The following is a 144,179-nucleotide window of genomic DNA, read 5'->3' as shown; positions in this document are numbered from 1 at the left end:
TTATTTCAGACACTCACCATTTTTAAGGACAACGTAGGTCCAACTCCTTTTGAGATGGTAGTGGCAACGGTCCGGGGCACGGACGGTCGACCCTCCCGTCTCTTAAGTCAGCGAGGTGGAGGCTGAGACACTTGACTCCAGGGTGATCAGTCGCCGGTCGTCTCAGGTCCCAGACAAACTTTGCCAAACCATCCCACTTCTGACACCAAATGTAATGGAAATTTGTCCTAGTGAGTCTTCTGAAATAAAGATTCCAATCCAGACGTCTTTTAAGGGTTTTATTCTTTGCAAAGGGTCAGACAAACATACAGAGTGCCAAACAGTCTGCAGAGTGTAAGACAAAGGGCCAGTGAAGAAGCAGGTGACTTTATTCTGTAAGGGTATTACGCAGCTATCCAGGAGAGGAAGGGAGTAGGGACCAGCTGTCCTAAGATGAAGTCCTATCAAGGACAGTCTGATAAGAAAACTCTTTCTCTTTCTTTCTATGTAGCCTATAATGTATGTGTATACATGGTTGCTGATGTACTGTATGTGTATTTGCATTTGTGTATCATATCTGTGAAGCACTGTGTGACTGGCTCCTAAAAAGCATGATTTAAATCAAGAATAAAAGTATTATTATTATTATTAGACTCCCAGCTGCTTTTATATAGCGAGTATAATTTGCTTTTCTCAAGGTGGCGGTTTTACCTCCCTACAGGTGACACAAACTATTGTATGAGGTCTTTTATTCCATCAGCTAGCAGGTTTAATCCAAAACTTTTGTCCCTGTTTGGTCTTCAAATTTCTCTGGGGGGGCAGATTAAATCTTCTTGAAAGGTTTGTAAGAAAACCTCATGTCTTATAAAATAGGTGGAAGAAATAGGTGGTGGCAGCAGTAGAGGTTTGTTTGTAGTAGAAATAATCTCATCTTCTTTGAGATGCTTCCCTCAGGGAGAAGGTATTGCTCTGTCAAATGTTCTACCGATCGCCATTTCAACAGTTTTTTTCCACAAGCTGTGATCACTTTAAACAAAGCACCATAAATTAAGCATTTTATATCTTATGGATGGATTTTACTGAATAGTGTTTTATTACTGAGTTTTTGTGGCAATTGCTTGCCTGTTTTATGTTATGTTTTCTTATGTTTTTTATGTGTTGACATTGCACTTTGAGCTTCTTGCATATTCTATTCCAATGTGGTTTTATACTGCAAATGGCTAGTAAAATGAATCTGAATCTGAATCTGATGTGTCAGTTTAATTAAAATGTTGTTCATGGTTTTAATCTGTACTTGATACTGAATAGCCACCCTATGCTAACACTTTGGCGCCGCCTACAGACGAAAATTACTTTAGTCAAATGTGAAATACCAGAGACATTTTATCTATAAGAACTATGGAAATACTCAAAAAGTCCTGTTTCAGAAACTTACACAAAAGCAAAGAGGAGCTGTAAGTGGTCTAAGTAGCCTATTCTTATACTTTAAACTTCAGACATCTGAAGCTGTCTGATAAATACAGTAAAGTATTTTTTTAGTCAACTGTACAGTAAGTACAGTTGACTAAAAATACAAAACTACTCTTTCTAATGAAGAAAAGTATCCATCCATCGTCAACCGCTTATCCTGCATACAGGGTCGCGGGGGGCTGGAGCCAATCCCAGCTGTCATTGGGCGAAAGGCGGGGTACACCCTGGACAGGTCACCAGTCCATCGCAGGGCCACACATATACAAACAACCACTCACACTCACATCCACACAAGGCTACTAATAAACGTAGCCTGCATGTCTGGTGGATGGTGGGAGGAAGCCGGAGCACCCGGAGAGAACATGCAAACTCCACACAGAAAGGCCGGGGCAACCGGGGTTTGAACCCACAACCTTCTTGCTGTGAGGTGACTGTGCTAAACACTGCACCACCGCGCCGCCCTGAAGAAAAGTTTAGTTTAACAAAAAAAAAACAAGTATAAACTATACTATATGAAGAAAAGTATAGTTTAACAAAATATTACTACTTGTGTGAAGTACTAGTATCTCAAATATTCACCACTTGTAAGAAGTATTAACCACGGTGGAACATGTTTTATTGTTTTACAACATTGAATCAAAGCAGATTTAAAGTCACAGTGAAAACAGAACAACAAAATGATCAAAATGTTTTACGAACATAAAATACATGTTGTATTCACAGCTTTTAACAGGACAGACCTAAATGATCACAGGTGCAGACAGTCTGTTTCAGAAGTCACGTCATTAAGTGGAGATCACCTGTGTGCAGCCATGTGGTTTCAGCTGATTGTAGTATAAACACACCTGAACCTGGACGGTCGTTTTCATGTAACAGCGTTGAAAAGTCAAATTAAATCTAGGATTCAATAAAACATGAAAACTTCTAAAGGGGGTGAAAATACTGTTAATCAAAGTCAGATTACTTCAGATAATAGTTTTCCTCTGACAGTCATATGAGTCGTATTTAGTATTTAGTCCCTCACCTTATGATATCTGATATAAAGACATCTGCAGATTGACATGAAATATAAGCTGAGACAAAATCTGACAGTAAAACATTGTTTAGGTTGTTTGTCAGTCTCACTAATTGTGTTATTCAAAAACTACCAGATATTGTGATGATGTCTTCAACAAAGTGCTGTTTAAAACTCAATAACCGTCTTTGTCTGGTTTGATCTACAGCCTCGGTCCTGCAGCATCCTCTATGTGTTGAGATGAGACCAGGTTTTCTTCATCCTGAAGGTCTAGCCCCCCCCCCCAAACAGTGAGGCTGTGTTCCAGTCTGCACCACTTAAGAGTCCAGGTTCTAAACAGTCCTTGATAGAGATGGGTTATAACGCAGGTCATACAAAGATTTAAAAACACAGCCTCTCAAAAATAAAGCAGCTTCTGAATCCAGTAGAGGGCCTCAGTGCTCACAAAATCTCCGCAGGAGAGTCTCAACTGTTGCTCTGCTCAGTAAACACGTTGCTCTCCGTCCCTCTTTCAGTAAGTATGTGGTATCAGCGCAGGTCGCAGGGCTGGCTGCTGCCAGATAGCAGTAGAGAAGACAAAGAATAAAGTCTATGAGGCAGACTTCTGCAGTCAGCTGGAACAGGTCTATATGGGGACCAGCATGGTGCAGCTTGGTGGAGAAAACTAGTGCACGATTAATAACTCTGCAATAACTTCATAGTGGAAGGGAACTGAAGCTCCTGAGTATTGATCTGTTTACTTCAGTAACAGTTAGGTTTATTATTCTCTTCTTACTGATTTCATATTCTTTAAGTTTAATGTTTGTGGCTGATGTCAGATTTATAATCTTGTATGGGTTTGAGATGTATTTATTGGCTGGCCAGAGAAGTCACTCTGGACTATTATATGAATGAAAAGAAGGTTTTACAGTTTCCTAACGAGTTTGTCCAAGACAGTCCAGTTATTTACATGTGACTCTACTGCAGATCTGAACATTAATCTCAAACACTTAACGCACTATATTGTATGAGGTATTGTTGCAGCTGTCATTTTAAAAAAACTCCAGGACTTAATGCCATCACTCCCCAGCAGGAACAAATGACACAGCTCCTCAGCAGTCTGAGCTGATAAAATCAGATTGACTCAGTGTGACTTTGCAAAGTTCATGGGAGTGACTCAATGTTTGGCGCAGATTTTAGTTTCATTTTCATTTCAAGTAATGTTTAATTCATGCATAACCATAATGTATAGTAGGCTATATATAGTGTTAAGATACTTTAATATTTTATGTAGCCTAGCTTAGGCCACATTTAAATTAAAATGTACAACTCTTTTCTTAGTTTTATTAATGAGGCAAATATAGCAGGCCTATAAGACGATGAGAGGCTGATGATAAAAAAAAACAAACAACAGAACTATATACTTTCATACAGCTGGGGGACAGGAGGTGTGTGAAATTCAAGCAAGTTTAATGTTATTTATTATTTATTTTATTACATAACATTGTGGAAACACAAGCTCAAACTGAGCTGTTCTGATGAGGCAGAGATCACTGAGTTTAAACACCTGAACATTTTAAATGCTGCAAAGATGGCTGTTCTTCAGAGGCTTTCAGACTGTCTAAATATAATGTTTGTTTCCTCAGGAGAGCCTCCTGCCATGTACCAGAGGAAGAAGAGGCTGAGCCAGACCAAGACATTTACCACGACCGCCTGGCTCTGTCACTTCTTCCTCTTTCTTTGTTCAACTTTATCCTACATCCTCTGAGTGCAAGATAAGCAGCGCAGGTCTGAACATTAAATGTGAGCATTTTTACACAATTAACATCAGGTTTTGGATTTTAGGTGCAGATGTGCTTTTTTAAAATCAAATTTTTAATGATGTGAGCACCATAAATAGCCTAAAAGTCACCATTTTGTGAGGTGGCCCAGTTTAATAATGCCGGCCTCAACAAATTTAGTTGTTAATGTAGCTGAGGAAAAAAACGTGGTGGGGTCAGGAGTTCGTTTGACCATCAGTGTCTGCCAGGCATTAATCACCGAGCTGTAGAAAGGTGTGAGTCCAGTCAGGTCAACTTCAGATGGTCTCAGCAGAAATAACTTTCTGAGAAGCAGTCGAGCAGGAGCTAACCAGCAGCGACCGCAGCCATACAGCAGCCTCTGTGCCGTGTGCAGTCTAAAGGCCGCAGTTCTGGACAGAATGTCTACAAGTCCTTGTCCTCCCTCTGCCACAGGGAGATACAAGACCGACGCCCTCAGCCAGTGTTGACCGGACCAGAAGAAGTTCACCAGGAGCCGCTGCACCCCTTTCAACAGGCCTGCCGGTGGCACCAACACGATGAGCTTGTGCCACAGAGATGATGCAATCAGGTTATTTGCTATCAGAGCTCTTCCCCTATAGGAAAAGTGAGGTAGCAACCATTTCCATTCAGACAACCTGGCTTCTACCTTTTCCAGTACTCCCTCCCAATTCTGCCTCTGAAAATCCTCACTCCCTAGAAAAACTCCTAAGCGGTTTATACCCCTTTTTCCCCACCTCAGGTTCCCAGGAAGACCAGTAGTGCTCCCCATGCACCACTCCCACACTAAACAAGCCTCACTTTCTCCCCAATTCACCTTGGCCGAAGAGGCTTTTCCATAAAAGGCCAGGCTTTCTTCTAGCTCTTGGACGTCTCCCTGATTGCGGATGAATACATTCACATCATCAGCATATGCTGATAGACAACAGGGGGCGTCTGAGCCAGCTCTGTCAGTGAGAGACCCCTCAGTCTGCTCCTCAACCTGCAAAGGAGAGGCTCAATGGCAATGCTGTAAAGCTGGCCTGAGATGAGGCAGCCTTGCCTGATCCCTCTCCTAACTGGCACAGGAACACTCAGCCCACCTGCCACCTTCACCACACAACAAGCATCACAGTACAGCAGCTTTGCCCAAGACAAAAAACCCTCCCCAACACCAAATATCAAACATCTCTCATTAAGAATAAATGATCAAACATAGATCTGTCCGTTACACAATATGATTGATCTGCACCAATTAAAAAATTCAGTTCTTCAGGGCTAAATCTCAGAAAGAACTGCACGCCTGAAGGATGCTGGAAGTGTCTCTTTTTTAAAACGCTCTTTTAAAAACATCCAGAAGGTCCTGTCCCATGGTGGTCCAGAAGTGTTTGAAAAAGTCTGATGGTAAACCATCTATTCCTGGAGCCTTGCCAGATGCCATCTGACACACAGCAGCAGTCAGTTCATCAAAAGTTATATCCAAACCCAAAGCCTCCTGATCTCCTGGACCCAGCTGAGGAAGCCCCTGGAGAAGCTCCACAGCAGAGTCCACATCACAGCTGTCTGCCCTGAACAAGTCTGTATAAAAGTCCACTGGATGCTTCCTCATCTTCGTTGGGTCTGTGGTCACCTTTCCATCAGGGAGGCGGAGACATACCATCTGTTTTTTTGAGATAACTGACTTCTCTAAATTAAAGAAGAAAGTGGTTGGTGCATGTCCTGTAGTCTGGTGAAGTGTGCTCGGACTAAAGCCACTTTGGCTCTCTCCTGCAAGGAGTTCAGCTCCTGTTTTTTAGATCGTAATTATTTTGCTGATCTGTTTATAAGACATTTTCCAAGTCTCTTATCTCGCCCTCTAACTCCTGCACAGCTCTCTTGATGTTTATTGTGACATTTGTTGTGTATTCCTGACAAACACCCTAATTTGAGCTTTACCTCCCACCACTGAGCCAGGGAAAGAAAATCATCTTTCCAAGATCTCCAGTAAGCCCAAAACAATTTTCACAAAAATTAAGATTATGTAATAATTTAACATTAAAACGCCAAAAGGATTTTGGTATTTCAGAAGGAGAAAGAACCAGCTCCATTAAAACTAAATGATGGTCTGTAAAAACTACTGGGATAACTCTGGCAGTAAAAGGACCAGGTACATAAAACCTGTCTAGTCTAGCTGCACTTACTCTATCTGATATTTTGATCCAAGTGTACTGCCTAACTGAAGGGTGTTTCATCCTCCACACATCAACCAAATCAGTTTTTCTTAATACATGACACAGAACAGAGGAGGCAGTGCTGCAATTCCAGTCACCACCCAGTACAATCCACTCTCCTCTTCCAATGTTATTTAGTAGTTCTTCTTTCATGACTTTAAAAATCTCTTCACGCTCAGAGCCTTGATTTGGTGCATACACATTAATAAAATAAAGCTGAACCCCTCTAATTCAGCTTTCACCACAAGGACTCTGCCCTTCACCACCTCTGTGCTCGATGTAACAAAACAAACTGGGCTCTTCTTCTGGCTTTCCGGCAGACTAGATGCCTTACGGCATATTGCTGCCTCTCACATTCTCAGTATCGTTTCATGGCATCACCATTTTCAGAGGGGTAATCCTGTTGCAAATATAAAGTCTATGTCACTGTATTCCGGCTCCTGATAGCGTAGAGTAAAGTTGATCCCTTTGACTTTTGTACTGCTGACATTCCATAAACACGTTTAACAGTCTGTTGTTGATTGCAGGTTCTACAGAGTCCATCCTCATGTTTTCCCATCTTTGCCAGATCCCATTCAAGTCCACAGTGTCCCAGTCTTAGTCTTGTCATGATTACAGAATGTCTTCTGGTTTTTCCCCTAGTAGCACTGCTCTAACTTTTTTTGTATTGAATAGTAGAGACGACCCTTTGTTTCATTCCCCTACTCCCTCTGCCACACTGCTGTAATGTGTTCCTTAATGACAGTCTGACATTCAGAAACCCCAATACAAACTGCTAGCTCGATGTCTCTTTTCAAAGCCATTTTTGCTCCCCTGTCTGCCACCTCATTCCCTTCCACCCCAACATGTGCAGGCACCCAAAGAAATCCCACTGACCCTCCAGCCTGTTCAATTCTATGCAACAGAAGCATCAGCTCTACAAACAGGTGTGGCCGTGCTCCCCAATTGCTTCCTCTCAGAGTTTTTAACACTGAAGCGGAGCATAATACTGCTCTTCTTGGTTGAACTTCCTCCACCCACTGTAGTGCCCATATAATAGCTAGAAGTTCTGTTGTATACACCAACACCCTCTCAGATAGTCGCTTGAGCTTTACAATTTCATATTGTGGGATATAAAAAGCAAAACCTGACTTCCCAGTTTGTGGATCTTGGGATCCATCTGTATAGATCTGTAGACAAGACCCCCAATGATTTTCCAGTTTGTTTTACCATATCGGAATGCACAGTGCCTTCATGATGTTTTATGTTGTCCATTACACTGAAGTCTATTTCTGGTATGGGCAGCATCCAAGGTGGTACAACTGACCAGTGAACTTGCGGGGCCACCCCTACCTCCCTCAGTCCCAGTTCCTCCACCTTTTTACTCATGTTAAATATAAAACATTCCTTCCTCCTTTTCCCTGACTCCCACTCCCATGCATTTAGTACTGTTTTTGTAGGGTGTTGTCCTTTATGTGCCCATAGCTTAACAACATACTGCATTGCCAATTTCTCCTGTCGAATTGATAGTGACATTTCCCACCATCTCTACCAGTAAAGCTGGGATTGGAGTTGTACGAACAGCCCCGCAACATAGTCTCAGTGCCTTAGCCTGTATTACCTTTAGCCTTTTTAAATGTGTTACAGCTGTTGTCCCATAACATACACAAGTATAATCCAGTCTAGACCTTACAATTGCCCTGTAGATAATTAGTTGAATATCTCTGCCTGCACCCCATGTACTACCTGAGAGGGAACGCATTACATTTATCACTTTTTTTTGTTTACTACATTATTTATTTGCTTTCTCCATGTTAGCTTCTCATCGAAGTGCACACTCAAGAATTTGAATTCTTTTACCCTCTCAATTGCTCGTTCATACAAAAATAAACCACCACATTCAGTTTTCTCATTACCAAATTGTTATGGTGGGTGTGGATTGAGCAGGTTGGAGGACCCAAACGCAGGATGCAAAGCAGAGGTACAGTTCAACGGGGGTTTATTGAGGGAAAACAAACAAAAGGCGAGCACACTTACTGACAGAGTGGCTGGTTAACAGAGTCCAAAAACAAAGGTTGTCCAACAGAAAACCAAAATGAGTAGGGAGACGCGACGAGAAAGGCTGGCAACCGGACAACACACAGCAACACTGGGAAACATACAATGACCTGACAAGGACAAGACAGAAACACCAGGTATATATACACAGGGACTAACAGGGCGGGAGCAACACAGGTGACAGACATGAGGTTAACGAGGCACAGGTAGGGAGAGAGAGAGCAGGGGAAAACAGAGACAGACATGCAGAGGGATCACTGGGGTAACAAACATGACAAGGGTTACTGAACACTAGACGACGGACAAGACAGAGACGGACATGAGTGAACCCCAAAACACAACAGACTATATAACTGATACTGGACACAAGACAGAACCCAAAACACTAAGACATAAACCGAGACACAGAACGAGGAGCTAAGACACAGAATACAGAGCAGACTAAACTAAAATAATGCAGACAAGGAACAAGACGTAAATACTAAAACATAACCGAGGCACAGGACTGGGAACAAAGACAAAGAACTCAAACACAGGACCAAGAGCTAAGATAAAAGACGAGACATGAACTACTAAGGACAAGGAACGAGAGAAACAGGCATATAGACATACGAAACAATGGCAAAAACTCAATCTCACAGGGAAGAAACTACAACTCATAACACAAATATTATGTACTTTGACTTATCTACTGAGATCTTAAATCCCCACGTTTCACCCCAACTGGTTACCTTGTTCAGTGCTACCTGCATTCACTCAGTTATTTGTTTGATATTCCTGCCCCTTTTCCAGATGACCCCATCGTCTGCAAACTGAGATTTTCCAAAATGATTCCCAATTCCTTCAAATATATCATTTATCATAATGTTAAAAAGGAATGGACTTATTACACTTCCCTGAGGTGTTCCATTATCAATACTTGTGCCATCTGAAAATGCATTTGCAACCCTAACTTGAATGCTCCTGTCCTTCAAGAAATCTTGTATCCAGTTAAGCATCCGCCCTCTTACTCCAACCTTAATTTTATTTCATTAATGCTTCTTTATTCACCATTGCTTTCTTAATATCATTATCAAGGGAAATTACTGCATCCATGGTACTTCTCTCTCTACGGAAGCCCCTTGTACTGGTGTAAACCATCCCTCCTTCTCTAATTTATAAACCAATCTGTCTGTGACCATCCTTTCTATTATTTTACAGAGGACTGATGTCAGTGCAATGGGCCTGTATGATCCTGCCTTTGAAGCGTCTTTCCCTGGCTTTAATATTGGGTCCACAAGTGCATGCTTCCATGAGCCAGGTAGCTTTCCTTCCTGCCATATGTAATTTATTAAGTTGCCCTGTTCTTCACTCAGTAGTCTTCCCAAACCTCAACAGTATTGGATAATGATCACTTCCTATTTTATATCTGTCCAAGCAATCCCACTCTCCAACTCTTGCTAGTTCACTGGATGCTAATGTTAAGTCTACGCATGAGACTGTTCTAATATCGAATCTAGTTGGCCTGCCATCATTTAAACAAACTAATCTCCATCTGTCCATAAATTCCTCTATAGTGTTCCCATTAGTATCCTTTATTCTGATACCCCAAAGAGGGCTGTGAGAGTTAAAATCCCCCACCCATATGACCGGGGTCCCTTTGTTCCATAATCCTCTCTAACTCACTTAAATTTATTTGTAAGCATGGATTATAAACGTTTACTATGTTAATCCACCTGTGTTGTCCCCATATCCTTACTATAGCACATTCTAGTTTAGTCTTGATTTCTGCTTGCTGGTACTGTATATCTGATCTTATAAATGTTGCACACCCTCCCCCAGATTTTCCGTTTCTATCGTATCTGACACTTTCGTATCCAGGAATCACAAAATCTAAACATGATTTAAGCCAGGTTCCCTGAATACATATCACCTGTGGTAAGTCTTTAAATTCATCTACAAATCTCTTCAATTCCTGCCCATTAGCCACCAAACTCCATGCATTCCATTGTAAGATGTAAAACATCAGCAATGTAACTATCATCATTTACTTCCATGTTTCTTTCCCCAGTACCCTCCTCACTTCTGTCTTTGTTCTTTCCTTTTCCTGTCCCTCTTTCATATACTTCCAGTTTTATAGGATCAATATCCTGCCTTGATTCAAAACTGAAAATAAAGTTCTGAAAGGTTGAAACTAAGTGTTTGAAGATTTGCAAGCAAAATGTAAAAAAAATAAAACAAATCTCTGCAAACATTATGTTGTTTTTGAGTTTTCATTCTTCAGAACAATTTTTCAGAGTTTCAAATTTGTCAGTGTTCTCCCAGCGTATTAGATTGTTTTCCAGGTTTGAAACCTTGTAAATGGTGATCTGAAAACTGGTGTGCAAATGTGTGAAAAAAAAGGTTTGAAACTCTGAAAATTGAGGTTCAAAAGGGTGAAACTTTATTACATTACATTTCATTAGCACTCTTATTGCAGACTATTTTTTCAGAACTGAGTTTACGGAGATACGCCCACACAGTTGCGAGCTTGAGACTCACGTGAGTTGTGGCAGCGTTGTCACGCTGCTCTGAAACTCTGAAACTCAGACTGAGCGAAAATGAAGCTTCGCAACCTCACAACTTCAAACAAAGGCCTGGAGGCAGGGCCTTCTGCTCTTGGCCAATGCTTGGCTGTCTACTGAAGTACAGTCCAATCACAAGTCATATTTACTGGATAGAGGGATTGACAGACTGCTCCGCCAATGACAGACGCGGACCGGATACGCGTTCAGGAAGCACGGCTCCCTGGACGGGCTGGCTGTCTCCGTCCAAGCGGTACATGGATGTGGAAAAGAAATCTGCAACGGGTAGCAGCTCAGGTCGGCTGTTCAGCAGCGCGATGTCACCCGTGGTGTTGTGTCGGGAGATGCAGTAACTGAACCAGCGGTGAGTAAGAAATGACATAACATGTTATGGTATAAATAACATGTCATTTGTTAAGCTATGAGGAGAAGTCCGCTAGCCGCTAGGCTAATTTATGCTGTGTAAAATGCAGGCTTAATTTACAGTAAACTGTCAATGGAGACTATCAACCAGACAAATCTCGACAGTTATTAAGCCAAAATGTATGCTTTTGTTAAATGTGATTATTCTATATGTGATTGTTCAATCTAGTAATGGCTGTGGGAATGAAGGATTTTTTTCCTTGCAAGTGGGACTCTGTAGCGTCTACCTGATGGCATTAACTAAAAGGATTGGTTAAGTGGGTGGGATCCTGTGGGATTGTAGTGGCTTTTCTCAGTACTGGCCGGGTATGGAGTTCTGTTAAGGGAGTTTGTGGGGAGCTTATTATCTTACTAGCTTGATTTATTATTCGTTTAAGTTTGATTTTATGCTTAACAGTAAGGGCATTATACCAGGATGTGATATTAAAAGTGAGTATGGATTCAATGAGAGACCGGTGGACCCTAGTTAAAATGTCCTTGCTCACACTAAAGTCTCTAAGTTTCCTCAGCAGGTGTAAACTCTGCTGGGCTTTCTTATACACAGTTTCTGCGTGCTGTGAAAAAGACAGAGATGGACACATCTCTGTCCCAAGATATTTAAAAACATTGACTTGTTCAACTGACTGACCACTGATGCTGAGGGGTTGAAACATTTGCTGTGTATTCTTAGTTCCCCTGATCTGACAGCACAGCTCCTTGGTTTTATCAATGTTAAGGTCCAGGTAAATTACTTTGAATGTTGTGACCAGATTATTAACTGTCTGGTGGTTATCAGACAGTGCTTTAGTATCAGACAAGTGGGCTACCAAGGCCATATCATCAGCATACTTGAAAAGAAACATTCCATCCCTGTTACAAGATATATTTTTTGTGTAAACAGAAAAAAGAGCAGGAGATAAAACACATCCTTGGGGGAGCCCAGTGTTTAAAAGCTGTTTCCTAGAATTAAAACCATTCACACGCACTTGTTGTGGTCTAACCTGTAAAAAATTCTTAATCCATAAAATCAGAATTGGGTGAACCTGAAGCTTGACTAGATGTTGCAGAAGTGTATATATGTGTACAGTGTTAAAAGCAGATGAAATGTCCATAAATAAAATCCTTGTGTGAGTGTGTAATGAGTCCAGCTGTCTGGTCACAGTATCCAAGAGAGTTAGAGTTGCATCCTCCACTCCACGTTTGGCTTTATAAGCAAACTGGAGTGGGTCCAGTGTTCCTGTCACAGAACTGGAGAGGTTGTTACCTACCACTCTTTCCATACATTTGCAGAGTAGCGATGTCAGGGCAACTGGCCTAAAATCCTTGGGGTCCTTGGCATGTGTCTTTTTAGGAATCGGGATGATGGTTGACTCTTTCCACTGGTGAGGAACACAGCTTGAATCCAGGAGGCTATGAAAGAGCTTGGTGAACACCCCTCTTAGCTGGGTGGAGCAATATTTAAGCACTCTGCCCTTGAGCCTGTCAGGGCCAGGGGTTTTGTGTGGGTTCACTCAAAGTATATTTCCATTCATCATCACTTTAACATTTAGACGTTTTCCCATTTTGTTTTTTAGCTCCTAGTCTGAGAGGGTTTAATGACTTGTCACTCTTATCTTAAAATTTAATTATCTTAAATCCACACTCCTCTTCAAACCTATACAGCACAAGGCTGCATAATGAAATTAAATTTGTAGTTCCTTCATGCTACACACACAAGGCCTATATTAAATATGGTAACATTTAAAAAAAAAAAAAAAACACATACACATATTCACACTGAACATTCCACAGTGCATTTTTTGAATAGTATAGTATAGACTATATATTATATAGTATGGACTATATATACTCCTATATACTAGGGATGTCCCAAATATACTGTGTATTTTTGGCCGAGCTAGAGTTCTTTGCAAATGAAAGTCCAATGAAATACTTTTTTATTGAAATTTTGATTAAATATATACCTGGCACACTGATATAATGTAGCTTTAGCCTAATACATTCAACAGACTTTATTTTCCACATCCCAAAACTGAAAATGAAATTGGAATGATTGAAAAATGCAAAGTTTATAAACTTCAATAATTTAGGATATGAAAAAATGTTTGTATCATGAAAAATTTGACTCTTGAATTTGAAATCAAGAACTCATAAATTATTATTTTTTCACATTCACACAATCTTAACTTTCACTTGCATTTACAAGCCATTGTTGCATTGTAGGCTTTTATAAAGTGGAGTGGCACTTAGGGCTGACCACAATAGTCAAAGTCAATGCTTTGATTGGCAGAGCCTGATTCGAATGTCAATCTCACAGTCGAAGCTTCGCAGTGAAACAAGGATCATGCCATTTTGTGATATGGTGGTGCTCAACGTCTGATTTTACATAGAACTACCAGTTAACCTAATATTCAGGGTAGCTCAGAATTCGAGTAGTAGCCGTATATCTCTGGACTCAGGGCAGAGCACCCGGCTAACGATAAGCCTAGCTAACGTTACAGGGATATTCCACCATTTGGGGAATTAAGCTCATTTTCCACCTCCCCTCAAGTAAAACAATTATTTTTTACCGTTTTGGAAACCATTCAGCCGATCTCCGGGTCTGGCGGTACCACTTTTAGCATAGCTTAACGTAATTATAATAACGTAATAGGTATGACCACAATACAATATTATTGTAAATTATATTGCATAAAAAAGCGGTAGCTAATGTTAATTGAATAAAGCAAACAAATAGCTGTTGTTGCTCCAAAAAGTTGAAAAAGACTTACCTCGAATTTCACGAGTTTCCATCAGACTCGCGTGGTAGCCAGGTGTCTCATCCAATGGCGAGCTCAGTTGACACTGTGTGCTTGAAGTTTCTGACGCAAGTGGTAAGATTCTGATTGGCCCAGAGAAATGTCAGCTATAAGAATTATCCAATAATGTTTCGCAATTCTAGCCTGCATGGTATGCAGATGAAGGGCAGCCTACCGCCCCCCCCCCCCAAAAACTCTCCGGTTCTATACAATTCACGTAAATGACCCAATTGACCAAGAAAGTGCCGAAAAGCGACAAGTTTGCAGGTGTGGCTTGCTGAAGACACGGAGCTCCAGCTTCACTGGTGTTGTGCCGAATACAGTTTTTAAATTGCCGACTACTTGAAATAGACTCGAGAGGAACCGCAACGTGTATGCAGCTGTCCGCAGCATGGAATGCACGCGAAACTCTGCAGAAGACCGGTGAATGACAGGCGAGAGAGAGAGAGACAGAAAGAGAGAGAAAAGGGTCAACAATAAGCTTCAGTTTCACTGGAAATTTACAATGTAAGTTGAATTAATAGAGACTGCAGCTTCTCAAGATTAAAGCGGAGCTGTTACACCCCCCCCCCCCAGATCGCAATCGCTGCGCACAAAAACACATGACTGTCAGTCGACTATAGGCAGTACTTGACTATTCTGATTCGACTATGTAAATCGGGGACAGCCCTAGTGGCACTGTAACACTAGCAGGCTGGGTTGGATAAAAAACATAACATGGAGTACAGTAAAGGAAAATATCAGATTTTGAAAAGGGTTATTTCTGAATGTGCTTGAATGTGCCCCTGTACTGATCCTTAGGATCTGCTCAGGACATTCTTATAATTTACCTGAGTATGCTTTTACAATGGAGAAGAGATCTTCTGGGCACTTCTGCCCAATTCTCCTTGCATCTCTCTGGCAACAGCTAGCAAACGATCTGTGTGAGAAACACATGAGAAAAGTATAACAATTAACAATCAAATCACCCTAATTCAATAGCTCTAAATCTGTGCACTTTATGTAAGTTACCTGATGTTCCTGGAAAAGAGCTGGCCATCTTTCCTGAAAATGAAGCACAGAATGTTACTTACATCCATTTTGAACATCTTAAAATATGGTGCTACCACTTCATCAGTTTCTGAGTGGAAACCCTACATACAGTCATCCCCATCCTTCCTTACCTATGAAATGAAGTTTAAAAAAAACCCTATCAAACACTCACTAATATCTCACTGGATACAAATCTAAAATTTCAGAAAAATAAATCCTATTCCCAACATGAGTGAAGTTTGGAAAGAATGATGAACTCAGTCCCTATCAGTCTCTTATCCTGTCCCCCTCCTCTTACTGCTGTTGGTTCAGCCAGCAGCTGAGTTTATGAGTGTCATATTTCAATGTAGGTGGCAAACTAATCTAAACTAAAGACAGAAATCTTTAACTTTAGCTTGTTTGTAATTAGCTATTAGCCGAATCAGCGCTGTGCTTGTGTAAAACCAAAACACAGCAGCGGAGACTGAGCAGCTTAAAATATCGCGCTCTACACATATATGCCAAACAGGTGTATTGATAAAGTACTGACTTTTCTACTCGCAAAGGTTTTATTGGACCACGTACTTACACTAACGAGCGTAGCTGTCGTCAGCTTCGGTAACGTCAGCTGATCAGCTGACTTCGCTCCGTTTTTGTGTGTGTGTGCGACTGTGTGTGAGGCGCTCTGCAGAGACACAGAGGAGGGGAGAGAGGCTGCAGGTCATGCATCCTCATTGTTGAGCCCTGGATGAGAAACAAACGAAATAGCCCTCTCGTTAGTTACTTCATCAATGTCTCTTTTGAGCGCGTAAACCCATCTACCCCCCACTGTCTGTTTGCCAGGTGGCAACTGGGTGAGGCAAAAGGTCTCGTTCTCCTACAGGGATCACATTTCCTCATTCATGGCATTCTTCCATTGCCTTGACTTGGTTGACGCGATGGCGTCCTGGTAGGTTTGAGGTATGTCACACACTGCTCTGTAGCAATAGTCAATGCATGTTTGTAGTTTGTCCTCTGTATCCCCAGTATCAAAGTTCTGTAGGTGGACAGGTTTCTTCTTGTTTCTCTGAGGGTATCTTCTAGTCACAGTCTCAGTGACTTTGCTCGGCTGTGTGCATTCATTCTTTTCAGGTAAAGTTCCAGAAACACTGCTCTGAGTACTTTGACCTGGTACACTCTCCACGTTTTCCTCAACAACAGTTTCTTCATCATTGACCCTGGGGTGTGTATCCATATGAACATTTTCCATGTATGACTCAGTTGTTTGTGTTTCTTTTTCAAAGGCTGTTTTGGCTGTGAATGTCACCAACCTGTGTTTTTGGACCTTCTCTGTGTTTGGGTAATACACCAGATAAGCTGGGCTCTTTTTATCATAGCCAATGAAAACACCTTGCTCACATCTAGAGTCTAGCTTTCCTTTCTCTTGCTTGTAAGCAAAACAGACTGTGGATATACAACACAACCCTACAGTGATATTGCATGATATGATTCTCTTGTATGCTTACTTATTACTGTTGTGGGATACCCATTACATGTTCTCACATCACACAGCGTGGTGGCTTATGTAAACTCCCAGACATTCACCATGACATCACTGAGACAGCAGAGATTGAGTAAAGTGCTGGAGGCACCAAATTTGAGCTTTTCTCATGAAGGGATTAATATGGCAGACAGAATATGAGTAGGGACTCCTCACATGTGCGAACAGGAAGTGTTGAAGGAAGAGAAGGTCAGACCAGATTTGAAGGCACAGCCACTACAAGGCTCAGAAGAACTGTTCACAGATGGTTGCTGTTTTGGACGTAACAGAAGGACTGAAGGCAGGATATGCAGTAGTCAGAAGAGAGGGGCATACATATAAAACAGTGAAGGCAGAAAGGTTGAAGGGACAGCAGTCAGCGCAAAGGGCAGAGGTCAGAGCAGTAATAGAGGCACTGAAGCAAGAGGAAGAAAAAAAAGATAACCATCTACACTGACTCAGCCTATGCAGCAGGGGCAGCCCACGTGGAACTGGGACAATGGAAAAGAGCAGGGTTTCTCACCGCTGGAAATAAGCCGATCGGACATGAAGAGGAAATGAAGGAACTAGCCGAAGCCTTGCTCCTCCTGAGTGAAGTAGCAATTGTCAGGTGCAAAGGGCATGACACCACAAACACACCAGTGGCCAAAGGAAATCAAGCAGCAGACCAAGCTGCTAAGCACGTGGTGGGATATTCCCCCTCACTACAAATGATAAGCACAGAGGAGGAAGTGCAACAACACACAAGCCTCACCGAGGAACACGTCAAACAGTGTCAACAAAAGGCCTCTCCACAGGAGAAAACAGTGTGGAAACAAAGAGGAGCGACAGAAACTGGTGGTCTCTGGAGAGGACCAGATGGGAGATTAGTTCTTCCCCCTACCATCAGAAAGAAGGTACTGGAAGAGGCTCACGGAGTAGGACATGTTGGTCCTGTCCAGATGAGCAGGCATTTGTGCCATTGGTGGCATCCATATCTGACAGACATGACAAAGGAGTTCGTGCGAGGGTGTCAGGTATCTATGGTGTATAACCCGAGGCCAACAGTGAAACCGGAAATGGGCACATTTCTAATGATCACTAGGCCAGGGCATGAAATTTCCATCAATTACACAGACATGGTGGACAGAGGGTACAGGTACGTATTGATGTGCATTGACACCTTCACAGGATGGCCAGAGGCATGGCCTACAAAAAAGGAAGACAGCAAATCGGTGATTAAATGTTTGATTAATCACTACATTCCAAGACATGGGTTTCCGGAAAAAATCAGATCTGACAATGGTACACACTTTAAGCACACACATCTCCAGCAGGTGGAGACAATGTTGGGGTTGAAGCCTGCATTTGGTACAGTGTATCACCCACAGTCACAGGGAAAGGTTGAGAGAATGAACCAGAACATTAAAGGTAAATTGGCTAAAATCTGTGCACAGACAAAATTAAACTGGGTGGATGCATTACCACTAGCTCTGATGTCAGTCAGGAGCTCCGTGAACCAGAGAACAGGGTTTACTCCATATGAGTTATTGACAGGAAGACACTTTCCAGGCCCAGGAGCTGGACTGAAAATGCAAGAAGGGTTTGAAAATAAGGTGTCCCACAGAGCATATTTTAATGAACTGCAAGCTCTCGTTTCAGGTTTCTCCAACCAGGGGGGTGAGAGAAGCACACACGGGAAGCAGTACACAGTGCCACAAGCTGACTGGGTGCTGCTGAAGGTGATAAAACGGAAGTGGTCGGAGCCAAGGTGGACAGGACCATTCCAGGTGGTGGACAGAACATCTCACGCGGTGAGACTCAAGGGAAAAGGTGACACGTGGTACCATTGGAGCCAGTGTGCAGCAGCACCAGAACCAGTGAGGTCCCTAACAGAGGTGCAGAAGGACCTGCACAACCAAGCACAGAGCACTGACTCGGACGAGTCAGAAAGAAACCAGACCTCAACATAGGGGTAGAATAATCCCCTGGTCTGTGTTAAGGGTCTCAGGGTAGTCTACCCCTGAGACTGAAGAAAGAAGAACAGCAGCGAGGACGAAGCACATCCAGAAGAGAATTGACTGTGAACTTAGGAAAGTTTAAAACTCCTGATCCAGAGGTCCTGGGACCAGTAAAAGGATGACGGATCCAGTCAAGATGGGGATGCGGGGAAATCCTAGGCTGTTGGGTGGGTTAGCAGTGGGAATTGTTATCACTTGCTACTTTTATGGCTATTTTAGTTACATGTGGTTGTTGTTGTATTCCTTGTATTCGTAGCTTTGTCCAAAGGGTGATCACCACCGCTGCGGAGAAGAGAGATGGTCAGCACATGCATATGATGCCCCTGTTGGCAAACGCAGCTGATGATGAGCACCAGGCGGATCAACTCCAATTTGAGGAGTGATCTCTTAGAAGAGATCAAAAGGGGGAAATTGTGGATAAACAACACCACCCTACAGTGATATTGCATGATATGATTGTCTTATATGCTTACTTATTACTTATGATTGCTCATATGATACTCAATATTGTGTGACATGCTTATCTTAGGTGACTCAGCAGTTAAGACAGTTAGAGGCTTGTGCTGAATAACAGGAAACCAGGCCCTGACAATAATACACTCTGACACACTTCACACTTTTCTGAATACAGACACGCACACACTCTTTCACAGCTCTTAAAGCACACTAGAACATGCTACATAAACTGACTTCACCATATATGGTAAACAAGGAGAAATGCACAGGAGTGCGGTCTCATCTACACATACACAGCTTAGCAGAAGAGCAGTCAGACCTTTACTTAGGTAGCGTGCAGGAAGGGTCTACAGATATATCTGTATTAATAAAGGTGTGGTTTAAATCTGATCTCTCATCTCTTCTAAGTCCTTTTCCATCAAACAACTCGGGGAAGTCCTTTTATCTCCATGCCTTTCACTACACCTTGAAACCTTTGTACATCTTCATCGTTACAATGACCCAAAATTTCATGCCACATTTGTATGTCATGACACCCTTTACATTGGTCAACATTGTCCATCACAGTTTGCAAGTAATACAAGTTTCCACTCTCATGGATGTCAAACCTGCTTCCATCCTTGGTAACCATGCGACTGTCCCCTTTCTTGAAAGTGATTGTCGCTCCTCCATTTGTAGCTCTTGCCACTGAAAAGATGTCATATGGATATGAAGGCATGTACAGTGCATCCTGCAGCGTTGTCGAGTAGATACACAATCGCTGTTCCTCTTCGTTGTGCTATTCCACTGCACTTGGTACCATCGGCTAACTCCACTGAATGTGTCTCAGATCGGAAGGAGTTGTCAAAGCTGTCAAATTTCCTGATGTCGTTCACAATGTGGGATGTTGCTCCTGCATCCACCATAATGCCTTTTATCTTCACGTTATCTGGTGGTCTCCTTTGCTTTGTGTGTTCCGCTTTGAAGAGGTGGTCTTGGTCGCTGTTGTGTTCCACTGTCACTTTTCTGACTCTGTCTTGTTCCCCCTTTTTCTTGCTCAGGAACTCTTGGTGTGTATTACTTTTACAGTGGCCGCACCACACTTTTCTAAAACATTTTCTTGCCTTGTGCCCTCTCATTCCACACTTATAGCAAGTAACGTTAGTATCTTCAACTTTTCTGCTGTTAGTGTGTATTTTGGTGTTGCTTTGGCCTTGTCTTACATTAGTCTTCATCACTTTGTCTGTGGTTTCTGCTGCTTTCATTTTCTCCGCCTACTCATATACTCGTAGTCTCTTTTTAAAGTCTGTGAACGTAACCTTATCTTCATTCTGTGTTACGTGAACAGCTAGGGGCTTGAAGCAGTCTGGCAGCCCACCTAGTATCATGGCTATGATCAGTCCATCACTCGTGGTTTCACCTGCATTTCTCAGGGCTGTGATGATGTTTTCTGCCCTTATTAAGTAGTCGGTAACACTCTCGTTGTCTGCCATGTGTAGCTTGGTCAACGATGTGTACAGATTTATTATCCGTGGCTTACTTTTTCCAGAGTAATGTTCTTTCAGTATTTTCATGTCTTATCGGCGATAGGCTCTTATCATGTATCAGTCTTATTAGTTCAGCATAACAATCAGCATTCTTCTTACGGTCTTCGGCTAGCTGTTGTTCATTAGCATCGGTAGCGGGCTCATGTAAGATAGTCTCTTTTAGCTTCAGAATGTGTAAGCAGCCTAGGAATCTTGTTTCCCAAAGGTCATACTTCTCTTCGTATCCATCAAACAAGAGCTGTGGCGCCAACACTCCCGTTGCTCTGCTTGCCATCTTGCTAGCGCGCCGATCTTTTACAAAGTGCTACTAGCTAACTGTACTTCTTCTTTGCTAAACTACTTAGCTTCGTTTGCCGTTGCGTAATTCATCGCGGTAAAACGTCTTCTGAGGTTTTTCAAAACATTCACTGAACTCCGGGCTGGTCCTCATAGCTTGTAGAAGTTCCCTGTCATACTTTGCGGTAAACTTCTTCCGGAAAAACTAACTCGTGTCCAACGTTGCCTGGGCCCATAACCTGTTAAGCCGTTGTGCGCAACCTTCCCGTCAACGCATCCAGATGTCAAGCAAGACTTCAGTCATTATCTCTCCTTAACCTCTTTGACAGGCATACTTATTTAAGAAGGCGAACACTTTTACATCTCATCATTAGACAGAGACGGATGGCTGCTTTCCCTACACATGCACTACATAGAGCATAGTGACATCACATCAGGGGGTAACAACAAGTTTTACTACCGTATCACATTGAGTAATGGCGCCATCAGATAATAACACAGAACAACACTTAACAAATTTATTGCTAGCAACTTCTAACAACACATCTTCGACATTAGTCAGGTTTGTAGTTTGTTATCAAGAAAGTTTAGCTATACAGAGTAATCAATTTAAAACAGAAATAATTTAGCCTTACCATTTCACCGCAGTGCCTCTGGTGTAATCCACTGTGGTTACTTGAGCGCTGAAATTTCAGATGATTCTAACGACCGTGTCCTGCAGCTTCTGATTGGCTGGCTGCCAGCTGTGGCTTAGGCCCTCATCATCATCATCCTCCTCGTTACCTACTGGTTGCCACCTGAAACTTAAACTTTAAAATTATGCGCGGCTTTCCTTACAATAATAAGGTATTTCCATATATTATTGATCATTATGTTGCATTTCCGGCATAATAAATGGAATGGACATTTGTATATTGTATTATGTTTACTTGCACACAGACATTTAGATGTATCAGTATCTTTTTATCAACTTTTCAATAACCACATTATTTTCAGTAAAGTGGATACTTTTTAATGTAGTGGAGTTCACAGAAAAGACCACCTCATTTGCACACATCACACTATTCCTGTAGGCCAGTATAATAGTATGTCCATTTATCTGTAGGAGTTATCAATTCTCATCTCATCACTGTCCACATTGATTGTAATCATAATTTTTATTATTTTGAATATATAAGATATTACCACCTTTATCTAATCAGATATTCCCATTGAGGTCAATATATTTTGCTAGAGAGATCTAAGTATTACAGAGAGAAAGAAACCCAAACATTCTCAGACATTACAAACTCACATTAATGCAATTAAGGTGACATAAACATAATATAGATGAACATACAGGTTTATTTGATGGTCTTATGGCGATGGTGATGGAGATTGTCTTAAATTGTCTCCAAATCTTCCACAGGTGTGAGACCTGGTGACTATAAAGGCACATTTCTATTTACATAATTTTCATCAACACCAAACCAGTTTGCCTAGGTGTACTAAGCATCTGCATTTGATGTATTTCTGTCTGTTTCCTTTAATTTATCCTCATCTGTATGTTACCTTTTATCACAATCAATTCTTGTGTTGACTATCCGACAGGGACATCCACGTGTATCTGTATTGTTAATATTTAAAAACTAGCTATAATCTTGTCAACGTGATTGTTCACACTGTTCTGTTCTGTTGGCCTCTTTACACCAGTGGTTCTCAAAGTGGAGTCCAGGAACCCCCAGGGGTCTTTGAGGTGGTTCCAGGGGGTCCCCAGCAAAAAGGGCAATACTTTATATTTGTTATAATTATATCCATAGGTAGCACGGTGACAGAATGTCTGACTATTTTGGTCAATACACTTTCTGTAATAAAATATCTATAAGCAAAAATCCTATCAGATGGGGGACCCTGGGACAAAATCTTATCAAATGGGTCCGTGGTCTAATTTGTGTTAGTTTATTGGTCCCTGATGTGAAAATGTTTGAGAACCACTGCTTTACATACAACATCTATTCCATGTCTTTCTGTCCTGGTACAGTCAACCAGCTCAAATGGACATCAATTGAGGGGCCAGACAATTAATCCCTGCTATTCCTTAATATTTTTCAAAAGGTCACAGAGAACATTGCCTTTAATGTTGCTACTAGACCACTGATGACCATTTACAGCTTTGCTGTAAAGTGGCCCATAATTGTTGTTAACTACGTAGCCCACATTTTCTTCATCACGTGGGCCACCTTAGGCTCCCATCCATCCAGATTGGCCAGTATAGATTGTGCCTGGCTTTTACCTAAAGTGGCCCACGTCTGTTTTATTATATTAGGGCCACACATGCAATGTCAAATGTGGGCCACATTAGGCTCACACCTTGATTGGCCAGTGTTGGCTTTGCCGTAAATTTACCAAAAGTGGCCCTTAATTGTTGTTAACTATTTGGCCCTCATTTGCTTCATCACATTGGACCACCTTAGGCTCATACTCAGATTAGCCAGTACGGATTGTGCCTGACCTTTACCTGAAGTCGCCCACGTCCGTTTTATCATATTAGGGCCACACATGTCAAATGTGGGCCACATTAGGCTCACACCTTGATTGGCCATTTTTGGCTTTGCCGTAAATTTACCAAACGTGGCCCTTAATTGTTGTTAACTACATGGCCCGCATTTGCTTCATCACATGTGGGCCACCTTAGGCTCACATCCATTTTGTAAGGGCCGCAAGAAGGCCGGAAGTGCCGCATCATTGCCTGAAGTGGCCCACAATCATGCTAAAGCACCCAAACACACAGCAACTTAAAGCCAGTGACAACAACCGCAAACAATGATCAAACGATCATACAGTAAAAACTTTGGAGGGAAAAAAGAAGTTTGAAATCACTCACAAACTCTGGCACACTCACCACAATCTCCACCACCAAACTCCCAGCATAGAGAGACAGAGTGGGTGGGTGAGTGACTCAGCACTTTAACCACTGTTTCAAAACAGGTCTTTTTTCCACACTTGTTTGTGAGAGACTAACTCTGTCCTGAAATGTGATAAATATAGGAGCATTAGTGTTCCAACATGAGGGCTGTGGGTGGAGACATTAAATATTTTATGTTTTCATGTGTGCTCAGAAAGAGAAAACTGAAACTAAAGCAGCAGCAACTTAAGGCCAGTGACAACCACAATCATACAGTAAAAACTTTGGAGGGAAAAAAAGATGTTTGAAATCACTCACTCTCAGTCACACTCACCATGCTGTCTACCACCAAACTCCCAGAGAGAGAGAGAGGGAGTGGGTGATTCAGGCTATTCAGCCTCTTCATTCTAACTGGCGCTGTTTTGTGGTCAGCAGGCTATTGTTTTTTAACCATACAGTCTATGGCACATTCTCAAACTGAAACTCAATGAAAAAACAATTGAGTCAGTGACCCGCCCGCCACGTCATTGAGTTTGAGTTTAAGTTTGAGTTTGTCATTTCCTGTGGTCCGCAAAGCTTTAAAGATTCTGATTGTCCTGAAATAAAAGTCTATGCTGCCATAAACTACATCTTCCAAAATGCATGTCGATTTTTTGACCCGAGAAGTGACGGAATCCCGCCACTAGACTGAGATGTTTCCACACCCATTACATCTCCAAACCACGTTTTGTAAAGAAAACACACTTCAATCGGGAAATGACGCGAACCTACAGCCAAACCAGCTGTTTCCAAAGATTTTGGGTGAAAGAATGGATTAGCACATGCAGGTAGCAGGGATTGTCTGAGCTAGAGAGTTGGGGGGAAAAAATGTGTGTCCCATCACAGCCTGAGGTCACCCAGCGGCAAATCGGGCCAATCCTGTAGTGTGCGTTTTTCCAGGTAATCAAACTATTAGTAGGATGTATGCCCTCTGCACGGCTGTCTACAGATGGACTATTTGTTTTATCACTTCTGTCCCTCATGTTATTAGCAGCTCAAAATTATTTGTTTTATCAGGGTTCTGCACCTCTGGACTGTGAAAAAGTGAAAAGTTACTGTAAAAGCTCATGTTTGATGATATATGTCTTTGTTATTTACTTGAAATGTTTGAGGTTTGATTGATGAAGTAATGAGGGTTTTTAAATCTGATAAATTCATTTATTTATGTTATAATAACACAGAGACATTTTCTTACTAAGGCTATATTTTTTTACATCTGATGAATGTCCTTAACTTGAATAGGCCTACATAATCAAATAAAGAGAAGTTACGTTTGTCTTACAGTTGCATGTTATGTTTTCATGTGTGCTCAGAAAGAGAAAACTGAAACTATGAGTGCTGTAAGGTGTGTTTTGTGTAGGCTACATACATTTGATCAGAATTGTGAAGATGTCAAATATTAAAGTACAGAACAGTAACCTGTGAGGGTTTGTGGTGAACTAATATGAACTACGGCTTTACACCCTCTTTATTTTCACACTGTCGTGTAGCCGGCATTAGAGACAGATTTTTGCAGATGACTAATGATTAAAAATCCCATCAACAGGACTCCCTGAGCCAGTCTAGCTCAGGCTCATGAAACTCACATCAAACTGTGAAACTAGGCAAATTTGAATCCAGATTCGGTCACTGGGCTGCTTTTTTCTAAACTCAAATGCTTTCAGAAAAATCTTTTAGCTCTTTCGTCCAATAAGGTCCGGTCACCCACCAGCCAGAGCGCTCATTGGTCCGCAGCCTCCAGATGCTTCACCGCCGCCTTTTCTGTTTGTGTGGAGTGCCCGACTTGTTGCTTCCCTCAAATTGTTTTCCATCTTTAAGCACTGAGATGCACTTGACCTCATCAGACAAGGACTCTGGACGCACATCACTGAGATCACATCACTCTGCACTGACCTCATCATCATGGAAGGAACACTTGAAAAGCTCCTGAGGGTTTTACTGTTTGCAGCAACTGTCACCGGTAAGTTTCATGTTCTCTCCTTACAGATTTAATATTCTTTAGGCCCTATGCCTCCTATAGGCAAATCAATCAGAAGTACAGCTAAGGATTTTAACGTAAGCTGCTGACATCTCTTTTGGCCTCATCTATGTGGAGCCATTTTCATACAGTATTTGAAAGAAGACGTGGTTTAAGTGTGTGAAATGCAACACACGGGCCTGCGAGCCTCGAAACTCGGGCCAGGCAATTTCCGTGTGCCAGAACTGTGACTCTAAACACACGTCTGATTAGTCAGATACAGATGTACGTCGTACAAAAATGCACATTGTTGCGTTAGTGTGTTTAAACACCACATCTGTTTAGTTAAGAAGTTATACATTTAAGCAAGTTATCTGCAGCATTACATTCAGTTACCATTGATCTATTTGCACTCCGGAGAACGTTTGATTTTAAAGTTCAAAGAAATACGTTGTCCCACTTAATGTGTGCTCTGCCAACATTTTTGTTTTGAATTAAATTATTTATTTTCCAAATTCTCTAGGCTTCTTTAGTTCTGGTTACAATTTGAAATTGAAATATTCACAATTAAGTGTTCTAACAGTTTGATAATGCAGTGTGACAATTTACCTGCCGATGGGGCAAATTGTCACAAGTGCACACTCTCTATTCAACAGTCTACAGCTCCATAATGAGATAAGATATGAAGATGTAATGAATACAAAACTTCTGCCCAAGAACTCATTCTTTCATTTGGTATGACATTTGTACCATTGTGATGTATGGTGACAACATACCCCGCTTTCCTATCTATGCTCTCCCATCTATGCTCTCCCATCTATGCTCTCCCTGCAGCTCTCGGTGTGCAGCAGTCTCTGAGAGCGTCTCCCTCTTATTTTCTCATAGCAGTCAGCCTTGGCAGCGGCTGCAGCTACAGCAGGTCAGTCATAGTGAGCCGGTCCCAAATACTGCACTGCAAAAACTAAAATCTAAGTAAGATTAATTATCTTAATTGAAGGCAAAACATACTTGTGCGACCCTGTACGCAGGATAAGCGGTTGACGATGGATGGATGGATATATCTCCTTTGTTTGTTATAATAAATCTAGTCACAGATCACCTCCAGTAGTATCAGCAGCAACAAAAGCAGCAGCAGCAGCAACATCCCCAGTAACCCCTCAACAGCAACTGTTCCCTGTAAGTTATGTCAGCCCACCGTGTTTTAAAGCTAGATATGGGTATTCTGGCCTGCTCTTAATTTCGCTACATTTTCCATTCATACCTTTTATAACTTCACCAGTCTGTAATCTGCATTTTGCTTCATTAACCACATGAGCTCATCCAGGCTGTGTGCGCGCAGTTACGCAGTAAAGCGCTGGTCGGGCGCTTGTCACAGTCACAGTGCAAACATTTAGAAAATCAGGCAAATATCTTTTCAGTTTAAGGCTTTATGTTCTACTAATACAACTGAAATCTAGTGAGCGCACACCATGGCACTGGAGACCGTGCTGGAAAGCAGCCTGCGTCGCTCTTTCACGAGCCGACAAGTGAAAAACTTTCACTTTCCACTACCATGGATAGTAGTGGTGCAACGGGTTGCAGAATCTGTGGTATGGATCCCTCCCACACAGTGCGGCACGCAGGTGGACCGCGGATTGATTGCAAAGTTTATGATTTATCCTGTTTGACCTCTCAAACTATCCTTTATTCTGGAAACTTCAGAGAACCCAGTTAGATTCTGAATGTGCAGAACTTTAAACGTGAGCAGAAAACCTGCAAACACAGGAGTTATTAAAGTCCAGGAGTTTATAACTGAATTAAAATGATTTAATTTATTATTGATTAGGTAAAAAGGTGCCACAATCAGTCAGGCCTGCGTGTGTGTTGATTCAGCAGTGATGAAATTAAATGTTGATCTACAGGAGAAACATATCTGAAAGCTGAGAGCTGCTCTGCATTATATTCTGTTACAGTTTTAGATTTTAAATTGTTTTATTGTACCTTTTATTAAACCAGAAAAAACTATTTTTTTCAAGAGTGTCCTGGCCAAAGCAGGCAGTAGTACAATCGCACATCTAAGATGAAAATTAAATAATCAGTTACAAGATCATAAAATATCCAAATATTCTTAAATATTCACCACAATTCAGCAACACTTGAATTTTGTGTGTCCCTTTACATAAATAATTTCCATAATAAATTGATGCAGAAAAGGCAGAAATTGGTGCAGAAAAACACCAGAATGCAGGAAATTATGGGTTACATATCTGAAACCTGCATGTTATTGTTAAATACAATACTTATTCTCTAAGTTCTGCATTATTTGTAGATATTATTGTGCAAATTCTATTTTTCTGACATAAAATATGTCACCATGGAGTATTAAAGTGGACTGATGTGTTTAAACGTCAAGTTGTTTTTTATGCATTTCCTGAGTCACAGATGTGATTGGAGAGTGATATTCATTAAATTAGCCTATTGATTTTATCATGTCATTACTTGGTAGCAAAAGGTGGAAACGTTCTCATGCTTACTTTTGTGTCTTTATATTTCTATTCCATTATAGATCACTATCACTTAGTCACTTTAACTGCAAAACCCTAAAGTCTGAATGAATCTTTGAAGTGGGGCTACCAGCAGAGTTTCAGGAGCAGTACCACACATCAATGACGTCACTTCCGGCTTTCCATAAATACCCACACAACGCATTCCCTCTTCTTCGCTTTCGCATTCCACAACCATCCCACCCACCCCTTTCTCGGTCCGGTCTCCTCATCTCCTTCATCTACATATAGGGTTATATGGAGGTCCGTCGTGCCCGGGCGCTACAGCGGATTTCCCTTTCGTAGCTTCCCCACAACGCTTTAAAATGTCTATTCAGCTACTGCAAGCATCATACATCTTCTGTTTCTTTATCAATAAATCATTTAATTGTATCTGTTGATTGTGGTCCTTGCTAGTGAAATAAGCTTTGGGAGGGCCAGTGTTGTGGATTTTGCAGAAACCAGGCTGTTCTTCAGAGGCTTTCAAACTGTCTAAATAGAATGTTTGTTTCCTCAGGAGAGCCTCCTGCCATGTACCAGGCTCAGCTGATAAAGGCAGCAGAAGGTGTGATGTGACTCTTCAGTGTCGTCTGGATCCTCCGGTCAGCCTGTCTGCTTTCACTGTGGACTGGACGAGACTTGACAACAAGGATATCGTCCACGTCTATCGACATCAACAGGACGATCCTGATCCACAGACGGATCATACAGAGGCAGGACGACTCTCCTCCATGAAGACCTGATCAGAGGAGTCCTGACTCTGCACATCTCCTCAGTGAAGCTGTCTGACAGAGGACTTTACAAAGGCTTTGTCCCAAAGCTGAAGACCAGCTGTGTTGTTGACCTCATTGTTGGTGAGCATGCTGAGTTTAATACTGTTCAGGTTCATTTAATTCAAAGTGTATATAACGTTGTTCCTAAATTAGACCTCTCTCATTAGAAACGGTGGGAAAAGACCAGCAGAACGAGACAAAGAGAGATTATTCCAGCACAACTGGACCTCCAGAGGAAGAAGAGACCGAGCCAGACGGTCGTGGTAAATGTCTTGGAATATTTCTTTCTTTGTTCAACTTTATCCTCTGAGTGCAAGATGATCTGCTGTGTGGAAATGTGCAGCAGGTCTGAACATTTAATGTGAGCATTTCTAAACGTCACTCAGAGTGGTGGAAGTGCAAATGTATGACAGTGAAAATTACCCTATTACAATTAAAAGTCCTGCATTTAAGCACAAAAGTATCATCAGCAAAATGTACTTAAAGTATCAAAAGTACTGGTTGTGCTGTAAAATGTCCCCTGTGACTGATGTCTGTCTGACATTATTAGCTTGTTAATTCTGATGCATCAATGTTAATCAATTCAATTCAATTTTATTTATATAGCGCCAAATTACAACAACAGTTATCTCAGTGCTTTTCATAAAAGAGCAAGTCTAGACTGTACTCTATGATGTTATTTACAGAAGCCCAACAATTCCCACCAAGAGCAGCACTAGGCGACAGAGACAAGGAAAAACTTCCTTTTAAAAAGGTTGTATTATGCTTTGTGGCTTTTCCCCTCTCCTTTTTTGAGTTATATCTCTTTTTTGTGCATGTAACAGGTTTGCAAAGTGAAAAAGCCCAAAGTCTAGCCCAAAGGGAGTTCCCATCTCCCACAGAAAGCTCTGCTCAGAACCGCTTGAAAACAGCTCGTTTGTAGTCCAGCCCTTCACTTCCTTTACTTGTGACATCACAATGAAAACGCGTCATAAAGCTTGCCAAGCAGCTAGCGGGTCAGGCACGCCCTCAAACCAAGCTAGTCTGAGCGGAGGCCCTTTGGCTCGACTCGCCTTTGTTTGGTTTTCCGTTGTAGAAATGTTGTACCTGTACCTGCTTCCAGGTACTTTTTTCGTATCACCTCACCTCCGTCGAGGTTCCAAGCCAGTTGAGGGATACTAAAATGTAACGTGAAAACACGACAGACTGCTGATTGGTCAGAGAGACTCGTCACTATTCACTGCATCATCATTGCTGCGCCAGACAGAGGCCAGCAACAGAAAGTTTTATATTTTACAGTTTTCGTATGGAATTTCATCACTAAATCCACTTCTGAGAAGTTGAGGTGAAATCAGTTGTGTAGATTTCAAATATTGACAGTTTTACGAGAAGTGATGGCGGAACAAAAAAGTGCTTGAATATTTTCGGAGTTGAGGAGCTCCGCAAGTGGCTGCGGGGGAAGCCTGCTGTGACCCGCGGGAGGAGCGCGTGAGGCTGGCCAGCCGCCCGCTCACAGAGCCCTCTGCTCCGCCGTCACACAGACCGCTGCAGCAACAACTGCAGAGGAAAACACAGCTGGAAGGTTTTCATACCGCTTATCTGTCTTTACATTCTGAGGAATGTTGAAATGTTTTAACTTAAAAAAGAGAAAGCTGTGTGGATCGCTGGTGTGTGTGTGTTGAACATTACGCCGCGGTAGTTGTGTGTGGCGTCGCTATGACGACAAGCTACGTACTATCTCTGGGTACTATCTGCAATGGAAAACGGAGCAGGGCTGAGTAGAGTCGAGCTCTAAATCCTGACTGAAAATCCTCAAATAAACTGTTGCTCTGTAGAAAGTCACACAGCTGTTTAGCAACTGCTTTCTCCAGGAGCTTAGAGAGAAATGGAAGGTTAGATATAGGTCTAGTTGGCTAAAACATCTGGATCAAGGTTGGGCTTTTTCAGAAGAGGTTTAATTACAGCTACTTTAAAGTACTGTGGTACATAGCCTGTTGATAAAAATAGATTGATCATATCTAGTATAGAGGTGCTGACTAAGGGTAAAACATCTTTAAGCAACCTAGCCTGCCATAGCACACACATCAGTGACGGTGTTTGGATGCAGTCAGTAGATGAGCCAGAAATACAGTGATCACAATGTTGCCTAGTAAACCAAAGTCTGGTATTCAAAAAAGGAAAGAGCGAAAAAAGAGAGAGGAAAGACAACAAAACGATTAGCAAGATATTCATATTAAATCATTGTCCCTGCCCCTTTTAGCAGACTAACAACAGATGAGTCTCTGTAGCCTCCCTGTCCCAGTGAAGAAAGTGAGCAACACTGTGTTCATGACAGGCCAGTTAGCATCATTCAGGGAGTCTGTGGGGATTTCTCTGTCTCTCTTTTTACCATAACAAAAAAGAAAATGAAAGATTTATTAATGACAGAAATTCAAACACAAATTATTTTCTCACATAATTATCATTATGAAATAAATAAAATTTAAAAAACACCTTCCTGTCTGCACTGGATGCTGGACAGCAGCTTACCTCAGCCTGCATGTAAGTTACAGACTATATTAAAATAATTCAGTTTGATACGTTCATTTAGACTGAATTATGGCCGTTAGTGACATGTATAGATACAGACTTTATTATTCCCATCATGAAGGGCAATTTAGTTGAGAAGAAAATAGTGAACTGAATCCTCTTGTGCTAGTATTAATACTGAACTACAAGAAGCCAGTCACTTGCAAGCCTTTAATTAGAGTTATGTAAAGCTTTTGATGGAACTGTTAAGTAATAGAGATTTGGTGACAACAGCCGCGCAGAGGGGGTCCAATTAGATTTTTTTGTCATGGGGCCCAAAATTCCTGGCGGCCCCCGTGGTCGTAACTACTGAGAGCTATGGGAATACTTGGCTCAATAGAGCTGTGACTCTCTGTCAGCCTGGCTACAGTGCTGAAAAGAAACCTGGGGTTGTTCCTATTTTCCTCTATTAATGACGAGTAGTACGCTACTCTGGCATTACGGAGGGCCTTCCTATAAGTTTTAAGACTATCTTGCCAAATTAAACGAGAATTTTCCAGTTTGGTGGAACTTGATAATGAATTTAGAGCTGATGGAATCGCATCTTAAATTTAGCTACAGCACTATCAGACAGACATCTTGCATAAAAAAATTTGCCCAATGGTGTTTAGTTCAGCAATACAAACTCAAAAGTTATCAAACAGCGGTCAGATAAAGAGGAATTCTGTGAGAACACTATTAAATTTCAATACCAGAAACAGGTCGAGGGTGTGGTTAAAACAGTGAGTCAGTTCATGAACACTCTGAGAGAAGCCGATGGAATCTAAAAAAAAATAAACACAGTACTGAAGCTGTCATTCTCAACATCCTAGAGCAAATCCCAGCTGACATCGGGCGAAAGGCTGGGTACACCCTGGACAGGTCGCCAGTCCATCGCAGGGCCACACATAGATGAACAACCACTCACACCTAAGGACAATTTTTAGAGACACCAATTAACGTAGCCTGCATGTCTTTGGATGGTGGGAGGAAGCCGGAGCACCCAGAGAGAACCCACCTTCTTGCGGCAGAATAACGACATACATGTCATCACTGGTCAGATTTGGCAGGGGTCCAGAGAAAACTACGGTGTCCGACATTGTTTTTGCATATGTACACAGCGACTCAACATTAATCTTAGTGACCTCCGATTGGTGTAACCACAGGCTATCTCAGGCTGTTCCGCACCGACTACCGGGGACTGACTAGCTACAGTAGCTAAAAACTTATATACCAAGGTGCGGAGCTGGACTTCTAAATCACTGAGCCTCGCCTCCATGTCTACAAATAAACTACACTTGTTACACGTACCACTACTGCTAAAGGAGGCAGAGGAGTAACTGAACATCTGACACGCCAAGCAGGAGAAAGTAGGAGAGGGAGAAGGAGAAGCCATTGCTAGCTGCTAGGCTAAAGTACAGTAGCGTTGGCTACCAAAACTTTTGAAAACAACTATGAGATTAAACAGCAGTCACTAAAAGATGGAAAGAACTGTGGGCTGGGATCATTTCCTCTGTCTTTGTTATTCTCTGCGTTGTTGTTGTTGTTCTGCTTCTGAGGATGAACGGAACGATCCGTAAGTTAGAAAACAACATGTGAAGTCCAGGAGGACTCTGAAAAAGGAAGATTACCAGTGATACTGATTTATTTTCTATGGTTTTAAATGTTTAACATATGTTGCTTTATGTGCACAGACATTTTAACGACGCCAAACGGATCTGAAATGAAAAAGGTGAACACCCAAGCAGCAGAGGAGGACCTGGAGGGGTTACGTGAAGTTAAGTGAAGTGTGAAGAATATAAAAGGAGGGTAATCTTTAAGTCATATATTTTTATGGTTTTAATAGGCCTATAGGGTATTGATCAACTTAATTATGAAAGTTATGTTTGCTGAGAAGTTGGGATAAAAAAAAAGTAAATTTTTGTTAGTACGATGTCTTTGTTTCCTCTGTAAATCAAACTATGTGCAATAGTTTCCTCCTCACAATCACAAAACAGGCATGTGTTGAATGGTTGGTAAGAAATTCCATATTAGCTTTCTTAAACAGAAACTCCTTAAAGGCTGCCTTTCGCCCAATGGCAGCTGGGATTGGCTCCAGCCCCCTGCGATCCTGTACGGAGTAGGCTACATCTTCAAACTGCCTCTCCAACTTTGCTTGTAATCCCAACAATCATTGAACAAATGGCGCCATCTATTGGACAAAACCGACTACAACCAATTCTCACTATGATGGTGGACGTTTGTGTAAATAATTGTTGTGTAGCAGAAGTGACAGGGTCAATTTACAGCAGGGGGCTTCTGTGTAATTAATATGTACGTTTGTCTGCAGTTCAGCATTTAATATATAGAATCGTGGGTGAAATCTTTAAATAGTCCTCATGAGGTCTCCACAGTGGAGTCTGAACGCTGCTGCTCTCTAGACGCACTAAGCCTCCTCCCGCTCTCTGTAGGTCTGTGGTACCCAGTGCAGGTTGTCCCAAAAACCTTTTTTATTTTTTTTATTGAAATTTAAAACACAAAACAGTCGGAGGCTGCTGTATAAGAAGAGAACATACATACAATAACACAGGAAGGACATAGCGTAATAAAACATAAATAAAAGTCAAAGTAATATATCATCTGTCCAAAAGAACTTTGTCAAACACACAGTTAGTTTGGATTGCCTTCTTGTTCTTAACGTTTTTAATTGTGGTGCTATACTGATGCAGTTCTTAGAGAAAGTGTCCAAAGTGTGGTTTGGAGTCAGACAATTTTTTCTTGTGGATGTGGAATTTCCCCAATACTATTACCAACTGTACAAATAAATTACTTCTTTTTCCTTCTCGTTTCTTTCAAAACATATGGAGAATGTCATTTTCCTGAAGTTGAAACGTTTGTCCAGTTTTCCTTTTCATATAAAGTTCAACATCCCACCAAAACATTCTACAGTATATACATAGACAAATTGATTCTTCATGGAATTGACAGAAAGTGCAAGAATACTCAATCTAAATCTCTCAAACATCTTTTTTTACCAGATATATACGATGTAATATCTTAAAGGAAACCTCTTTTACTGTTGCTAAGACAGAATTTGTCTACAATAAGCCACATTTTCTGCCAATTAATTTCTCCATAAAGTGAAGTCCAGAAGAGTTATACATTGTATGCAGTTCCTGATATATTTATTTGAACATTTATGTTTAGTAATGTAAATTTCTCCAAGGAATATACTACTATTAATTGGTTGGATCATTGAGACCTCAATAGCCGAACCTCTAAGAAGTTACAGCACACTCCTTGGCACAGCATCAAAAACCACTGCAAATTCTTTTGGCATAACTGGTAAACTGAATTCAGAAGGAATTCCTCATAAGTTAGTAACTGCCCATTAGCATTGACAAGCTGTTTAACTAATACAACACCATTGGCAACCCATGTTTCATAATATAGTGATTTATATTTATGTTGAATATTCTTGTTGTTCCAAATGTAGTAATTAGTTGGTGAAAAATTATGCTTGTAAATTAACTTCCAAGTCAGCAGAGCTTGTTTATGAAAATTTGATGACTTTACAGGAAATTTATCAATTTCAGGTGTGGTGCTGCCACACCTGAGCGGACTTGTGCACTCGGAAGAAAGACTTGCCACCAGCAACACGTCGCTGACAGTTTGAGGCGATGCGTTCTTGCTTGTATTGCGCAATAACTCAAGCAAAGTGAGTTTACACGTTTTCCCACAGTGTGTCCCACGGCCTCATCGTAGCCTACTCCTCCCAGGGGGGAGGATAAAAGGGCATAGAAAGAAGAAAAAGAAAGCATAGACTGTAACTGTGAGAACACAACAGACGCCTCAACATAAAGCCTAATGGAAGTTCCTGGATCGCTGGGCCTAAGTATTTTACTGTTTGCAGTAACTGTCACAGGTACGTTCTTGTTCTCTCCTTACTGATTTAATATTATTTATGTTTACTGTAGGCTCCATGTTTAGAGCTGATGTCAGAATTAGGCCTATAATCTTGTATGAGATGTGTTTATCGGCTTAATTGCCGAGAATTCATCCTGAAATATTGCATGCATCATTGCATTGCAACGATGTGAAGTGAGCTTCAGTCTAATGCGTTTGTGAAAACCGAAATCTATGATTTGTAGTTGCTACAGCCCAGACATTTTATGTTCAGTCCGACTGTCTTGAGCCTGTTTCTGATCATTGGTCTCAAACACTTAATGCACCACATTGCTTTTTAAATATAGGCTACTATTTAGGCTTATTTGAGCGGTAGACTTTTTCCCTCTGAAGTTATAGTCTACTGAGAGGAGCAGCTCATGCAGATAAAGTTGGATCTGTTGCAAATAGCCTAACGGATTTTGATCAAGGAGAGGCTCGGTCCAATGAAAATTAACAAAAATATTTAATTAAAAAAATTAGTGAATACAGAGATAACATTACAGAACAAACAAAAACACTGCAGTGGACTGAAGAAGCTTCTCTGTAAAGATCTGAAGTTTCCAGTCACCAAATAGCCTACTGCCGCACAGCAGTAGACCGGGAAGTTGCTTTGACTCACTGATTCAAAGCTGACAGTCCCGATTGTATCAAAATATGTTGTTAATATCCTACGGGTATGTTCCGGTCCTTTTTCCTCCAAATGGCTCAGGACCATAGCCAATGGTCGTTTGGTTACGTCTTCGTCACCCAATTAGGATATGAACAATGTGTTATCTGTCATCTGTTGTTTTATTCTCCTATGTTTTTTAACATTGTTTTTTTTTTATTGGTGTTTTTATACAGCCTACTTTCACTTGCATGTTCGCAATAAAGATTTCAAAAAACAATGGTTTAATTAACATTCTGCAATTGTCTGGCCTAAAAACCTGCAGTTTTACATATGAAGGAACAGTACATTAAGTTTGTTGTAACTTTTTAAAACAACAGGTCTGGGGTCTGTACCACGAAGTAGGATTTGAGCTTATCCAGGTAACTCCGGGTTAATCCTGGGTTTTCAGCATCACGAAGGTGGTTGACTTCTTACTGGCGTAGATCACCATGGTAACTTATGCTGAAGGGCTAACCTGCTCCGGAAGTTATGTTCCAGATAAGAGATCAACTCTATGAAAATGCCGCCTACTGACTATCAGCTCTCTTGGAAAATGACATCACCATCGGAAAATCCCACAGACTCTTTCAGCCAACAAGCTGCTTTATGTTTGCAGCGGTGATTTGGAGAAACTCTTGGCTATACCGATATCATCCTACAGAGACTGATTGAAAGCCTTAGGCTATATTGCCTACAGGTTTTTACAGTAGGCTGAGCCTATTGACTGCTTTGAAATGTGTTTAATATTTGCTCCCAGTTCGTTTCACATACCCTGACGCAGCCGTTAAAATAAATAGGCCTAGGTTTTATTTTTCTTATGTGAGGCTGAATATTATGAGCAGTTTGGTAGGGATATTGAAATACTAAATTTTAATATGAACGTGGGCTATCTATTTAGGCTACACTGTAAAAAAGGATTGGATCAATAAGTTATAGTAACTTCTTTCTATAATTTAACTCCACTTAACATAATAAGTTATGAAATTTCAACTTAATTTAATGAGTTATCACTATCACAACTCAGGTTTGTAAGCCAGTTCAGTGAAATGTAAATTTCAATGTGTCAACTTAATTTATAAGTGTGAGTTGGAATATGGTAACCGGATCTCTTAAAAAGTGACCATGACCCCGGTGTGGCGACAGTATTAATGCGCGGTGCAAATAGTCCTGAATATTTTCTCTTGATCTGATATACGACTAATAACTATGCTGATTGATTTTTGTAACACATTAATGAGGCGCACCACCCAATTGCAATTCCCCATTGAGAGAAGAAGAGGAACACAAATTAAGCCTACTGACAATGGAGAGCAGATAAGTAGCGGATGAATACGTTATTTTCCAGCAAGATCTGGATGAGACTTGGCAGCGGAAAAGCGGGTCTTTTCGGATTGGAGCAAGAGAAGCAAGGTGAGTCTGTCATTTATAATAATTGTAACACAATTCAATGAGTCAATTAACTTAGTTATGAAGAAACGAATTGCTGTCATGAGACTTTCTGAACACGGGATAGTTCAGAGCAGCTTATTAATGCATGTAACGTTAGTGTTCAACAGTGAACCCAACTTTACAGTGTTTAACGTTAGTCCGAATGTCACTTTTTACTTTTATTAAGAAGAAACACAATCTTTTATGACATTCACCCCTCAAAAAAGGACATTTATGGCGCTTGGTAGTTGTTTGAATGTTTGAGTTAGCTGCTTTACTAGAGCCTCTGTGTGTAACTTAGTGTCAGTAATTAGCCTTGGCCCGTCCCAACGATGTGTGGAGTAGCGTCGACGTTTCAGTAATTAGCCGTGACTCGTAACGTTACCAACGTTGTTTCAGTAATTAGCCATGGCCTGTTCCAACGATGTGGGTGGAGAGGCGTCGGCATTTCAGAAATTAGCCTTGACCAGGTGAGTTGCTACTTAAATTAAAGTTAGCTGCTTCAGCAAAATTAAGAGGATTTGGGCTTTCTTAACATTGTTAGCTAATCTGTGACGAGTTTCTTTTGCAATGTTATTCGCTTATTAGTGAGTTTGTACTCAGCTCCAGCTTAACCTGCCAATTTAAAAGAAAAAATAGCGGGAGGAAGGTAGACTTTACTGGCGCCATCGTGTGTTTCACTGTCTGAGCTGAGCAGGTGAAGATAGCATTAGTTGATTTTGACTCTTTTTTTGAAAGAGTGCAGTGACATTAAAACGGCAGCCTCTGATCCACCACATCTGTTTTAACAGGCAGTGGCGAGTGGTTAGATAGTGTTTCCCCCAATTTATTTGTGGCGTCCCGCCACAATATCAACGCAGACTGCCACATATTGATTTTCGTTTTTTTTTACTAGGCCTGTTTAAAATCTAAATCTAATCCCGCCCCTCTCCCTCATGAACACAGCAAAAGAAGAGGTTATAGTAAACATTTATACTTAAAACTATGTATTTTTATCTCTTTTCAGGTAAAAGTAGTCTACAATGCTGCTGCGTGTCATCATATCAGAAAATGAAGACATCCCATCCAGTGTTGAGGAGCTGTATCAGGTGTTGCGAACAAAGCTTGGTCTGAGAGGTGGATTCATTTTGCAATTTGAGGATCCTGAGTTCAATAATCAGTTGTGCAACCTAACAGACATCAAAGACCTTCCTGTGGAGTGGGCAACTGTGAAAGTGTTGTTCACAGCTGATGACGTCTCAGATTCTACACTGGACACTTGCAGCCTTCCTTCTCTTAGTAGAGATTGTGTTGAATGGCCTGACCCCTTCCCGATTCCACAGTTCTCACATGATGTGGAGCTGCAGCTGAAAGAAGCCAATGCTAAGGATGGATCTGTAATGGTGATTCCTAAAGGTTTAAAGACATTCTTGATATACTGGCCGACAGTATGTTCAAGATTAGTGCTTATCCTGAGAGGCATCACTATGAAAATGAAGCCAAAGCACTTGTGGAGAAGCATCCTAGTCTGAAGGAGCCAGGGTCGGAAAAGGAATGGTACTCGTGGTTTCACAGCCTGAAATTTAAGCTTGGAAACTATCGGCAAAAGTTAAGTGCAGCAGGATGCCCTGAGGTGGTGGTAAAGAAAAGGAGAAGGTTCGAAGGGGAAAGTGTAAAGAAGTCAAAGAAGGGTGAGGTCAACTACTGTCCAGATCCGCCTGAAGGACAGAGTCCTGAAAACATGGAGGAGAAGCGTAATATTATGGAGGCTGAAATGCTGAAAAGAGACCCTGATCCCCAGCTGGTAGAAGACCTGATGGTTGCTACGTTTTCCCAGCGTAGAAAAGAGATAATTGGAGATCAGCCACTCATCACAGAAGTCATTTCCAGATGGCCAGCTCTGTTGCATGAGAGACAGGTACTCAGTTGAGAGATAGAAGCACGTTTTGTCTGATACTGTGTCTTGTTCATAATTATGTTTGACTTATATTTTCTATCTGTCTCTTCTCAGATCAGGACAGAGTTCAAGAGAATGGTCACCAAAGACCTTCTGGAATATTTTCTCGACAGACGTGATGGCCTGGTCCCAAGACTGCTAGAGGTGTACAAAGCAGCAATCAAGACTGGAAAGAAGCAATCACTCAAAGATATTTTGGACTGCCTTCAGAAAGATGTAAGTGGAGAGCAGATCATAAAATTAGGCAAAATGTATTATCTTGGCTAAAACATTTTCAACTTACTGCATGTTTCTTTTTCTTGTAGGATACAAATGAGAAGAGAAGGACTGCTGCCTTGCTTGGTCTGCCACACTACATATCAGGCGAAGATCCATCAACTGTAGTCAGGATGTGTGACGTAAGACCATTATGATTTCTGTAACGCAAAACTGTTAGTGTGTATATGGGTGATTCTTTTACTGTGGGACTTTTTTTTTCAAGAAAGAAAAATACTTCACACCCCAACCCAGACTTATTAACGTTGCCTGTCTAATAGTCATGAAAACTCATTCAATTCATTCAAACTTTACTTTGCATTTTCTCATAACTTAAATGATAGATTTCAATTCATGTGGTTTATAATGTGTAATTTACACTTTTTTTTCCTTTATATGGCTGTTCCAGTCACTCATCTTTTGGAGAACAATTTTAAAACATTTGCTAAAGTGCTTCAGTGTCTGAACTATTTCTGTCTCACTTCCAAGGGTTGAAATTCTGAAAATGAATTGATAGTTGGTGTTACTGATCAGGTTCAGTCTATTTGGGGAACAACTAAAGGGTGTGACTTTCCTGCTCTATATTTGAGGATTATGATTGCATTTTAAATTAGTCTTTTAAAGCCTATATAATTGTAGACTAAAACAGTCACACACTGTCTCTGCTTTTCAAGGCTTACAGGGAGACTCTGGATGAAACCATGAAGGGGATGCAACTTGGCCTGCTGATAGGCTATGAAGGTGCTGAACGGGAGGCCTTTCCACGGGAGGTCTTCGAGATAGCTGTTGTGGTTGAGGAGACGACATTAAAGATGTGGCATGCAGCTTTGCCATGCTCATGGGTGTCATCTACTGTGTCAATCTCGAGTACCCAGAAGCCATGAAGTATTCCTTTGAGTTTCTTCAGAGAGTGGTGATGAAGATAAAACCAGACCAAGCATGTGCCCGCGTACATGGACTAAGAAACAGAATCCTGAGGTACAGACTGTAACACCTGCTCCTCATTTTCTCAAGATTCTCATGTGGATATTGTTCCTGTCAAGACTTCATTGTTCTCTTTTATATGCACTTTCAGCACTGTTCTGTACTGTGGAAAAACAGCACTGTCTCACAATTTAAAACTTAATTTTGAGAATGATAGAGGGGACAAAACACTGATCCTCCCCACTTTTTTATTGGACGGATTGTGAGAGCTGATAGTCTCGACTGTTCGAAGTCTTGTGATGTTAGAAGTGGAGTACTTAAGACAACACAAACCAGCCTCAAAGTTCTTTATCTTCAATGGAACAAGACTGTAATGGACTTGGACATTTGAGTTTTGTGCATTTCCTTTTCAATATTACTACTCATTAGTCACCATGTTGTAGAAATCACAAGCATTTTACTGATTACAGCTGATGGTATCAACTGTTCTCTCCTCAGACAGACGTTTTTCTTTGTTTTTTGATTGTTAAATGCAGTTGCAGGCAAACGGTCTCAAGGTTTATATCATCTCATTTAAATGAACTGATTGGTATAAGAGTTGGTTGGGTTGACCTCGCTCTTCATAGGTGACTATGTTTAAATACTGTTAGAACATGTTAAATTATCATAAATATGGTCTCACTTTGGCACTTGTGTAGTCTGAGATAAATGTTTTCATTGGCTTTTAGGCTTGTTGCGTCAATTACAAGTGTATCTGAAGGAGACGAAGGCTGTGAGTTGAGGTACTTACAATAAATTGTTGAATACGTGAATTGTAAGTTCATTCATTGTACTCTTAAGAAACTGGTGAACTTACCATTATTAGTTGAGATAGGGGATGGAAATTAAAAACACAAGTCTACTTAATTTGAAATTATAAGTTCAATTGCTGCCTTAAAAACATGAGTTAACCTAACTTCAAAAGGCAATTGGTATGAATATAGTCAATTATCTTAACTTAAAAATGTGAGTTGAAAGGGTATAGACTTGCATGTTTGTTTGACAAAAAAGATTAAGTTTCATTGACTAGACAATGTAATACAGATAGTTGGTTTAACTCACAGTATCAAGTTGAAACAATAAATGATCATTCATTAAACAACTTCCTTAACTTAACTTACAGAGTTGAAATAGCTTAGATTTGTATGTTTGTTTGACAAAAGAAAGCAAGTTTCTTTGAATGAACAATGTAATATAGGTAGTTGGTTTAACTCACTGTATCAAGTTGAAACAATAAATGATCATTAATTACACAACTTGCGGAAGGTAACACCATGAGTTAAAATAAAGCTTTTGTTAAAGTTGAGTTTACTCACATTTTTAAGGCAGCAATTGAACTTAAGTTTTAAGTTAAACTACCTTGATAATTTTTACAGTGTAGTATAGCTTTCAAAGGCCTACCACAGAGACTGTAGTCATGTTCCTCCCCACCTGAGTTTTCAGCAGCATAAATGTTGAGATTCAGTCTTTCAGCCGCTATTTGAGCACATTTCATGGCATGAATGGAGCTTCGTTTCATTGCTTTATGAAGTTAATTTAGAACAATGTTTGAAACACTTTTGAGTGTGTTAAATAAATTAATCTCATTTTTGAAGTGACGACAAGTTTTTTTTAAAGTGAGGTGGAACGACCCTTTTAATGTGGAAACGCCGACACAGCAGAGCTGAAAGAATAAGGCTGATATTTTCACAGGCTAGGCCACAGCTCATAAAAGTCAACGCAATATTATAGACTACTGTTCATTTCTGTCCCCTGCATGTGTCAGCTGCAGGCGTGCTACTGTCGTATTTCTGTAGTGTTACAGTTTAATCCTCGTTCATAAAATATGACGCTCCTCTGACAGTGGACTTGTTCGTGTCTGTGATTGGTCATCTGCTGCTAACACCGCCTCTTTTATGTGATGTCAATCCAGCCGGGAGCGCGTTCACAGACTGGTCTTTAAACATTGTATATTGTAAGAAGTCGACCATTGCGACAACTTTGATTTCAGTCATCGGGAGTTCTGGCCTGAGTGGAGGCGGAGGATCCAGCTACAGAACGGCGACCGAGCTCGACAAAGACGAGGAAGTGCTTGCGTGGACCGTGTTGGTTTCACACCGTGGTGAAGTTAGCTTTAAGTTGGATATTCGACAGACATTCACCCAGGATCCAGTGACGGCTTTTTAGTCAGTTCACCCAGTGACGGTTGTGTAAGTGCGGTTAGCTCACCTCTGATGGCTCGCTTTTAACCAACGGGGATTAGCTTAGGGACCATCAATAAATTACAATTGTGAGAACAGTGTTATGGGAGAATCATTATTTATTTCAATAGCTTCCAATTCATGTGACACAGGGATTTCAAACCAATGCCGAATTTAGTACTACACTAGGCAAATGAGACACACCCCTTCATATTTGATTTGAGTGCATTTTTTATTTTATATGAATATTTATTCATAATTTATGTAAAATAATGCCTTTTTTTTTCAATAGCGTCCAAGTCATGTGACACAGGGATTTCAAACCAATGCCGAATTGTAGTACTATACTAGGCAAATGAGACACACCCCTTCATATTTGATTTGAGAGCATATTCGACTTTATATTATTTATTCATAATTTATGTAAAATAATGCCTTTTTTTTTCAATAGCGTCCAAGTCATGTGACACAGGGACTTCAAACCAATGCCGAATTGTAGTACTATACTAGGCAAATGAGACACACCCCTTCATATTTGATTTGAGTGCATTTTTTATTTTATATGAATATTTATTTATATTTTTTCTTCAATAGATTCCATTTCAAATGATTCAGGGACTCAAAACCAATGCCGAATAGTACTACTACATTTTCATGTCATTTTCTTCCACAGCATTGAGCAGATTTCAAAGAAACACTTTATTTACACAACGGACATTCCCAGTTTCCTTTCTTTGCCTCTTCATATTGTGTGCTGTCCATTTCCACACACTGAGCATGGAACCACCGTTCACAGCCATCACACTGGACCTGTGGAATTAAAATAAATCTTTCGTAACATATTTATTTATATATATATATTTATTTCAATGTCTGTTGCTTAGATGTAGAGCGGTTGTCCACTACATGGAAGATATATGCCCCCTCTGTATTTGCTCAGAAGGCTGTGCCATTGTTGTGTGAGTGTGTGTGAACGAGTATTAGTTTCTTTCTCATCAGCAGTTGGCACCTTGCATTTATTTCTCTGCCATCGTTGTATGAATGTGTGTGTGAATGGGTGACTTATTTTTTTATTTAGTGTAAAGTGCTTTGAGTGGTTTATTACAAACCAAGGTGTGTATACAAATCGGTTTGACCTTTGTGTTAGTTGACTTTTCCTCAGCCATACTCAAGTAGGTCTACAACACAATTAAACATGATATCACTGAAAAGTCAACTAACACAAAGGTCAAACCGATTTGTATACACACCTTGGTTTGAACAGAGGCATTTGTTAAAAATGTTCTGAAAAATAGCTTGCAACAAGCGATGTTAAACAACAAATGTAAGTGTTATGAGAAAGTTTTTTGGCATAAGAAAACATGCAATGCAATGTAAATATAGAGAAATCAGATCTGCATTATCCCAAAAAAACTACTTAAGCTAAAAACAAAACAATTTACTGATTACTGCATTATACTAAATTATATTTTTGTATTTTGAATTGTCACCTGCTACCTGAATTTTGTGTTCCGCTTTAAATAAATGAATACATTTCCACTATAATTTGGTGCAAAGAAATGTCTCCAAAATGCAGGAAATTAAGTGTTTAATACTCATAATCTTTATGTATTTTCATCAATGAATATTTCTTTAAATAGTATTAAAATATCTTCTAGTCTTGTTCTTGTGACCCCAATATTCTGGATTGTCACGTCTCTATGCTAAGTGTTTTGTCACAACTCTTATCTGAGCCCTTTAATGTCCCCACCACTTTTCGGCTCAAAGTGACGCCCTTTCCCACCTGTAACCTTCATCGGCTGTTAAAGTCTTTGCAGTGTTGATAACACACAGCCTAAGCAGTCCTTCAGAATGCTCTCTATGTACATGCATACTGTATGTATTAGTGAGTGTAGTGATGCTTATGGGACGTCGCTCTGGGACGGGTGAGTATGAGGCTGGGAGGGAAAAATCACAATATACTCACTAGAAAAACTAAACTACACCAATGCTTTGGTGGCATCCCCACTTCATTTAAACTTTGAGGGCAAGTGGATTTGTGGCTTTTGCAGAAACCAGGCTGTTCTTCAGAGGCTTTCAAACTGTTTAAATATAATGTTTGTTTCCTCAGGAGAGCCTCCTGCCATGTACCAGCTCAGCTGATAAAGGCAGCAGAAGGTGATGATGTGACTCTTCAGTGTCGTCTGGATCCTCCGGTCAACCTGTCTGCTTTCACAGTGGACTGGACGAGACTTGACAACAAGGATATCGTCCACGTCTATCGACATCAACAGGACGATCCTGATCCACAGACGGATCAATACAGAAGCAGGACGACTCTCCTCCATGAAGACCTGATCAGAGGAGTCCTGACTCTGCACATCTCCTCAGTGAAGCTGTCTGACAGAGGACCTTACAAAGGCTTTGTCCCAAAGCTGAAGACCAGCTGTGTTGTTGACCTCATTGTTGGTGAGCATGCTGAGTTTAATACTGTTCAGGTTCATTTAATTCAAAGTGTATATAACGTTGTTCCTAAATTAGACCTCTCTCATTAGAAACGGTGGGAAAAGACCAGCAGAACGAGACAAAGAGAGATTATTCCAGCACAACTGGACCTCCAGAGGAAGAAGAGACCGAGCCAGACGGTCGTGGTAAATGTCTTGGAATATTTCTTTCTTTGTCCAACTTTATTCTCTCTGAGTGCAAGATGATCTGCTGTGTGGAAATGTGCAGCAGGTCTGAACATTTAATGTGAGCATTTTTACACAATTAACACATCAAGTTTTGGACAGTTTTGGTTTTATGTGATTTTTTTTTAAATACAATTTTAGCACAACAAATAAAATACATTTTTGCCAGTGACAGCTTGACAAGTGTCAACATTATGGAAAGGATCCCTACAGAGAAACTGAGATCCTCTCTGTTTAACTAGAAACAGTCACTAAATCGCTCTTGTCAAAGCCACCAGACTCCATTCATAAAAACAGTAAGTTTACTCCATTACGGGAGTATCAATGTTTGAAAAAAGGTTAGTGTAAATGAAACACCACTAAATGTAACCGTCATCTCAGTGGCTTTTTGCTTTTAAGAAAACCAGAGCAAATTAAAACCACATTTACTCAGGCTGAAATGTGAGACATGAATTTGTTCTTTACCTATTTCCTCAGCAGGTAAAAACCAACAAACACCTTCTTCCTTTAACTAGTGTCACAAACTACTTTTCTTTCTCTCAGAGAAGTGTATGAAAAGGCTCGGAGGATGGAAAGAGCAAAAAACAATAAACCACGGTTATGCTGCGCGATCATGCGCAGTAGACGCTGGTGCTAACAGGAAGTGGCCCTGTAGTAGTATTTTATTTGTCCAAAACTGGCTTCACTGCTCTCCATTCAAATCAGCGGGGTGGCTTCGTCCAGTAATATACTGTCTATGCTTCTAACCAGCATACTTTATTTTAAGTCCAGCATGCATCACATTACACCTATAGACTATAGGTGCGTTTGACATGCAGCGCTGCACAAACCGTCACCATGTCATGGCAGCTGCACAAAGTTGGAACTGCACTTTTGCCTGGTCTCAGATCACCGTAAGCTCACGCAGGTAGACTGCGTCTGAATTGACGGCACCGTTTTTAAACCCCGCCACTGCAGTCGCCTGCAGCTCACGTTGGACTATGAAGTCGGTGAGAGTCAGCCGCCATCATCTCGAACGCACCTTTCTATGAAGGAGTCACTGGCGGACATCTGCAGAGAATTAGGATCTGCAGTTTTTCAGCCATGCGTGTCAATGTTCTTATTTCCCGTTCGATCGTCACTACAGCATCATTAAGATCTGTGGATTATGGGTTGCTCTGGATAATTAGGATTACTACTTGTCCTCCACTGTATTGTGGTGAGGCAGATGTCTTGGGGACAGAAATCTGAAAAACCAGGACAAATAAAACCATCAGTGTGGTTGAACACCACTACAAGTAATGAGAAAATGCTGCATGAGCTGTACACCAAACATGAATTAGTGAAATAAGTAAATAAATAGTGGAATAAATATCATAATGAGTCTGTGCTGGTTCTCAATTCAGTATCCTCTGATATCTCCTCCAGATGGTGGAAACAGAGAGACTGCCCGCGCTGTTATCATTTCCACTGTTGTCCTTCTTTTTGGAGTTCTGATTGTGGTTCTGGTGAAACGTGAACGATCCGTAAGTTACAGAACAAACTCTCCCCCACTGACTTTTAGTATCAGTTAAAGACCTGCTGTGTGAGCGGGTTTGTTGCTGTTAGAAACTACAGGAGCTGAGATTAAAGAATAGGAAATATTTTGATTAATAGCGTTGTAAACATTTTTAATAAAGTTTAAATAAACTTGTTTCCATGTTCTCAGAAAAAAGTATGACGAGGCTCAGAGGACAGGGGGAGCAAAAGTCGGAGGCGGCAAACGGCTGTGAGCTGAAACATCTGAGGACTTCATCAACAAACAGTGACCCCGATGCAGGCAACTTGAACAATGTGCAAGTAGTAAAGTGATGGCCCAAACCATCAGGTCATTTTCTTTAAAGAATATATTTGTTTAATTGTCAGCCCTCCAAAAATCAGCAACCTTTCATCCTTTTAATATTAATCGTGTCTGTTGCTCTTATCCATAAATTCATGTACATGAGGGACGGTGCTATACACAAGAACAAAGATTGAAAGATACCAAAGTAACCTTATAATAACCTTAACACCTTCATGACTGCCTATCAAAGAGTATAGAAGGCAACAAGGTAATTCAAAGTGTTTTAACTAAAACATAAAAGCCACATAGAGAAATATAAAGTTATCAAACTAATGTTAAAAGTCAATTAGAAATTTAAAACGGGACAGTTCAAGTTATTAATCTACAGCATTGTTTGGTTTAATTAGTGGCAGTGATAAAAGAAAAGTCTTCAGTCTTGATTTTAAAAGAACTGAAAGTTTCAGCAGACCTGCAGTTTTCTGGGAGTTTGTTCCAGATATGGAGAATAGAAATTGAACACTGCTTCTCCAGGTTTAGTTTTGACAGACAGGAAGCCAGTGTAAAGACCTCAGAACTGGACTGATCCACTTTTCTGGTCTTAGTGAGGACTCGAATCAGCTGCAGCTGTCTGATTCAGGTTTTAGGGAGATCTGTAAAGACACCGTTACAGCAGTCGAGTCGTTTTGAAGATAAATGTATAGACACGTTTTTCCAGGTCCTGCTGAGACATAAGTCCTTTAATCCTTGAAATATTATTCAGGTGATAGTAGGCTCACCTAGTCTTTATGTGGCTGCTGAAATTCAGAAGCTTCATTGTCTCCTTTGTGCTTCGCTTCTGTTACAAACTGGGTGGGTGGCGATGGCGCAATGGATATGACTATGCCTTTCGAGTGAGAGACCCGCGTTCAATCCCCTGTGTTTGACCCATACACCAATGTGTCTCTGGGCAAGACACTTAACCACTAGTTGCTCCAGAGGTGTGCGAATGCTGACATGTATAGCAATCGCTTTGGATAAAAGCGTCAGCTAAATGAATAAATGTAAACTGGATGTCTAAACATTTCCTTCATCTCAATTCTGATAAAACTGACGTCCTCGTGATCGGCCCTGATGGTTTCACTAAGAAGTTCAGGCACTTTATTGGCCCCCTCACTATCAACATCAAGACCACCTGGTACTTTTTTTCTTCTTCATGCATTTGAACTGTGAACCCCTCATCACTACACTCGTTCAGTAAACCAAACCTACATTTTAAGCCAAACACATGAAACTTCTTGTGCTCATCCTAATCTGTTCTTGTTTAGACTGGAACTTCTCTTTACCTTCATTGCACTCTGCTGAAACTCTACAGGTTGGCCTTTTATAAAACACTGTTTGCCTTAAGTTTTGTTTATTGTGCTTTAATCATTCTGTGTATCATGTGTAATGTATGTGTTAATATATGGTTGGTGATGTATGTGTATTTGCATTTGTGTATCCTATCTGTGAAGCACTTTGTTACTGTCTTAAAAAGCTTTATATAAATTAAGAATAAAATAATTATTATTGGACTCCCAGCAGCTTTTATATAGTAAGTTTAATTTGTTTCTCTCAAGGTGGTGGTTTTAGCTCCCTACAGGTGACACAAACTGTTGCATGAGGTCTTCCATCACCTACTGGCTTTTAAAGCAAAATGCGATTTGGTAGTATATTTTTGTACTGTTTCAACACTATGAATCACTTTCCCTTGAGTTTTAAATTAAATGTGCAATATCCATAAAGTCATCATCATTTTGTCCCTCCTTGGTCTTCATATCTCTGGGACAACGATTAAATCCACTTGAATGGTTTGTAAGAAAACCTCAAGTCTTGACTAAGTAGTAGTAGTAGGTTCTTTTGTAGTCAAATAATCACATCTGAATACTTGGCATCCGTAACAAGTGTCATTTTTTTTTTAAATATAATACTTTCGATGGTTTTATTCTAATGGTGCTTTCCGACCAAACGCGAATCTTCGCCTCGCGACGCTTTCCTCGCGTGAGTACATTCACTACCATACCTTCCCGCCGCCCAACAGGAAATCGCGGCTCTACGCGTCTTTGCATTGACTTTGTATGTAAAATCACTGCCCGAACGCTCACTTCGCTTCACTTTGGCCCCACCTTCAGACTAAACTGATTTTAGTAAAATGTGAAATAGGTCCTACTCCTAAATTCTGCATCAGAGACGTCTGCAAAAGCAAAGAAGTTATAGGTAGTGAATTGTACTCAGTACATCAATACTCATTCTGCGGGTATCACAGTTAAACATGAAGATCTGCTGTAGCTTTCAGCTGTAAGTGTCTAAATAGTTTTGTGTAGCCTCGTTTAAACTTCATCCAAGCATATTTTGTTTTTCTGTGTGAAATCTGAGTCTGAAGATTACAGCTGTCTGATGAAAATACAGTGAAGTACAAAAATGCCTTTTCTAATGAAGAAAAGTATAGTTTCAAAAAATGCAAATACTTGTGTGAAATAGTAATCTAAAAATATTCAGTGCTTGTAAGAAGTATTAACCACGGTGGAACATGTTTTATTGTATCAAAGCAGATTGAAAGTCACAGTGAAAACAGAACAACAGAATGATCAAAATGTTTAACAAACATAAAATACATGTTGTATTCACAGCCTTTAACAGGACAGACCTAAATCAACACAGGTGCAGACAGTCTGTTTCAGAAGTCACGTCATTAAGTGGAGATCACCTGTGTGCAGCCATATGGGCGAGTTCAATCTCAAAACGTTTTGCACCGGTTTGCAATGTTTTCAGATTGAACGGCATGTTTCCTTGAAACGTTGCGCAACGTTCTGCAACAGGCTTCGAGGTATGTTTGCTCCCGTTTGGTGGGCGTTAAACAGCCAGAAAAATGCAGTGTGCTTGCTACACAACAGGGTGTTCAGGGGACCACCGTTTCCGTTGAAAAGAACGTTTAGCTACGTTTTGTCTGCGCTGAACTCGCCCTGGTTTCAGCTGATTGTAGTATAAACACACCTGAACCTGGACGGTCGTTTTCATGTAACAGTGTTGAAAAGGGTCAGAGTATCTGTAGATAATCCGTAATTTGTTTGTAATACAAAAACGAAAAACCAACTAAAACGGTCCGTTTTTCGTTTTTTGGTCATTCATTTTATCGTTATTCCTTTTGGAACAAATAATGAAGAGAGTCTGTGAAGGTCTGGGTATCTGTGGATAATCTGTAATTCAAAAACGAAAATACCTTTTTTCTGTTTTTTGTTTCAAAAACCAAATAACCGTTTTTGGTGTCAGAATCAAAAAACGAAAAAAATTTTTTTAATCGTCCCGTTTTTCGCTTTTGGCTTTTTATTTTATTGTTATTCATTTTTGAACAAAGAATGAAGAGAGTCTCTGAACTTCAGTCAACTTGTTTTTCGTTATAAACCAAAAACGGAAGTCACGTGGTCTTTTCCTTTTATGGAAGTGAAAGCAACCGGTAAAATCTTCAAAATAAAAGTAGCCCATGTGACATCTATTAGAAAGGTGATTTTAGACTAAAACTAAACTAAAATAAAGTTTTTTTTAGTAAAACTAAAGTAGAGTACAGCACTGTTAATGTGTTTCTATCTTTATCCTTGCAGACATGCTGCAGCATTAAGACAGTGTGAGGGACGTGTGTGGACAGATTGATTCAATGCTGTGTGTTGCTTGTTTTGTGGGACATGCTTGATATGTTAAAAGGAAGAGAAGTCCTGCTCTGAGTCTGCTGGTTTGTATCAGATGTGAGAAAATGTCATTAGAAGTTGCTTTTGGTATTCTGTGATGTGACACAGGGAATATCCAGAAGGTTTTTCTTCTGAGGTGTTTGTGAATGAATGACTTAATGTCCAAATAAAGCTTTGTGTTCATCTGACTGATGGCTCCTCAGATTGTTAACTGGCAGTAAAGGCTGCTCTGTAGAAGACTGAACAATGTGCTCAGACTTTTTCATCTGTTTAGGGGAGTTTGGCCCCGGTCCCCTTTAGTAAAAAGACAAACAAAAAAACTACCGTGTTTGAGTATTGACAGCTAGCTGCTTTATAACTCTGATAAAACTAAATATTAACCGATGGTTCGAGTTTGATAACAAGTCTAGCTGTTTAAATTTAAGCTTGTTATGTGAATTAGTTAGCCTGTGTGGTTATCCATTTTCTTGTTGTGATGGTAGGCTTTCGGCCTGGTAATGCCACAATCTAGTCTCACTCTCTCTTAATGCATTGTGTCGCAGTGTGGTCAGGGAGCAGATTTTGGATGGTAGGCCTCGAGGATGATGTATAATTGTTTTAACTTTAGTGAACACTTTTTAAATTGTTTTTATAACAGGCATTTTAAGCCACCAAGACCCTGTAGACTGCATGGCCTGTTTTGCCTGAGTTCACCACAGAGGCGGCCGTGGAGGTTGATACCCTGAGTTGCCTTAAACATCTGCTCCTTGAATGAGGTGGAGTCAGAGCTGGTGGATGATTTACTGCATTAGTTGAGGGTTGTATAGCCGCTGCTGTTTTGCTGCCTGATCTGCTGAACTGCTGATTTTTGTGCCCTGATTTTAAATGTAGATTTAAAATCAGAGCTTTTTATGAGACTCTGTTACAGGTGGATGGGCCCTGTGAATGTTTTTGCTAGGTTCTGCTAAGGGTGGGGCAGTTTGCTTGTTTTTGGTCTGCGTGACTTCCCTCAGCCCTTCTCCCTCTTCTTCCAGTGTTCTGACAGGGTGGTGGACTGTGGGAGCCCCTCTTCCCTTCACTGCATGTTGTGGTGTGTGTGGACCTTTAACTGAGCCTTATTGTGTGGGGTTTTATGTGTGTGACTTGCTGTCTTTAGGTGGTGACGCACACCTGTGGTGGGTGGTGTCAGGTCATCCTGGTGGCAATTTTGCTTTGGTAACAGTTTGCTTTTATCCTTCAGCATCTCTGCAGCATGTGTGATGTGATAATGTGAAGACTCTTGGATCTGAACGCTCGACATGGGCCCACAAGTGTTGTAGCTTTTTAACTAAATCTCCATCTGTTCACTGCAGAGGCTCTAACCACAACCTGGAGAAGGAACTAGAGTAAATGACTACTGGTGTAATTTAACCTTAACATTATTTACACTTACAGATTTTCTTCACTAACCCACTGTGCTTGTAAATCATTTCTGGGCATATGTGAGTGAAAGCGTTGCACTGCAGAGCCCTGCTTCACTGTACTATTGTACATACTAGCCTGCTGTATATGATATAAATGTGTATTAAAAGACAGAAGTTGACATCATCCTTATTTACAAAAACAGTGCCCAATTACAAGGTGTGGTTCCCATAAATCGTTAATTCAAGACTTGGGCCAGATAAGAAAGCTTGAACTCTTACCAACATTTTTATTATCAACAAAAACAGACACCAATTAGACCACAAAAGTTCCACCGGAGTGTGTCAGAGATCGGTGCAAAATAGAGTCCCATCTGTTACCAGAACAGAGTCCACATGAAAACCATGTAACGACTGACTTTCACCTTCTTTTGGACCTCCTTTTATAGCTCTGTTTCTTGGCTTCACATCATCTCTTGGCTCTCTTTCCTGCTGCACCTGAATCTGGGAAAGTCCCTGACTGCCTGCTCCTCCTCTCTGTGTCCTCTGCATGAACTCTGCTTGATCATGCCATTTCATCCATAACCTGACTTTTGTGGAATAAACTGGTGTTGTTTGTGCTCTGTGCCAGAAACAGGACATTCTTACTGTGATGGACTATATTAATGTATGTTTTGTAATACAATTTGCACAAAATCTACTTCTATATTTTCCTTTGCAGGTGTTTTTGATGCTGCCTCACTGTGCTCCCTCCCTTTTCTCCCAAAGCACACGAACTTGCTCACACACACACACATGTGCCTGGGCAGTTAGATACAAAAAGGAGCACATACACTCAGAGCTGTAGAGTTTTAACACTGTGATCCTAATTTTACACTATAAAATAACACTTTAAATGATGACAATGTAGACCACCATTGCTCCAGTAATTAATTATAAAAATTTAGGCTATAATGCTCCAAAATAATTCACAACAAGGAAGGAGTGGTGTTCTGATTTGTCCTGCCAGTCCAGCATTTATCTGAACAGAGAGTGATGGTAGGTGATGGGGCCTTGATACTATCATCAGTCCTCAAACCTGCACAGGCTCACACCCTCCAGGTACTGGGGAAAATCTGGGAGGTCCTGAGATGAGTACCAGGGAGAAAAACTAAATGATTCAACTTCACTTTTATTTTACTTTACACAAGTACAAACAGGACAGATCACGGCCTTTATCTAGTTCAAACAGAATTAAACCCAAAAAAGCATTAAAAGATCTGAAAGCCCGGGAGCTATTAATGCTCACCAGGTTTCACACATAAGTATGCCTAACTTATGAGAACTACAAGCTGCATTAAAAATATTTAATCTACTTAACATAAGTAGTTTACACAGGCGAAAATAGGAAAGGAAAATAAGTTTAGAACTCGGCAGAGTTGTTTTGGAAGAGTTTTGTTCTGACTCATAACAGCAGATGGTGGAAGCTGAGAGTTTTTAGCAGCTCCACAGAAAGAAGCTGGAGGAAGGTGAAGTTCTGCACACCCTTCAAGCTCAGTGATCAGCTTCCTCTGGTCGCAGTGCAGCCTTCTCTGTGATAGAAACACAAGTCAAAAAGTCAAAAGCTTGTTGGCTGTTGGCGCCACAGAAGGACTCGTGCACAGAAGGGGGCAGAGTGCCCTCTGCTGGTGGAGCTCACACACAGCATGAAGGCTTAAAATATTATATGTTATATGTGTTCAGAAACTAACAAAGTGCTGTTTAAAAATTCCTCAGTGTTTTCATCAGGGAAAAGAATCTGAAATCCACCTGGAATTAATTACTTTATTTTGAGCAGAGACGAAATTATATTGTGTAGCTTATGTTTACTTACTAGTTGATGTAAATAATTACATTAAAATGTATAATGGATTCACTACATGTGGCATTTAGATACTCACATTTTATTACAAAATGCATTTTATCTGAATTGTGAAGATAAATAAACAATAACAAATATGAGTGAGCTCATTACAGAACAGTAACTCGTAGGGATTTTCAACACCCTCATTACTGTCATGACCCTCATGACTCAGGTAATGACTCAGGTAGTTAATGACACTATGCAAATGAGCACTTCCAGCGAGCAGACGGGCACCTGGACAGACTGACCTCAAACTGTGAAACCAGGCTGAGCTGATCAAATGTGAATCCAGATTCTGTTTCTGCGCTGCTTATTTCTCGCCTCAAATGTTTTCTGAAACATATTTTAGTGTGCTGTTTAGCTCTAATATGAGAGAGTTTCTGACACGGCCGCCATGTTGAAAACGGACAATCCACACATAAGCACCGCCCAAAGTTGCAATTTCGACCAATAAGGTCCGGTCATCCACCAGGCGGTTCATTGGCTGGTCGCTGGGTCTGGATGCTTCCGCTGTTCTTTCCGACCTCGACCACGACAAACATTGTCACTGTTCTGTTCCTCATCAGTGAGTGACAGGAGACAGTTTTCTCCTCCGCACTTCACTTCATCAGACACTCTGGACGCTCATCTGTGAGGCAGTGAGATGACAGGACATTTTACTCTGCATTGACCTGAATATGGAAGGAATACTTCTAAAGATTATTTTACTGTTTGCGGTAACTGTCACCGGTAAGTTTGTTGTTCGCTCCTTACTGATTTAATATTTTTTTATTGGCAGCATGCTTTGAACAGCCTCTCCGGGGACTTTGCTGAGAAGCAATATATAAATATTGCATGGATGAAATGTGTTAAACCTGAGAAAGTTAAACTTCATTGTAATGGCTTTTTCCAAGACTAGAACTACTTTAGAGCACCTGGGTAAGATACAGAGTCCAGTAACTTTGTATTTACATGTGACTGCACTAGTGTGTGTGTGTGTGTGTGTGTGTAATATATATATATATATATAATGATGATGAGAGGCTATTAATAAAGCACATAAGTATTTACTTCCATAATGCTGGGGAAGAGGAGGTGTGTGAAGTTGAATCAAGCGAATAAGCTTGACTCTGCATCAAATATTATTTCAACGTTATTTATTACTTATTTTCATTATTGTTACATAACACAACAGTGTGGACACACAAGCTGAGCTGTTCTTATGAGGCAGAGTTTAAACACCTGAACTTGCATCGCAAACATTTTAAATGCTGCAAAGATGGCTGTTCTTCAGAGGCTTTCAAACTGTCTAAATATAATGTTTGTTTCCTCAGGAGAGCCTCCTGCCATGTACCAGGCTCAGCCGATAAAGGCAGCAGAAGGTGATGATGTGACTCTTCAGTGTCGTCTGGATCCTCCCGTCAACCTGTCTGCTTTCACTGTGGACTGGACGAGACTTGACAACAAGGATATCGTCCACGTCTATCGACATCAACAGGACGATCCTGATCCACAGACGGATCAATACAGAGGCAGGACGACTCTCCTCCATGAAGACCTGATCAGAGGAGTCCTGACTCTGCACATCTCCTCAGTGAAGCTGTCTGACAGAGGACTTTACAAAGGCTTTGTCCCAAAGCTGAAGACCAGCTGTGTTGTTGACCTCATTGTTGGTGAGCATGCTGAGTTTAATACTGTTCAGGTTCATTTAATTCAAAGTGTATATAACGTTGTTCCTAAATTAGACCTCTCTCATTAGAAACGGTGGGAAAAGACCAGCAGAACGAGACAAAGAGAGATGATTCCAGCACAACTGGATCTCCAGAGGAAGAAGAGACCGAGCCAGACGGTCGTGGTAAATGTCTTTGAATATTTCTTTCTTTGTTCAACTTTATCCTCTGAGTGCAAGATGATCTGCTGTGTGGAAATGTGCAGCAGGTCTGAACATTTAATGTGAGCATTTTTACACAATTAACACATCAAGTTTTGGACAGTTTAATGTGCTGATGTTTTCTTTTAATCAATTTTTTTAATGCTGTGAGCACCACAAATGAAATTCACCTCCACTGTATCAAGGTGACGGAAATTTCGGACCCTGGGAAAATTAAACCAAAATCTATTTATATGTCCATGTGTTAAAATTCCCCACACATATGACCTTGAACCTGCCCTTCTTCCAAACTCAGCATCTTCTCTGAAATCTTTTCAGGTGGTGGAAACAAGATCGCTGGTCGTGCTGGGATCATTTCCTCCGTCATTCTCTGCGTTGTTGTTGTTGTTCTGCTTCTGAGGAAGAACGGAACGATCCGTAAGTTACAACATTTCATATCAATGGTGTTTCAGGGTTTAACACAACAAACACAAAATAACCGATCAAGGCAGCTGGAGACAAGGGAGGAAAAATTTAAATTTTTCTCAAGGGGGTCTGGTTGCTTTGACGAGAGCGATATAGTGACTGTTTCTAGTTAACCGAAAACTGTCTATCTCTTTAGGTGCACTGTGTTCTAATTGGCTTTTTGCTATGATTGCAGCTTAAAACCACATTTATTCAGGCTGAGATGTGAAAGGTGTATTTATTTCCTCTGCAGTTAACATCTTCTTCCTTTAACAAGTGTCACAAACTGCTTTTCTTTCTCTCCGAGTGTATGAGGACGCTCGGAGGAAGGAGGGAGCAAAAACCAGAGACAAACAAAATATGAATAAAAAACCAAAGTTTTCAAATATTCAGGTCAAATATTTATACAGGAGAACATCAATCAACTTCTATACATCGATAAAATAAACAGTCCAGACTCCTGGGCCCAAATATGCAAAATAATATTCTACCTGTGAAACATTAGCATCAGTTGACATTGTCATTGTAAGTGTGTTAGCATGCTGTTAGCATTTAATGTTGGGTGTTCCTAATAAACTGGCAACTGTGTAGAGTGTAGAAGCCCTCTTGCTCCAGAGCAGCGTTCAGTTTTTATTCTCCATTTATCTGGAACAAACTCCCAGAAAACTGCAGGTCTGCCTAAACTCTCAGTTCTTTTAAATCAAGACTTTTCCTTTTACCACTGCCTTTAATTTTTTATTAATCAAATTTAATGCTGTAAATTAATAACCTACACTGCACTGTAACTTGTATTTCATTTTTATCCTGTTTTTATTTTCTTTTCAAGTCTTTTAAAACTTATATTTCAATGTCCTTTTATATTCCCTTATGTTACTTTTATGTTTTATGTAATGCACTTTGAATTGCCTTGTTTTTGTGATCTACAAATAAACTTGCCTGGCCTTATTGTTCTGTTATTGTAATTTGTCATTCACTTTTTATCTGTTTTAAGTATGTAACTCAGCCCTAAAGGGGATTTAATGACCATTATAGGTCTTTAGTTTGTAGAAACAGTCATATTTTGACAGGAGTCTGGCGCTAAACAGACCGATGTAACAAAACAACTCTTAAGTTCCCGGGAATATTATATTCCGCCAAATTATTCTTCTATTGAAACTCGCGCCACAGGCCTGCCGGCATCCTAACACTGACGCAACGTCCGCCCGTGACGTCGAGCCAATGAGCTGTTGCTCTGACCTTTAGCCGACCAATCAGAGAGCAGCGGCGGCAGACACAGCTGATCCAGGAGGAGGATTTGGCGCTAGTTTGAGCTCAGTGTGCGGAAGAAGACAGACGGATAGAGACGCGGAGAGGACTTCAAGACGAGAGAAAACACTCATCTCTGAGCTGAGAAGTCGTCTGTTAACTTTTCGTAAAGGTAAATTTAGCACCAAAGCGACAATTTAAGTGAAAAGACGTGAAAATGTTTCGTTTATCGCAACCGGAAGTCCTTTTCTTCGGGGTTGTTTTTTAGTAGTTTGTCGACTGAAACAGCGATGAGCTTCTTTTTCACGTTTTGTGTCGACAAACCTAGAATTCAGAAGGATTACAATGTGAACACTTTATCTTTTAAGTTGAACTTTCATTATGTTAGTGTTTAATTTTGGGTGTTCTGGGGTTTTTACGTAAGTCGCCGCGGTTGGACCTCTGCCGTCTTGGCGCCATTTAACCAAACTAACTTATTGTTTCCTCTGCGGGAACATTTGAATGTAAAGTTAAATATAACTGTTGGCTAAGTATTTACTAACTTTAATATACTTAAAACACTTAACATGTTTAGTTTTAACAGCCATCTTACCGTTTAAAGCTAATCTGGTGTTTAACACGAAGCTAAATTCAGTTCACTGAAACTTTATCTCTCATCTACGTATGTAAGATCAACCAAACGTGGACAGTCGCGTGAGAGTAATGTTTGTACTTAACACCTTTTTTGTGTTTTAAGGTTTATTGTACCTCGTTTGCTGTCGTAGGCAACAAAGCTTGAAGCTGCCATTATCAGATGCTGTGTCATCTACTCTGCTGGGTGTTTCAGTACAAAATGTGATACTTGATTAGTTTCCTGTAACTTATCATTCTGAGTTTACTTCTTCTCAGATGCAAAGAAAGGCTCAACTTTAATGTGAAGAAGAGGTGTTATATGATAAATACATCTGTGTGTCCAGTCACGTGTAGTTATTATGTGACCACAACTTTGTGTGTTTTACAATCTTTGTACGTAAACAGTGCAAGAATCAAATAAAGTACAACAAAATTAAAATATAAATTAATATAATGAACTGTCTGTCCAAAGAATCGGTTGGCAACACTCTGAGGTACATAACTGTTTACCGCCAGTTAATTTACAATAGATTATCTTTTGTGTTTCAGATTAAACACAAGATGCCCAGCACACGCTCTCAGGGTCGGGCTCAGCCCACGCTGTCGTTTCCTCGCCGCAAATCCTGCAGAGTTTCCTCTCGCTCCAAGGCGCCACAGCTGGACAAATCTCCAGCTCCATCACCAACCAAGCCAGAACCCAAACCTCTCGTCCAGATCGGCCCGCTCTCCCCGAGACGCCTCGCCGATCGGCCCACTCCTCTCTCGCCCAGACGTCCTGCAGCCCAGCCGCCATCATCCCCCAGCCTGCAGCCACGGCTTCCACTCAGCCCCCGAAAACGCACAGGTGAGAGATCCCTGGTATTTTACTCCCTTCAGCAGCCTATATAAGCATTACAGAACTTAGTTGGGTTTTAGGTTCTGTAAGTAAACTTTATTGCTTACGTGCTGCTTCACATTCACATAAAACACAATAAATAACACGACAGCAAGAACTTCAGGGACGACAACAACAACAAAGCTATTTAGGTGAGCATTTGGCTAAACGCAAATAATTAATCTGAGAGGATTCAAGTTGTTTGAGTGTTCGTTTTTGAATAGTTTAGGTTATTTGCAGCTTTAGTTACACATTCACTTTCTACCAGCTAACACTCAGCAACAACTGTTCATTCAGCGTATTTCCCAAGATGTCAGACTTTTGCTTTAAGCCTAAATCTGAGTGGATTTGCGACTGAAATCTGCAGCAGAACCCAGCGTGTGTTTCTGTTTCCTTCATTAATAAAAACAACACGTTTCTGGCTGAAATAATGTGAATGTTAGATGGTACCCAGCAGTGAATAATGGAATTATACATGACTTTTCTTTGTGCTGATATCGGCCAGTAACAAAGACCAAAGTGATCTACAAACTGCTTCTTTTGTCCAACCAACAGCTTTTATTAGTCTGTTTTTTCTTTATGAATTCAAGGTCACTGTCTTTAATCCCTTTGGCCTGTTGAACTGTCTCGTGTCACAGAAAGCAGCTCCTCCACATAAACTTCACCTGGAACTTTTCTTCACCTTGTATTTTTTTTCCTCTGAAGGTGACGACAACGGCTGTAACCTCGGCGCCTCCTTTTCTGGGTTCACCGCCGAAGCTGAGCAAGCCGACCCCGGCTTCTCCCCGAAAGCTGGGCTTTGACGAGAACTCGCCGGTCTTAGCTCGCCGACGGCTGGTCCCATCGTCACCACGGCGGGCGCTATCTCCCACCGCCATATCGTCCCAGATGGGACAGGAAACACCTGCTGGAAGCCCCGCCTGCCAAAGCTCTGAGAAGAAGCCGCTGGTCGTCCGACTCTCAGAAAGTAAGCGCTCTTCAGTGTTAAAAATTAAAATGTCTAGTTTTGTTTAGATCTTGTGTGACAAATGTTTGTTAAAGTAAATCGAGCCACGGTGATCTTCGTTAAAGTAACCCTGGATCTGACTTCTTCTCCTCCCAGAGTCGAGGTTTGTGAACGTGAAGCAGGCGCTCCACACCGCCGTCCCCGAGCGGCTCCTTTCCCGGGAGACCGAGCGGGCGTCCATCCGGTCTTTCCTGGAGGAGAAGGCCCTGCAGCGCCTCCCCGGCAGCCTCTACATCTCCGGAGCCCCGGGGACCGGCAAGACGGCCTGCCTCAACTGTGTCCTGCAGGAGATGAAGGTGCTTTTAAAATAGATTTAACTGCCTGATTGGGACACGTTTGTAGTTCACAGTGAAAGAATTTGTAGTCCTGAGAAATTAGATGTGAGTAGAGGCATGACACTGAAATAATCAGGCATTTTTATACTGTAGTATCGCTACTTTTACTCAGAAAAGATCAGACATCTTATTCCAACTCAATCAACTGTACAAGAGGGAGGAAGGAAAGAAGTCTGCTGTAGGTTGCAGGTCTAGTTTTTTATCTCTTTAATCCGACATCAGAATTTTTGGTGACATGAAGAGACATCCGGGGTTATGTTGTTGTGGTCAAGTGTTCCTTGAATGTGTTATAACGGCTTCTTTTGTCCCGTCAGGCCGAGCTGTCCCCGGTACAGACGGTGGTGGTGAACTGCATGAGTCTGCGGAGCTCCCACGCCATCTTCCCACTGCTGGCCGACAAGCTGAGAGCGCCCGGCGGGCAGAACGGACTGCAGAGGTTCCTGACGGCCACAGGGCCCGCTGTGTGAGTAAACTGGCATGGTTACAGAGGAACCAGGGTCCCATAACAGGGGACCAAAATGTGACGCAGGCGGTGGTTGAGGGAATATTCAGCTTCTAAAAGTGGCTGTAGTTTTACCGCCTGTGTGTCGCCGTTTATGCGTCGGAGTTTCATACTTTATTAATATTTGAATTTAGCCCCTTTTTTGCAGTTCTTTTACCTTCTTTACATGACGATGCAGTTTTTCTTTGACGCTTTTAATAAAGTGATTAACAGATTAGATGAATTGCAGAAAAGTAAGCATTTGTAATTATGATAATCAAATAGTTATAAGTCAAACGTATTGAATTATTTGAGCACATTTTGAACTGACAACTTAAGAGGTCTTCATCAGATATCACTGAATCTGACTCTTTGTGTCGTTCCTCCTCAGGCTGCTGGTTCTGGATGAGATGGACCAGCTGGACAGTAAAGCTCAGGACGTCCTCTACACCATCTTTGAATGGCCGTACCTGCCGAAGTCTCGCCTCTGTCTCATCGGTAAGAGACCAACACTGCGATAAAACTGAAGTTTCTGCTGGTAAAGTCTCTGTGCCTGTAAGGGAGGTTTTAGTGGATGAATCTCTGCGGTGATGACATTTTAAAATTGTTTCTCAACAATGCTTTGGGCAGTTATACAGTTTTTCATTTGACTTCTGATGTCAAAATGATTTTCACAGTAATTCTGAGTAAATGGAAGTTTGCAAAACAAGCACGTAGAAGTAGAGAGGGGAAAACAGTGCGGTATTAAGAAGTAGACTGATTTTTAATTAATTTCAGCCCTATACACAATGTACCACACACAAGACATTTAAATATGATAAATGAGAGTTGAATAAAATTTTATTAAATCTGAGTCTTTAGTCTTCGGAGACTTGAAAGAACAACTGTGACGTTGGTTGGTTTTATTCCAGGTATCGCCAACGCTCTGGATCTGACCGATCGCATCCTGCCCAGACTGCAGGCTCGCCCTCAGTGTCGCCCCCTGCTGTTACACTTTCCTCCCTACAGCAGACAGGAGCTCACCGCCATCGTGCAGGACAGACTCGCTCAGGTAAACGCAGAGTGAGATGAAACAATGGCTGGGGGGGGGTGTAAACACCTTGATATTTAAATTTCCAAACTTTAATTATGAGACTTCTGAATTAAGTTGTGTTTATATCGTTCCTCCTCAGGCGTCAGCTGAAGGGATCCTGGACGCCTCGGCGGTTCAGTTCTGTGCCAGGAAAGTGTCGGCGGTTTCAGGAGACGCCAGGAAAGCTCTGGACATCTGCAGGTACAAAATACAGTTCGTCCTCCTTGTTGTCTGTGCTGGTTAACCTTCTGTACTGGGACCTAAATTAACATCAGGAGGGTTTATTTTGTCAATAAATCCTGATTTCTGTGGAACATCTTGATGAAACATTAATGGACACAACTCAAACATTTTCTGTAATTTTTTTTTTTTGTGTTCATCTCTCACTGCTGTTAATCTGCTGTAGATGAGGAGCTGAATTTGTCCAACAGACTGATTTGAATATTGTTTTCAGGAGAGCTGTCGAGGTCGTGGAGTCTGACGAGAGGAAAAAAGCATCAGATCCAAAAGCTGAAACCAAAGGTGAGCGCTGCTGTGACTCTTCCTCCTGTCGGCTCATTTTTGTTCCCGACTCGACGGCACACTAACTCTAACACTATTCCTCCGGTGCGTGCAGGGTCGCGGGTCAGCCTTCCCCAGGTTGCGCGGGTGCTGTCGGAGGTGTACGGCGACCGGATGGCGTCTCAGTGCGGCGGCTCTGATGGAGAGAGTTTCCCCCTGCAGCAGAAGCTGCTGGTCTGCTGCCTGCTGCTGCTCATACGAAGCGGAAAGAGCAAAGAGATCGTCCTCGGAAAGGTGAGTTAATGAGCCTGTTTTAAAATCTGAAATGTCACAATATAAAACACACAAATTTAGGAATATATAAGTGTTCAGAATAAAACCTGGCTGTTCTATCAGTGATTGTCAGTTTCTCGCTGAGCTGCAGGCACAAACAGTTGATCCCCACTGAAGTGGCTGCTGACACTTCCTTTAAATGTCCAGCAGGCGTCACTGCAGCCTGTGTTTATTATAACGATCACGTCTAACTGATTTTGTTTGTGTTTCAGCTCCACGAGGTTTACAGTCGCCTGTGCGCTCAGAGGCAGGTGTCCGCGGTCGGTCAGGGCGAGTGTTTGTCCCTCTGCAGTCTGCTGGAGAGTCGAGGAATCTTCGCTCTGAAGAAAGCCAAAGAGGCTCGTCTCACTAAGGTGCACATCAAACTATTATCACCATTACTGTTGCTCCGCTCGGTACAAACACTGGAAGATGGTTTCACCTCTCATGTATTTAAGGTGTCAAAGGGGAAATTAAACTACAAGTGAAAATAGATCTTTTTGTAATCTGTGTTTCATTGTTGTAACTTCCTGAAGAAATATAGACTGCACTCGTAGCAACACTGAGGTCGAGGCGTCACCCAAGACACAAGTCTCACTAAATGCTGAAGGGTACCAGGTAACGAGGCTGTAATCTGACAGATTGTCTCTTTCTGCAGGTGTTCCTGAAGATCGAGGAGAAGGATGTTGAAAACGCTCTGAAGGATCGAACTCTGCTGGGCAGCATCCTCGCCGCCGGCCTCCCCTCATGATCAGAGATTCGATTTATATTTTTTTATTTTTAATGATTTTTAAGCTCAACATATGAACCAAGATTTTTTTTCATGGTTTGCTTTTTTCCTTCTCATTTTTGCTGAGAATTTGTACAGTTTTTTTTTTTTTTTTTTTTTAAATAATGAAAATGTTTACAAAAAATAGATTTTTAAATCTTTTTCCTGGACTGATGTTGCTGCTCAGTTTTGAATTGTTGAGAAATGTTAGACACACGTCAGTTATGAAATGACAGCATTTGTTTCAGTTTGGAGTTGGAACAGTTTGTTTTTACGCTGTAAATAAACAAATTTACTGACATTTTAATCAGCTTTCCTGGTTGTTTGGCTTTTCAACAGTGCAGAGAAACAAAACACACTCAGGAATACAGTGAACAGCTGTATTTTCTGTATTTATGCAGAATTTTACTGTGTGATTCCTTGTCTTATTCACAATATCGGAATGTGATACATCCCAGGACTGGAGGTTGTACGTTTTTTTTGGTTACCTTAACGCTGGATAAACATGTAAATATCCTTTCTGTGTGCCTGTTAAACACTGAGCAAAACACATTTGCTCTTTTGAAAGATTATTTCCAATAAGTTGAACCATAAATTTGAAATTATCACCAAGACTTGAACCATGAGTCCTGTGGTGGTCCAGAGGAAAATTCTGTAAAATATGAATACACACATTATGCCGAGGCCGGGCCGTCTCTTTTGGTTCATTATTATCTTTATATAGAACCAAATATTTGTCTTTTGCATCCTGTCTTTATACCGCACATGAAGTACTTTGAATTAGCTTGTTGTTGAAAGGTGCTACATCTACAAATAAACTTACCTTGACAGACCAACTGAACACACGACGACCTGCTGTGACGAAAATACTAAAAATTTCCTTGTACATCATTTATTTGATAAACTTTATGTTTAAACAGTTACAGTGCTTTACAATAAAACACTAAAGTAAAAGAATACATTAAACTAAACATTAAAATTAACTGAGAAGCCATAAAATGTAAATTTTACAGCCCTGATCTCCTCCTGCAGGTCCTTCCTGGCTGCAAAGACTCCATCACCTGTTCACCGAGTACTCACGGAGCAGGAAGTGACATGTGGCACTCAAAGGTCTGCCAAATTACTTAGGGCGAAGCCTCTCATGGCTGTGGAAGTATTTAATAACATCTTGATCGTGACAGAGAGAACCTGGACCGGGAACATTGGGGTTAAATGTTGTGTGTTGTGACCACTGAGTCACCAAACGCCCTCGTCTAAGCTGTTTTTAAAACCGCTCAAAGCGCTGACTGTTCACCTGAACGGCCTCTCTGATTGGATTAAGGGGTTAACAGGCTCCCTGCAGTTCAGGCCAGATCCAGGAGTCCTCGCATCTTAAGTCCAGTAATAGAAAGTAACTAAGGACAGTTACTCAAGTACTCTACTTAGGTGCACATTTGAGGTTCTTGATCTTTACTTGAGTCTTTATACTTACACTGTACTACATCTCAGAGAGACGTTCTTCATTTGAAAACTAGTTCATAATTACTTTTCTGATTTTAACAAAACATTTAAGGTTATAAAGTGCGACGTGTTGCTCAAGATTAAACCAGTTTCTAACAGCTCAAACGCTGCGTACCCATGTACTTTTACTCTTACTTACTGTACTTTAGTACATTCAATAATATAACTTTTGTACTTTCATTTAAGTAAGCTTTTGAATGCCGGGCTTTTACTAGGAGGAAAGTATTTTTATACAGTTGTATTGGTACTTTTACTTAAATAAAGGAACTGAATACTTCATCCACCACAGGATGAAGTATTCAAGTATTCTTTTCTCCTGTGCATCTGAACACAAGCACAAACTTTTAATTTGGAAAAATAACATAAAAACAGACGACTCCTCTCAACTCTGACAGGTAAATAATCTGAATTTGGTGAAAATAATCAAATTTAATTCCACGTTCACATAAAATCAGGCCAGTAAGACGAGTGTAAACAATTCAAATATGATTTTATTCACAGCAAAGTGGATGAAAATATATATCGTTGTGAACATTTTCAAATACAAATACAGTGACCAGAAATGTAAACAAGATGAAATATGATGAAATACTCAAATGTATGATACATATATTCATGTGTTTTTGCAATTAAACCACACAAACTTAAAGCTTTAGATACAGCTACCGCAAGTTAAAGTATTTCACAAACTCCTCACATAATAGTTTATATTTTAGTGCCTATTTTTATCTTAAATATAGGATTTCCTACAAGTACACTGTCGAATTAGCTGCTCAACAATATTTTCTCTGTGATTGTCTGTACTTTCTGACTCAAAAATCCAAAATAGACAAAACCTCTCCACAAAGCATCTGCAAACAATCGGAACCACTTCACCTCAGTAAATAATTTAATCTGTAGTATCAACAACTTCTTTCTACCTGAGAGATGTTTCCTGAAAATCCAGACTTTGTGTTCTTGTAAAGGGATTTTAAAATACAAACATGCACAACATCCTTCAACCCCTCTGACGCCCTGTACTTATCGTGTGCAGCCAACCACTGTTCAAACTCACAGAACTTTTAATATTACTATTTTAAATTATAGACATGGTGCCAAATATGTCGGGCTTAATTTGGGCAAAATGAGAAAAGATGCATCAAAACACTAAATACTTTACTCAGTGTCAAAGTGATATACAATACATACTGTCAGACAGGGGGGAGTAACATTATCTGAGTCATTTTAGGTCGTACAAATAACAATCTGAAAATCTGAGATGTTTCGTGCTGAAGATGTTAAAGTCACAAACACTTTGGAAGTTTCAAACAAAAGCAAATAAAAGTGAATTAATAGACACGTAGACGTCCAGTTTGAGACAACGGACATATTTGAATGGTCTATGATCAAATAAAACTGAAATTTCCTTTTTTGAAACGTCGTGTCCTGATTCTTCCAGATGGAAAAACCCTGTAAAGATTTAATTTGACTGAACAATTACACAGGAAGCAGTTCAAACAACATGAGATTTTGAAGGTTGTTATCGATATTTAGTTGATATATTTTTACCATTTTCAAAAGAAAATATTATTTAGTCTTTCCTTAAAAATATTCAATCGTCAGTGTCTTCTTTTCAGGGCAACAAGAACATCATCTGACACTAAAACAAACAGCAGCGACTAAATTTGATTAATAAAACTTCTTTATAGACACTTTGACCCACCAAGCACTTTAAAATAATTTTATATAAACTGTTTCACTTTGAACACTTTCAACGACACATTTAGTGTTGAATCTTGGTTTTTGTTCTTATAAAGTGAGAAAATGTGAGAAAAATTATATAAAGAGTTGACATTTTTTCCCCATATAAGCTGAACTTGTAATATAAACAATAATTGTCACACAAATTGATGTATGTGGTGTTAAAATAAAGCACTGCTAGTTTCAGACTGGACACTAAAAATGATTTGTTTCCCCCGACCAGTGAAACAAAAGAGTCTGAAAAGTGAAACAAATATTAAAAGTAAATAAATAGTTTTGCACATTCAGAGTGAAGAGGTTCAGCCGGTGTTCAATAATCAATAAACATTCTCAGTGAATTTAAATGCATTCAGTTTTAAAAGTACACTCACAAAAAGTACATGTTAAATAAAGTACATCACTAATGTTAGCCCTCAGTTTCAGTCACGGGATGCGACAATGACATCGACACGTATTTACAATCTTTAGTTACATCAAACAAGTTTGAGTGACCTCAAACGTTACCTCGCTGTGACACAATCTGTCAGTTTGATGGAAACAGACGAGATAAATCTAAATCAGGGTTGGGTATCGTTTCAATTTCATCAATTCTGATTCTGCTTATCGAACCCGGTTCGTATTGAATCTGGGTTCCGGTTCCTTCACCACAGATCTCGTCAGCGCTCGGTGACCTTCATCCTCCTTGCTCCTCTTCCCCTTCACGGCTAAAGTGAAAGGAGTCTCTGTCCTAGAGGGGCGTCTCTGGGGACTCGTCTTTCAAAAAAAAAAATATTGAATCATTTGTAGCCATCATTGGTTTCCCTTCAGTATAAAAGGTGAACGTCAGCTCACCTGTGCTTTGTACCTGAGACGTTGCTACTGTTAGCGTTAGCTGGATCTGGGGCGTCATTGTAGCGGAAAGTGAACACACCTCCTTACTGCAGCTGTTGCATTCTGCTGTATCATTCTCTTTTTTTAGTGAAGCTAAGTCAAACTTTGGAGCGTTTGCTGCGGTCCGCCATGGTCCAGGACTGGAAACAGAAGGACTGTTTTGTTGATGTACTGCGTAACAAGTGACGTGACGTTAGGTCATATAAGTGTAGAATGCTCACTGCAGTTCAATCGGGAGCTGAAATATGCAGAAAGTTAAGAACCAAGAAGCAGAATCCAAACAAGCCTTTACGAATCCACGGTTCTTGGAAATTTGGTACCGGTTCAATCTTGGAACCGGTTCTCGATACCCAACCCTAATCTAAATGTCCATTATCAACAAACAGAGCTGCTGAAAATGCAACAAGGCGCTAAAACATGTTCAAATCTATTAAAATGTAAAATATATTGATTGTAAACATTCCCTTTTATCCCCTTTTCCTCCCATCGCTGGAACAGGAAGCTGATTTCAGGTTTCAAGCAGGAAAATGTGATAAAGCTTTACGGGTCTTTTCTTTTCATTTGAAAATATTATTGGTGTAGACCCATTTAAACCCTAAAATAACATTACTTTGTTATTTCTTTACCGTGTTACAAATTACATAGTTCTTTCTAGGAAATAAGTATGTTGTATAAGTAGTATGTATAAGTTTCTTTATTAGAACTGGAAATAAGAAAAGCTGAACTGGGTCAGAGTCCAGTTTGGTCATTTCTGCTGCCTCAAACACTTTGACTTATAAACACACAGCTGCCTTTGTGAAAGAAACTGAAAATCACTTAATGTGTCTGAAAGAGCTAAAATAAAACACAGCCGCGTGTTGGGAGATGTTCATGCTTGTGATCTGGATTTGTTTGTGTTATAAAAGCTTTGAGAGACTTAATTCTCTCGGACGTTTGTTCATCATCAAACAGCTTCTACAGAAAAATATTTCAGTCCCTCGCGTCTCAAACTGTTTTCGGACTGAAGAACAAAACAGTGTCGCTGCTGTCGGGTGGAAAACGCTCATTTAAAAAGTGAAGGAAAGAGTTTCTTTCATTTGTAAACAGTAACAGTCAGATTTAAGCCTGGTTTGATTCAACCTGAGGTCTGTTCACACATGACAGGTAGAAATCTCCTCGGCTCCCTGCAGTCCCACAGGGTCCCGAAATTTGAACAATGTAATTAATTGTAATGTAATGTAATGTTATGTAATGTAAATGTAAAAAAAATATCATCAGAGGCGAGAAGGTTTAAGATAAATATAATTACTGAACCATCTCTCTGCCAGTACTTGATCCCATCTTGTTTAGTGTGTGGTGAATGTGGTAGAATATAAATCACACAGTGCTGTACATGACTCCATTGTAAAAGAGACTGTGTCTCAATGGGACTTTTCTTGTTTAAATAAAGGTTTATATATATACACAGTCAAACAAACTTTAAACTCAACTGAGCGTGAGTGTTTTTTTCTTTCCCTCGACAGCAGCGATTCACTCTCAAAGGACACCAAAGCAACAAGACAACACAGTTCCTGTCATCTCGTTACGTCGTCATAGAAGGACATAATGTGTAATTTCCTGTCAAACAGAACAGAAGAGGGCAGAGTTACTGTATATCAGGTCACCAGGGTTTTAAAAGTAAAAGCCCTGTTTTTGCATAGTTAAAGGGCCTGATGGAGCATTTCCAACTCTTAAACCTGCAATTTGTTTGGCCTCAGGTGCTTATTAGCATTCTTTAGGAGTCGTGTTTGTGTCACCTGAAGAATGTAAGTCTAATATTTTCTATCTTTTAGCTCGGCTTTTTGGTCTTGACCAGGTCCTGAGGGAAATATCTGGCTCTTTAGTTGCTAAATGCTCCACTAGCTTCTGGCTAACTGTGTGTGTCTGCTGTTTGCTGCGGGGTTTTTACAGCTTTGAGCCGTGAGCGGGAAATAAAACAGTTCTGGACAGGACAGATAATGAGCTGAAAACTCTGAAGCTCACTATAAAACTCTGTAAAGCAGAGGGGAGCTGCATTTTCAGCTGATGATTATCTGTAGGTTCATCACTACAAGCAACACCTTTCATATTGTCATTTGATACATTATAAAAATATCGATTATAGTCGCTATAAAGAGACTTGAAGACTAAGATGTGACACAGGCTTTCAAGTAACTTTGTTGTAGTCCCTCATATCTTGCCTTGTATTTACATGAGTTACTATTGTTTCTTAGTTTTATCACGCAAATTTACGACTTAAATCTTACAGAATATCTGAGTTTTTTGTCTTGTAAATTTACGACTTTAATCTTAGAGAATATCCAAGTATATTTCTGGTAAATTTAAAACTTTAATCTTAAGAGTATATCCGAGTTTTTTTTCTTGTAAATTTACGACTTTAATCTTAGAGAATATCTGAGTTTTTTTTCTTGTAAATTTACGACTTTAATCTTAGAGAATATCTGAGTTTTTTTTCTTGTAAATTTACGACTTAATCTTAGAGAATATCCGAGTTTTTTTTCTTGTAAATTTACGACTTCAATCTTAGAGAATATCCGAGTTTTTTTTCTTGTAAATTTACGACTTTAATCTTAGAGAATATCCGAGTTTTTTTGTAAATTTACGACTTCAATCTTAGAGAATATCCAAGTATTTTTCTGTAAATTAAAACTTTAATCTTAGAGAATATCCGAGTTTTTTGTAAATTTAAAACTTTAATCTTAGAGAATATCCGAGTTTTTTTTCTTGTAAATTTACGACTTTAATCTTAGAAATATACTAGTATATTTCTGGTAAATTTAAAACTTTAATCTTAGAGAATATTCAAGTTTTTATTCTTGTGCATTTACCATTTTAATCTCAGATAATATCCATTATCAGTCAATTTTCAAAACAATAGCAAATTTTATAGCAATCGATTAATTGTCAAATTGTTTAAGCTCTAGTTTCATCCGGTGTTTCTTAGTTTAAGTATTTTTTGTATCCTGAACATTGTAGTTCATTGTAGCTCTGCTGCTGACCCTGTTGTGAACACTTCAGGGGCCTGTACCACGAAGCAGGATTTGCCCTGGGTTTTCAGTACCATGACAGTGGTTCACTTCTTACCGGGGTAGATGTTTATGTTATGTAAAACAATTGGCTGATATAATAATTTTCATACATTAATATGGCCAAAAAAATCCAGTTTCAATCAGGCTATAGTTTTCAGCAACCTAACCCCTTTTTCCACAGAAAATTGGGGCTTATGGGTATTGTAGTATTTAGAGCTTTTCAACAAGTTATTGGGAATAAAATGTAAATTGCCAAGGCGGGCAAATCTATATCAGATGACTGTGACATAAGCCTGTTTTATCGTGAAGATATTCACGTTTCTGTAGTTAAATTTAAATCTATTGTGAGAAAAAAAAATTCTGTATCAGCACCTCTGCTCACTTCTTGAATTTATGCTACTCTGCTGTCCAATAAGGAGAGAAGACAGGATGACGGACTGTAACGAGACAACTCGGTTTCTTGTTGTTTTATCTGAACACACTAACAACCTTTGTTCCACCGTCTGATTTTTCCCCTTCAGTAAGGAACCGAGGTTTTCAGGGGGAAGGGGGTGGATCCCGTCTCTACCTCAGCCGGGCGGAGAAGCAGCGCATGTATTCTGTCATCCAGCGGTCTTCCACCACCATCAGCTGCGACCGCCTCATCTTCTCCAGGTCTGCTGACCGAGCCCGCCGACGGTCCAGGTTGGAGCTGCGTTTGTCGGACTCCCGGCGGGTCTGAACGCAGGCGTCAGACATCTTGGTCTGACAGGAGAAACCAGAGGCGGGAGGGAAAGAGAGAGAGAGTGGAGTTGTTTCTGAAAACCACACCGGTGTTTTATTATTAATGTTTGCCGAGTGTTTGGTGACACGGCTCTCTGGTGTCCTGTGAACGAGGTTGAGCTGCTCCGAAAGACTCAAACTGATAGTTGTTCCTTTTTGAAATGCTATTTAAATTACATTACGCAAGAGCATCACAAATACTGAAGGTGGTGCTGGAAAATGGTCAGCTGTGATTTATTTGAGTTAACAGACTAAACCCACTAAAAGTTATTACTCAATGTGTATTTAAAAGTTTCAGTGGGACAAACACTCACGTCATTCGGCGTCCTCCTGACCTCCGTATGTCTCTCGGTCCAGTCCAGTCGGCTGGACGGTCTCTGGTTCTCTTTGGTGCTGATCGGTGGTTGGCTCTTCGCTCTCGGCAGTTTGCGGACGACAGCCGGTTTGTCGTCATGGGAACTGTCCCGGTGTCCCGGCTCAGGCCGAGGGGTGCGGCGGCGGTGACGTCGTCTTGGCGCCGGGTTCACAGGCTCTCCGTCAGAAGACAGCGTGTCGGCAGGACCGTTGTCTGTCGCCGTGTCGTCAGAGGGTCCTTTGCTGTTCGGAGCCGAACCACCGCTGGCTTCATGCACGCCGTTTTCAATAACAGCTGGTTTACAGGAGACACAGAAAATATTTTTTAAAGTAACAATTCTCAATGATTTTCTCTTCGTGGGTTGCTGGTGATTATAACCTGAGTCATGATGATTGTGTCATGCCAATACTTTGTCAGGGTTTACGTAGTTCAGTTCAGGTGGAAATCCCTTGAATTGCTGCTGCATACATGAATTAAACTGATGTGAATTGCTGAGACCAATTTGTGCACCTTCATGTGGAAAAAAAATCATTTTGCAGTGTGAAAACATTAATTTGGACAGGGGCAACTAACAATTATTTTAATTATCGATTAATCTGGTCACCACTTTCTCGATTTATTAGTTAATCATTTGGTCTGTAAGATGTCAAAAAATACTGAAAAATGTTTAAATTAAAGTTCATCCAACTATCTGTCCAAAACAGAAAAAAAAGATTTCAAAATGACTAAAACAATCAATATTTGGAGGGGCTAAAATGTTTCGACCCTTTCATGCAGCCTCATTTCCCTATTTAAAACAAATTTATTAATGTATTTATTACCAATTCTACATATATATATATTTTTTTTTTTAAACGTATGGCCTTTGAATGTTTTTAGTTTTGTGATTAACAGTATTTTAAATTGTGACTTAAACAAAACTCAAAATAGTTGATGATATTATAAATTAATCGTTTCAGCTCTAACTTGAACAAAATAAATGTGGAGAACCATAACGTGATAAGATTATACGAAAAGTTGATATATTATAAAATTGTTGCCCAGCATAAAACATTCTGCCGTTTTGCAAGTTCCAACACAAGGGATTGACATGATATTTTCTTCAATAATCGACTGATTTGAGTCTAACGTGACTTATTCTGATCGCATCTTTTGTCCGACCATCAGTCCAAGAAGCAAAGATAACTGATTTACTATCATAAAGGATAAAGAAAAGCATCACATTATCATTTTTCAGGACCTGAAAACGTTTGGTAAGTTTTTACCTTTCTACTAATCAATCAATCGACAAATTGTTTCAGCTCTAGTTTTAACCGGCATTTCTTTCGTGCCGTGTTAGCAGACAGGTATTTGTCATCGTAGCTCTGCTGCTGACCCTGTTGTGAACACTTCAGGTGTCATATAGACCTGCCCTGAGATAACTTCTGCTATTTAAATAAAACTGAAATAGAAGTTGATTTTCTGAGATAACTGCTGCAGCAGATCACAGCACTGCTCAGAAGATTACAGAGTCTACGGTAACAGGATGTTTGTGCCATGGTGGGTTTCAGCTAGTGGTACAAATATGATAATATAATGCTGGTTTATTATTATGATAAATACATTGTGTATGGACCTTTCTAAATTGTGTGGTGGTGAAATTCAGAACTGTCCCCCAGACACTCTTCTGTCTGAAATGCAGCAATGCGAATGTTAAAAGAGACACAATCAGTCCTTTTTATCCGAGCTCAGAGCCTGAACAGGAGGAAACATTCCCGTTTGATCACTGAACCTTCAGTCTACAAATATTTTTAGCACCGGTGTCTCCTGAGGTAAACAAGCCTTTGGCCCTCATACTGTCAGAGTGATGCGCACACAGGAGCACAAAAAAAGTCCTCCTGGGGGTCTGTTAGATTATCCCAAATACTCCTGGCAGCAATACAGGAACCAGGGGAACCAGTATAGACAGTAGTTTAAATCTCAGTTTTCTCATATCAAACACAAACCCAGGTGAGATTAGTTTCTTTACAGTGCAACCAGATCAACTGGTTCAATGCATATTCAATAAGAGATCCCCCTGACACCTGAACTCAGAGTGATAATGTTAGCAGGGCTGCAGCTAATGATTATTTTAATTATAGATTATTCTGGTTATTACTTTTCTAACTAATTGTTTAGTCTATAAATTGTCAGAATAGTGACATAAGAGTCTAGCAGCTCTGTGAGGCTTCACTTAGGCACAGCGGTGCTTTGAGCTAAATGCTTACATGCTTCCAATTAGTACAATTATTTTGAATATATTTCTTAATGAAAAATTAATAAAATTGTTTAGTTGTTTTCAAGACATTTTGAAGATTTAGATGAAGCTCTAATATTAACAGATAATAACAAATGTCCCTGATTTTTTAATCTGTACAACAGCAGAAGGTTGTGAATCAACATCCCAAAACCCAAAGAAATTCAGGTTACAACAGAGTAACGTAGCAAATCCTCACATCGCAGAAGCTAGACTAGTGATTCTTTGGTATTTTTGCATCAGTAAAATGATTACAGTTTCTCACCTGCGGTCGGAGCAGCGTCTACAACCGTTACCTCTCCAGCTCCCGCCTCGGCCTCTCCGTCCTCAGGAAGTGGTTTCGGTCCGGGGCTGGACGACCTCTGCTTCCCCTCCGAGGACTTCTGCGGTGGGAGGGACAGAGGGGCCACTTTGTTCCTGGTCAGCCTCGGCGTGGACCAGCCACTGGACTCTGAGCCGCTGTCCCAGCCCTCCCAGAACCAGGGGTTGTGGGAATGCTCCATCACCCGCCGGGTCAGACGGTACTTCAGAGAGTCCTCGTAACATTTGGAAAACGTCTCCCATCTGGGATCCCTGAACTTCTTCATGTACTCCGTCCGGATCTTCTTGGTCACCATGGTCTTTGTTATTGTTTGTGTCTATTTCTGGAGGAAAAGCAGAGGAGGAAGTGAAATAATTAATTAAATTTGAGCTGCAAGCAGCACTCAACAGGAATGCCCCACAAGACATGATGAGCAGTGTAGTCTGTTTATTATCACAACCCTGCATCTCAGACAGGAGAGTGCTACAAGTAAAAGTCCTGCTAAAGTAAAATCAGGAAATGTACTTAAAGTAGGGCTGCAACTAACGATTATTTTCATTGTCAATTGTTTTCTAGATTAATCGATTAGTTGTTTGGTCCATAAAATGTCAGAAAATTGTGAAAATGTTGGTCAGTGTTTCCCAAATCTCAAGATGTCGTCCTCAAGATATTCAGTTTACCCTCATAGAGGAGGAAAAAAAGGATTCAGAGAATTTGTCTTAAGAAAATTACTCAAACTGATTATAAAAATAGTTGACAACTAATTGATTAATCGTTGCAGCTCTAACTGAGATTATTAAAAGTAAAAGTACTCTCAGTGCAGTAAACTGTCCCCTGTGATTGTTGTACTGTTATATATTAGACTGCAACAAATGATTATTTTCATTATGGATTAATCTGCTGATTATGTCCTCCACTAATCGATTGATTGTTTGACACCTTCACAATGTTTGTGTCCTTCAAACAGTCCAAACCGCAACATTGTTGACAAAGATTTAAATTATTAAAAAGGAAAAGGAGCAAATCTTCACATTTAAGAAGCTGGAACTATGAAATGTTTTTTTCATCTTCTGTCAATCGACCATTCAGTTAATGAATTAATCATTTCAGCTGCAATGTAGGGCTGGGCAATAAAACAAATGTTCAATGAATCTTTGATTTAATTCATTTGAATCACAAATTAATTAGCGCTAAATTTTTCTATTAAGATTTTTATTTTGTTGAGGAAAAGGGACTGAAAAAGGATTTTATTTAATTTTACTCATGCATGTTTGTTGAAAAAAAGATTTAGTTTTTAATGTTCTACCACAGATTTGTTTGTTGATCGACTGTTTGGCATCAAGTGTTTGTTCTTACCATAAAGAAAAGGTTAAAACTAAAATTAACTTTCACTCAGGAGCCCTAGTTTAACGTATAACAAAACATCATATTTTATAAACTTGTTATAAATTTGTTTTGCGTGCCGAAATCTTAATTTGTAAAGTAACTAGTAACTAAAGTACAATATTTACCTCCTAGATGCAGCAAAGAAAATACTCAAGCAAAGTACCTCAAATGTGTACTTAAATCCGTTACTTGAGTAAATGTACTTACTTGTACTTAGTATCCACCACTGCTGATAATATCCAACCAAATTAACTACTCGGTTGTATTTCTGAGGGGATCTACCTGCAGCCCTTTGGTGACGTTCACTCTGCCAGGTGTGGTTTACCTGTAAGCCCCGCCCACTTCCTTCCACAGCAGATTATATACTCAGAGAGCAGAGGAGGATTGAGGGTTATTATAGTCTTACTATTGACATTACTACTACTGCTAGTACTCACACTACACGACCAATAACACACCGCCAGGAGTCCTCTGCCTACACACGTCTTTCCTTTTATTTTATTATCTACAGTACCTGTTGTCTTCAGTGAAAACAACCTACATTCATTATTCATTTATCTGAGCTGGCCTACATCCTGATCCAAGGACATTATTTCCGGGACATTATTTCAGTTTATTCTCAAACAGCTAACGTTAATTATTATTGCTGATTTATTGGTGTATTTTTTTGAGTGTCTTGTTTTAGGGCTTTCGTTTCGTTAGTCACACCCCGATTTTTCAATCCTATAAACACACGGCAGTGAAAATAATACACACGTCTGCGTCTGTTTAATGTAAAAAATGACATTAAGTGTGTAAATTGGGAGTTTTAAAATTACAGTTATCGTGTGAAAACCGGGCTAAACAGCCATATTCACAGCCGTTACTCTCACACCTGCCCGCTCCGTTAAGACTGTAAACACGGAGAGGTTGTAAAAAAAAAAATAAGGCAAACGGTTGGATATTAAAGTCTGATATGATTTGACTCACCCAGAACTCATTCCAGAGGGATCCGGCCTGCTTTTACACCCAGTCTTTCCCCTTCAGTCCCGCAGTCAGACGCCTGCCATCGTTTCGCTTCTCGGACTCTCTCCGTCTCTGACTGACGGCAAACACCGAGAGCCGTTAGCTGTAATACAACACACAGCTTCCGGCGTAGACTTTCAAAATAAAACTGCAAGGGAACGTCAAACTTATCACCTCCGCATCCTTTATTCCAGAGGTTCTCAAACTGTTTCGCATCAAGGACCCCTAAACTGACACAAATTAGACCACGGACCCCCATTTGATAAGATTTTGTCTGCGAGTCCCCCATTTGACTGGATTTTTGCTTTTAGATCTTTTATTACAGAAAGTGTATGAAACCCATGACCCAAAATGTCGTCCATTCTGTCATTGTGTTACTCGTGGCTGGAATTATAATGAAAATAAATGATTCCCCTTTTTGCTGGGGACCCCCTGGAACCTCCCAAGGGCCCATGGGGATCCCTGGACCCCACTTTGAGAAACACTGCTTTATACAGCCTTTGCTCTGCATAGCAGTTTCAAAAATCAGTTACACTACTTATTAACTTCTATTACTACCTCAAGACTTATAATAATAGCCAGCTATTATCCCGTGACAAAAAGGAGGTGAGACACAACTTGCATGCCAAAGATATGTTATAAAAGTAAAAAGTTCAAATAATCATCAAAAATGTGCGGTGTGTCAAAGTAAGAGTTGTGTCAGCAGTGATTGAATAAGTGACATGTGTGTGTGTGTGTGTGTGTGTGTGTGTGTGTGTGGTGTGTGTGTGTGTGTGTGTGTGTGTGGTCGGTATAAACCAAAAAGAAAGACACAAAACAAATCCATTCAGGAGGAGAGAGAACAAAAAACTGATCAGTCCTGGCTAAATAAACTCTGAAGGTAGAGCTGTGCAGGTGATTGCCCAGTCCAGTTAGCCTCCCTGCCTGCAGCCTCCTGCAGGAGAAGGAAGTAGGAAGGGGAGGGGTCGTAACAATAAAGATACACTTAAAATCCTATGACTTCCAGTGGTGGACAAATTATTCAGTATTACTAATATCAAGAAAATACTCCCCTACAAGTGAAAGTCCTGCATTCAAAACATTTTTAAGTAAACATATTATAATTAAAATCTAAAGTCTCAAGAGTAAAAGTTCTCTAGTGCAGTGAAACATTCCCTGTCAGTTTTACTCTTATATTTAATGTTTCTGAATGAATATTCCTGCTGCATTAATGCGTATACTGCATTTCCCTGCTGCAGATATTTAACATGGAGCTAATTTTAACTCCCATATATCCTGTTGGGTAGTTTAATCCACAGGTTCTCAAACTTTTTCATATCAAGGACGCCTAAACTGACACAAATAAGACCACGGACCCCCATTAGATAAGACTGCCCCAGGATCACCCATGTGATAGGATTTTGGCTGTTAAATGTTTTATTACAGAAAGTCTATGAAACCCATGACCAAAATAGTCATACAATGTGTTACTTATGGATAAAATTATAATGAATATAAGTTATTCCCCTTTTTGCGAGGGATCCCCTGGAACCCGCTCAAGGGCCCCTGGGGGTCAGGTAGACCATAACATCACTACTATCAAATACTGCCTCGAAGACATCCCTGTCTATCAAATCACTAGTCTGCCTCTTTCAGGACACACGGCACTGAGATAATGTGGAATATTTAAACTGTATGTCTACACTTCCTGTACAGGGCTGATGAACTCCTGTGAGCTGGATGGAGCAGAGCAGAAATGTAGTAATAAAGAATGAAATATGATTTCCTCTAAATATGCGGAGATTGGTCTGCGCATGCGTCCTCTGCCTCCATCTGTTCAGTGACAACAACAGGTGACAACAGAAGAATCTGACTTTTACTCATTGAACTGTAAAAGGTGACTTTCTCCTTACATCTTCAAGGACTTTTACAAACTGTTTACTAAAGTCACCTGAGAATCTGGAAGAGCTCTAAAAAAAATAACCCTGATGATGTCACAAGGATGTCACCAGGGTTATCTCAACCAAATGCGTGACTTTTCCCCATAGACTTACATTGTGAAAAGTGGCTGTAAAACGGTGGATACATTTTTATGAGCCACAACCCACCGAGAAAAATGACTTGTTTCACTATCAACATTTGGAAACATAGTAAAAGTAAATTAAATCTTTTTATACCCATTCAAGTTAGCAGAGGGCGAAACCAGAAGATAGCCGGCTTGGTTGGTCTCATGGTGCGTTGGCTCTATGGCCCCCGCCATCATGGGACACAGGGTTAGGAAAACGCTAGTGCGCTTGCTCCTGTGGAGGCTGCACAAAGCAGAAAGATATGTGGAACATATGGGTCATTTTATACCTGGAAGTTGACCTTTTTTTGGCTTCATGCGCCACCGAGCAGGTGAAGGGAGCCCCGGCTCCAACGCCATATCCAGGCCACTTCATACATGGTCTCAACTTGGCACTGAGAACAACACATTTATCACAAAGGAGGAGGAGGACATGGATGTTAAAAGGGGTTGGAGTTAAACAGAGAGGAAGGGAGAGAGGGAGAGACCTAGAGATGCTATTGAGTTGCCTTATGGGAAATGTAGGATTCACTGCTTTTGGAGCTTGATCTTTACAATAGGGTCTAAAAGTCAGGATGTCTCGGCCTCTGCTGCTTCGATTTTGATCGTTCTTCCCAAACCTTATGTAAGTGCAGTCAGTGCAATACTTAAATACCGAATCACTTTCACATTGTTTTACACAGTCTATAATCACATTACAATACTTTTTCGTTATATTTTTGCGCACTTATCATTTGCATCCTCTCAGACTTTGACTTGTTTATTTGCACAGGTTAAAACTCAACAAATGACATTCTACCAACAATGAAAATGAAAGTAGGAAGAAGGTAAGAAGGTTTAATGATTACCACTATTACTTTTATTATACATGAAAATGTATTAATGTACAGTAAAATATAAAAGCGGTTCACAATTTAGAAAATATGTTGTGACTTAAACACAAACATGATTATAAACAGAGATTAAAAGTCTTTTAAAATTTGGGACTTTAAGGAAATTTAATTTTAAGCAATTACATATTATTTTTGGCAAATTATTATTTTCACACATATTCTTCATACTGTCAACAATTGCACATTCTTGTTGTTAATATTTTGCACAGCCTGTCCTATTCTTTTTAAACACTGTACAACTCTTTACAGACATATTTCACATATTTTTATTGTACATTTTTAGATTATATTTTGATTCCTGACTTTTGTGGTACTTTTCTCTAACTGTGTTTACTGTGACCGTTTTGCACCAATATACCAGCGCCCAGTTACTGTTTCAGATTGTGAGATGTTTAGTAAAATGTTTAGACGACCAAGTAACTTAAGACAAAATTGTTTTCAACTGTATTCATACATGGAGTTTGCTCTGTTGTCACTTAAATGACGTATTTTCTATTTTAGCTTATAAAACACTTAAGTATGGCTACTGCCGACAAATACTCATCACCAGTAAAAGTAATACATTTTACTGTGTGGTCTGGCTTGACTGAGTCACATTTCATCCAGTATTATTGGAAACTGATATTTATTAAACTCTCAAACATTTAGTCATTTAGCAGACACTTTTATACAAAGCGACTTACAATTGCTATACGTCAGAGGTCGCACACCTCTGGAGCAACTAGGGGTTAAGTGTCTTGCTCAGGGACACAATGGTGGATGTCTCACAGTGGGAATGTGTTTTATCCATTGCCCCATCACCACCCGAGAACCATTTATATATGAGACACACATGCCTTATTTTTGCTTCAGAGAGGCTTCAGTATTTCCCCTGATGAAGAAGAATGTCGTAGGTTTTGGCAGCAGCAGGTAGAGGATATTAAGATAAATCATGACACTGTTTAGTTTGGCACAAAAGTGCGGTTGGACTTACTTCAGCACTTGAACCTGAGCTCTTTGTTTGTCTTGGAGCTTTAAGAGCTTTATAAAGTTTATTAGGAATCTGGTTTCACTCATGTGTTTGGACTCAGACCAGGAGAGGATTTTAAATCGGCTGACAGCCTGCAGATATATTTGAGGTGATGCTCCTACTGGTTGATATTTTGAATTTCCGTTGCAGCTCACAAGTATTTAGTGTTTCCTCTGGGGTTTCCTAATTCTCAGGATGGAAAAGTCCTCCTCCTTCAAACCAGGAATCTGAGAAAACTGTGAAATGACTGAAAAATAAAATGTAAATGTTTAAACATGCAATCATTCCTATCAGTAATGACAACAGTGAGACAACCAAATTTATCAAAAATGTCAGATGTGAATACAGATGTTTATTACTATTGTCGTGGTATTTCTATAGGAATGCTTGGCGTGTTTTTCTAAGTAACTTTTTATTGTTTTTACATATGTACGAGCTTGTTTTATATCATTCATGCAAGCAAACATTTTTGTAGGTCATTTTTTAATCTGCATAAAAATAAAATGTCACACTATATGCCATGGCAGAGCTAATTTTTTGCACCACTATGCATTGGAGATGACTTCAAATTCCCTCCCAAGTGGCACTATAGCCCTATGTGAACATCATACTTTGCTTATTTGTCTATTAACTGTTTATTAATGTATTGTACTCTGCCATGGATACCATATTCTATTTCAGTTAAATATATATTGTGCATATTTCATACATTTGATTCAGATTTTTTAATCTACTGAAATTCTTTCTTTTCTTTTCTTTCTTTTACTCTTTGCACTACATTCGTCTGTGGTACTTTGTATTAGGATACAGGAACATGTATTGAATATGAATGTCGTTTTAGTCCAGTGAACATAAACAGACAGAGCAACTTATGTAGATAGAGGCGTATGTATAATAGTACTACTACTACTACTTCTACTGATAATAATAATAATAGAATTTAACCATGTTACAAAAGTATGACAGTATTACAGGATCCCACTGGGATAAATAAATAAATAAATCTTAGTCAGATTTGTCACCCACCTTTGTACAATCTTGTGTAAAAGCGTGGTGATGGCAGTGGATGAGACACATGCCTTTGGTGTGAGAGACCCGGGTTCAATGTATATGTATGAATAAATGTAATCTTAGAACCTATCCCAAGTGGACACCCCATCCCCCACAGTTATCACTTACTCTGCTCAGCATCCCTTCATAAAATGCAAATAGCTGAATCCAGTCCTGTTGGCGGCGGTAATGCACCTGGTTTGCCGACCGCCAATAAACACAAAAGAAGAACAAAACAATCACCAACCGGATGTTGATTCTGTCCTGGGATTCTGCACACACGTGCAACCTGCTGACAACGACAGTCTGCATGTTTGTTTATATCTGAATTCACGTTAGATCACGCGAGATTATGTGAGATCCCAAATCCCAGCAGCAAGTGAGTGGTCCTGTATCTTCATTGCAGCGTCTGATGTGTGCATTCTTTTGATTAAAATATTAATTAAAAATCCTCTAGTGTGCAGCAGGAGGCTGCTGAAGACACAAATCACCCTCCAAGACTGAGCACAGAAACAACACGTTTGTTACTCTGCATCAGCAAGGTCTCTCCTAGGCAGACATCTCAAGGCAGACAGGGCTTTCCAGATGTGCTGTCCAGGCCCACCCGCCTACTGTCCGGAGGAGTCTGATCAAAAGTGGCCTTCGACAAGGGAAACAGGGCCAAGCGACTCAACTGTGCACGGAAACACAGGAAGTGGGCTGCAGGAAAGCAGAACAACAATGACTGTCTGCAGGCAAAAGTTCCTTGAAAGTTTGGGGCTGCAAACAGAGTTGGGGATTTGGTCAGAATGAATGGTCTCCTCAATGCTGAGAAGTAGATACTTCTTTTTCAGGGAGGCATCTGATTGGCCCCATGCAGCATGACAACGGCCCCAAACACACAGCAAAAGTTATAATTAAGATATATCTTCAGCTTAAAGAAGAACAAGGAGTCCTGGGAGTGATGGTGTGGACCCGACAGAGCCCTGATCTCACCATCTTCAAGTCTGCCTGGGATTACATGAAGAGAGAGAAGTAACCGAGGCTGCCTAAATCCACAGAAGGACTGGGGAGTTCTCCAAGATGTGTGGGCCGAGCTACCTGCAGAGGTCCTTCAGAAACTATGTGCAAGTGTATAATGCTGCTGTTTTGAACCAAATATTGATTTGATTTATAATAAATAATGGCAAAAATCAGATGAAAAACAAAAACTCTAATTTCCAGTACTTAAACACCTGTATTTACATGTGCAAAACTGAGTAGGAAGAAGTAAAACAAGACAAACATGTTTCTGGTGCAGTTTGGTTTTAGTTGCAGTCTACAGGGATGACACACACAAATAATTTACGCTGACATGAAAACAGAGATCTGTTGTCGAGATGAACTTGAAAACTCAGCGCTGCACCTTTTGACACGTTGTAATGAGCAGCAGAACCAGAGGAACTGTTGACGCACAGTTTAATAATCTTCATGGAGCTTCTAAAACTTTACTGAACTTTATGATCAAAACATCTCTGCATGTTTCATTTCTGAAAGATTAAAAAGTTTGGTGATTCTTAAACAGAGTTTGATTTGTTATGTTAATATAATCTATTAACATGTCTTTTTTGGAAAGCATTCTTCTTTGCAGCTTTTGTCCCCACACCTCCCTGAAACTTTTGCACAGTATATTTAATCTGAAACATTCTGCCTATTGATTAATTTTACTTTTGGTGCATCTCTAATAATTAGAATATCGTGGAAAAATTAAAAAAATCCGTAATTGAATTTAAAAAATTTTAAAATTCCTATATTTGAGACTCATTACACATAAAGTTAAATATTTTAAGCCTTCTTGTTTTAATCTTGATGATTACGGCTTACAGCTCACAGAAATGAAAACTCTAGATTATTATATACGTTAATTAGAAAGTTCTAATGAGCAGCAGAACCAGAGGAACCGTGTGTTTAACGGGCAGTTTAATCTTAATGGAGCTTCTTCCAAAACTTTATGATCAAAATATCTCTGCATGAACTCAGTATTTCATTTGATTAGTTATGTTAATATAATCTATTAACTACTTTGACTTTTAGAACTTTAAGTTTTGATACGAATACTGCTGTACTTCTACTTAAGTAACATTTTGAATGCAGCAGTTTCGGGTGTAACAGAGTATTTCTATACTGTTGTATTGGTACTTTCACTTCAGTAGAAGAATTTAATTGAAAAACATATTTAAATGATGTACCAAACAAAAATGTTTTCTTAAGTCTGTAGAATATGATGTGTAGGGCAGGACATCTCACACAATATTTAATTTAAAATGGTATTCTGACACATTTAACCTTTAACAGATATCGCACCTCCTGTGATTTAAAAATTGCAGAAGACCATATTGCGATTTCGATTAATTTTAGTATTGTAAGATTTCAAACTATCCTCAGCCCTAATCAGAGTCAGACGGCACTGACGGGTTAAAAAAAAAGATAAGAACAAACCTCATATAATGTATTTACATTTTGAGAATTGGAAATAACAGACCGAAGTCATCAGTGAAAAAAAATGGATTTTATTTTTTACTTTTTTGGTCTTTTCTGTTTTTATTTGTCTCAGTTGGTCCGATCTAGAGTGTGTCGTACCTCGAAAGCCAACACTTTGCTTTCACATACACACACCGGACATCATTCGCATTCAGAACATCACATACACAACAGAAGGAATAAATAACATATGTACAGGTTTAGATGCTTCTCGTTGAAGAGAGGAAGTTGTTTCAGAGTCGTGGGACAGCAGCGATCCTGAGATCCTGAGGTGGTGGTGGAGGCGTCGTGTTTAGAAGCACTTGCGGTGGACGATGCTGGGGCCGGCCTCGTCGTACTCCTGCTTGCTGATCCACATCTGCTGGAAGGTGGAGAGGGAGGCCAGGATGGAGCCGCCGATCCAGACGGAGTATTTACGCTCAGGAGGGGCGATGATCTGCAGAAGAGAAGGGAATTGTTTTTTAATTGTCTGATAGCACATTATAATAATTATATTATTACAGACAGGACAATGAAACCACTGACTCAGTGCCTGTTTTGGGAAGAAACCTTTTAGTATAGATGACATAACAGTTTCACTGTAATGTTCTCAATCCTATCACATGATATAATCAGATGGAGTTTGTACATTTGTCTTTTAATTATATAGAGTTCAAAAGTTTTCTGAGAACGTTAGTCAACACTGGAGTAACACTAATTTATTAATTTAATGTGTTTGTCTGTGTCTGATTTGATCTTATTTTTATTATTGTGATTTTGTATTTTTGTATGAGTAAGCACATCATGAGCAGAGTACAATCCAGAGTCAAATTCCTCATACGTGTACACATACCTGGCAATAAAACTGATTCTGTTTCTGATTTAGTTTCAAAATGAACTGAAACCTCGAAAGCTGCTTCTAAATGCACTCGTGGTGAGATTATTTCTTTCAACTGTTATTTTCAAAGTCAAATGTGAACTTTAAATCTCAACACATTTTGTAAAAGCTTGAGGCTTAAACTAATTATGGTTTAAAATAAACATTTTCAAGACTCCCATTAGACTCATGGTGATCAGTAATTTAGACTAAACCAGAGGTTTGTCAAAATCTGAGACTGTGACTCACCTCAGAGAAAGCTTAGAAAAGGCGCCCTTTACTTCTTTTAGTGTACTTCTTTAGTTTCGCTCACTTCCTGAATGCCTTTGGGATCATGATTTTGATCTCACAGACACTCAGCAACTGAGCTAAGCTAGTTTAATATTGCTTTTTGACTTCAGACTCCACTAAACACATAAAAAAAGGTTTGTCCTGATGCATTTATTAGTTTCTTTTACTACTTTATAGTAGTAAAATGTGTGGAATTTATCCAAATTCCACACATTTAGGCAATTTCATGTGTACTAATGTAAAACATTTTAACTTCCTTTCACTGAGCCTCTGCTAAAACAGTTTGGGGCCCCCCTGGGGAGGCCCGCCTCCCACTTTGAAAACCTCTGGACCAAACAATATATCAGTAACCAGTCGCTGCCCTAGTTAAAAAATGTGTTGATCTGTTGATTATATTTAGGATTAACTGTTGTTAAGTAGCTTTTCACACAACATCTACAGCACTATATGGCTAAAAGTTACAGCAGCATGGCCGCTGTCGACTATCACACATAGTTATTATCACGTGTCCACAAAGTGTATGAAGTTTATAAAGTCTCCACGATTGTTGCAAACTGTCTGAATCTAATCATGTAGCATTAGTTGAGTGTTTGTCGTACCTTGATCTTCATGGTGCTGGGAGCCAGAGCGGTGATCTCCTTCTGCATGCGGTCAGCGATACCCGGGTACATGGTGGTACCGCCGGACAGCACGTTGTTGGCGTACAGGTCCTTACGGATGTCGATGTCACACTTCATGATGCTGTTGTAGGCGGTTTCATGGATACCAGCGGACTCCATACCTGTCCAGGTGCACGGCAGAGAGAGTCAGGTTACACATAAAGAAGATAAACTTTTCATTACTCAACCATGAGCTTTCAGACTGTATCAGCTCTTCTCTCCACAGTGGAAAAGGAAGTACAGTTCATACTACACACCGATGAAGGAGGGCTGGAACAGAGTCTCGGGGCAGCGGAAACGCTCGTTGCCGATGGTGATGACCTGACCGTCAGGCAGCTCGTAGCTCTTCTCCAGGGAGGAGGAGGAGGCGGCGGTGGCCATCTCGTTCTCAAAGTCCAGAGCCACATAGCAAAGTTTCTCCTTGATGTCTCGCACGATCTCACGCTCAGCTGCAAACAGACAGTGAAGATCAGACTTTGTCCAAATGTGCCCCGATGCCAATGAAAAAATTAAATAAGAAAAAATAAGTTTAAATTGGAAACTACTGTAAAAGCTCAAGTACCAGCGGGATGTTTTAAGATAAAGTATTCATAGCAAACTCAGTAAATTTTCATTTCTGAGCAACTTGTTTAAGCCACATGCATTAAAAGCTCCAAACTCCACAAACAGGATGCTTGATATTTGTGTTAAACTTAAGGAAAGAAGAGGGAAAATGTCCTTTGGTTGTATCCATGGCTCAAAATCTCTAACGTGCTTCTGGTTTAAGGTCCTAAAATAAAATTGGTCCGCTGTGTTTCGCGCTGATGCCAAGTGTTTACCGGTTGTGACGAAGGAGTAGCCACGCTCGGTCAGGATCTTCATGAGGTAGTCGGTCAGATCACGACCAGCAAGGTCCAGACGCATGATGGCGTGAGGCAGGGCGTAGCCCTCATAGATGGGCACGTTGTGGGTCACGCCATCTCCAGAGTCCAGCACGATACCTGAGAGCAGAACCAGAAGAGTTAAATCCAAGTTTAAGGTTTTCATATTCACACTGTGACGAGCCATGAGAAAAGGTTCAAAACAGGATCAGTACTCTCAGGTGCGTCTTATCTGTAATTTAATTATCAAAAAATGTATTTATTTTTTGATGAATCATTTAGTTTCTCTGAGCCCAAAGAGACGTCTGCAAATGTCTTCTTCTGTCAGACTAAGTTTACACGATATAAAACGAAGAAAAGACTAAAGTAATTTATAGAAAGTCTACTAATCCATTAAGTGAACAATTGCTCTATAATTGGGCAGTCATTTTGGTAATCAAGTTAGGCTCTCATATTGATGGTCAATTATTAATGTCATCATTTATTGTGTAACAACAGTTTTAAAAGTAAAATCTTCCTGTTTCATATCATTATTAACTGAATATTTACAGCTTTTTGCAATTTAAAGACATTTTACAGACCAAATAGTTACTTAAAAATAACCTATAGATGAATTATAATGAAAAGAGGGATGTTTGATATTGATAAATATCATGTCTGTAAACAGTTTTTCGCTAATCCAGTGAATTAAGTAAATTTAACAGTAGTACATAGAATTGATGCAAAAATCATGTCAATCTAATACTGGACAAATCGGGCCCAAAGACGTAAAGGAATACAAACATCTTTATAAATGCAAAAGCCAAAAAAATCCCTACTTGGATCTCTACATATAAATATTAATGATAATCCTTTCTTGACCATGTGGAAGCTTGTGTGACTGCAGAGACTGGAGACTCACCGGTGGTACGACCGGAGGCGTAGAGGGACAGCACGGCCTGGATGGCCACGTACATGGCGGGGACGTTGAAGGTCTCGAACATGATCTGAGTCATCTTCTCCCTGTTGGCTTTGGGGTTGAGCGGGGCCTCTGTCAGCAGGGTGGGGTGCTCCTCGGGGGCCACGCGCAGCTCGTTGTAGAAGGTGTGGTGCCAGATCTTCTCCATGTCGTCCCAGTTGGTGATGATGCCGTGCTCGATGGGGTACTTCAGGGTCAGGATGCCCCTCTTGCTCTGGGCCTCGTCACCGACGTAGGAGTCCTTCTGACCCATACCGACCATCACACCCTGAGGGGGAGGCGGAAAAACAGGCGAGATGTAAAGAATGTTTTACAACTCTGACAATACTTTGAGTGAAAGTCCATCTATATTTATAATACAGACATCTTTCTGAGTTTTAGTTCCAAATTATAAGTTTACACACACTCGCCTGTGCTTCGTGTCTCGACAAGCAATGTTATTGTTTAAAATCTCATAATGTAGAGACAACATCTTATGAGTCTGTAGATTCAAAGGTAGTTTGGTAAAATGGGATCTTCTCATAGCACATGTTTGGATTTAAAAATAGACTAGGTGTTCATTTAGAATTCATTTATGGCTACGTATGTTGGTTAATTTTCCTTTTCATTTCATTTAATCTCTTTTATCTATGGTCCTTATTTTTGTTTTGTATGTTCTTCACCATACAGCAGAAGTACTTTTTTCAGTTATATGTTTAGTAGCACCAGAAGAAAGGTCATACGCTCTTCAAAATTATGAGGGTATTTATGAACGTTAAAACTTTATATGGATGAATGAAGTTATTTCAACCTCCTTGGAGGAAATCAAAGTATTTTTCAAATATTGCACAACAAATACACTCAATATTTATTTGTTATTATACATTATACTATACTCTTAATTATATTGTGTATAGTCTATGCAGTATTTCTGCACTATACAGAATATTATGTACAAATATTAAAATGTATAGCCCATACTATATTATACTATATTTTGTTAATGTTACACTGTTTTATTACACAATATACTACATCATATTCTATAAAACAAACACTAAGTATAACCTACTTAATAATATGATATACTATTTTGATGTACGCTGGTATAGTAGGGGCATTATATATCTCTTACACATACAGTATATCACTACCTGCACTATTTGTTCAAGTACACTGGTTGTGGATACTGTGTGTGTATGTGTAGTTGAGTTTAATTGCTCCTGTAAAACTTTTTTATTCATCTTAATCTGCACATATTTCTGCACTTGCAACAGGATTCAGCTTTATCTGAAGGGGGGCTCTTGTGTACCTGGTGACGGGGGCGGCCGACGATGGAGGGGAACACGGCCCTGGGGGCGTCGTCTCCGGCGAAGCCAGCCTTCACCAGGCCGGAGCCGTTGTCGCACACGAGGGCGGTGGTCTCATCGTCGTCACACATGTCTGCAGGTTCTGGAGAAGGAAAGTCAGACGTGGTGAGTTTCTATATATTATATGATCTTTTCTTCTATTTAAATTGTATGAATAATCCAAAGGCTTGGCTTGCGACTCTAACTTAATCTTCTAAAATATCCTCTCTTATTTTATTCCTGCAGTGTCTGGCTCCTGTATGTCATTAAGCCAGAGGGCAGTTAATCAGCTGGATACTCAGCTTGTAATGACATGTGGTTTATTAAGAAGCAAACAGAAACACCATTAAAAGTTCATTAGTGTCATGATGCCTTCACTTGTTCCTCATAAACTCCTACATCTGAACTTTAAGCTGCTATCACGGATCTAAGAGCTATTTGTTATAGGAAACATATTAAAAATTTTCATTAATAATCTACGTTTATGGATGGATTTTGATTTTAACTCACTTCTGAATAATACTAAGCTAACATAAAAAGCCCATGTAAACACTGGGAACACAAAAAGAAGCTCAGTGTGGTATCACAACATATGTGAGGCTCTTACCCAAATGCAATATTTTGTAATATTACAATTACAATGTGTGAGTAGCTTTTACTCACAAACATTCACAAACACTATTTGCTATCAAAACACACCTTTTGATTGTAGGCTACCCGTCATTTACATTGTTCAACACTTTCGTTGATGATAAATGGAAAACATCAAAAATAATTAAAAACCTTTGGGAGAAATGATTTTGTAGAGTGCTTCCTGTCTTATTAACAGCTAGTTAAACTTCAATTTTGGCCATTTAGAATTTGTGTTATGTAAAAACAACGTCAACTAACAAAATACAGATTCCGATTTGTCGTTCTCTCGTAATGCCAGAATGTCCGACAGCACCTGAATGCAGGGGGTTTGGCTCTGACAGGAAGTTTTCCACTGCCTGTCACAATAAAAGCTGCTTTTTCTAACTGTTGAAGGTGAACAGAAGCAGGCTACGGTTCACTGCCAGCTCCCATCCGTTAACCACTCCATCTGTTTCACTTAACAAACCAGACTCCATTAACCAAACAGCTAATTCCAACTCTTCCTTCCAAAACTTCTTCTTTTCCACCCGCCCAGCTCACCCCGGTGCCCCGCTCCTTCAAGCCGCTTACCTTTGCTAGCCTCCGGCTGTCAGTGAGGAAACTTTAACCGCTACTGGTTCCAGTTGAGAGGGGGTGACGGCCTGCGACCACCGGGGTCCTTATATATGCCCCCATACCACCCGGGCCCAGACAGCCGTAGGAATGTCCGAGTATTCGACAGGAATTCAAACGGTCCTTCGTCCATATTTGGTCGGCCGCATGCATGCACACCATGATGCACACAGAGGCTCGCGCGCTGGGCGGGCCATATATGGAGATGGAAGCGTCCCGCGAGGCTGCCGCGGAGCGCACGAGCCCGTGTATGGAGCGAGACCGGACCGACGCGTGTGGAGTACTACCAGCACCACACACAGTCTACAGAAAGTATACCGTCCCTTTAAGGACTTTAAAAGTGTATTTTAAACATTTCTTAGACAAAAAATTACTTTCTCTAAAAGTTTTATTTGACAAAACCTTAAATGTAGACACACCTTATCTCGTAATAATATAACAGACAGAATATATGCAACAATTACTAGAAAATATGTCATAATAAGAAGATCAAGATGAATATAGGTCTTTCAATAATAATAATAAGTTAAACTGTCGATATCTATAACCATCCTGCTCTGCGGCTGTGCAGTGGTTCTACTGAGCAAAGCAATGACCAGTGAGTGGCACCTTTCAGTTGTCTCATAATAACGACATCCGATCTCATTATCGATTACCGATTACCGATCTAATTATTATTATGCTGATCTCGTAATTATGACATGTCCTCTTATAATTACGAGATAAGGTGTATAAAAACCATTCCTTGGTGTATGCAATGTGCTTTCTTAGTTTTTTAGTTCAGTTCTCAATTCCATTGAAAGCCTTGATGCAAAGGTAGAAAATAGCCTGCTGGGCCACATTGTACCACCACATCTACTACTACTGCTACTAATGTAGATATATCATCAGTAATAAAATCACTTCATGTTTAATATTAAAAAAAAACAATCGCATTTAGATGTTATTTTAACCAGGGGTGGTACACTTACAAGTGCTTATTTCCCATGATCCCAGATAAGACATTCCATAAACATAATTTGACCCCCTAGTTGTTGAGGAAGTAACCTTACCTTATATTACTGCAATGTTAGATGCATAGGTGGCATTTACACTGGGGACACAGGGGGCATGTCCCCAAAAGGCTGATTTTATCCCAATCAGTTTTTGAAAGCGTTTGTTAAAAATATCTGAAAAATATCTTGCACCAAGAAATGACTATTTGCACAATAAGAAAACATTCAAGGCAAGGTAAAGAAAGGAAAAACTAATGTGCATTGTTCTCTTGTAACTTAACAACAAGCTAGTGATTACTGCATCATTTTCCATCATATTTTTATATTTTGAACTGCCACCTGAATTTTCTGTTTCACTTTATATAAATAAAGACATTTCCACCATAAATTGGTGCAGAAAAGTTCTCCAGAATGCAGCAAATTAAGTGTTTAGTCACGTATAAGATATCTTCTCATCTTGTTTTCGTGACCCCACGATTGTGCAGTGTCGTGTCTTGTGCGCTTGAATCAGAATCAGCTTTATTGCCAGGTATGTGTACACATATGAGGAATTTGACTCTGGATTGTACATTGCTCACGATGTGCTTACTCACACAAAAATACAAAATCACAATAATAAAAATAAAATAAAATCAGACACAGACTCCAGTGTAGACAACACAAATATACACACTATGAACAAAAACATGTGCATCGTCACACCCCTGAGTCCTTATGTCCCCACCACTTTTTAACACAAAGTGATACTTCTGCTTGGATGTAACTTGTGTCTTACTGAAGAAAAACATTAAATTAAATTCTGTACAATGACACAAAAGTAGCCGATAAAACTGAAATATTGAAAGGAGTTGCATTCTTCAATTTAAGTGCAAGTTTTAAAGCCCTGAGTTAGTTGAAGATGTTTAAGTGAAATTGGAGTGAGATGAAGTTGAAGCCCTGAAATGAGGTGAAAAGGGCTATAAGGAGTTGAAGTGTTTGATGAAGTGTAAGTACACAAATGAGTAATATAAAAGCTACAAGCACACGTCAATGTGTCATCTAAAGTGTAAGCAGCGAAAGGAACCTGAAATGGGAGTGTAGAAAGCACCACATAAATCCAAGTTCTACAAGGACAAATTATTTTATATTTACTTTTTACATACTTTTAGTTTTTCCACAATCATTCTATGAAAGCAAAAACTTATTCAAAGCGTAAAAGTTCTGAGGCAATCTTGAAGCCCTGATAGCTTTTTGAGCTACTGAAATGTCTTTGTATGACAGATGACGAAGAGCTGCAAGATAAAAAGATGAAAATAAATGTATTAAAACAGTTTAAACAAAATTACTCAACAAAATATCAGTTCGAACGGAAAAGCTGAAAGGAGTTAAAGTGAAAAGCCGGATGAAGTTGCAGTAAAGTGGGGAGTCAAATCCTAATTTTCAGTTGAAGTTCAACCACTGAAAGGAGTCAGACATAAGCATTCATTAAAAGCGGCAAATAGTTGATTTATTTATTTATAGTTGATGTCTAGTCCTGAAAGGAGTGTAATCCCTGAAAGCAGACGTCACATGGAGGGTAAGTCAAGGACTTTGAATTGTAAGATACTGCATACTTCTACGTTTTGCTGTTGGCATGCTTTTAGTCTTTATAAAGCAGTAATAGCTGAAGTTAAAACAATCAAGGGAATAAAGACGGACCACAGCTTTAAAGTGGATAGATGAGTGAAGAGAACTCAGGAGACCGAGGTTCAAATCCCGAGTGGAAGAAAGTCAAACATGACATGTTAAGTTAAATAAGGTTTTGTCTACTGATTTATGAAATGTATATATTTTAACCCAAACTTCGATATTTTCCTAATAGGAATAGGTATAGAGCAACAACAGAAACACCTTACACCATGCAAACAAAAAGTCTTCTGGCTTCTGGCTCTGTGTGTTTGTCTGGCTCAGATCAGGACTCTGTTTAATCAGCCCACCAAAAGGCTCACCTGCCAAACACCAACTTAGCTTCACTGCTGGCCGAACAGGGTTTTTAGATTCCTCGAGAGCTTCTTATCTAAACAATACGGTTACAACTCTCATGTGCGACGGGTCTTGATGTCATTTTTGGGCCCTACATGGAACCCTCCATGCAGGCTTTGGTCAGCTTCACTGTTCAAACTCTCGCTTACCCCCTTGATTCCAACAGACCTATATGTCGTTTTGGGGACACCTGACAATCGACCTGTTAATGAATATGTTGAAGTCAAATTCTGAAAAAAGTGTAAACACTTAAAGCAGATGTTGGTTGAAGGATGTAAAGTAGATCACATCTAATATAATAAATACCAGCAGCCAAATCACATCGACTAAACTTCTAACTAGGTTTATAGTAGAAACATCAATGCAAATCCTCTCACTTCAGGAGGAGTTTTGTCTCAAAGCTCTGAGATTTCATCAGGTTTGTCTGTGGAGGCTGAGCTGCTCGGCTGGAAGCTGGAACAACAACATCCACACAGCAGCTGAGCGACGTTCAGTTTCTAAAACAAGAGGGTCGGGACAGCTGCTGGCGGTGGACTGAGGCAGAATCTCACCCCGAGAGACAAACACTGAGCCAACACACCCGGCTGTGTTTATCCAACTGTTCACTGAGCTCCACTGAGGTGTCGGGATTCACAGAGCTGCAGGATTAGAGAAGCCGGTGCGAGGTTTTAAATGGAAGATGACCTGAAAATATAGCAGGAAACTGTAGTTATAGATCCAAAGGGGAAAGAAGACTTAGTTGAAACATTTAGTAACAAAAATGGCTTCCTTCTTACAGACACGATTATCCAGAACATCATCCTAAAGTTCTGACCTGCCTCAAAAGGGAGGCAAATTGGCTTTTGATCCTTTAAAACAAAGCTTCAGTCCTCTGTTAGAGGCTGTGTGTGGAGCTGAATGGAGATTTGGCCTTTGTTATGGTGAAGTTAACACTGAGTTAGGTGGAGTACAGTGGGTTCATCAGTACTTCTCTGTAAAAACTACCTGCTTTTGAAAGTCATGTTAGTGAAAAAAGGCTGGAGCACTGCTGGAAGAAGTATTGAAATAATTTACTTAAAGGATAATTTCAGTATTTTTTTAACCTAGGACTTATTTTTTTAAATATTTTAGTATGACTAGTAAAATGACTAGTAGGTCAAAAAAGCTTTGCATCTGTGCACTAGATGGAAACTGCAAACCGGCTGCAGTGGCTGCAACATATTCCTTCGATGCAATTGCGACCTGGAAGAACTATTAAAATAATTTACTTGAAGAATAATTTCAGTAATTTGAAACCAGGGACCTATTTTTTTTTAACATATATTGGTGCCGAAATGACTAGTAGGTAAACTAGTATGTAAACTAGTAGGAATCTATGCAGTAGATCATTTTAGCCGGCTGCAGTGGCTGCAACATATTACTTAGGTTCAATTGCGCCCATCAAAGTTACGTCCACATTAAAGTGCTTCATTTTGCCAGCGACAGGCTCAGACTGTTACACCAGGTGTCTGATAACATCATGCAAAGGACCCATACGAGGGACTGTTGTTGCAGGACAACGGTTATAGTGGAGCAAATTTCACCTACCTATGTGTACCTATATGTTAACTATAACAATGTTTCACCTTGTATACAGTATGTTTATATATTGTGAATAAAATCTAAATCTGAACAGTAACTGACTATAGGTATTGATTTAACAAAGTAAAATGTGCAATAGATGCCTCTGAAATGTGTAGTAGAAGTTAAGTGAGTGCTTTTTCCCCACGACCCAATCCATTCTCTCTCACTGCTGTCAGTTAGAATTTTAATGTTAATATTTTGATTTTCCACTTGCTATGAGCAGGAAAGAAACTGTGCAAACAGACCATGACATTTAATCAGGACAGACAAATCTGCAGTGTTGCAGTGATCATTGTGTCCTCATCCTTTGTTACAGCCCCACTTTGTGATTAGATCACTGGGCTTTAATATCTGATCTTTAGTGCAGCTTTAATTATTTAATCATCTAAACCCTGTTATTCCCATTAAGTTGCTTCGAAAAATATTTTGTCATCACATATTCTTCATTGAAGCTGAGAGAAATATTCTAACCCATGAGTCCATGTTTCTCAATTGCTGTAAACAATAAATCAAACTTTTTTCAGATGACTATCATCCACCAAGTCCTCAAAGTTAAACAACAAAATAAGTTGTTTTTTGCTGCAACAACACAGAGGTATTTTGTGATCCAATTTACTGACTGATAGTGTGTTTAAACGAAAGCTAGTACATCTCTACACAATCTTCTGAACCATTTTTGTAGGGCTATTTGATACAACTCAAGTATTTGTATCAACTATCCTGCTTAGATAAAACTTTTCCCAGCTATTAAAGGTTTATCTGTCCAGTCAAAAGCAGAACAGAACACTTACGCAGACCTGATGTCCCTAATCTAACCTACTTTCACTATTTTTAGGTGAGCTGGACCCTGAAAGCCATCTGCAGGCGCTGTAGCTGGGAAAGTGGAGCATTACAGAGGATCCCTGTCAGGGTGGCAGTCAGTCAGCCAAGAAGTCCAAATCTATTTATATAACCAACATCTGCCCCTCGTCACCAAACAGGAGGAAGTCCTGACAAATGCAGGCTCAGGTTTCTGTCGCTTTCTAGCTCTGATATCACACGGTAAGAAGCCATCGAGAGCAGAAAGTAAACAGACTTCACCCTGGGAGGTTCATGTGTTCATGTCTTGTTTTAGAAGACTGAATCAAAGCAGATTTAATCAGGCCTTTTTTTTCACCCTGATCACCAGCAAAATTTGCCTTTTACTGTCAAAGTGAAAACAGGTCGCTATACAAAGGGGATCTGAATTCAGTGAAACCTAAAATATTTGCCCCCTCACAAGTCAGCAGTGGTAGAAGACGTACCGAGATCTGTAGAAAAACACTGTTACAAGTAAAAGGAATGTATTCAAACCTAATTTAAGTTAAAGTACAAAAGTATTAATCTTAACATATACTTAAAGTACCAAAAATCATATGCAGAATGGCCCCATTTGAGAAGAATATATTATTATTGGATTAAAATTCGTGATGCATTAATGTGTTTATCAGTTTAATGTTGCAGCTGGTAAAGGTAGAGCTCTTTTCAATTACTTTATATTTTAAAGACATATTTAAGTGAGAAATTAAAGCTACATTATGTAGTAATTATTTTGAAAATAACAGCTCTAAAAAAATCATTTCACCTCTGCTACTGTGCCATGTAACACTGGAATCCCAGCCAGGACATTTATCAGGACAACTCCATAATGCTTTACAGCACCAAGAGCCTGAAGAGTCGTTTCAGCAAGCTACAAGAAGCAGCAACAAGTATAGAATGTACATTTAAGTTATTTGAAAGAAGCTAGCTCAGTATTCTCCGTGTGGATATCATATGATAACTTTTATTGTTATAATTTTCACAGAAGTACAGCTGATTGCTGTGCTTTGTGGTCAATAGGGGAGCAGCACAGCGCCCTCTGGTGGACAAACTGCAACGACTACACTCTTAACAGCACAGAAGGATTTCTTTATTGGTTTCTTTTTTAAGTGTCATTAATCGACTGTACTAAACACCAATATATCTGTAATTCGCTCATATCGGGTGATAATACCAGCATGCAAAAAAGGCACACACTCTGTCTACATCAGTGGTGCTGAGGTGGAGCAGGTGAACAGTTTCAGGTTCCTGGGAATCAGCATCACAGAGAACCTGACATGGTCATCTCACATCTCCAGGCTGCTGAAGAAAGCTCAAAGATGCCTGTATTTCTAAAGGAGACTTAAGAAGGCTAAATTCCCACGCTAAGTTCTTGTCAGCTTTTACAGAGGAGCAATAGAAAACATCCTGACTGGGAACATCACAAACTGGCATGGGATGTGCACGGTGCAGGACCGGAGGGCTCTGCAGCGGGTTATTAAAACTGCTCAGAAGATCATTGGTACCCATTTCCCGAGCATCAGTGATGTCGGTGAGGTGAGGTGCTCACGCAGAGCCCAAAGGATACTAAAGGACAGTACCTGTTCACCCTGCTGCCTTCTGTGAAGAGATACATGCGTTTCTGCTGCCACACCACCAGACTGCAGAGCAGCTTTTTCTCCCAAGCTATCAGACTCTTAAACTCTAATTCATGATTATAGTTTATTTCTGTTTTTACCATGTATATGTTGTCTGCTTTGTAGCAGAAGGGAATTACAAACTGTATTTTATTTTACAACCTTGATCTTTTGACTTACCAGTAATATCTTCTCTCCTGTAGATAAATAATTGCTTAATTTCCACAACTATTTGATCCAGACCAACATATTCTTTAACAAATCTGTACAATTTGTCACTATTGTTGTTTTAAAAGTCAGTGCTTTGGAAATGTCACTAGATGTCAGTAAATGACAGCAGAACCAAGTGAAGTGAAGCTGAAGTGAGGATTTTATCCAGTATTTCACTACTAGCACCCTATTTAACCATTCAAAAACACACTGCAGTCTAGGTACAGAAATAACACATTTATTTAGAAAAGAGCACAATTCAAACGAATCTTGAAAATCATTAGAATGCAAAGGAGAGCTGAAGTGCAGTAGGCGCTGTCGGGATGGGTCCTCACATCTGGGCTTGTAGGTAATGTTCATAATTAGCACGAAGGACAAACTCAAAATAGGGTTTGGATTTCAAACTGCTCAGCTCGTCCAGCTCCAGCAGCTCTTTGACGTCAGGCAGGTACGTCTGCAGAGGAACTCCTGAAATATGGATTAGTTAGGAGGAAATGTGGAGTGACGTTCAATTTTGAGTGATTTTTCCCTTTAATACATGGATACATATGGATTAAATGACAATTGTGCACCGTCTTTGATATCTGCTATGATTTAGTAATTTAATCTATTTTTATTTCAAGATGAAATCAATCATATGCTTTAAATCCTACTGGCTTCATGAAAGTTTCTCACCTTCCTGTATGAGCTTGAGGAGGATCTTGACGAAGATGCTGTCCTTGGCGGCTTCCAGAGGGTCGTCAGTGCCGTCGGTCGAGGACCAGCTGGGAGGAAGAGCAACATCAAAGCCAAACAACATGTAAAACTGATCAATAACAAACTTCTAAACAACCGTGCACTGCGACGGTCAAACACGGTTGAACATTTATGAAATCACTGTTTCCAAGAATTCCCTCCAACCTATTTTGTTTCCGTTTAGCTGCTTTTATATGAATGTTTGCTTTCATTCGTAAAGAGCTCTAAACTGCATTTAATGCTTTCATACAGTCAAATTTGTATTTCAGCTACTCTTCATTGAATGAATAGATAAACAAAAACATGACATGGGGATCTTACTCGTCTCTCCGCAGCGCTTTGCCGAAGATCTCACATTTTAGCAAGTCGATGTCCACAGCGTCCTCCTGCAACATGACCACAGACAATTTGCATAAGTCAACTTTTAACCGCCGTCAAGGCCGACTAGTTGAATCTCCAACCTACCAGCACTCAATATATCATGAAGTTACCTCGTCGACGTACTCCAGTAGATCCAGAGCCTTTTTGAAGTCATACTCGTTGGCTCGCCTGTTGTCATCACAGATGTACAACTGTGGAGAGGAGAGGATGTGACGTGAGCCAAGGCTCTAATCTGGTTTCAGATATAAAGGTCAGAGTAAACAGGAAAAGAGAAAAAAAAAATTCCAGGTAGATTTCTCCCGCAGAAATCTGATTATTTGGTCTTTTATAACTTTTGATTCACAAGCAAGCGTGAACCTCCGGTTCTGAAAGGTGAAGCCAATGCAGAAGTGCCTTAAATCGGTATTCTGTCTAACGGCCAGCAGGGGGCGACTCCACTGGCTGCAAAATGAGGTTGATTCTCAGTTGATTTATTACCTCAGTAAACACTTAGTTTCAAGTCTTCTTCAACACAGCATCATGTTCATTTAGTAAATTATGGTCCCCTTTAGTGGAAAACGCACCATAAAGCTGAGTATGCTTCAGGACGGGGCTATCTTGTGATTGACAAGTAGCTACCATGGCAACCTGTCAATCTTGATAGGTTACTTGTTTCCACTGTACATTGTAAACGTGACCAGTGCAGTTGAAAAAGCTTATTAGGAGTCGGCTGTTTAGTCTGTTTTTAGCTAGCTGAAATTAACGTCTCTCAAATTTCTATACATATATGATAAAACACAAACCCCGGTTCCTCTGGATGATCCTCAGACCTCTTTGTGAAAAGACCATGTGTGCGTGTGTTTTCACCTGTATGAGGTTGTGAGCGCTGAGCAGAGGCATGGTGTCGGGGTTCTGCTGCTTCTCCTCCAGCAGCTGTCGGGGCAGAGTCTCCTGATGCAGCAGGAAGCGCTCCTGCTCCACGATGTCTGATTGGACAGATACGTGACAGCGAGTCAAGTCACGGGACAAGTTTAACACTGCGGGCCACTCTGCAAAGTTCTGCCCCTCGCATGTCTGTCAGGTGATGCACTGTACTTTTTAAAAGGGAATGAACAGCAAACTGCTCTCAAACTACAGTCTTACGTTTCCCCACTGAGATTTTAAATCTGTATTATCTGACGTTTTCTATGATTCTTGTAACAGTTTTTACTAGTCCCTATTTTACTGTGTAGTTGTGCTTGACAAAAGCCTGCTGGTCATAATGTAGGTCTCCTTTTTGCTGCCAAAACAGCGCTATAGCATAATTGTTTTAAGCTAAAAGGTAGGAGTAGGATATTTAACAGAAACGTCAGAAGGAGGAGGTGGTTGGAGTGGACAGGGGGACAGAAACTGGACTTTCAGACTGGTGTTTGTTCCCCTTGTGAAACAAAAAGTCAATATCAAATGTTTTTATTAAAGTTATGCAAGTTACACAGTAACCTTACTTGACTCACATAAGTTAAGTCACTTAAGTACCATTTAAGCCACACCATGACCTTTTCCTAGCCCTAACCAAGTAGTTTTGTTGCCTAAACCTAACCAAATTGCACTGTATTACAACGTTAACTAGTAGTTTTATTTTGAAAGTCTAACTGGACATTGCATATTTATTATTGCTAACTTGACTGGATGTCCTGCATGTCGAAAAACGCTGCTAAAGGGGTACCGAGAGTGTTAAAAGAGCGACGCCAAGGGGTCCACTGATGAGCGGCTCGTGTTTTTACCGTTGACGTGTTTTTTGAGTTCGTCCTCCGGCAGGTCAGACGCCAGCACCGTCAGCTTACTGAGAGCCAGCAGCGTCTTCTTCTTCACAAAGTATCGCGTCTCCATGTTGGCCTGGTTGTAGAGCGTCCTGTGAGCCTGCAGAGACACAAGACACAGAGTCAGTCCCAGCGTCATACAAAGAACTACATGAAACAGCTTGTGAATGAGGCCGTTTGCACTGGAAAAACATTATTTTCAGATTTTTGTTAAATGCTGAATGTGAAGGAGATATTTATGACAGGAGGCTGCAGCTCCATGTTATTATTATCATCACTGGGTAAAGAATTACTTTTGGTCTAAACTGACTGTGAAATGTTCAAAATAAATTACTAATGCTTTAAATGCTTATTTGGTCTGACGAACAGTCAACAAAACCCTACACAAGTTTAATTTACACTGACATGAAACATTTAAGCATATAATGTGCTACACTGTATAAAACAGACAACTCATGGACACATTTAACAACAAGAATTGTAAGTTTATACTTAAAATAAAACTAAAAATGAGAACTTTTGAATTTTAAAATACTGCTGTTTTGTTTCACTCTTCTGACATTCAGTGCACAATTTACTGTAATATTTGCACATAAATTTGCTCCTTGATAGTATGTAGATGCACAGAATATATAACGTTATGAATGTTACGCTTGCCCTTTTGGTTTTGTATGTGTGTTACTGAAAGATGTCTTGTCATGTTTTTAACGTTTGATGTAAACAGCGATCTAAACCTAAAGTCCGACTGTGTTCAAAACCAGGAAGCTTTTCTTTGTGTGTGTGTGACACAGACGATATGTATGTGGCCTTCCTGTGTGTGCGCTTGGTAACTGCAAGCAGGAGGGAAGCTGTGCAATGTGTGTGCGTATATAAGATGCAAAGGCGTTGTTATTGTATTCTGGTCAGACTGGTCGTGAGTTTCAACAAGTTTAAAGCTGCTAAAACAGGAAGGAAACTGTGTGTGTGTGTGTGTGTGTGTGTGTGTGTGTGTGTGTGTGTGTGTGTGTGTGTGTGTGTTTCTACACAGTAGTAAATGTAGACTATGACTGTGGAAAGTAAAGAAGGAAGGATGTGGGTAGTCTTCTGTGGTAGCTTTAGAGGACATATTAATTTTAAGTTGTATGTGTCTTTTTAATCTGTACTTCACTGTGGTGGCAGTAGAGCAGGCAGGAAGGGAAGGAAGAGGGAAGGAAAAAACAAAAGGAACAAAGGGAAACGGGAGAGAAGAAGAACGGTAGGATGGAAAGAAGTAAAAAAATAGAAAGATTAAAAAACAGAAAAACACAAAGGCAACAGAGAGGGAAGACAAGAAACAAAAATAAGATAGGAAGGAAGGCAGGAAGGACTTAAAAGGAGCAAAGGAGGGAAACAAAAGGAAAGGAAGGAATGAAGGACAATATTATGTAGGCAGGGTAGCAGAGAAGAGTGGTAGGAAGAAAGAAAAATAAGATGGGAAGCAAGGAAGGAAGGACTTAAACAGGGGTAAGAGGGAAGTCAGAGTAAGGACTGGAAGGGTAGGGGAGAAGAGTGATAGGAAGCAACAAAGGTAAGATGGAAAGAAAAGTAGTAAGGGACAAGGAAGGAAGGAGACATGATAGATGCGAGGAACAAAAGGAAACAACAAAGGAGCGAAAAAACTAGTGGAAAGGATGCAACAAAAATTGGAAGGAAGAAAGATAGGTAACGAGGGAGAGAAGGAAGAAAGGGATAGAGAGAAACACTAGAACAAAAAGGAAAGATTTCAAGTTGAAGGTAAAGAAGCCATTTTAGGCCATCAGTTATTGAGGAAGTGTAAAAAGGGAAGGAAGGAAGGAAGGAAGGAAGGAAGGATGTTTACTGCGAGTCTGACAGTCTCTCAGAGGATGTGGCTGTGGTTTTGTACTGAGGCATGAAACAAGCTGTGTGTGTGTGCATGTGTGTGTGTGCGTGTGCGTGTGCGTGTCTCGTACACTGCGGTAGTCGTGGATGTGGATGTAGTGCAGCCAGCTCAGGTGCTGGTGAGACTGCAGGAAGCTGGCGAGCTGCTGGTGCTGAGCGGCCGGCTGGGACAGCAGCTTCCCCCTCTTCCCCTTCTCCATGTACCAGCGGAACAGGAAGTCGGCAAAGTTCTGCGGCAGGAAGTGACACGTGGGGACAAAAAGAGGAAGTTAGCGAGCGGCTGTGTGAAGAACGCTGCAGCGAGTAACGTGAAAGTGAAACAGAGACCTCGCTCATCGGACCGAAGGCAACTTATTTGTTTCATGATGGTTTATTGATTCTTTAAACATACAAGTAACTAAAATCACTAAAACAAAGCATGTATTACAAACTACAGTAAACACAAGAGGCAGCCTGAATACTGAGACAGTAAATCGTTATTTTTATTTCCACTTTCAGCAAAGTCAGTCAACATTTTCTGAGCAAGCCACATCTCATGTCACAGAGCATTACCAGGCTTTTAACTTGCAAAATATCTTCATACTCGGTGTGTAAAAATAATTTCTTCAACTACTTTAATTTCTTCTATTTAAAGCTGCGTAGCCACTTTAGTCGTCTCATGAGACTGTGATAGTTATTGCACCAGAAAACGAAACTTTCAATTCTTAAGGCTTTGACACTAGTGGGGATAAAACTGTAGAGACAGTTTTTCTTGTGTTTGCTCTAACTCAGCTCGCACTCAGCTCAGAATAAACACCCAAAAGACTCTCACACTGCTCTGAAATGAAGCGTGTGCACCTACATAACACAAATAAACAGTCTAATGCTGCGTTTTGCTGTAGTTTATGGTGTTTTATTAGATCGGGCTGATCTTTGGGATCGGATCGTCCCTTATTAAAACATTACTCTAGGGCTGAAACGATTTATCGAGTTATTCGATTAATTCGATTATTAAAAAGCTGTACTTTTATTAGTAACTAAGCTTCGTTTAATCCATACAACTATATAACACACTGTTTCACACGGACATCTATTACTGTCGCACATCGTGCATATGCTGTTTGCAAAGTGGAGGAAGAGACAGAAAATAGCGAGGGACAAACAAGAGAGCATCTAGAAAAAAAACACAGAAAGTGTATGAGATTATTTCAAGCTAAAAGAAAACAACAACAACAAAAACGCCGTAATGTCAAGCAAAAATACTTCTTATACGATCACTCGATGAATCGCTGAACTAATCAGTAGAATACTCGATTACTACGATCATCGTTAGCTGCAGCCCTACATTTCTCCACCGGGTACCTGTAACATGCTAACAAAACACGACTCTTTCTAAAGGTTAGTGTTTCTGGTTCTTAGTGTACCTGGTCTGCAAACTTGGTCATGTAGTGCTGCAGGCGGCTCTGGTTGTCGGTCTGCTCACACATCTGAACCAGGATGTCGAAGTCACAGTACTTCTCAGCCAGCGCTGCCACCCACTGGTACTGACCCAGATCCACTGCAACACAGAACAACTTCCGTTAACACTTAGTGGGAGTTTTATTTCCACCACACCAGAGTTGGTGGTTGTGTGAACAGTGGAGAGACAGACCAAGACAGTTTAGGAGAGTTTAATAGTGTTTGTCTGGTTTTAATGAAGTGTGTTTCACGATGAGCTGTAGAAGAAACTGCTCTGTTTAATCCTCCACTTACACAGCGGGGCCAGCAGCTCGGAGCGGCGCTGGCTGTACTCCATCTCCAGGCTGTTGTAGCGCTCCTGTTGGGCCCCTGGGGGTCTCTGCTGCTGCAGGGACGTCAGCTGGGCAACATAGCCGCCCAAGTAGATGTCCAACAACGCCACCAGCTGCTCGCAGAGGGCGCTGCGCAGCTCTGAGTCGGCGTGCGGGTACACCGAGCGTAGGATGATCTCATGCTGACGGGAGATGACGGTACGAACCCCGCCTGACGCTGGAGGAGAGACGATCGGGTTAATAATTCCTAAAGAAACCTTTTCAAGTAACTAAGAAACTTTTTGAGGTTCTAGTTTTTACCTCCCCACAGCAGTGGTATAACTAAGGCAGAGCAACTGGAACATTTTAAATAAATAAATTTACCTATATTCAGGAGCTTATTTAGATCACAATGTTTACATGGATTGATATTAAATATTAAAAGGTATCTGTGGAGTTTCTGACCACAGCAGTGATATGTAGTATGTAGTGAGGAAACTCACAGGTGATGCGATAATTATTCCTGCCAATGGTTTTCCATTATTCACCTGATTTTCTAAACAGAAAAATCATTTTGAGGAAAGCCCCTTTTCTGCAGAACTTCAGACTCAAAGCTTGCTTTCAATTTATTTTAAAAGTTCAGTGTGTAATATTTAGGAGGATCTATTGAAAGAAATGTAATATAATAGACATAACTATATTTTTTGTGTTTTTATTACCTTAGAATGAAACATTTATATCTACATAACCGCGGGTCCTTTTAACATGGACGTCACCATCTTGCGCCTCCATGTTTCTACAGTAGCCATAACGGACAAACTGCTCTACAGAGCTGGTTGCAATTCACGACCCTCAGCAGTAGATGCCACTAAAACTTACGCACTGACAAAAAGGTTCAAATAAATTCAGAGCAAACAAGAGTCGAGTCTCTGGACCAGTTTTCACAGCAACGTGCCGTCAGGCTGCAGCGACCCGAGCCTGCTGGTAGGGGAGTGAAGAATTAAATGACAGAAAGCTTCTATTAATTAGTTGTACCTGTCCATGGGATATACTCTGGCTCTGCAGCAGCGTTTTCAGAAGCTCTGTACATGAAGGCCTTGGTCTCCCTGTACTGACCAGCAGCCTGAAGGATGTCCTGCACACAGAGAGAACATGATGGTACAATAATCTCACTTCACTGAATCCCTACAATCTCATAACGGAGGTGTTTTTTATATTTAATTTCCCTCTTTGGTGCCACACCCTTCATGAAATGACGATTGACGTTGTACCTTGATGATGTTGTTGACTGTGAGGACCACCTCGGCCCACTGCACCGAGTCGACCGGGTTTTCCTTCAGACTGCGCTCCTCCTCCTCCAGCAGACAATCAAACACTGAGGAGAGCTGAGACACCTGCGAGTGCACCAAAAAACAAAAGATTAAAATCTAATTTCCACAGCACATGGACTATCCCAACAGAACCCAGTCAGACACAAACCTCTCTGAAGAAGACATCAGCAGGGGTGAGGCTGGGCGGCACGTCGGCCTTGTTCCTCTGCAGCGCGATGCTGATGGCCCGGTTGACCAGCTCGCCGTGTTTGGCGTGGTGGCTCTTCAGTACCATGGCTGCCTGAAGCTTCTCGGCGTGTTCACACAGCAGCAGCCGTGTTGCCATGGGAGACGAGCGGACCGTCACCTGGCCGAGCCGGTCCAGCAGACCCACCTGACGGGGGAGGACGGTGACAGAAAGAAGTGAGCTTACCGGACCTCTGTAGCCCGCTCCTCATCTCATGCTGCAGACTAGAGGCTCCGGGTTACATTAACCGCTACAAGCATGACACACCCCAACATGCAATGCACAGTCCACGATCTAGTTGCATTGTGGGTAATGTAGGCGCCAGGTTTTTAAAAGGATGAAGTTCTGCTGCATCAATTTTGATCTTTTAGTCCAGTTATGAGTCCGACATGTTAAAGGAGTTCACTTCTGATTCTGGAGAGTACTCTTAACAGATTTAAGTAACTTTGAAAGTGGAGGCCTTTAGGTGGTATTGGTATTAAGCCAAATCCATTCCATAAAAATGCAGAATCCTTAAAGAGACGAGCACAGCTCTAAAATATGACTTATTTAAAAAACACAGGCTGGATTTGTTGCAAGGCTGCTAAACAAGCAGTGTGCACCATTATTTCATTTATTTAAGGTTTTCCAGCTGTTTGTGTGTTTGTGTGTGTGTGTGTACCTGCAGCAGGAAGTCCATGAAGCAGCCGTGGGCCTTCATCTTGTCCTCCAGCTGGTGGAGGATGATGAGGGAGGTGAGAGGAAAGCCGGCACTCTCTGGATGAACAGAAACAGGAACGTTTGTATGAAAATAAAACACGGCAAAAGTAAAGATCAGTTTGATTGAGCTGTTTGAGCACTTCCATAATTATTAAAGATTTTTTTTATATATTAGTTCTATGTTAACAACATGTTATATAATGAATCTGTGTCACTGTCACATGTGTTACTGCACATGAAGCGCAAATAATCCTGTTTCTACATAGTGACAGGGTGTTCTTAATGTAATATCTGCACACAATTATCTTCAAATTTACAAAATAATTGTGCTGCTAAAAGGTGGGAGATTTCTAGCATTCCAAATTACTGTACGGCAATTTAGTGGCAGTTCCTCCCAATCTAATATATTTTGATTAAAGATCTGGCAGCCTCACATGTCTATGATAAATATACTCTCATAATTTAACATAGTAAAAAACATCAACATGTTAGGTTTCTTCAGTCAGTGCATTGACCAGACACTGACATGAGATCTGGTGTTGGTCCACAGTGCTGCACAGTGGCTGCCTACTAAATGCAGAGGATGAATATCGCAACATGTGCATGTGATTAATAAAGTACATTTAGTATGGAAATGCTGGCATGATGGCAACTTTCAATTCAACCTCAGGATTTTTGTCATGTTATTGTAATTTTTTTTTTAATGGGCAGGTAAAAAGACCTTCCCTCCCTTCTCTTTTACCCCCTCTCTCACCGTCGGGGACAGACTCGGCCCAGCGGGGGTCGGAGGCCGGGTAATCATCCACCAGGTCCAGGTTGATTTGAGTCACTATGCTGTCCAGCTCGGCTCCCTCCTCTCCGTCACCGTCAGCAGGGAAGAGCTCGTCGGTGAGCGTCTGAGCAGCCACCAGATCATTGCTGACAAAGGAAACATTATCTTTTTTTTTTTTTTTATACATTATTACAGGAACTAAATCCTTTTCATTCTACATCCTAAATTCCAGCTGTTAGGGCAGAAAACTGTTTCCTCTGTCATTTAATATATTGTATAATTACTTCTATACTCCTTATGTTAGTCCGTCCACATTTACCAGGTCATTTAGGTCAGAGCTATGAGATTGTTTCCGATTATAAATGAATACTGAACTCAATAAAAGACGTAGATCAAAATATCAAATGTTCCTCAGTCCAAAGAACACGAAGCTGAGAAAAGCAACTCTTTGTATTTTATTTGTAAGGCTTTGACCTGCATGTTTCTTTATGAAACACTTTTCACAAAAGTGGCCTGATATAGTAATAATTTAAGCACTTGATTAATCCCACATGTAACAACCTTTGTCATTAAAAAGCAGGTTTCACTGATAACACTGATCTACTGTAGATACTGCCTGATTCAGACGACTAAACCAGAAAGTGCTGTGTTTTTTGCAAACCATAAATAAAAGATGATTTATTAAACGTACCGGCAGAACTGCAGGAAAGCTGACTTCAGGAGTTTGGTTTTGTCCTCCTGAGCTACGGGCTCTGCTCTGGTTGGAGTCTCCATGGCTGAAACCTTCAACACAGAATCAAAATTAGAAATGCATTTTAGATTCAATCACAACCGAATGCATAATCTCATAGTTCAACGCCATTGTCTTTACGTCTTTTAAGGTTCCTGTAGATGTTGCATAAATTAATATTCATCTTCTTTTAGTCTTTGACTACAGCACTTTCCCTGTATAGCCCTTTTATAGCGCTTTTTTTTACCTCCGGGGCTGCAGCCAGCGAGGAGCACAGCGAGTCCTCCATGGTCTCCGGCAAGATGGAGGCGCTCTCCCGGGCCACCACCGCCACCAGGCCGCTGTTCTGGGAGAAAAACACAGGTAGGTTGGCGCAGCAGCCCCCCCCCACGCACACCATCACCTGGACAGACAGAGAGGGAAACGTCAACTCAGACTTTTAGTGTGCGATCATCGTATGTGAGAAAGGTTTGTCATTATTAGGTCTTTACAATCTCCCAAACCGCCCAAAAAAAATCATATAAATAATGACATTGTTTGAATGCTCATTTAACAATACGTGCAAACTATGAAGTTTTCTACCTTCAAAATCTCATTTTCTTTCGGACTTTCATTGCCATCAGTGAACAAAACAATCTTTCTGACATGTAAATCTGCAGGCTGAAACAATTTTAATGATTTATTTTTGTCATAGTTACTCTCTTGTTCTTTTTTTATTTCTCTACTCTATGTTCCCTGGGTTTACTTATTTGTAAAATGTTTAGTGACTGACCTCTTAGGGATCATTGTAGTCGTATATATTGTAATTCCATCACTGTATAAGATCTCACCTAACTGTATTTTCATACTGATTTCTTTTTCATCTGGAGCCAAGGCCCAAGGATTCTTTTCTCACCAGTCGAGTTAAAACTGATTTTCTCATCAGGTAGTCCTCCCCTGCTGGTTCCTGTCCAGCAAGCAAACACCAGCTCCTCGTTATACAGGAAGGCGGTGGAGCCGGGGGAGCGTGGCAGCACCAGCCGTGTGGCCTGTAGAGCCTCCTCACTCTGAGAAAACAAGACAATAAAAAAAATTTAAGCAAGCATCTTTCTAATCATTTATTTTTGACAAAAAAAATTACGTTTCAAATCTCCGTAAGTTGATCTTGATACCAGACTTAAATAAATTAAAGAAGACAATAAAATAAATTCAGACTAGTGGCTGCCTGGATGACAAAAAATAAGCCTTGAATGTGCAAATAAAACACTCAAACAATGTATTCTATGAACTTAAAAAATTCCCACGAATCGCAAAAAATATCTTTTTTACACTCAACCTTTAGTGGTATTTAACTGTGTTAACTAGTTTTGTTTGCAAGTTTTGAGACATCTACTGCCATTACAATATGATGAAGGAGAGAGAAAGTTAGCTCATGCTTCATGGGGAACACTCAACAATAATCTGTCCTGGCAGGTTTGGGCTTGGCCAGTACCTGGATGGGAGACCTCCTGGAAAAACTAAGTTGCTGGAAAAGGTGTTTATGGGCCAGTAGGGGGCAGTCTTCCCTCTGGTCCTAATAATAAGAGCACAGTGATGGGGACACTGCTGTAGGAGATGCCGTCCTTTGGATGAGATGTTTAACCAAGGTCCTGACTCATTGTGGTCATTAAAGATCTCACGGCACTTGTCGCACAGAGTAGGGGGTTCCCCGGTGTCAAGGCAAAATTCCCACCCTGGCTTTCGCCATCTAATCATCCCTCATAGTAAATTGCTCCAATGTCCATGGTGATATAAATGTCCATAGATCCAACTAGTACTACTAGAAGATGATGTTCCCCATAACTTCAAAACCTGCCAAAGAATGACCACGTTTTAGACCGCTGCCCTGGATAATCTAGAGTACATTGGGACTATTTCTTCGTTAGAGAAAGTAGTTCTGGTTCGGATCAGATCCACTTGTCTTAGAAAAACTGATGAATGTACCATTTACCTCCAGTGTGTTGGAGCAAAGGCAGAAATCTAGAAGGCGGACACCTAAAAAAATCATCACATAAAACTCCATGGATAGGTACCAGAAAAGATATGTAGGAAACGAGAAAGGACGAGTAAAGAACAGAATTTCAATCCATTCCCTGCTGTGTCAGGACTGACCTGGAAGGGAGGGTTGTACTTGGTTACTTCCACAGTAAACTGTTCGGAGATGGCGGCTCCGGTGTCCTGCAGGGTGACCAGGCAGAAGTAAGCCAGGCAGGGAGTGTCTGACGGGTGCCAGGCTGCAGCCAAAACCACCAGGCCGGCTCTGAAAACACACAGCACAGACTCCGGATCAGTTCGGCCTAGGAGATAAATCATTTTTCTTCTTTTTAACTCCTCTGTACACAAGACTTTCTCACACAGGCTACTTCCTTCTGGCCACAAGGATCCTCCCTTTTATGTGTTGTGGTCGACCATTATGGGTTTTACAATCTAATATAAATATCAAGCAGATTAATTGGTCTGTCACTAGTTATATATTTATAAATCTGAATTTTAAGTCTAAATCTTTTGTCTCTTTCCAGGAAGGATTTATGGGCTCAAAAATAAAAATCCTCGTATTTACTGACCTTGATTTAAGAGGTCAACATTCACATTCAGTTAGAAAGGATCAATAATAATTATTGACAGAAAGACATTGCTCAGGCAGGTAGATTTTTAAATGGAGAATCTAAAATTTCACCTAAAATGACAAAGACAACTTAAGACCTTTTTGTACTGAAGTGTAAAACAAGCAAGAGGTCATACATGCGCACACACACACACACACACACACACACACACGACCACACTCACTGGCTGAGCTTCATATCCAGGTACGTCACATTCGCTCCCTCCTTCAGCTCCTCGTAGTTGCTCTCTGAACCCTGGTGGGAGACAGATGTTGGGAAATCTATGACCATGATGGACATTCTCAGTACTAGGGCTGGGCGATATGGACCAAAAAGTCATATCCCGGTACTGTTAGGCAGAATTCCGGTATAAAATATATATATCAGTATTTTCTCCAGGCGGGCGGGGTTGGCATGCTTTTACCATTTGTAGTAACTTAGCTTCTTTCTTTCACTGTTTTAATTATACTTTATTGTCGCTCACTTAATGAATCCGCCTCCTTCAGTTTTTTTTCAAACTCACAGATCTAACGTACCTCTGCTGCAAACACATCTTGACGAGTTACATTACTGTGTTCACTGTCACTTTACCTGGTCTGCTTTTTACACCGTGTCGCGATTTGTAACGTAATCACTGTATCTCTCTGATAAATGCTACCGTATAAACAGTAATGTCTAATTTTATATCCCTTTTGAAATTAAATCGGTATACCTCATTATACTGCCCAGCCCTACTCAGTACTGAAGCTTTGAATGTTAAAAAGAGATTTAAAAGATAAAGGACGGCAGTTAATAATACAGAGAGACATTATATGATCACGTGCATCTTTGTACTGACCCAGATGGCGTCGGCGATGCTCTCGGTCAGAGCTCTCTGGGCGTCCCAGCTGAGGATCTGATGCTCCCAGCTGTCATCCACCTCCCATTTGCTCAGACTGGAGCTGGTCAGCGTGTACAGGCAGCTGGCTTCACCCGCCCACAGCACACTGTGGAGCTGCAGCAGAAAACAGAAAACAGTGAACCATCTGAAATAAACCAGCAGGAAGGGAATACTAATACAAAAAAATGACTGCAGATGAGGCTCCAACTGTTATCTCTCTCTCTCTCATATATATATATAGATATAGTCTGTATAATTACAGACACTATTCATGTCATCCATTTGTTCTAAAGTTACCCAATTTCTGGAAACTCACAAATCACTGATTTCTCACTGTACACCAAACTGCTTTAAATTCTGTAACGTTTTTGTGAAATCCTGCCAAATAACAAACTAATGACACCAAAACATATCAGCGAAGCAGGTAACTCGTAGTCATCTTACCATGAACACACTTCTACAACTAACAGCATGATGATAAACACAAGCAAAATGCAGATGGGGAATGTAACGAAGTACTTGTCCTTCCTTTTAATCACACGTTCAACTTCTACTCCACCACATTTCAGATGGGAATATGTACTTTTATACTCCACTACAATTATTGAGAGCGTTAGTTACTTTACAGATTTCTTATGTACAAAATACCATGTCATAAATTAAACTACCCAGCAGTGCAGCTGAAAAGATTAGTGGATTAACTGATCAGTCAGTTGACAGAAAATTATTTGCGAACTCTTTTAGTTGTTTTTCATGCAAAAATATTTCAGGGTTCCAGCTTCACAAATGTCAAGATTTGCTGCTTTTCCTTTGAATGATTATAATAATTGTAATGTTTGTAAATAATGTTTTGGACTGTTAGTGGGACAAAACAAAGCACTGTAAAGGAGTCACTTTGGGCTCCGGGTAACTGTGACGGCATTTCTCACCATTTTCTTTTCTTTCTATAAAGAAAATAATCAGCAGATTAATTCATAGTGAAAATTGTTGTGTCAAAATGAGCTCCAGCTCAATTACAGCAGTAAAATCCTGCTTTCACATTAATGCAGGAGGGAAAATAATCTGATGAGAGAATATATACATGTACAATACTTTTATTCAAGTAACATTTCAATGCAGTACTTTTACAGTGAGGTATTAGTACTTTTACTTCTACTAGATCTGAATACCTTTAGCAGAGAGAACAACTCTGGTTTTCTTAAAATATCTGGTAGTTTTGTTATCACCATCCAAGCGTAACAGGTTGAACTCTTTTTGATAAAGATCCTTTTAATATGGTCACCAAGATATGTACTTTGCAGAATGTTACAGTTAAAAGAATTAATTGAGCTTGGTTGGTTACATGTTAAATTTTTACTGCTTTCTGCTGATTCATGGTGGACTATTGAATTCAATTTGTTGAAGATATTTTATTTAGCATTTAGCCATGAGGTTAGAATATTCCATATGCCTAGCTTGAACTTGCCGAACTTGGAGTGCATGTGTTGATGTTAACCAACTGTGTAACTGTTTTATGCATATCAAGATGATGTCCAATTGATCAGTGTCACATTTCAGTCTTATTACTTTAGAAGTGTTGTAGGGTAGAATACACTATTGTTTTAATATTGAATATGTGTGGAGATCTATTAGAGGGGGTGTATTAGCCAGGATGTCCCTTATAGTAGGCCTAATTGATTTGTCCCATACGTGACCTCTCTTGTCCCGTTTTTTGACTACTACGCTGAACACGACACTTGACAATGGTCACCGACACCTGTCATCATCCAATCACAGCCCCCCCCCCCTCCAGCGCCTAAATGCAGCTACTGTGGAAATTGACAAATTAGCGGCAAGTGAAGCCTCAACAGCACCGACTGTCTTGTGAACAGTGCGTTGTTTGATGACTCAAATGTTGTGAAGAAGATTCATATGTCATATGTACACGAAGAGGATAACCTTTCCTAACCTACAGTGAAAGAGTCACAAGTGTTTTGTATTAGACAAATAGTAAAGGTAACAGGTAGTGGTTTAATTAAAGGACTGTGTTAAAGGCACCTGCTATAAATAAACTATTATTAACCCTACCGAATATTTAATTAAGAGATTAGCTATCATTATGACAAATTGCTTAAAACAATTCACTGTATATTCACACAAAACCCTACGTGCACTGCTGCAGCAGGCCACGTTTTGTCCCTTATTTCACACTGACAAAGTTGGCAACTCTAGTCTGACCCTAAGACCCACAAATACACATGTATTTTATGTTTTTGATGCGATTGTTTATTTACTTGAAATGATCACTAAACTTGAGTTAATTTGAAATTGACTGGAATCTGTGTCTCATTGAAAAGAATACCATTATACTGAAAGGACAACAGTACATCTAAATCTGCAAGAGAATTGAGTATGAAAGCAAAGGCCCACAAGGCCTCTGGCCTGGTCTGAGGGTTTTTATCTCCCACAAATGCTAATATGTATTTGCTTGTATTTATTAAATTCAAATGATCTACATTTAAGAGTCAGCCATGGCACACGTTTTGTCTTTGCAGTAGAATCTGTAAGTGTGACTCACTGTGTCGTTGGCTGGCGGGGAGAGCATGCCGAACAGGCTGGAGACACGGCGTCCGATGCCAGAGAGCATTCCCTGACCCCGCTGCAGGGCTCGGTACTGGAGCTTTCCAGAAGAATCAGCGCTTGCTCTCAACAGCCGACTCTTCGATGAGGACAAGACAAAGCTCCCACCCTGAGAGACGAGTCAGAAACAAAGACAGAGAAAACCACAGCAGGGATGTTCTGTTTGATTAAAGCTGAAAGTTCAAACCAGACTGAAAATAATCTTATTTGTGTGTTTCAACAAATAAAAAATGGGCTTGTGGCGAAATTCATGTGGATTCACTAGTAGCTGCTGCAGAGTTTGATAACCAGTCAGCTGTCAGGTTCTTGGTTTTAGCTGCAAAGGCATCAAAATAAATCTGGTTTATCAAAGATTTACTTACTCTGACAGCAACAACAGAGTTGCAGAGATCTCCCAGGTCCACGTCGGTCTCTGTGTAGTTGCCCTCCTGAGCCAGGCTGGGCCACAAGCGAGCTGTTCCCTCCGCATTCACCGCCAGGACAGAGATTGACTGGACGGCGGCAATCTCCAGTGGATTGGTGGACGTCACAGCCACGAGGTCGGCTGTGTAGTTGTACTCACTGTTGGGCAGCTGCAGCTCCTTGCACACTGACAGCTGCAGGAAAACACACAGTGTGTGTTGGTGGATTTCAGGACTTACATTAGGAATCTGAAATTGTTTCCTCTAGGACTGCAACTAACAATCGTTTTCAGTGGATTAGGCTGTAAATTACCTTTTGATTAATCAGAAAATACTGAAAATTATAGCATCACAGTTTCTGAGAGCCCGAGAGACGTCTACAAATAACTTGTTTTGTCTTATGAACAGTCCAATACCCAATTATATTCACTTTAAAATCACATAACACAGTGAGAAGTGACAAATATTCAAAACTGAGAAGTAGCGGTGGTCCAGTCAATAAGACACATGCCTCTGGTGTGGGAGACCAGGGTTCGACATCCACCAATGTGTCGCAGAGAAAAACTTAACCCTTAGTTGCTCCAGAGGCGTGTGACCGCTGATATTAATAGTAAATGTAAGTCGCTTTGGATAAAAGCATCAGCTAAATGACTAATTATTATTATTATGTAACAGAAGCTGACAACGTTTGACATTATTTTCTGTCAGGTACCTGGTGGTACTTGTACCGTTGAATGAATGTTGAAGAATGTACCAGTCATCTGCCTGTATGTTCATGAGCTTTGAGTAATGACAGGATCAGATCCAAGATACAAGCGGCAGAATTGAGCTTTGTCTCAGAAGGAGCTAATGACTTATATCAATCTCTCTTTTCAGTATTGATGCAAATGTCTCCATCGTGCAGCAGTAAATAACAAACAACAATGTTTCGCCAAAGTGGTTTTTCAAACCTAAACATGTTAATTTTCTTCAAATCTGACAGCTCCGTGCTGCTCCTCACGGTCACTGAGGCGTGTCAAAAAACACCAACACACTCACAACAAAGCTTTGTAGTTCACAAATATTTCAGGACCAGTCACCTAATAAACAGGACATACGGACGTGCTGGCTTAGATCTCTATTTTTTCTCCTGATCAAAAACTCCCAAATGATGGGACAAACGTAATTATATATGTGATGGTGGCTCTGCAGCAGCTGTCCTGAAACACTTCAGTCAGAGAATTCTTTGCAAAATGTCGCTCCAACTTTGTGATTGAATCTCTGGACTGGAAAGCAGTAGCTGCTTTTCTATTTGCAGCTTTAAGGCCAGTTTATAATTCTGGCTCCATTCTGTGCTATACATGCAGTCGTGAGCATTTATATTTGTGAGTTAGTGTCCGCATCAACACCAAAAATGCTAGTTTGTTCCACTGAGTTGAGTTCCTTCTTCTTCATTGGTGTAGGCTACTACGAACAAAGGCGACTGAAACTGAGAGGATCATGTTGGAGTTGGAGCTGATCGATGTTGAACAGCATTAATTTGTACAGGGCTGAACAATTTTGGGGAAAAAAATCTCTTTTCTGTTTTTGATGGAACCAAGTCGAGCAGCACAGAACAGATGAACCGCTGCCTGCGTCTGCTCGGCTGGCGCCATGATCCCACGTTTTCCTCTAGTTTCATTTGTTTTAAAATGCCCGCTCTGATTGGTGAGCAGATCTGTCACACACGGACGACAACAGAACGAATTTGTAACTGCATGACTGGTTAAAAAGGGTGAGATGCGTTGTATAATTAACCTACATTTTAATCGCCGACTTCACGATTAGCTGATCTCGTTCTTTTTGTAATTAAAAACAAGGTTGTGTAGCTGATTAAGCCCTAAACTTGTAGTGAAATTACTAAAATGCAGAAATGAGAGAAGACGTCGGACGAGATGGTGTGTACGACCCTTGACCCGGCTGAGGCAGGAGAAGAAAAACAAGCGAGAAATGTGCAGTAGGAAATGTGATGCTACCAAGCCGACCAATCACACTTCTTGCACTCTGCGTCGCTGCTACGTGTAGTTATATTTTCCGGGGAGGTGTGTGTCAGGATACATCGCTGATTTGACGCAGAATTATAAACTGGACTTTAGTCTCCGGATTTTTCTTGTGTGGTCGAGGGGCTGAACTTACCTTGGCCACAGCAGTCTGGCAGATCTTCCAGATGATCAGTCTCTCTCCACAAACCATCCAGGCCCAGCCGCTCTCATGCACCTTCACTGAGATCTGGTCATCAGCTAGAGGGAACAACACACGCAGAACAGTTTAGTGGCAAATCTGGAACAGGATCCAGAACCAACAAACTAGAACACGTCGCAGGAAATAAATATAAACCTCTGTAATTCAGAAATGAGGTTTCCTTTACCGTCAGCCATGGTCAGTGCCTCCATCACTTTGACAGGCAGCGACGAGCCGAAGGTTTGCACATCGTAGTTGATTGATTCTGCAGCTGCATGGCTCTGCACTCTGGTGGGGGTCGACCTGGTGGAGAGAGATTTTAGAGAGTGGACAAATGTGCACAATAGCGAGAGATAATCCAAATATCTAGCCTATTAGTATAAATGGGGTGAACAAAAACAGACTAACGTTACAGGTGAATCAACACCTCTTTTAAACATTATAACCTTGTTATTCTTGTAAATGTTTGCACAACAAATCAGATCTGATTATGGTTCTTTTATTTTACATGTAAATACTTATACATATTCTATCAATTACATTTTTTAGATTGGTTTAACGTTTTGTTTATTGTTACTGCGCATCTAGTCGCCAAAACAAACGTGTTATAAAACAACTTGGCAACAAATCCGAATGTGGTTCTGATCTGATGAGGGCAAGAATTAATAACAGGGCAGGATAAGTTCAGCTAGGCGAACGTAATAAACTGGCATATGAGTGTTTATACACAGAAACAGCTGAAACATCCACCGTTTGCACCCACCTGGCCGACAGAGGCGTCCTGCGCGGGGAGAACAGCAGACCGCCGGCCGCCCCGGAGACGCTCTTCCTCCCGGTGCTCCTGCCCTGCTGCCTGCGGCCGGAGCCCGGGGCGGTGCGGGGGCTAAACATGCCTGCGGTGACACCTCCGCTGCGGCTCAACACTCAGGATATATGTCAAATAATTTCACCGTCAGAAACCCACCGACCCTCACCGTGAAATCCTCTCCGAACAGCGCGCGGTGCAGTCGCTTGACATATACGTCATCACTGCGTCAACGGGAAGTCCCGCCCAACGCCAAAAACGAACCTTCTTCTTCGTCGTCTTTAGGTTTTCCAGGCACCTTGCACCAGAAAATGTTGCATTACCGCCACCTCCTGGATAAAACAGTTTCCAGTGCAAAGTATTCCCGTTCAAAACATTTGCCTCACTGTAACTCTGACTCGCTTGTCAGAGCAAACCCTTCCCCCAGTGGAGTGTCCTTTTTTGATTTAGACCTACTCTTTATTTCAACGACACCGCTTCTTGTCCATGCAGATTCTCATCGTCTCTGTTCCTTTTGGACTGCATCCTTTCTTTCCATTCTCTTGGTAGCTTCAGCGTATGACAATCCCTCCCCTGCTCTGATCTCACTCACTTCTATTTGCATTATTCTCTATTTACACTGGGGATGCCGGGGACATGTCCCCACCACGCTTTGAAAGCATTTGCCAAAAGTTTTCTGAAAATTAGCTTGCAACAAGAACTAGAAATTGTATGAAAAAATGTTTGTAAATATAGAAGAAACATATCTGCCTTGTCCAAAATAAGTTACTTAGGCCAAAAAACCAAGCTGCTGATTAATGCATTATATTCAATAATTTGGGGTGGTGATGGGGCAGTGGATAAAACGCATGCCTTAGGTGTGAGAGACCCAGGTTCAAATCCCCACTGTGACACATCCACCATTGTGTCTCTGAGCAAGGCACTTAACCCCTACTTTCTCCAGAGGCGCGTGACCTCTAACATATATTTAGCAGTTGTAAGTCGCTTTGGATAAAAGTATCAGCTAAATGAATGAATGTAAAAATAAATTTTGTTGTAATTTTTATATTCTGATTTGTCACCGACCACATGAATTTTGTTTCCCTTCATATAAATGAAAACATTTCCACCATAAATTGGTGCAGAAAATGTCTGAAAAATGCAGGAAATTGAGAGTTTAATGCTCTTCTAAATTGCATTGGAGTATCTTGTTGTCGTGACTCCAATATTGTGCATTCTCGCGTCTCTGTCTGAGTGTTTCGTCAAACCCCTAATATCAGCCCTTAATTGTCCCCAACACTTTTCAACACAAAGTGATGCCCTTGCACACAGTGTAGGCACTTTACACTCCTCCCTTTCACAGTTGTTCTTCCCACTCCTCCTGACAGCAGAAACATCTTACATTTACTCATTTAGCTGACAATTGCTGTGTACGTCACACCTCTGGAGCAACTAGGGGTTAAGTGTCTTGCTCAGGGACACATTTGTGGATGTGTCACAGCTGGAATCGAACCCAGGTCTCCCACACCAATGGATGTATCTTATCCACTGCACCATCACCACCCCTGACATTTAAGTGGAGCTCTCTCATACGGCCTTGTAGTCATGAACTGATTTATTTCAAGTTTGGAATTTGTTGTTGCACATTTTTTGTTAGGTCACGTGGATGTGGACGGTGATTTCTGTATAGTTAATTTAAGCACACCTCCAGCAGGAGACAGAGAGGGTGAATGAGACAGTTCACATCAATGTCTTTCTGAAATCTCTTCCAAATGTAGTTTTTAGCTGGACAGGATTTATGAATAAGTTTAAAATATATTATATACATAAAGTGGTGGCAACATTGGGGCTCAGACTAGGGGAGTGACATACAAAACTCACGAGACATGAGGAACATGATATTGGGTTCACGTGAACAAGATAAGAAGATAACTGTACACTGTTCTGAAGAAATCTTCACCAGGGGGGGTCTGAGCCCCCCCAGAAAATAAATAAATAAATTTGAGCATTAAACACTTAATTTCCTGCATTCTGCCTTGTGTCTTTTATATTTGAATTAAATTGCATGTTTTCTTAGTGTTCAAATGGGCTGAGCTTTCTCAAAGCATTGTCATTTATTTAAAGGTTTAGTGTGTAAGTTTTAGTAGTTGCAACCAGCATCTCACAGTGCATTCACATGCTCCTCGGATTGTCCCATTTCCTGAGTTGTGAAGTTGTTCTTCGGACTTCAGTGTGTGTTCATGTGCTCCTATGTTGGCAGGTGATTCTAAAAAGTGGTAAAAACATGTCCCCAGAGTCCCGGGTGTAAATTACATCTACGCTGTAAAGTATTTCTTATTCTGACATCATCCACTAATGTATTCTAGTATGTAATCCATGGGCTGTTTATAAAAGATGTAATTCTATAAAGGTAAAACAATAACAGAAAAACAACGTCCTGTTTCTTCAGCGAGGGCTACGTGAGAAACGTCATCGTCGGTCTGAGCCAATCAGAGGCAGAGAGGGGCGGGTCTTGCCTGCGCCGTGGTAGGATTCACGACCTGGGGGCGGAAAACCACGATGGAGCGGCAAAGACGGGCAGTGGCGTAGCTTCAGCTGGGGACTGACTTGCATTAAAACCTCATCAGCTTGTACACAGTAACCGAGGACGGAGGAAGGCACGATATGCAGTGAGTACCGACTTTCAGCCGGCGGTGCTACGGAACCGGAACAATCCCGCTAAAAGTTTGGAGCCGCCGGGCCCTCTGCCACCTGCGCTAAGTTAGCCGGTTAGCTCAGCTCAAGCATCCTAAAGTGGAAACCCACCGGCTTTTACTCTGGATTAATGTCCCAGTTTCTGGTGTTTCAGCCTTCCGCAACAGTTTCAGGCTAACACGTGTATTTAGTTTTTCAGCAAGGTCGTATCCGGTGTTTAAAGCCTTTAGCAAACACATTAGCTCGCTTCTTTGCTAGCTAATTAGCTGCTGGGAAGATGCTGAGCTCAGGAGCGTTGACATGCTCATGGAGATGATGAATCAGATTAAAGGCACTGTAACATGTATGCACCGTCGTTTGCCTGCTTTGGTGTGACTGATGATGTTTGTGTTTGACAGAATGAGAGGGAAAGTGAGGTGCAGGTGTCCTCTCTGAAACGTCTCAGGTGTGTGACTCTCTTTGGTTTTTCAGGTCATGAAGCGGGTTCGCACGGAGCAGATCCAGTATGCCGTGGCTCAGTACCTGAAGCGGAGGCAGTATGTGGACACCGATGGGTCCCTGAAAGGAGCCAAGCTCTTCCAGTCAGCGGAGGAGATGGCTGCCAGCCTCACAGGTGAGCAAACTGCAGAGATGAAAGGGGATTGTGTCACAACACAAGACATCAGATGAAGGACACCAGTTCATGTCTGAGGGAAATATTTTTATATTTAAATTTGCTTCCACTCCATTTAACAGCTTGCTGACTTTGAGTTGAACATATTAATTTATAAAATGATGCATTATTATGTATTAAAGGCCCTACATATCCTCACATATCTTTAAACTACCCAGCAGGTTATAAACCCATGCTACATACATTTAAGAACAGTAACACAGTGATGGGGGCCATTCTGCATAATGAGTATTTTACTACTTTCTCTTCTACCTCCTCCATCCCTCCCTCTGGATCCCTGAGCAGTGCAGACAGAGTCGGGTTGTGCCAACATCGTCTCTGCAGCTCCCTGCCAGTCTGACCCACAGCAGTATGAGACTCAGTACTCCAGACTGCGCTCCTTTCTGTCAGGTACCACATTCACATTCCTGCTGCGCAGTCACTGAGTACCTTAGCTCAGCACAGCTTTGAGTTGTGCTGTGACCTACCAGTAGTGATACCAGATAAAACTTCTGTTGTTTTGTAAAATGGCAAAACTCTTGTTTGGATGCTACGCAACCTTGTTTTTAATTACAAAAACCTCAATCCTTTTTATTTCCCCTAAAATCAGAAACAGAAATATCCTGGGCGAAGGAGGTGAGCAGCATCCTCTACCCGCTCTTCGTCTACCTCCACCTGGACATGGTGCGCTGCGGCCTGAAGGGGGCGGTAGATGGCTTTTACAGTCGTTTCCACAGCGCCTTTCTTCAAGACAGCGAACAGCGTGCCACCGTAGAACAGCTCCGCCATGTTCTCACCGCTCAGGATGTTGCAGCCAACCCCAAGCTCAGTTCTTTCCTGGAGCACAAGTACGTGGTTCACCTGACAGAGCCGGCCTACAGCTACCTGCTGCGTTACCTGCAGAGTGAGGACAACAGTGCCATCTGCAGGGCCCTCAGCACACACCTACAGGTGGAGGTCACCGCCTCCAGGCGTACAGACTACCAGCTGTACGGAGCTGCCAGCGGGGCGACTGCAGCCACAAACTCGACCTCCTCCTGGGCTGGAGTGGATGGGGCAGATGGCGGTGAGGGGGTGGAGGTCCCCGCAGGGATCCCACAGAGCGAGGCGGCCCTGGAGGCTCTGCAGGACTGCATTAAGAAAGTCCGTGAGGGCCCCCCCACGCTCACCACCGTGTGCTTTTACGCTTTCCACCACACAGAGCAGATGTTGAACACTGCAGAAGTCTCGGCCGACAGCCGGCTGCTGGCCGCCGGCTTTGACAGCTCCACGGTGAAGCTGTGGAGCCTCCGAGCCAGGAAGCTGAAGGCCAAACCGCATCAGGCTGACGTGTCACGCATCCACCTGGCCTGTGACGTACTGGAGGAGGAAGTGAGTTGACTGAACATATAAATATTAATGATGGAACGATTAATCAGTCTGCCGATTATCTGGCATTTTGAGATAATGGACAGCCGTCGATACACAGAAAGTGTCTGCAGGCAGGTTTATTAGTGAGCTGCTGTGGAATAATGTCAGTGCTCTCCCTTGTGAGTTTTGTGTGTGTGTGTGTTTATTTATATATATATATACGCACACAGTAATTAGTTTTAAGGATTTAATTAAGGCTTTACAGACTGCAATACTGAGGATGCACACAATAAAACAATAACATTTAGTTTGATCAACAGCCATGTAGTATATTGATATATTTGAAATGAGGACAAACGGATATCGCCCTCATTTGTGAAACTAATGTATAAATGAGTGGTTGGATATATTAGTTAACTAATAAGATCTGCAGCAATTTGTAATTGATAAAAGTTAATCAATGATGTTTTTCAAGTTTCTTTAATTTTATAGACAATATTAACTGAGAAAATAAGTAACTGATTAATTGCTGCAGCCCTGTAACTCAAGGTTGTTACTGAAGAAACATTTTCAAAAGACAAAATAAATGAATTATTCAATGGACACGTTTTTACGTTTCTCCTCAGGTGGATGAAGAAGACGGGTCCGGCAGCGAGATAAAGACACTGCGAGGTCACAGCGGCCCGGTGTTTCGTACTGCCTTCCTGACAGACGGCTCCGGCCTGCTCTCCTGCTCTGAGGATACGACCATTCGCTACTGGGACTTGGGTAACTTCACCAACATGGTGCTCTACCAGGGCCACGCTTACCCAGTGTGGGACGTAGACATCAGCCCCTGCAGCCTCTACTTTGCCAGCGGCTCCCACGACCGCACGGCCCGCCTCTGGACGTTCTCCCGCACCTACCCGCTGCGGCTCTACGCCGGGCATCTTGCAGACGTCGACTGTGTCAAGTTTCATCCCAACTCCAACTACCTGGCTACCGGCTCCACAGACAAGACTGTCCGGCTGTGGAGCACCCAGCAGGGGGCGTCTGTCCGCCTCTTCACCGGCCACCGAGGCCCGGTGTTGTCACTCGCTTTCTCACCTAACGGGAAGTACTTGGCGTCCGCCGGCGAGGACCAGAGGGTGAAGCTGTGGGACTTGGCTTCGGGGACGTTGTTCAAAGACCTGCGGGGACACACGGACAGCGTCACCAGCCTGTCTTTCAGTCCAGACAGCAGCCTGGTGGCGTCGTCGTCTATAGACAACTCAGTCCGGGTGTGGGACATCCGGAACTCCCACGGCGGGACACCAGCAGATGGCTCGTCCAGTGAACTGGTGGGACTGTACACTGGAAACACCAGCAACGTGCTGAACGTCCAGTTCATGGCCTGCAACCTGCTGCTGGTGACGGGAACCGCACAAGAGAAAACAGAACAGTAGCTGCAGCTATCTGGTTTTTGTGTTTATTTTTGAGAGAAAAGATTGAAAATCTCCAGATGTTTGTTTGCAGACAGGGTCACCAGTCAGGCTGTTGTTTTCTTCCCTGAGCCAACCATGGGGAAGTTAAAGTAACCACCTGCACAGGATTTTTGTTTTCCTCGTTAGTTGTTGGCATAGAAAATAATTTAATTTGTCTTTGGTGGTATTTTCTATTTATCACTATTAAAGAATTCCTGTTTCTGGTGTACCTGATGATTAAAAAGCGTAAAGCTCTGATGCCTTGGTGGTCAAAAACTGTTTACTCTGCTGTCATGCACAAGTTTTATAAATATAAAAGCAGCATATATAATGTGACTGTAAAATAGTTTTTCCTGTTGCATACATAGAGAATACGATCCCTATACACAAGTGTTTGTGATGATGACATGCAGCTGTGTTTGTTTTGTTGGACAAATTCACATCTACAAGAAGAAAACTTTCAGAAATAAGGAGAATATGTGATGCATTGATGCCCGTAGAGTTTGCTGACTGTATTGAGACGTCTCATAGATCAAATACAAAAGCTGAACATTAAAATCACTAGAGCAGGAGGTGCTTGTTTTCACAGCAGCAGTGAATGCTGTTGGTTTGTCTATGAAAGTATAAATAGACTATTTGAGGAACTTTCCAAGAATCAAACCTATATTTTTCACACTGTCCTGTGAGTGGCATTAAGTGTACAATGCTTAAAGTGTAAATAAACTGTATATTTAATATTTTGGCTACCAAGAGTTGCCGTCCAGGTTGTGCTTAACGAGGGCAAAACAACACTGACAGCTGATTTGACATTTCTGGATTGTTTTCATACATTTAGTGTGAATTGAGTTATTTTCAAATTTTTATTTGCTGTTTAAGTCAGTTCCTTTTCTTTATTATGCCACCTGTAACATGCTTTTTCAGTGTTGTGATTCTGCTTCTCTGCATGTGAAACACTGATCATGCTGGTTTTTTGTCCTTCTGACAAACTAAATTCCTCACGATCAGAGGGTTGTTTCACAAAACCAAGATAGCGGATTAAGCTGGGATTTTCCAGTTACCCTGGCTGAATTTAGCATTAACTCGGCAGTTTACTGAAGGTTAAACACAGACATCAGGACCAGTGAACAGTCCTATAGGTAACAAGCGGTAAGAAAAACTCACTCTTTCCTTTTCTTACCCCTTTTTTTTAAATCTTTCTTTCTCTCTTAGGTTATAAATTATTAAGTTTAGATTCACAATTTCCAAATTAAAAACCAAGTAAAACACTTAAACCCTTAAATACTAATATTCACAAAGCATGAAGCATCCCTTTAAGTTCAGTCCAAGGTTTAGTTTCACTCTTGTGTTCATGTTCAAATCAGATCAGCTCAGCTTTAATTCAGATCAGTCAAGTTCAAGGTTCAGTTCAGTTTAGTTCAAAGGGAAATAATCCTGCTCCTACCTAAACTCTGGCAGTGAGTTTACCAACTGTCCAACTGTATGATGCAGATTCTTCCAGGCATGAAGAAGCTAAGTCCTGTCTAGAAACTTTGTCCGTGGATATGGCTCGCCATCTTGTATCCCGCGTTTGTGTGAGTGTGCGTGTGTTGTCCTCCACACACAACAGGACCTTTGACTTGGCCTTTCCAAAACATTAACTTTATTCTTCTTTAAGGTAGGTGGGCAGATTTATTTTGTCACAATATAACAAATTATTGAGTGAAATTGAGTTTTGTAACTCCCTTCTGCTACATAGCAGACAATATGTATTATTATAGAAGCAATTGTAAAAATGGTAAACAGAAATAAACTATAATCAATGGAGCAGTGCTGAGGATGAATTTGAGTTCAAGAGTCTGATAGCTTGGGGAAAAAATTGCAGTCTGGTGGTGAGGCAGCAGAAACTTCTATATCTCTTCCCAGAAGGCAGCAGGGTGAGCAGGCTGTGGCTGGGTGGGTGCTGTCCTTTAGGATCCTTTTGGCTCTGTAGACACCTCACCTCTCCGATGTTGTGATAGTTATTCACAATTGTCTTTACTTGCATGACACACAGGACATTTCTGATGCGAGTTTGTTGTCAGAGCTGCTGAGAAGCTGACAGCAGTGTTAGAACCAGGTTAGAACAGAAGGATATGCAGGTTTAACTCTGAGGGTGAATGATGAAGATGATAACTAGGCTGCAAATAAAACGTAAATATCAAACGCCAAATGAAATGAACAACAATAAATAGATCTATATCAGTAATCTGGATTCAAAACATTTAGACACAGTACAGGCCTTCATTTAAATCCTGCCACCTGCTGGTAAAAAGGGGAAACAGCTTGGTTCGTTACGGTGGAAACCACATTAAACATTAATTTAACATTTAAAATATAGCGCTGACAGTAACAACTCTGCACACACAATCATTTCTTAGTTTTACCTACATTAACCTACCAGCTGTATTGCACCAAACAATGTGTTTAAAAAAATCTTGAGTCTTGAATAAATGCGCAATATTATAGTGCATAACCAACTACTGTTACTAACGTATTTCTAAAATCACCCTGGTATAATTTTAGTGCTGCATAAAGCTTGGCTTTTATTTGAAAATCTTTACTCTTACTTCCGGGTCACCTGGCCCACCTGTCTTTCTTTTCTTAACGTTTATCATCAAACGGAGAAATAAAAATAGGAATTTCAAAAGAGTAGCCTAGCTGATTACATGCACTATAATATTGTGTATTTATTCATGTTAACAGCAAAGTCTCACGTTTTTTAAAGCGCATTGTTTGGTGCAATACAGTTGGTAGGCTAATACAGGTTAACCTAAGAAACGATTGCGTATACAGAGTTGTTACTGTAATGAATATTTAATGTGGTTTCCACCGTAATGAACCAAGCTGTTCCCCTTTCTAACAGCAGGTGGCAGGATTTAAATGAAGGTATGGTTTTTGTCTTTATTAAATGTTTTGAATCCAGATTACTATTACTATTACAGATGTGTTTATTGTTGTTCATTTCATTTGGTTTTTCATATTTATGTCTTATTTGCAGCCTAGTTATCATCTTCATCATTCACCCTTAGAGTTAAACCTGCATGTCCTTCTGTTCTAACCTGGTTCTAACACTGCTGTCAGCTTCTAGGAGCTCTGACAACAAACTCACATCAGAAATGTCCTAATGTCACCATCTGGCCAGAAGACTGATTTACCAGTGTGCTTTATACTGTGTAGTGAAGATCCTTAATTTATCTTTATTTTGTTCACTTCCTTTACCTCACTTCCTTTAGTTCCTGTTCTTATCACTGATTGGCTCCCACTTCCACCTTTCATTCCTCCTAATTGAGTTGGTTGAGTTCACCTGTTCACACTATTTAAGGACTGCACTCCCTTTCACTCACTCTTTCACTTCCACATGGGGCGGCAGTTCTGGTAAGAAGTTTTATTTACTCTTTAGTTTTATCCTATGGCCATGTTGATGAGAACTTAGTTTAGATGTCTGTCTCTTCTTATTTCCTTGAAATGGACATGTGAGTTTAGTTTCTAATCTTATGTTTGCTTTCTTTCAGATCGAACAACTCATGTGTCTTTCTTTTCCCTCATTATGTTGACAAATGCCTTATCTGAATTGGAAGAAATGAAACGTTTTTCAGAGGATATTCATAGTTTCCTGGCTTCCTTCTGCGCATTCTGACCAATGCGCCCAATGACGATAGCGAATGTACCCTTTTGAACCCCACCTACTTTACATACTATGTGAATCTTTCTTCTCCATACACATTCCAGTGTGTGACATACAACGCTCCCATTGTGTCATGCAAGTGCAGAGAGTCCATACAAGTCTTAAACATTTATTGAACATATATAGCACGTACATACTTTCAATGGCATTGAATGTAAAATCTATGGCTGCAGAACATTGACTGTGAAGCCATGAGGTAAGTACATTTTACGAGGTCCACAAAAAGTCCAAAAACAGGCTGTCAACGCTGAGTGCGTCTTCTCGGGACGTCAGTCAGGTCTGTGAGGCCATATTTAATATGTTCTGGCTGATATTGTACAACTGTATGCTCACAAACAAAAACAGTTAGAGACTTTATAGTTGAACCTTGACCTTTCACCAAACCCATCATTCAATTGGGTTTGTGCTAGTACAGAGGATGAAATTGGCTTCATAAGGTCATCCTCTTTACTAGCACAACTGTACTCCACTCTGTGCTCCGAGTCTGAATGCCAATGCTGGAATTTCATGATATGCTTTCACTGACCCTGCTCTCTGTAGAGCCCCCATTCCCAAGTAGGCACTCCAGACTCTATGGCAGATTGGTCGTGGAGTGAAAGGTAGGACTCGAGCATCAATCACAGTGATTTAGAGGATGGAGGTGTAAGTATTGGATGAGTCCAGCAGGCTGTGTGTGGATCTAGACCTACTTGTAGGGGCACTGGATGAAAGGCTAGAGTATTCATCACTGTCAGTGGGAGGCTGCAGGCACAAAGTGGGCTGAGACTGGCTGATGGCGGGCAGGCTTGCACTGTCATGGCTTCTAGGATCGTTGGAGGTGGTAGTTTGAAGCTATGTTAAAGGACATGCCCGTGTTGGGGGCTGTGGGAGCGCTGGACACCATTTGGACCCCATTTGGGTTGGAGTTGAAGGAGGCTCTGTAGTGATGCACAGATCTTTGGGTGAAGAGGAGATTCATCAGGTGGTGCAGGCCTCTGGTGAGCTCAAATACTTCCTGGTTGAGTATTTAAATCTTGTTGAGTTGATTAATGATCTGTCTGACCTCCTCCATCTCCAGCAGAGTTACATTAGCCTGAGTGGACTCGTGGCTGCTGCCTCCTGTACTGGCTCTAGGCCTGGTGTGTTGAAATGGACCAAGGGTCCATGGTCTTCAGTTCCCTCTACAACTTTGGGACTAAGATCTGGGCTCCTAAGCAGGGGACATTTGGATTAAGCAGCTCTGAAGGCTTTTGCTCAGCCGCTCACTCTCCTTGGGCTGAGACTCGAGTGGCTGTACGAGTGCTGTGCTCTTTTTTTTGACAGTGGCTGAGGGGTTGAGCTCTGCCCGTGAAGGCCAACAAGGTTTCTGAAGCTGGTCAGCAGCAGATTGCGAAGGGAGCGTGTTGCTGGAGGAAGGTGGACGAAGTTGTCAGACTCATCCCCCTGTGTATCCACAATAGAGGGGAGCCTGCGTTCGTGGGTAAGCCTGGGTGACCTTGAAAACCCGCTGAGGCCCTCGTCCTGGCTGTCCTCACGCAGGTTGTAGATTGTTGTGGATATCTGAGGCAAACACACTGGCATACTTGTGGTAGAGTACCAGCACATCTTTCAGGTCACACACACTGATATACTGAATGTGATAGTATGTCAGCGCCTTCACATCAGCATTGGTCTTGATGACCTGGTCTGTTTCAGGAAGGTCAGATCCAATCAGGTCCCCTGTTTGTAATCTTGCCAGCATCATCATGTCTTTCAGCACCCAGAGCAGACAAAATAGAAGGCTTGCAGCACGTCATCCTTACAGATGAGGTACTCCCCAGGGACACAGAAGGAGGTTTTTATGAGGAGGGAGGCAACCCCAACTGGCCCCATTAAAAACCGGCAGTGGGAGCAGGGCTCGACAATAACGGTGGCCAGTAAAACGTAACGTTGGGACAGTTGAACTAGCAAAAACATTAGTATTATTAAAAAAAAGAAACTCAACATCCTGCAGTTGTTTTGCAGCTCTTGGCGTGCACCGATGTCCAATCCAGAGTTGTAGTTGCGTGACGAGAGGTTGTCAAATGTTATTTAATCTCAGTCACGCGGTAACCTCTGGGTCGAAAGTGAAACCATGCAGACGGAACTTAAAGCTGCATTCTCTCTAACGGCCAGCAGGGGGCGACTTCCATTAGATATAATGGTAAAATGTTGCTACTTCTCAGCTGATTCATTATTTCAGTAAACTGTTTTAAATGATTTTATAGTCTCAGTGGCTAGTTTCAAGTCTTCAACACATCATGATGTTCATTTAGTATATTATGGTCCTATTTAAGGGAAAATAGACAATAATGCAGCGTATCCTTTTGGACGGGACTACCTTGTTATTGACAGGTCGCTACCATGGCAACCTGTTCATCAGGATAGAGGTGACTTTTGTCCACTGCTCTGTGTACATTTTTCATAAATGGCTGTCAGCAGGAGAGCACGTCATGTTTGAGTCTTTATTTTTTACAGTGACTACATTTTTATTTAGTTTTTTTATATCCAGGATGTATTTAATAAACGATTTAACACTTTTGGAAGGAGGGAAGGTAAAAATAGTCTCTGGGCCAGTAAGTTTAACGTTGAGCCCTGTGGAGGATGTCCTTTTTTTGCTGCATGGTGATGTTAGTCCGCAGCTCAACAGGGAAGTCATGCAGGAGCTTGTTAACATCTATACCATTATTGACCGACCATGTGTTCCTGAAGTACTCCATCATGCGATGTTTTAACTGGTGGGGCAGACGGTGGACACTGAAAGTCCTTTCATGTGTTTGTGGTAGAGAAATTTGTGAGTACATACGCTGGATGATGGCCGACATGTTACTGAACACCGGGCATACATCAGTGCGCTAACAAGCATGGTGCAGATGGTGGAGAACTTTTCAGCATCAGTGTTGGCAGAGACATTGCCAAAGCCCACAGTGGTCAGACTGCTGACGGTAAAGAAACGGGTGGTGACGTAGGCTGTGCGCCGTCGGGCCGCCCATCGTGCTGTTGATGTGTGGCATCTCCATACGTCTGCCCAGCTCATTGAGCCACCCAGTGTGCGAGGTCCACTCGTTCTATCTCCACGTGTCCGGTCTCGTACCAGATGCAGGCCATCCAGTGGCCAGCTGTACTGAAGCAGACCAAGGAGACGCAGCAGGCGTACAGTCTTGAGCAGGTGGGTGAAGGTCATTAGGATGTGGACGGCATACAGCAGCTCAATGGGCCAGGAAGCAGCCAGGTCCACAAAGAACCAGGTGGTGTGTAAGTCATACACCACCTTTCAGGCATTTGATTTGAGCTCTTTCTACATTTCAGTTCAGCATTCACACTACTGTTATCCAAATCTTTATTAGTATGAATGCTGAGTCAGCATTAGCCCTCATATTTAGCCCGATTTACCTTTGCAGATGATGCACTCTCAAAAAGGGATAAGTTCTGAATAAGAACCTCAATTGTACATTCAATGCCTGCAGAACATTGACTGTGAAGCCATGAGGTAAGAACATTTTACGAGGTCCTCAAAAGAAAGTCCAAAAATTTAATTACATTATTAAAAACAGGCTATCAACGCTGATACCTTCTCAGGATGTCAGTCAGGCCTCTGAGGCCATATTTAAAATGTTCTGGCTGATATTGTGCAACTGTATGCTAACAAATACAAAAAAAAGACTACTTTGGCTAATTAGTTGAACTTTGACCTGAACAAGCAGTTCTTCCCTCCTATGTTTTATGAGAGCAGCTCCTCCCCCTATGATGGCATTTATGTATATATTATTCAAAAAACACATAGATAAGGAAAACCTTTAAAAAGTTGAAGTTAACTGTGCAGAAAAGCGGCCAGCCAGAAGACCTGCTGGGCTTCAGCAAGTACAGTGTGCCCGCACCTACAAAGTCAGCACTGTGGCCCTGATTGAACTAGGTGATGCTCAATCTCATCCTCTTCTTCAAAGTCACTGTCAGACTCTGAATTGTCAGAAATGTGATCTTCACATTCTGAAACCTCTTCTTGTACATCATCAAAATTTTCTGTCTCTTCCAAAATCAATTGCAAGGCCCCCTGAGCAGTGAATTTTTTGGCCATCTTGATCAGTTGTGATAAGAAACCACACTGGTAAAGCTATATTTATTGTGTCCCGCCCCCAATTTAGAGAAAATAAATATTGGTTCCCACAAGACAGAGGGTAAAATGTGCGGGAATGTGAGAGCAGACGGTGTTGGTACTTAGATTTTGCAACATTGTTGCAACCTTGTGCGGGAACGGCAGGTGCAGAAACACAAAACTCACACACACACATAGATATGTGGTTTATGGTGACTCTCCATATGCGTAATGGTTTTTCTAATGTACAAACTGTATAATCTATCCCCAACACTAACCCCAGGAATGTGAGAGCAGACGGTGGCCGTACTTGAATTTTGCGTGGGAACGGCAGGTGCAGCAACACAACACACACACACTCACTCACTCACTCACTCACTCACTCACTCTGACAGGAGGAGGACAGAGTAAAGGTACACAGGACCTACAGTTTCCACACTTTTATTAGCCTCGGGTCCAGTGGACCTGGACATCCTGTGTGTAATGTAAATGTGTAGGGGGGGTGTACAGTGTGTTTTCATTGAAAATGTGTTCTGATATATATTCTTCACAGAAAATGAGCCAAGGCCAGTGAGTCGGAGTTTGAAAAAATAAATAATTGTATAATTTTTCTTTTGATAAAAAATGAAAACGGGTCCAACAGACCCGAACACCATACAAGGGTTAAATGAAAAGATTTAAGCATACTGTTGTACAATATCAGCCAGAACATTTTAAATTTGGCCTCAATCACCTGACTGACGTCCTGAGAAGACATTCTCAGCACTGACAGCCTTTTTATTTAATTTATTTTTATTTTTTGGACTTTCTACAGGCCTGCTGCTCTTGAGAGCCTCATAAGTGTTACCTTATGGCTTAACAATCATTTCTGCAGCCATAGCTTGTACATTTATGTTAATACATATTATTATGACGTTTATTATTGCCATGGATGTATGCTATACAGTGGAGCTCAACGTTTCTGAACCTTTTAGAATTTTCTGAATTTACTGGGTTCCTGTGTCACGCAGGATTGAGTACAAGATGTCCCTCCTTACCCACTAGTGCATCCATGCTGAAGGTGAGATTGTACATTCAATGCATTTGAAAGCATGTTTATGTGCTATATATGTTGGATAAATGTTGTATGGAAATGAAGGCCTGTTCTGTGTCTTAAACGTTTTGAATCCAGATTACTGATAGATGGATTTATTCATTTCATTTGGTTTTTCATATTTATGTCTTATTTGCAGCCTAGTTATCATCTTCATCATTCACCCTCAGAGTTAAACCTGCATGCCCTTCTGTTCTAACCTGGTTCTAACACTGCTGTCAGCTTCTCAGCAGCTCTGACAACAAACTCACATCAGAAATGTCCTAATGTCGGCCATCTGGCCAAAAGAAGGATTTACTAGTGTGCTATATACTGTGTGAATCTTTCTTCTCCATACACATTCCAGTGTGTAACATACAACACTCCCATTGTGTCATGGAAGTGAAGAGAATCCATACAGGTGTAATGTGGGGGTTCGATGTGTGGTGGTTGGAACACTCTTTATGAGAAGAAACAACAGGATGGAGACAGATAACTTTCTTACGCAGCACTTCACTCTCCACACTTCGTCAGCTTCCTAACAACAACTTGTCCTCCCTCTCACATGACTGAACTGAACCAATCAGGAGCTGGCAGGAGTTAGACTGAAGTAAATGCAAAGAAAACACAGAGGTAGATTCTGCTTAATATAGTAGCTGATTTACAGATTCAAATGTAATGATTTCTACATTTAAATATGTAGATGCCAACTGTGTAATAAAAATGTAGTGAACTGAGTAAACGCTGTAAATATATTTTTAGTAAATTACCAAAAAAAAAAATATATATGAATTAACTTCTCTTACATTAACTCTTACACAAGTATTTCCATACAACATTTATCTAACATATATAGCACATACATGATTTGAACAGAAGGGCATGCAGGTTTAACTCTGGGCTGAGGGTGAATGTACTGTTACTAACATATTTTTCTCAGTCCAGGTTTATTTATTTTCATAACATCACCCTAGTATAATGTTAGTGCTGCATAATGTTACAGATCTGACTGTTTTACAAGCTTGGCTTTTATTTTAACATGTTTACCATTACTTCGGGGTAACCTGGCCCACCTGTCTTTCTTTTCTTAACGTCTATCTTCAAACGGAGAAATAAAAATAGGAATTTCAAAAAACCAAAATCGGACCGTTATTTGAATTTGGTTTAGTCGTTTTTTCGTTTTTGGATTCAGAAAACAAACTATCATTCAAACGAAAAAACTAACTATGAAAACGTACACGGACCCACCTGGGTTCGTCACCAAAAAAAACCAATGCAAAATTGAGGAATAAGATGTATACACTCGTATTTGAATTTCCAATTTCCATCTATAAACACATGAAAGAAAATCGGACAACGCAATTTGTTTTCATTTTCCTTTTTTTGTTTTTTATATCAAAACCAAAAATGTTTGTTTCGAGTTTTTTGTTTCCCTATTTACTAATGGTAATTGGCAAACAAGATTTTTTGTTTGTGTTGTTTTTTTTCGTTTCAGAACGAAAATCTGTTGGCCGCAAAGTACACGGACCCAAAACCTATAACCAAGTTATGATCCTGCTTTATTTCCCTTTTGCTATGGGTGTGTGTTTGTGTGTGTGGTTGAGACAGAGAAAGAGAGAGAGTGTGAGAACAAATATTGATATGCACACACCTCTACAGTATGTCCTGCATTTCTATGTCTTAAATTTGACTGGCATCTTTTATGCTCGTTTATCACGAATAGTAAATAAATCCCAATAGCCTCAGCCTTCTATTATTTATAAATAGTCACAGTCAACATAATCCTTGTAACACTGATATATATTCCACAAAAACACAAACTGCACTGTCTTATTTCATTATACACATATAGGCATCAGCTGGTATGATTTTGGAACGTGGAATTCATGTTTATTTGTTATTTCCTAGACTTGACCTACATATGGAAGAAGGATGATGAAGGGGTATCTCGCCATGAAAGGAGTACATGCTGCAGAGACACGAATTGGATCAGGGCTCAGAACTATGCATCAGCCTTACCATGAAGCAAGTCTCATCTCTAATATTTTACATAATTAAAAATGTGGAATTTATGTGCAACTATAAGCGAATGTGTGTATGGTTTTTAATTTTTACTTAGCTTGTACAAGATTAAAAACTTAAAGATATTTATATTTTTTTGACAGAGACACAAATAGACATTAGGTTAACGTTATTTGGAAAATCTGCAAGTGATGCAGTGTATATTGGAGAAATTGGATTTTTTGTGTGTGACATAGTTACATCGTTTTCCTATCTCTCTTAGGTTGCCCGCGATCTCCACCCCATACCATATCAAGCTTGGGTCACAAGGTTCATATGGACCAAAATGAAAAACTGGCTTCAGCAAAAAGGTTGTTGCTCATTTTCCAATGCCTATAAAAAAAACAACCTTGCCATCTATGAAGATGTTTTCAGGTAATAGCCAATGTATTATTGTGGACACTATCAGAATCAGCTTTATTGCCAGGTATGTGTACATACGAGGAAATGAATAAAAGGACTGCATACTTAAGTTTGAAAAGTTTTGCGCACACAAAAAAATACTTTTTCATCCTGCAGCCTGCAGTACTTGCCTATGGTATGTGGGACCATGTGCGAGTAGATCATGGCAAGGAGTTTTATTTGACGCTCTTCATGCTGCCATAATCAGGAGCTTATAAGGGATTATTTACAGACTTTATCCACAAGGGTACAGTTCAATAGTTTGTTTGGTTGCTTCAGCATAACACGTGTATGCCTGCTTTTATTATTATTACTATTATTATATTTGCTTCAGCAGCATACTGTTTTCTTGCCTGAGACAAATTGTCATTACTATCACTATCCTTTTCGAATTTTAGGGTAATTAAACTTAAAATTAACCATGGCCGAGAACAGTTAAAAAAAAAAAAAAAAAAAAACTGGTTACAGCTTAACGATAAACTGCAGAAACAACCACACTGGACTTAATTCAACCTTTATATTCTAGTTACGTGATGAGCATTGTGATCTTTATGTTACAGTGTATTTGGAAAAATGGTCCTTAAGCAGAATTCCTGGTAAACTATAAATTTACTCCAAAATTGCATTCCCCTGCGCATCAGTCAATACCATGGGGTCATGACTTCCAATGGCATCTTGCACTTTTCCGATGATCCCCTGAAGGGTAGCCTCACATTCCAAAAACCGGACCATCACCATTCTGCTGGGACTCAACCTCCCACCTCAGCAAGAAAAATCGATCTGGAAGAATATCGTTATGACAAACACACGGCATTCAGAATCCTGGTCAAAGTTAATAGTCTTGTGTGTTTTGTATATGAACAGTAGCTATAAAATGCGTTTGGCTTAATCTTATAGTATCTTTGGGTTGGCTCAGAAGCAAACAATACACAAACTTCCATGTAAATACTTTCATAACAGACACTGCAAAAACACTGCCGAGAGAGTGGCAGAGGTTATGAAAGTCAGGGGGAAATGTTAATATGTGCATAATAATGTAAATGAAATGTACATCAAGTAGTATGAACTATTACACTACAACTACAAAGGAGGCAAAGAATGGCAACTGGAGTTGATAATATCATCAAATGTGAAGTAGGTGTTTTGCAATTATATCTAATTATATTTTATTTCCCATCCTGTAATTGGTACATTTAAAATTATAAATCATATCACCGTCATTTAAGAAGTTACCATTGAAATGTTTTAGAGGCAGTGGCTCTGGGGAGCACCCCTGTGCAGCTGGAATGTAAAACATTGAGCTGTGGTATTTGAAGCTGATGAGATGTCCTCCTCCTTAACTTGAACCTCATAATGAGTGATTGGAGTAAGGTCCAATGTGCTGAAAACACCAGAAGCTCCAGGGAAAATGGCCACATTTACGTCAGTCACGTATAGACTATGAGTTGAGACCTGTCACGATATATATGGAGTATTTAACATGGGATAATCCACGACGAGGCGGACTTCTGACTGTTCACTCAAGCTAACGTTAGACACCACCTCCACTAACTTTAATGGGGTTAACGTTAGGATAGCCTCACTAGTCTTCATATGATTTTTGTGTGTGGCATGTTTGCCTTTTACGGCTGCAGCATAACTTAGGTGAACGCCCATGCTAAACAAGAAAGATGATCTTAATCTTGATGTATCTGATCTACAAGTTAGCTATCTAGCGTTAGTAGCTATAGCTCGTAGCTAGCTAACTTATATCTTAAAATAGTTTTTACCAGGAAAATGCGACTTACTTTTTCTGCAGTCATGTCTTCTTCCCTGAACTAAACTGAACATATAGGTAAGATGAACCATTGTTGTCTCATCCTGCAGGAGATGCCCTTCATTAACAGCATGGCAGTGGGCCTGATGGCATACAGCTCCTAGATCGCTGCCCTTTATTTAACCCTCAGCAGCCTGACTAGTGTAGGCTTTGGCAATGTCAGTTCCAACACGATGCTGAGACGATCATCTGCACCATGCTTGTTGGCGGTATGTCAGGGTACACTGTCCCTCTGGCACAACAGGGCCTCTGTTCAGCACGCCAGTGCAGGAAATTCAGCAGGAAATGAGTTGGATGGCCTTTAAGATTATGTTTTTTGCCGGCTTTACATACCAATAAACTAAAGTAATGTAACTGAGGAGGCAATTATATATGCAACAACCCAGAAGATTATTACTGTGTTTATTTTTATTCAGACTGCGTGTCAGAACAAAGCCCTATGATCAAGATAAAATTATATTTTTATTTTAAAGCAGAATTTTTTATTTTCTGTCATATCCAGTTCAAACTATTAAGTGTTAAGTAAAATGCATAACAATGTTGCAATATTAAATATCAATACCGGTATGTGAATAAGCGTTCTTCTTTGCTACTCTGGTCTGTTCAGCTCAGACGCTGAGTGAGGTTTTCTCTCTCACCTCTCCCTAACCTGATCTGCTGTCCACATTCATACAGAATTTCTATGACCGTAGTCTGTAATTTGTCACGGTCGACTCTATGATGTCCAAATAAAAATACAAGAATGAGTTAATTATTGTTGGCTTTACCAAAGCCATTCAGAATGTGTAAAATGTGGGGAAGTGCTCACCATAAATACACCATTGTTGTTTTTGTTTACTTTTATAATGAATTAAATACATTGCATATATATTTTAAATTTGTTGTGTCCTTTATCCGTAGTTCATAAAGGTAGATTTGGCCCTGATGTTCAGTAATGTGACTGCCATCATACAGCGTATGTATTCACGCCGTTCTCTCTACCACAAAAGCATGAAGGACCTGAAGGACTTCATCTGTTTCTACCATCTGAGCAACTGGAACATCGCATGCTGGAGTACTTCCAGACCTGGTCTGTAAACAGTGGCATAGATGTCAACGAGGTAGGAATCCCTTTAATTTATGTTGACATGTCATCCTTTTGTACATTTTGCTGGTCTTAAAGAAACTTCAGGGAAATGTTTTGATGGCATTTGCGCACTGAAAGCCGTAGTACAATCCATTCACCACCCTATGCAGTTGTGATGCAATTATCTTTCACAACACATGGCCGGTTGACATCCTATTGAAATTTAAAAAAGGGTAACTGGTGGCATTCCTTTATTTATCAACCAGTGTCACAGCTCATTACATCTGTCACACATCCCCAGCTCCTGCACAACTTCCCTGATGAGCTGCGGCTGACATCGCTATGCAGCAGAATAAGGACATTCTCCAGCTGCCAGTCTTCGCGGGACCAGTCGTGTCTGCCAGCTCTCACTTTCCCTCCATATCAAAACCTCCTGCATCCCCATCTGTCAGGGCAACGTGCTGCATGCCAACTACTTTGTCTGCTCTGGGTCTCTGGAGGTGCTGAATGACACTACGGGGCTGACAAGATTAGGTTTATCTTGTGGTCAAGTAAACTTTTTTTTTTGTGTAATATTTAAGGTGTCTACCCCGAGTGTGTTCGTCTCAGGCATCCGCAACGACTTTGCCTACAACCTGCGTGAGGGCAGCCAGGACGAGTTTAGTAAATACACACTCACACAGAAAACTGGGGCTGACTTTGTCACGAGCTTGTCTGTGTTATATTATTTTGTCGACGATGTCGAAAAGAGAGTGTCGGAAATGGAGGAATTCAGTGCGGGTGTAAAAGAAGTGCTTCCCACACACTCGAACTACAGGAGCACATCCAAACACAGCTCGGAGATCTGGAGGCACGTTCACGAAGAAACAATATTCGCATTCACGCCATATTGGAGGGATCAGAGGTGGAGAACATCACGGACTTCATAGAGAGATTTATGAAGACTGAGTTGGCTCTCCCTGACGCCCCTCTGGGAATACAAAGATGCCACAGCTCTCTTGGTCCCAAGCCCCCGCGAGATTCCAATCCTAGATCTGTTGTGCTATGCTTCCTTGAGTTTAGGACAAAAGAACTCGTGCTTCGGTCCGCAAGGCAGAAAAAGGTCATTCAGTACAAGGGGAAGTGTGTTTTCTTTCAACAGGACTATACCAGTGACACACTGGCGAAGAGAAAGGCCCCGGTTAGAAAAGCGCTGAAAGAAAAGGACATTTGCTTCCAGACACTTTACCCGGCGCGTCTTCCTGTCCACCTTGATACCGGCACGGTGATCTACAAAGATGCACAGGAAGCTACCTCTGAACTGAAGCGGAGGGGAGTGATCGACACGGGAACCCCGACCCTCGTGACAAAACCAGCAGAGAGAAGGGTGACTCTATCGGCGTGGGACACTGCAGGTGCGAGCACAACCGAGTGAGCCCCCCCCCCCAATCTGAATGGTTTGCACAACCCAATTAAACGGAGTAAAGTCATTGCAAAAATGAAGCGTGAAAAGCAGGACATAATTTTCTGGCAGGAGACTCATCTCTCCAATGGTGAGCATGAAAAACTGAGGAAATTGGGTTTCAAGCATACATATTACTCCTTTTAAAAAGGCTAACTCCAGGGGAGTAGCAATCCTTATTTCAAACAAAAATTTTGAGTTCTCTTCCCAGGTACTTGATAACGAAGGACGTTATGTTTTGGTAAAATGTTAAAAGGTATCATTGACCACAAAGAAGTTACTTTACTAAACGTATACAGACCACCAGGACATGATAGGCAACTGATTAAGAAGATATTTGATTTAATATGTCTGGAGACGTCTGGGGTGTTAATATGTGGGGGGGCTGGAATATTAATTTAAATTTGTCATTAGACTCCTCAAATAGCTCTAAAAAGATGCCATCTGAAGCACTGTATGTTAAAAAACTGCTTAAAGAAATAGGCATGATAGATGTATGGAGGGATTTACATCCTGGTGAGAAATGTTTCACTTTCTTTTCTCACTCCCATTCAATGTTCTCCAGATTGGATTACTTCTTTATGCTTGCTTCAGATCGACATAGGATAATTGATTGTAACATTGGAGTTAGGGACGTCTCAGACCATGCAGGGGTCTATCTGTCTTTACATTTAGATATTAAACGTAAAGAGACTCTCTGGAGACTCAACTCTAGTCTCCTTAATGAAAAGCAATTTCTTGAATACGTAGCAGAAGAATTTGAAGGTTACATGTTTCACAATGATAATGGAAATGTTTCACCTAGTATGTTATGGGATGCTGCTAAGGCAGTTCTCAGAGGGAAATTGATAATGTGGTCATCTAACAGGAAAAAAGAAAAAGAGAAACAAATACAGGATATGGTCACACAGCTGAAAGGTTTAGAAGAAGAACATACGAAAAATAACAATGAGAATACCTTAAAACATCTACTTTCTACAGAACGAGCCTTAAACAAATTATATGAGAACCAAATAGAGAAAAAAGCCAAATTTATCAAACAAAATTATTATGAGAATGGCCCCAGAGCCAGAAAACTACTTGCATGGAGGGCGCGCAAACAACAGGCAAATAGACATATATAGTACATAGAGTAAAAAACCCACAAACTAATACGATACAACGTAGCTTGAAGGACATACAACAATCCTTTATGACTTACTACTCGAATCTATACTCCCAACCCCCAGCAGCAGGTTTAACAATGGTAGACCATTTTCTGGCCCCCCTTGACTTACCTTCAATAGGAATACAACAAAGTAAGATGCTTACGCAACGGATAACAGAGGAAGAAATTAATAAAACAATATCAAATCTGAAGGGGAATAAAATGCCAGGCCCAGATGGTTTTCCATCTGAATGGTATAAGTGTTTTAGACATAATGTTGTACAATTATTGACATCCTGCTTTAATCATGTTCTGGGGGGTGGGGAACCACCACCATCTTGGAAACATGCCCCTATCGCCGTTATACCTAAGGCTGGGAAAGACGCAACTGAGTGTAGCTCTTATAGACCCTTATCTGTATTAAATACAGACAATAAGATATTTGCAACAATACTGGCCAAAAAATTGGAAAATATAATCCTGGAATTCATTGATACTGACCAGACTGGATTTGTCAAGAATAGACAAACTCATGATAATGTTCGTTGGGCGCTTCATCTTCTTAACCACATGTTCGTGGAATCTGTAGCTCTTAGCCTTGACGCAGAAAAGGTGTTTGACGCTGTCAGGTGGCAGTTTTTGTACGCGGTACTGAAAAGTTTTGGCTTTAATAGTCAGTTAATCGGTTGTCTTAGCTCCGTATATACCTCACCTATGGCAAGGATAAAAGTGAATGGGGACCTGTCAGACTTGGTGCATCTTAAACGCGGGTGTCGATAGGGATGCCCGCTGAGTCCAGCGCTCTTCGCCCTTTTTATTGAGCCGCTGGCACAGGCTATTAGAGAAAGTGGGGATGTGGCGGGCATCACCTTATATGGCTCGGAACATAAGGTTTGCTTATATGCGGATGACGTGCTGGTGAGCCTTACTAAACCTGATAGTAGACTGCCATCGCTAATATCTCTCCTTAACACATTTGGCTCATACTCTGGCTATAAATTAAACCTTCATAAAACACAAATCCTCACGTTTAACTATAAACCGAACAAAGATGTCTCAAAGCTTCTAAAGGGTAAGTGGAGTAATAACCTAATTAAATATTTAGGGGTCCAGCTACCCAAAGATTTTAATGACATTTATAAATATAACTATATCCCATTGACAACCAATATTAAGGCAGATTTGAACCGATGGTTGCTGCTGCCAATGAACATGCACGAGCATGAATTAGTGAAAATGATTGTACTGCCTAAACTGCTTTACCTTTTCCTGGCACTGCCAGTTGAAGTGCAGACTAAACAATTTACTGAATGGAACAGAATGATTTCAACTTTTGTTTGGGGGAACCAGAGACCAAGAATAAAGTATGAGACACTCCAATTGGCTAGAGATGAAGGTGGCATGGCTCTCCCTTGCTTAGAAAATTATTACAAAGCTGCTCAGCTTAGAGTACTGATTGCTTGGTGTGACTCCACATGTGAAGCCAAATGGAAAGAAGTAGACCAGGCTGAAGTCTGTAACCCTCTCCCGTCCATTCTTGGAGATAAAAAGTTACTACAGTTACTTCAAAAACAAGTGTCTAGTTGGATCAAGGTGCCATTATGTATCTGGCTGAAGGAACTTAGAGACAGGACCTTTGAGGAAGACGCAAAGATCCTACGCTGACCAGCATATGATAGGGAATTTATTCCTGCAAAACTTGATAGTAGGTTTAAAACCTGGTGCAGCAGGGGTATTACTGCATATTGGAAAATTTCATCTGGAAAAGGTCTTGACACTTTTAAAAAGATATCAGATAGTTATGATTTAGAGAAAGATGATTTTTATAGGTATCTTCAACTAAGACATCACTTTGATGCAGACATCAACACCAAAAACCAGGACAGGAGCCCCTTAATTAACATTATTATAGATGCATGTAAGGGGAAACTGACTAAAAGACAGATCTCTAAGACCTATTCAGTACTACAAAATGAGAAAAAACTGTCTATGTACATTAAGCTCAGATGGGCTGCAATAGAATTATCTGAGTAAGATTGGGTGAATATCTGACCATGGAAACCACCTCAAGCTCTGATTTGTGGAGGGAATTTATCTGGAAAAATACTGTGAGGTTCTTCATTACACCCAGAGTGAGGGAGCTTCAGAGTAAAAACATTGAACATGGTCGATGTTGGAGGAAATGTGGGTATACATCTGTTGGTCACTTTCACATTTTTTGGGAGTGTCCCAAGATTTCCCCCTATTGGTCTGATGTGGTTAAAACTATTCAACTGATTCTTGGGCTACAGCTTGAGGAGAGTTTTAGTGTATTAGTAGTTCTATTTAGGCAACATACCAACCAGACTGAACAAACAAGACCGATACCTGTTACAAATATTGCAGGCAGCCGGTAAGAACTATATGTAAAAGGTTGATTTAACAAACCTGTGTAATATTTTTTTCCCTCCCTCCCCCCCCCCTTCCCTCCCTTCCCCCCCCCCCTTCCCTCCCTTCCCCCCCCCTTCCCTCCCTTCCCCCCTCCCTTTTTCTTTCTTACTGGATGGCTCTGTTAACTGTTTAATTTTAATTAAACATTTTTCAGGAATTAAAAATGTAATTCCTCTTTATGTCTTGTGTAGCTTTTTGTTACTGTTTATAAAAAGAAAACAAAAAGTATTCAATAAAAACAAAACAAAACAAAAAAAAAAGTCTGTAATAAAGGTGTGGTTTGAATCTGATCTCTCATCTCCTCTAAGTCCTTTTCCATCAACCAACTCGGGGAAGTCGTACTTCAACAATTTGGGGCTCGTCCGGGATGAAAAGGACGCAGTTCAGGCCTTCTCACTGAACACGACGGACTCAATCTGCTCTGCCGCGGCACATAAAAAGGCAAGCAGAACCTGTTTAAATGAATCTGCACATTTGACAGTGATTGTTAAATTATAGAGTTGAGAGAGTCCTGACTGTGAAGTGCCAAAATAGAGAGAGGTTTAGGTGACATTTCCATAACTGTACAAATTGTTATGGTTTAGGATCCAAATTTGTTGAAAGAAAAGAGTGTTTCGGTGATTATACAAATTTTGATTTGGCATCTCCACCTCTATCTCGACGGGGGTAGAGGACTCCGTTTGGGAACCGTGAGTGCTGGGTTTGAGTCCCGAGGAATTCAGGACCCCGAAGTACCAAGGGTGAAAGGCCAGGAGATCTGGGATCTCCAAGGAGGGTGGAAGGCCCGGATAGTTGGACTATCCGAGCATCGTGGTTTAGGCTCTCACAAGGTAAAATTAAAATAGA

The 144,179-nt window shown here is 40.7% G+C and overlaps 7 protein-coding genes, 1 long non-coding RNA gene and 1 pseudogene across 10 annotated transcripts; 5 read left to right on the top strand and 4 right to left on the bottom strand.

Annotated features, from left to right (window-relative positions):
* The first annotated feature begins 37,629 nt into the window (after positions 1–37,629).
* Positions 37,630–41,631, top strand: LOC119898322. 2 transcript variants are annotated; one of them, XM_038712530.1, is made up of 5 exons: positions 37,630–37,686; positions 38,711–39,601; positions 39,695–39,856; positions 39,946–40,038; positions 40,570–41,631. In XM_038712530.1, exons 2-5 carry the CDS (start codon positions 39,134–39,136, stop codon positions 40,777–40,779), a joined length of 933 nt encoding a protein of 310 aa, XP_038568458.1. In that variant the 5' UTR covers positions 37,630–37,686; positions 38,711–39,133; the 3' UTR covers positions 40,780–41,631. The 2 variants fall into 2 exon arrangements, with proteins under 2 accessions (XP_038568458.1, XP_038568467.1); XM_038712539.1 differs by lacking the exon at positions 37,630–37,686 and adding an exon at positions 37,864–38,174.
* A 3,558-nt stretch (positions 41,632–45,189) lies between these two features.
* Positions 45,190–47,156, top strand: LOC119899021. Its single transcript, XR_005443687.1, has 3 exons — positions 45,190–45,486; positions 45,573–45,668; positions 47,115–47,156. It is a non-coding gene; the product is annotated as an uncharacterized LOC119899021 (long non-coding RNA).
* A 7,884-nt stretch (positions 47,157–55,040) lies between these two features.
* LOC119898496 (butyrophilin subfamily 1 member A1-like) lies at positions 55,041–57,479 on the top strand. Its single transcript, XM_038712667.1, has 4 exons — positions 55,041–55,196; positions 55,781–56,119; positions 56,206–56,301; positions 56,656–57,479. The coding sequence occupies exons 1-4, from the start codon at positions 55,145–55,147 to the stop codon at positions 56,913–56,915; spliced, it is 747 nt and encodes a 248-aa protein (XP_038568595.1). The 5' UTR covers positions 55,041–55,144; the 3' UTR covers positions 56,916–57,479.
* A 590-nt stretch (positions 57,480–58,069) lies between these two features.
* cdc6 (cell division cycle 6 homolog (S. cerevisiae)) lies at positions 58,070–64,295 on the top strand. Its single transcript, XM_038712052.1, is given in 13 exon segments — positions 58,070–58,198; positions 59,188–59,482; positions 60,218–60,249; positions 60,251–60,479; positions 60,615–60,814; positions 61,168–61,316; positions 61,726–61,832; positions 62,246–62,385; positions 62,507–62,607; positions 62,861–62,928; positions 63,023–63,201; positions 63,453–63,593; positions 63,878–64,295. Coding segments are annotated over 12 exon segments (1,722 nt in total). The 5' UTR covers positions 58,070–58,198; positions 59,188–59,199; the 3' UTR covers positions 63,971–64,295.
* A 6,500-nt stretch (positions 64,296–70,795) lies between these two features.
* On the bottom strand, positions 70,796–77,328 carry ccsapa (centriole, cilia and spindle-associated protein a). Of its 2 annotated transcripts, none has more exons than XM_038712574.1 (4): positions 77,194–77,328; positions 74,803–75,181; positions 72,222–72,556; positions 70,796–71,889 (listed from the first exon to the last, which is right to left on the bottom strand). In XM_038712574.1, exons 2-4 carry the CDS (start codon positions 75,152–75,154, stop codon positions 71,710–71,712), a joined length of 867 nt encoding a protein of 288 aa, XP_038568502.1. In that variant the 5' UTR covers positions 75,155–75,181; positions 77,194–77,328; the 3' UTR covers positions 70,796–71,709. The 2 variants fall into 2 exon arrangements, with proteins under 2 accessions (XP_038568502.1, XP_038568509.1); XM_038712581.1 differs by having other exon boundaries at positions 74,803–75,175; positions 77,194–77,317.
* Positions 77,329–84,799: 7,471 nt separating this feature from the next.
* acta1a (actin alpha 1, skeletal muscle a) lies at positions 84,800–91,082 on the bottom strand. The gene is made up of 7 exons (XM_038712406.1): positions 90,880–91,082; positions 89,640–89,779; positions 88,292–88,616; positions 87,349–87,510; positions 86,788–86,979; positions 86,471–86,652; positions 84,800–85,160 (listed from the first exon to the last, which is right to left on the bottom strand). The coding sequence occupies exons 2-7, from the start codon at positions 89,766–89,768 to the stop codon at positions 85,017–85,019; spliced, it is 1,134 nt and encodes a 377-aa protein (XP_038568334.1). The 5' UTR covers positions 89,769–89,779; positions 90,880–91,082; the 3' UTR covers positions 84,800–85,016.
* A 7,320-nt stretch (positions 91,083–98,402) lies between these two features.
* nup133 (nucleoporin 133) lies at positions 98,403–118,194 on the bottom strand. Its single transcript, XM_038711805.1, is given in 26 exon segments — positions 98,403–98,650; positions 98,858–98,946; positions 99,239–99,303; positions 99,409–99,489; positions 100,145–100,263; positions 101,041–101,176; positions 103,026–103,184; positions 104,358–104,491; positions 104,686–104,940; positions 105,738–105,837; positions 105,974–106,096; positions 106,182–106,406; positions 106,921–107,015; positions 107,713–107,876; positions 108,422–108,513; positions 108,708–108,851; positions 108,853–108,863; positions 109,356–109,506; positions 110,591–110,738; positions 111,269–111,339; positions 111,923–112,078; positions 114,522–114,692; positions 114,946–115,179; positions 117,139–117,242; positions 117,371–117,486; positions 117,947–118,194. Coding segments are annotated over 26 exon segments (3,408 nt in total). The 5' UTR covers positions 118,075–118,194; the 3' UTR covers positions 98,403–98,513.
* Positions 118,195–120,481: 2,287 nt separating this feature from the next.
* Positions 120,482–124,857, top strand: taf5l (TAF5-like RNA polymerase II, p300/CBP-associated factor (PCAF)-associated factor). The gene is made up of 5 exons (XM_038712040.1): positions 120,482–120,636; positions 121,133–121,274; positions 121,620–121,724; positions 121,924–122,684; positions 123,290–124,857. The coding sequence occupies exons 2-5, from the start codon at positions 121,136–121,138 to the stop codon at positions 124,085–124,087; spliced, it is 1,803 nt and encodes a 600-aa protein (XP_038567968.1). The 5' UTR covers positions 120,482–120,636; positions 121,133–121,135; the 3' UTR covers positions 124,088–124,857.
* A 3,908-nt stretch (positions 124,858–128,765) lies between these two features.
* Positions 128,766–131,880, bottom strand: LOC119891206 (annotated as a pseudogene).
* Positions 131,881–144,179: the final 12,299 nt, after the last annotated feature.

This window comes from Micropterus salmoides, unplaced genomic scaffold (genome assembly GCF_014851395.1).
Source record: "Micropterus salmoides isolate LMB-PRFRI ecotype aquatic unplaced genomic scaffold, ASM1485139v1 Ms_hic_scaffold_1, whole genome shotgun sequence".
Taxonomy (NCBI): domain Eukaryota; kingdom Metazoa; phylum Chordata; class Actinopteri; order Centrarchiformes; family Centrarchidae; genus Micropterus; species Micropterus salmoides.
This window is presented reverse-complemented; position numbering and strand designations above follow the sequence as displayed.

Bases quoted from the DNA above. Each gene is read 5' to 3' on its own strand.
- LOC119898496 (XM_038712667.1), top strand. From the start codon at position 55,145: ATGGAAGGAATACTTCTAAAGATTATTTTACTGTTTGCGGTAACTGTC. The intron at 55,197-55,780 runs GTAAGTTTGTTG...TTGTTTCCTCAG, and splicing joins GTTTGCGGTAACTGTCACCG to GAGAGCCTCCTGCCATGTAC. The intron at 56,302-56,655 runs GTAAATGTCTTT...AAATCTTTTCAG, and splicing joins GACCGAGCCAGACGGTCGTG to GTGGTGGAAACAAGATCGCT.
- LOC119898322 (XM_038712530.1), top strand. From the start codon at position 39,134: ATGTTCAAGATTAGTGCTTATCCTGAGAGGCATCACTATGAAAATGAA. The intron at 39,602-39,694 runs GTACTCAGTTGA...GTCTCTTCTCAG, and splicing joins CTCTGTTGCATGAGAGACAG to ATCAGGACAGAGTTCAAGAG. The intron at 39,857-39,945 runs GTAAGTGGAGAG...TTTTTCTTGTAG, and splicing joins TGGACTGCCTTCAGAAAGAT to GATACAAATGAGAAGAGAAG.
- acta1a (XM_038712406.1), bottom strand. From the start codon at position 89,768: ATGTGTGACGACGATGAGACCACCGCCCTCGTGTGCGACAACGGCTCC. The intron at 86,980-87,348 runs GTAAACACTTGG...GTCTGTTTGCAG, and splicing joins CTACTCCTTCGTCACAACCG to CTGAGCGTGAGATCGTGCGA. The intron at 85,161-86,470 runs GTACGACAAACA...TCTCTTCTGCAG, and splicing joins CCAGCACCATGAAGATCAAG to ATCATCGCCCCTCCTGAGCG.
- taf5l (XM_038712040.1), top strand. From the start codon at position 121,136: ATGAAGCGGGTTCGCACGGAGCAGATCCAGTATGCCGTGGCTCAGTAC. The intron at 121,275-121,619 runs GTGAGCAAACTG...ATCCCTGAGCAG, and splicing joins GATGGCTGCCAGCCTCACAG to TGCAGACAGAGTCGGGTTGT. The intron at 122,685-123,289 runs GTGAGTTGACTG...GTTTCTCCTCAG, and splicing joins GTGACGTACTGGAGGAGGAA to GTGGATGAAGAAGACGGGTC.
- ccsapa (XM_038712574.1), bottom strand. From the start codon at position 75,154: ATGGTGACCAAGAAGATCCGGACGGAGTACATGAAGAAGTTCAGGGAT. The intron at 72,557-74,802 runs GTGAGAAACTGT...CCTGTAAACCAG, and splicing joins AGACGCTGCTCCGACCGCAG to CTGTTATTGAAAACGGCGTG. The intron at 71,890-72,221 runs GTGAGTGTTTGT...TTCTCCTGTCAG, and splicing joins TCAGGAGGACGCCGAATGAC to ACCAAGATGTCTGACGCCTG.